At 42.7% G+C, this 123,365-nt stretch overlaps 8 protein-coding genes across 10 annotated transcripts; 3 read left to right on the top strand and 5 right to left on the bottom strand.

Annotated features, from left to right (window-relative positions):
- Positions 1-7,128: 7,128 nt before the first annotated feature.
- LOC124177521 (mediator of RNA polymerase II transcription subunit 18) lies at positions 7,129-9,660 on the bottom strand. The gene is made up of 2 exons (XM_046559956.1): positions 9,193-9,660; positions 7,129-8,947 (listed from the first exon to the last, which is right to left on the bottom strand). Exons 1-2 carry the CDS (start codon positions 9,396-9,398, stop codon positions 8,497-8,499), a joined length of 657 nt encoding a protein of 218 aa, XP_046415912.1. The 5' UTR covers positions 9,399-9,660; the 3' UTR covers positions 7,129-8,496.
- Positions 8,814-14,816, bottom strand: LOC124177519 (AP-3 complex subunit mu-1). 2 transcript variants are annotated; one of them, XM_046559954.1, is made up of 10 exons: positions 14,637-14,816; positions 14,370-14,554; positions 14,000-14,234; positions 13,762-13,921; positions 13,548-13,661; positions 13,296-13,475; positions 12,962-13,120; positions 12,818-12,868; positions 12,548-12,715; positions 8,814-8,947 (listed from the first exon to the last, which is right to left on the bottom strand). In XM_046559954.1, the coding sequence occupies exons 1-9, from the start codon at positions 14,669-14,671 to the stop codon at positions 12,581-12,583; spliced, it is 1,254 nt and encodes a 417-aa protein (XP_046415910.1). In that variant the 5' UTR covers positions 14,672-14,816; the 3' UTR covers positions 8,814-8,947; positions 12,548-12,580. The 2 variants fall into 2 exon arrangements, with proteins under 2 accessions (XP_046415910.1, XP_046415909.1); XM_046559953.1 differs by lacking the exon at positions 8,814-8,947 and having other exon boundaries at positions 12,522-12,715.
- Positions 9,687-12,463, top strand: LOC124177520 (transcriptional adapter 1-like). The gene is made up of 7 exons (XM_046559955.1): positions 9,687-9,905; positions 10,149-10,185; positions 10,274-10,507; positions 11,013-11,216; positions 11,373-11,521; positions 11,787-11,949; positions 12,220-12,463. The coding sequence occupies exons 1-7, from the start codon at positions 9,835-9,837 to the stop codon at positions 12,349-12,351; spliced, it is 990 nt and encodes a 329-aa protein (XP_046415911.1). The 5' UTR covers positions 9,687-9,834; the 3' UTR covers positions 12,352-12,463.
- Positions 14,817-16,266: 1,450 nt separating the features above from the next.
- Positions 16,267-17,959, top strand: LOC124177522 (prefoldin subunit 5). The gene is made up of 2 exons (XM_046559957.1): positions 16,267-16,597; positions 17,125-17,959. The coding sequence occupies exons 1-2, from the start codon at positions 16,393-16,395 to the stop codon at positions 17,409-17,411; spliced, it is 492 nt and encodes a 163-aa protein (XP_046415913.1). The 5' UTR covers positions 16,267-16,392; the 3' UTR covers positions 17,412-17,959.
- A 3,586-nt stretch (positions 17,960-21,545) lies between these two features.
- Positions 21,546-41,274, bottom strand: LOC124177426 (glucose dehydrogenase [FAD, quinone]-like). Of its 2 annotated transcripts, XM_046559763.1 has the most exons (10): positions 41,248-41,274; positions 39,348-39,528; positions 38,968-39,090; positions 38,587-38,830; positions 38,102-38,265; positions 33,097-33,348; positions 32,700-32,880; positions 23,310-23,625; positions 22,101-22,426; positions 21,546-21,998 (listed from the first exon to the last, which is right to left on the bottom strand). In XM_046559763.1, exons 1-10 carry the CDS (start codon positions 41,262-41,264, stop codon positions 21,817-21,819), a joined length of 1,986 nt encoding a protein of 661 aa, XP_046415719.1. In that variant the 5' UTR covers positions 41,265-41,274; the 3' UTR covers positions 21,546-21,816. The 2 variants fall into 2 exon arrangements, with proteins under 2 accessions (XP_046415719.1, XP_046415720.1); XM_046559764.1 differs by lacking the exon at positions 41,248-41,274 and having other exon boundaries at positions 39,286-39,414.
- A 19,542-nt stretch (positions 41,275-60,816) lies between these two features.
- Positions 60,817-83,870, bottom strand: LOC124178317 (potassium channel subfamily K member 18-like). Its single transcript, XM_046561554.1, has 3 exons — positions 83,822-83,870; positions 61,357-62,147; positions 60,817-61,254 (listed from the first exon to the last, which is right to left on the bottom strand). Exons 1-3 carry the CDS (start codon positions 83,868-83,870, stop codon positions 60,817-60,819), a joined length of 1,278 nt encoding a protein of 425 aa, XP_046417510.1.
- LOC124177431 (cytochrome P450 4C1-like) lies at positions 83,562-86,860 on the top strand. Its single transcript, XM_046559770.1, has 13 exons — positions 83,562-83,579; positions 83,778-83,892; positions 83,969-84,075; positions 84,144-84,234; positions 84,354-84,539; positions 84,623-84,692; positions 84,799-84,925; positions 85,121-85,196; positions 85,319-85,434; positions 85,686-85,754; positions 85,880-86,060; positions 86,170-86,349; positions 86,589-86,860. Exons 3-13 carry the CDS (start codon positions 83,974-83,976, stop codon positions 86,753-86,755), a joined length of 1,365 nt encoding a protein of 454 aa, XP_046415726.1. The 5' UTR covers positions 83,562-83,579; positions 83,778-83,892; positions 83,969-83,973; the 3' UTR covers positions 86,756-86,860.
- Positions 86,861-87,633: 773 nt separating this feature from the next.
- On the bottom strand, positions 87,634-104,350 carry LOC124178316. The gene is made up of 3 exons (XM_046561553.1): positions 104,108-104,350; positions 102,596-102,902; positions 87,634-87,707 (listed from the first exon to the last, which is right to left on the bottom strand). The coding sequence occupies exons 1-3, from the start codon at positions 104,348-104,350 to the stop codon at positions 87,634-87,636; spliced, it is 624 nt and encodes a 207-aa protein (XP_046417509.1).
- Between the last annotated feature and the right edge of the window lie 19,015 nt (positions 104,351-123,365).

Genomic DNA, 123,365 nt, shown 5'->3' with positions numbered 1-123,365 from the left:
CTTCCAGGATAAGCGCTCCGTATTTCCTGGTTCATGTTCACAATAAATTATTTCAATTCGTTTTTCGCGCAAGCCCATATTCGGTAGCCGTCAGTACGCTAATGAAATTTCTCGACTTCCAGGATAAGCGCTCCGTGGTTCCTGGTTCATGTTTACAATAAATTATTTCAATTCGTTTTTCGCGCAACCCCAAATTCGGTAGCTGTCAGTCCGCTAATAAAATTTCTCGACTTCCAGGATAAGCGCTCCGTATTTCCTGGTTCATGTTTACAATAAATTATTTCAATTCGTTTTTCGCGCAAGCCCATATTCGGTAGCCGTCAGTACGCTAATAAAATTTCTCGACTTCCAGGATAAGCGCTCCGTGGTTCCCGGTTCATGTTTACAATAAATTATTTCAATTCGTTTTTCGCGCAACCCCAAATTCGGTAGCTGTCAGTCCGCTAATAAAATTTCTCGACTTCCAGGATAAGCGCTCCGTATTTCCTGGTTCATGTTTACAATAAATTATTTCAATTCGTTTTTCGCGCAAGCCCATATTCGGTAGCCGTCAGTACGCTAATGAAATTTCTCGACTTCCAGGATAAGCGCTCCGTATTTCCTGGTTCATGTTTACAATAAATTATTTCAATTCGTTTTTCGCGCAAGCCCATATTCGGTAGCCGTCAGTACGCTAATGAAATTTCTCGACTTCCAGGATAAGCGCTCCGTGGTTCCTGGTTCATGTTTACAATAAATTATTTCAATTCGTTTTTCGCGCAACCCCAAATTCGGTAGCTGTCAGTCCGCTAATAAAATTTCTCGACTTCCAGGATAAGCGCTCCGTGGTTCCTGGTTCATGTTTACAATAAATTATTTCAATTCGTTTTTCGCGCAATCCCAAATTCAGTAGCTGTCAGTCTGCTAATAAAATTTCTATAACTTTACAATCTTCTTATAATCTTTTTGGTAAAATATGTCGTTAAAAAAATTATATCAAACCTTACACATTATTTTTGATTTGTTCTCACGCTGAAAATATTTATTGGTATTCGAGGTATAACTCGAGGTGGTTGAAGGTGGTCGGAGGTGGACGAGGAGGAGGACGAGGAGGACGAGGATTTGTGCTGGGTGAGTAAAACACTTTTATAATATTTGATGGCAATTGTAATTATATTTCATCTGAAATATTACAAACTTGTCACGTTTACAATAAATTATTTCAATTCATTTTTCGTGCAACCACATATTCAGTAGCTATGAATAATCTTATACAATTTATTACATTATTAATTAATTGATTAATTACATCAATCCTTACACAATATTTTTGATGTGTTCCTGTACTAAAAATATTCATTACTATTCCAGGTATTACCCGGGGTGGTCGGAGGTGGACGAGGAGGAGGACCAGGTGGATGAGGAGGAGGACGAGGTGGACGAGGAGCAGGCGGGGTGGGTCGTGGAAGAGGACCTCTCCTCTCCTCAGAGGAGGGGAGTGGGAGGGGCAGGGAAGGGGGAGCGGCGGGCGGGGAAGGGGAAGGGACGGGATGGGAAGGGAAGGGGCGGGTGGCGGGGAGGGCGGGAGGGGGGGGGGAGGGCGGGCGGGCGGGAGGGAGGGAGGGAGGTCGGGTGGGAGGGAGGGAGGGAGGGAGTGAGGGAGGGGGGGGGGGGTGTACTGCTCTATTAACTCTAACGGGCTCGCATCGACATCCGTCCTCCACTCCCTCCCTCCCTCCCACCCTCCCCCCCCGCCCCCCCCCCCCCCGCCCCGCGCCGCCTCCCACCCCACCCCTCCTCGCCCTTTCCCTTCCCTTCCCTTCCCCCTCCCTACCCGCCTCTCCCCCTTCCCTGCCCCTCCCCCTCCCCTCCTCTGAGGAGAGGAGAGGTCCTCTCCCACGACCCACCCCGCCTGCTCCTCGTCCACCTCGTCCTCCTCCTCGTCCACCTGGTCCTCCTCCTCGTCCAGCTCGTCCTCCTCCTCGTCCACCTCCGACCACCTCGGGTAATACCTGGAATAGTAATGAATATTTTTAGTACAGGAACACATCAAAAATATTGTGTAAGGATTAATGTAATTAATCAATTAATTAATAATGTAATAAATTGTACAAGATTATTCTTAGCTACTGAATATGTGCTTGCACGAAAAATGAATTGAAATAATTTATTGTAAACGTGACAAGTTTGTAATATTTCAGATGAAATATAATTACAATTGCCATTAAATATTATAAGAATATTATTTGATTAATTAATAATATAATAAATTGTATAAGATTATTCATAGCTACTGAATATGTGCTTGCACGAAAAATGAATTGGAATAATTTATTGTAAACGTGACAAGTTTGTAATATTTCAGATGAAATATAATTACAATTGCCATCAAATATTATAAAAGTGTTTTACTCACTCAGCACAAATCCTCGTCCTCCTCGTCCTCCTCCTCGTCCTCCTCCTCGTCCACCTCCGACCACCTTTAACCACCTCAGGTTATACCTTGAATAGTAATAAATATTTTCAGTATAAGAACACATCGAAAATATTGTGTAACGATCAATATAACTGAGTAATTGAGTAATTAATTAATTAATAATATGATAAATTGTATAAGCTTATTCATAGCTACTGAATTTGTGCTTGCGCGAAAAACGAATTGAAATAATTTATTGTAAACATGAACCACGAACCACGGAGCGCTTATCCTGGAAGTCGAGAGATTTTATTAGCGGACTGACAGCTACTGAATTTGGGGTTGCGCGAAAAACGAATCGAAATAATTTATTGTAAACATGAACCAGGAACCACGGAGCGCTTATCCTGGAAGTCGAGAAATTTTATTAGCGGACTGACAGCTACCGAATTTGGGGTTGCGCGAAAAAGGAATTGAAATAATTAATATAAACATGAACCAGGAACCACGGAGCGCTTATCCTGGAAGTCGAGAAATTTTATTAGCGGACTGACAGCTACCGGATTTGGGGTTGCGCGAAATACGAATCGAAATAATTTATTGTAAACATGAACCGGGAACCACGGAGCGCTTATCCTGGAAGTCGAGAAATTTTATTAGCGGACTGACAGCTACTGAATTTGGGGTTGCGCGAAAAACGAATCGAAATAATTTATTGTAAACATGAACCGGGAACCACGGAGCGCTTACCCTGGAAGTCGAGAAATTTTATTAGCGGACTGACAGCTACTGAATTTGGGGTTGCGCGAAAAACGAATCGAAATAATTTATTGTAAACATGAACCGGGAACCACGGAGCGCTTATCCTGGAAGTCGAGAAATTTTATTAGCGGACTGACAGCTACCGAATTTGGGGTTGCGCGAAAAAGGAATTGAAATAATTAATATAAACATGAACCAGGAACCACGGAGCGCTTATCCTGGAAGTCGAGAAATTTTATTAGCGGACTGACAGCTACCGAATTTGGGGTTGCGCGAAAAACGAATCGAAATAATTTATAGTAAACATGAACCGGGAACCACGGAACGCTTATCCTGGAAGTCGAGAAATTTTATTAGCGGACCGTCAGCTACCGAATTTGGGGTTGCGCGAAAAACGAATCGAAATAATTTATTGTAAACATGAACCGGGAACCACGGAGCGCTTATCCTGGAAGTCGAGAAATTTTATTAGCGGACTGACAGCTACCGGATTTGGGGTTGCGCGAAATACGAATCGAAATAATTTATTGTAAACATGAACCGGGAACCACGGAGCGCTTATCCTGGAAGTCGAGTTTCACCGCGTAGCGGACCCGAAGCGCGGGATCCGGGAGGTTGAGAACCCGGTACTCGAAATACGTAGCGGACCCGAAGCGCGAGATCCGGGAGGTTGAGAACCCGGTACTCGAAATTTGCGGAGCGCGACTCTCATCCGTCCGCTCTACTGCGCGGTTGTTTCCCGACTGAGGAATTCGGCTAGCTGATTTTGAATTGGTGACGTCACTTTCTGAACATCCGACATCCAAACTTTGGTTTCGAACTTTGATACTATGTATGATGATGTATGATGTACGATGTATGATGTACGATGTATGATGTATGATGTATGATGTATGATGTATGATGATATGATATGATGTACAATGATTTTAGGTTTCACATTTCATACAAGAAATACACACTTTATCTCTCCTGCCGATTCCAGACTCAAGGGGCCAGGCCCTTCGATGGTCAGCCGTTGACTGAAGATATATTCTTCAGTGAACGGGTCGGCTAATAACGCTGCCGTTCTGCGACAGTTGGATGACGAAAAATTTTGCTTGTATCTTTCAAATGTGTGTTAAAATACACTCGAAGTGTTAAGAAGCGTCGTTCTTTCTCTCCCTATCACCTTTCTAGGTCTTTAAATCACTACGCAGCGTTAAATACTGTCCCATATACGAAGCATCCATTTCATCTCGTTCAAAATTAGCGCATCCGTGATGTGTTACAGTTACTCTGAATTTTTTTCCATCCGAATACTTTTCGAAAAACAATTCTGCTCCTCCACCCAAAGCAGATACTTCACTTGCGACCAGCTAAAACAACGTTTCGATTCTAAGCCTCAGCTAACGAGTCGAAATGTTCTTTGCTCTGAAAATCACGAAAGAAATTGAACTTAACCACCTTAGACTTCTGACGGAAATTTCAACGATTTAAAAAAATGCTGGAATCAATTCTTTGATGCACTGTTCCGAGGTCATTTAGCGAGAGGAATCGATTGCCTGCAACCCGAATATGCTGCAAGTGACGGATCAAGAGTTACAGCCGGAAAACGAAAGATTTTCTGCGTCATTTCTCTAATGCTTGTCTTTTGCTCTCTCTAACGTCTTTTTTACGTTTTACGAAAATTTCCGCAATTTTGAAAAATGCTGGAATCAATTCTTTCATTCACTATTCCGACGTAATTTTGCGAGAGAAATCGATTGGGCGCAGTCCCAATACGCTGCGATCAACGCATCAAAAGTTACAGCCAAAAAATCCGATCCTGTGTTTTCGATATTTTTCAGCAGGTGCTTTTTCGCTCGCAGTTTCTGTCCTGTTGGTCCTACGCTCTTTTCGCTGCATTTTCTGAGTTCCTGAGGATCCAATTAGTCAGGTAAGGGTCATTGAAATTGAATCTGAGACCAAAAACTTTGGGTTCCAAAAATGAAGAAAAAGTAAGTCTAACGCCACTGCATCTTTGGCGAAAATTTTCGCGATTTTGAAAATTGCTGGAATAAATTCTTTCATGCACTATTTTGACGTAATTTTGCGAAAGAAGTCGATTGGGCTAGGGCCCTACCCTACCCCACCCCCCCAACCCCACCCTACTCCTACTTCTACTCCTACTCCCGATCTTTCTCCTATTCCTACTCCCACTTCCGATCCTACTCCTAATTTTACTCCTACTCCCACTCCCACTACCACCCCTACTCCTGATCCTGATCCTACTTGTATCAATACCTTCGAACGAAGTACTCATAGTGCACAAATCCTCATCATTCTCGTCCACCTACGACCACCGCTAATCACCTCCAACGACCACCATTGCAAAATTGCCATTAAATATTATGAAAATGTTTTACTCACCGTGCATAAATAGCCGACACTACCGGCATTACGTTGGCTGTACCTAATATATGTATACATATAGACTACATTACTCATTATCTCATATACTACTCTTCAGATGTTACTTAAGACAATGTGTATTGTACTGCTTCACCCTAAGATAATAGTCAGCTTTGTCATGTAATGTTCAATCATTCTTCTGTATTTCCTTTCGTGTACTTTAATAATATTTGGTCACTTGTTCACGTATAATAAACTGACACCCGAACACTTATACTAGGATTAAGGCGTAATAAATGAACCGAAACTAAACTGAAACAAAACTTTCTCGCTATGAAGTCGTTATTTGCCTTTGCCGTTTTGTTAACAACCTGGTGCAAATTTCATGTTGTTCGACCATTCCTTCTAATCCGTTGTTCGCAGCGAGTTGAGACTGAGCGTAATCGAATCATCTGGAAAAATTATGTTGATATAATAGATCAGAGAATTGATTCTAGCATCATCCGAAATCGTCGAACTTTTATAAAAAAACCTAAAGGAAGTAGCCTTACTTTTTTTGAGCAAAAAATTTGTATACTCTAATTCCCTACGCAGAGAATGGACGGTCAGAAAAATGAGTATCAAAGGGAAAAAATAGTTTAAATTAATAACAATTGTTATTACTTTTAACGTTCAAGAAAACACTTTTGAGTGTAAAATTGTTATTCCTAGAAAGTCGACCCTGAGGTCTGCTGAATGGTAGAATCGTTTCTTCCAGAGTAATTGTAACTGAGGAAATAAACGGGGTTGAACTTTATGAAGAATGAGTTTTATATATTAACCTTCTTGTAATATAGAATATGAATCGAGATGCGAGTTTCTGATGTTTCTCAGATTTTTCGCATAGTTCCGCAAGCAGAAACATATTTGCGACATGCCGGTGGTAATAGCCACATTGATAATTTTTTTCAAAGATTAGTACTGGATAGTTGTTGGTACAAAATCTGCCCACTAAATTTCACTATAAGCGTCGTCAGTGTTCCTTTTGCACCTATGCGTGATTGGTTGCAGGGATGCCCAAGATCCACTAATCGATCGGCGATCTTGAAATGTAATTCATAGAAAGTTATACTCCCTTCACTGTCTTCGGTGTTTACAGAACACCAGTGCCAGTTTATTTCAGGCAGGAATTTGTTTACGTGGAGTTGTCTCCTTATAGTTCAGTAAAGACGTGTTTACACAGTGCTAGAAATCGGACCGATTTCTCGGACCGAAAAAAAGTTACCAGAACTCGTATCGCGTATACAGCAAACTTGGACGTAAATCGTGGATCGAAAACGCGGATGAAAAAATGGATCGCGTCCCATTATTCATCCGCATTTTCGATCCACAATTTACGTCCGAGTTTGCTGTATACACGATACGAGTTCAGAGGGATGGGCGATGTTAGTATAAAATAGCGACATCCCATTGTCGATTGTTTTAATTCTACTACCAGTCTACTATCGATGTTCTTTTAAAAACATCGGAACATCGATTGTTATCATCGGTGACGAATAAAAGCGCGAAAAATTCAAAAATTTTAGATACAATTGTAGACAGAATAATGAACGCAGAAATTTCAAGTTTTGAATTATCATTATTATTCAAAATAAAAATAAAATATGAGAACTAAATATAAATTACATTGGACAAAATTAAATTATTGAAACATTCTAATTAACAGTGAGAAATTTAATAGAAAATTTCTATAGATGAGTTACCGACAGATGTTGGCACAGAAATTCAATTTATTCCTGACATGATGATGTCGATAGTCCAATATTTTCCATCGATTATCGATGTATCGACTTTAAAACCCATCAATCAAAAACATTGATACTCGAAACATTGATGTGGGTGCATAATCGTTACCTGATCGACAACGCGAAGCCATTTGAGTTATCAATATCCACGGATTCATTTTCAATAACGCAACTCTCGACTCTCCATTCCCAGTTAATATAGTTAAAATGGCCCGAGAATTTTGCATCGGTTCTTTTCTTTAACCATTAAGGATTATTTACTAAACGATTTAATACTAGCTAATTTTTTTATTTACCTTCCAGCATTTACAAATTGCTAGACTACCTCATAGTACTTTTTTCACTCTGCCTTCCTAACTGGGAGGAAATGGTTAGTCAATATTAAAAGGATATCAAGTACCATTACCTAATCCTTAAAATTCCGGTTGAAAGGTACGATCCAATGTGGCTTACAATTAGTGACCCTTACACTCATTATCTCTCTTCACATTGTTATTTTGCTGCCCAGCCAATCTCATACTGCATCCATTAGTCCTACATCCCTGAGCAAATGATTGGTATAGTCCTGCCTTATCATAGACATAGTACAAACTTTCAACCATCCCTCAAATTACATGCTGCAGGTGTTTGACAATCATAACAGATTATCAGGAAATCACGTATCTTCTAGTATCCCTTTCATCATGCTCATCACACTTTTGCAATAATCACAAGAGTTCATATTTATTGAGTTCGGTAGGTGTTGGAGATTTAAAAATGAGATTGAGTTCAATTTCAGTTGCGAGTACTTATTCATTATTTTAAAATACTTTACTTCATTCGAAGAGTTAAAAATTAGTAGTTTCTGTATCATAACATGACTAATTGTAGCATCGATGTCGGATCTTTATTGGACTTTGTTCAATACTTTATAAATTCATTCTAATTTTATGGATCTGATTCAAATGTAAATATCCAATAGTACAATATAAAAAATCTCTATGGGTCATTGCAGTAGGAAATATTGAAATAATACTTGCATAAAGATTCCTCTTGAAAATTCGCAATAAGAGAACTACGATGTATTATCATTTCTGCTATATAGTTCTCGCACACTGAAATCTGAAAAGACAACATTGTACCCAACTGTATATTAGGAACTATTCATCAGTGATTCATTTATGGACACTGATTCTAAACCCCCTAATGACTCAGTCGTTTATAATCAATTTTTTCAAGCTGAACTAAAGGTCTTAACTGTTCGGCGAATATTCTCATGTCTTCAGCTATTGCATCTTGTCCACGTGGAGCAAGCACGCTCAATTCGACCAAGTAGCTTTGAGATATGGGTTCTACATTATCCGGTATTTTCACTTGAACCATTTTAAATATTTTTGCTACAGTTACTTTCATTCTACCCTTTCGGAACATGTATCCCTGTACAATATACTCAAAATCTATTCTACATCCCAATTCTGTGAGGAATTCAACAACTGTACTGCTTGTTGCAATGTCTATACTGCTTCGCACTATTGTCGGTCTAGACTTGTCACCTAGCTCGGGTTGTCCGATGTAACGTAGCTGCCAAGGCATATCCTGATGATCTAAGGCTCTTCTCACCCTCAGCGACAATGGTTGTTCTGGCGGAGGACCTCTGAAAGGTTAAAATTTATATTTGAAATGCTCTTCTTTTTTAAAACACAAAGTAAATTTTTAAATTTTGCTGGAAGAAAATAATGGCTCATTATATTATTATCGTGAAATATAAATTGTCACAATAGGCAAGTTACAATTTTAAAGCCGCATCTGAAACCTAGAAAATATGCAAACAATGTGAAGTACTAAGCACTCTGGGTGAATAACGACAATGTATACCAGCAAAAAGAGAATGAGATTTACCTCCTGATACTGAAACACATTTCATGATCACGAAAAGTCTCCGGCCTACTATCAACGTTATCACACAATCCTCTCAATCTTTGCAATAAGACTTCCACCGCACTGTCCATAACCGAACCTTGCAGAAGGTATTCTTGGTTTGGTATTATATTCGACTTTACAGCAGCATTTAAGCTGTCCATCGCTGTACTTATTTGACTTGCCATTTTGGCAGAGTATTTAATTATACTTTCTACTGCGGTATGTTAATGGATTTGTCGCAACAGAATGGGGTAAATTGTCATTGTCCGATCGTCGTATTTGGTCTCTTTGCGAGGTTAAGTCACTGCAGCCTGCATACAGTCAATTTTCCCTGTTCCCAACAAATTGTCAACAATCATTGTCGCCAACCTTGTGATTGAAATTTATTAAACTTTGATGCGCGCGCATCTGACGCACTCAACGTTCACAAATCTGCACAAAATTGCTTTCTCGTTTGCACGCAACAATGTCACGATGTAAGAGGAACAATATACACAACTTTATACGATCGTGTTAGTGAGTTCGCTTATGTTGTTAGGTGTCGAAATGTCAATGTAAGAGTCGCGTGCAAATAGATGTCTGTTTATTGTCACAAATAAATTCGAACGGTTCGATTGCGGTATGACATCGTCGAAAGAGTTGACCGTAGCAAGAAAAAGCCTTGTCGCATCGCTAGGTGATAACGCAAAACTGTAAGTTTGTTTTTATGTCACTCAACATTATGTGTGCAATGTGTGTATACAATTTAAGCTCAATTACCTTTTGTAAATATTGCGACAACCTGACTTGGTATGATACTGTAATAACTGATTATACTAATACAGCGGTTAAAAACCTTTCTGATCTGTCACTTTGAATTCACCCTTTACTGATTTCCTTGGAATCGCAATGGACTTTGGGTGTACACATACTTAATTATCATATTGTGGTTACAGGTACTTTGAAAAAATGAAGCTGTGGTTTCAGATGAAGGTACACCAATATCTTACCTGAGTCTTGATATCCAAGAATCGTTTTGCTACTTTTTTTTTTTAATCATACACTTATTTGATTTTCTCAGACAACTAAAGAAGAATTTGACTGCGAGGCGCGCAACATTATGACTGAGGATCAAGTCCATTTGCACAATGAATTTCTACTCTGCTTGTTCAACAAAGTACAGGGGTTAGCGTCTGTGACAACAGTCCGAACTAACAAACACAATCATACAAATGCTCATCTTGATAAAGAAAAAATGCTAGAGAAAAGGCTGCGATTGAAACGAAAATATAAAACAGACAAATCAAATTTTGAAGTAAGAAGCTGTTTTTGCAATAATATTAAAAAATCCATGATTAACCATATAGTGCCAGTACTCGGATTCAGTTGAAGAATATTATTTTTTAAAATTGCTATACATATTTCTGTTAAAATTTTGTAAAAATTTAGTTTTAAACATTTTTGCCATTAATTACCTGTTGGTGAACTTATGATTTGAAGACCTTAGGATACCAGAGAGCCTGTAACACTCTTCCAAAATGTTTGATTAAAATTCATGAACTTATAAATAAAAATTGCCATTTTGCCAAATTAGTGAATGTGCGATAGCAGGCACTATAGTGTTAAATGGGTATCTGTTAGGAATTTGATATTTTATTGCTAACATATAGAAGTATTCATTCATTATTGATCTCTGGAAATATGTATAAAGTGGCCATAAGGCTGTGTCAAATATTTGAAAGCAGATATTTTTGTATGAAAAAAAAGCAAATACAACCTGAGAAAATTTATGTTAAGAATATAAAAGCTGCATATTTCAGCCTGCAGATGTCTACGTTGAAGTCTTGGGCCAAAGTTCGTCACTGGTTGGAGACGAACCTATAGGTGCCAATCATTCCAGCGCGCAAGAGCTTTTGCTGCCAGATCGTACCTTCGTTTTAGCTAGACTAATGCTTGCTGCATGGGAGAATAATATGGATGGAGCTGAAGAAAATACAGCTCAAATAATTATAGCTGCTACTCAGGTACGAATATGCTATAGCTACGAGAATTTTGCTATACTGAAGTAATCAGATTGTGCAATGTTCTGGATTCGGGAAAGTACATTGTTTATTCTATTCTTCAGTCGGTTTTACCCATGATGTGAGTGAAAAATAACAACCCAATTCTTATACTTACAGGTATTTCTCAAAAATATACTCACAGCCGTAATAACTCGACGGAAAGGTTTCTCGGTGCGAGAAGGATCATTTATTCATAACATAGGTGAACCAGTACCCAGTTCATGGACCAGAAATACATCCTACATAACCAACACGTCAAATTTTAGGTACAGCATAGATTCATATTTATGAATAAAATCGGAATAGGCTGGAAGTAGGGACTAATGTTACATTTTGCATAAGATCGTTACTTTAGTGCTTATTCCCTTATTTCTGAAATTTTTTTGTACCGATTTGACTTCTTCGAATTTCAATCATAGTTTAAAGCCTCCGATTTATTTTCTAATTTGATAGAGTATGTAAAAGGATAGTGCTAGATTTTCCGTAAATTTCATGTGTGCGTCTATAACGAATAATATATGAATTATCCAGTATGGCTACAAATATAGTGGAGCCTGAAGGACAAGTACCTGCAATGAAGCAAACACTTGAAGAAGCGGAACAAGCAAATGCATTTGCATTGGCATGTTCAACACAAACTACCTCACCGACTCCCGATCCTGTTAATGTGGCTAATCTTCAACAAGCATTGAAGGTATGAGTTTGATGAATATATTTGTTACGGTGTGTTAATTAAATATGCCTAAATATTCGGATGAGTATAACAACAAACCAATTCTTGGAAAAAATAACAGGATATAAATTTTGAAACTCACAACTGTTTACTGTCTTGAATGAGATCATTAATCTTACGTAAATACGTTGAATTAGTGAAAATATAGGACATTTCTCCAATGTTTTTCACCAAATATTTGCATCACTACACTGTTGCATTATGCATATACGTGACAATATTTGACCATAGATCCACAAGAATCTCATCAACAATCATACAATTTATGCAACTAATATGGAACGTCTACATACATATGCTACGCACCCAACCTGGGAAGATTTGGAGGCAAGGAAAATACTGTGTAAAAATTTAAGAACGTGACAAAAAAAGTAGAATTTAGAGTAGTGCAAAATAATTGTTAAACGTAAGTTGTTCTGTTGTTTTCGTTTGTAAGTTAATGGCAGATTTCGATAGTGGAAGAATTATTGGTAAATCTAGGAGCAAAAATATTGAGGTTTTGATGGTACCAGAATTGTATTAACTCACAAAAATTTGTAATAAGTAATATATTTTCTACCTTTGATATATTAAAATTGATAGCGGTGGGGATTCACATTCTGATTTGAAATCTACCAGCTTTTGTAATATATTTTACACCTTTGAACGGCTTATATTTTTCACCATACATGTCGAGCCTGTTTACTTTCAAGCCAGACACAGCAAGCTGGTTGATTGTGAAATGAACCTAAAAGTAAAAGCGTTTAGAACGATTCCTTATTAGACGTCATTAGGAGTATACGAAGTTGAGACAATGCTAAAATAAACTTGTTATAATAATAAGACTTACATTGATAGCAGGATTTGATTCTGTGACGGTCGCCCCATTTTGAATAGTGATCTTGAAAATTAAGAAATGACAACAATGAAGTCAGTCAAATTTTTTTTTTTGTAGTATTATTAGTATTGTTCAATTTTTTCTATTACAACTTACACTTCCTCGAAGATTGGGCAATTTCGCAACATCTATTCTTCCAATATCCCACACAAGTACTTTACTGACTGGATCAAAAGAGTACTTTCCTTGATTGGGTACCAAACTACAATTTAACACTGATTTTGGCATGGGAATTTCGATATTAACATTTTCTACCTAAAAAAGAGAATTAAGCAATATCAATCACAACCCTTGTCCTTATCTTGATCCGTAAATATCAGATATAATGTATGAAATTAACACAGCATAAAAATAGTTTTACGAATTGCAAATCACTTACAGTTTTTTTCAAACATATTCAAAGCTTAAAAGATTGCATAAAATTGCTTACAGTTCGTCCAACAGTTTGTTTAGGCCCAACTGTAATATCCAATCTGCCGCCACCAGATTCCTTTAGGCTTATATTATGCCTTACGTATATAGGAATTGCCACAATACTTTGTGACCCGATATGGTAGGACAGAAGTCGGAAGTTACCATCTGGTGGAATGAAGGACAATATTCTCTCGGACTAAAATAGTATAAGTTATTCTGCCTGTGAGTCAATATTGTTTACATTTATGTTATAAATGTAGACACAAACCTCCCATCGCTTGAACCTAACACATGGATGGAAGCTGACATCATCAAATAATCTTGGATTCATGAATGAAAGTGTGAGATCAGGCATGCCACTCAATTTAATACAGCAATCAATCTGAAAATTAATATTGCCTTGTTATCATATGATTCATTGAGAGCTTCCATTTCTGGTTTATAAGAATTTCTTTTACAAAATATAACTTTACGATTCATACATAGCCTTGGATTTCTGCAAAAACTGTTGCCCCAGTTTTGTCAATTATAGCATCAACTTCCTCAACAACATCGAAGTAAGCTTCATTATTTGTGTATTTAACACCCGTTCTTCGCCAGGGTACATTTGACAATTGGCCACTTGGCAAGATTGCACTCACACTGAAAATTGTACAATATGGTAAGCAACTGTCAGTATTACTGTACTCATAGCCGTAGTAGTAATGTTATTTTACTTACTTAGACTTCCCTGTTACGGTATTAGCTATCGTTCTTAAAATATTGGGTGGTTTAATCAGTTCTTTGAGGATATTTGATTCTGTCGCCAACGGAAAACCATTGTCTAACATTTCGTCCAACAATTCATAAACAACAACATAATTCTCTTTTATTATTGTTTCTGTACATTCACTGAAGTAGTCTTCAAACGTGTCTACTACTCTGTGTAAAAACTCGATAACAAACAGTGGCGGAACTGAAACAGTCGATAAGTATGTAATATTTACCAGCAGCGTGAGAATTATAACTGTAATCAACCAATGTAACAAAAATGATGAGATCACATTAAAATTAGCAAAGATATAATACTATGAAGCTAGCAACAGCGTACCTTCCGTCATACACACAGCGACAAAAAACATATTGCAGCGATATATGCTGATCAAATAATGATGCGGTGTTGCAATAACTGGTGGCGTGTCTTCAGGTGAAGAAACTCTACGTTGTTGGTCAAAAAAATAATCACACAGGGATCGCGCGACCGCACTTTTCCAATGTTTTTCCATAAATACATCTCTGAAAGGTGACAAATTTTTAGGCTATGTCACGGTTATTTCTCAGGTTTATGAACTAACTTGTTATATAGAAACAAACTTACCCTGATGAATTTATTATAAATAAACTGTGAATCATTTTCTCCTTGATGGCTGAGAAGAATAACTCAACTCGGAGTTATTCTGAGGGAACTTTAATATGTTGACAGGTAAGTGACACTTGGATGGTTTGAGTCACGGTGATTTTACCTCGGTATTCTTAAGCCTCGTTCACACCCCCATTTTGCGGTACAGATATCTGCAGCAAATGAATATCCTGGTAACAAAATGCGCCAGTTCACTGACTGTTGTAAAGAATTCGATAGCTTTGATAAATTGGTGAATTTTAGTGACTGATGCGAGAACGGTTCCTAACTTTTCGCACTTTTCCAGCCAAAATTGACAATATTTTGAGCAAGTATTTGAAAACTTGCTGATACTGATGAACTACCCATTTTATCGAATTGCAGTAAGGATACTAGATCTGTACGAATACATTAATTGGTTTTATTATGACTTCGCAATAGTTACTGTAAAAATGCTCATGTCATCATTTCTGTGTTCTCCGGGTCCCAATTAATTGGAAAACACTTGGAAATTACTTCTACAGCAAAAGCTTGTTATCTCGTTTGTATACGTAAACGGCAGGACAGCAGAATTGTGCGTGAGTTCATCATGTAAAAATCTTGATTTGTCAAAAAGTGATGCAAAGCTCGGGCGGCGGGTGAAAAAATCTCGGACCCGAAAAAACACAAATCTTAGGACGTGTGTAATCTTTTTTTCCGAGATCCTGTGGCCTGCAATCGATTTAGAATGAAAACTTGTTGCCTCTGAAATGACAGCTATAAAAATTATGGTTGCTCACTGGATTTTGTTCAAAAAACCCTAAAACTAATGATTTCAGAAGCTGTTTCGATATATTATAAAGTAAAAATAATCGATTATGCATAGTCTAAAATTGCTGGGAGCTGTGGATCAAAAGTCACAGGCGAAAAACGGAGAAATTCTCTCATATTTTGGCACACGTTTGCAGTTGTTGATCCAAAAGAGTTCTAGTTATCATTTTTGGACTGAAAAAGTTAACCGTTCCCAGAAATCGCAAGCAACACTAAGGCCTTACAGTTTGTTCGAAAAATTACGGGTGATTTTAAAAATCGCTAGAATCAATTATTTGCAGTGGTATTTCGCGGAAGAATATTGCAGTGTTCTGCTATGCCGACTTGATTTTACGTCCAGATCCTACAAGACGAGTAGGTAAGTGCAGGTTAGTAGAATTATCCGTAAATCCCCCCAGACTCTGCCAACCATTACGAAACATAACCCAAGGCTAGCAGTCTGCGATTTTTCCTAGCTCCATGGGTTTTTCGAATTTTGTAGCCTAGCAGTGTATAGAAAGAGGGCACTCTCTAATGGACTGCAAATAAGGGTACATACAATAACCGACGTGGCCCTGATCGATATTAATTAATTACATAATTAACTTACTACATTTTAAACCATAGTCAGTTGGGCAACTTACGTTTCACAGCGCTAGCACCGCGAGCACTATTTGCAGCCAAAATCGGCATACGTCTTATAACACCAAGATTCCCTCCTACACGCTCCATATTCTTAGCTGTTCTGGACGTCGCTTACATAGACGTGTAGGTGCGCCATCTACGATCACCGGATCCAAGCTCATGCTCTACGGCTGAAATGTGCGTAACGTGAGCAATGCCTATCCCGGTATGGTCATAGATCGAGCAGTCGAATCGTGCGGCAATTCAGAATTTATATGCTCAATCATTCGCTTGACAAACAGCGTAAAATAACGTCGAAATCATGTCGCAAATATCTGCAACCGAGGGCCCGATGTTACAGCAGATTGACCTGACGAAGTTGAATCTCCAGCAGCTTACACAATTGAAGCAACAATTGGATCAGGAACTTGGTGTTTTCCAGGACTCGCTGCAGACCCTAAAAATCGCTCAAAACAAGTTCCAAGAGTCCGGAACTAGTCTTGAGAAGCTTACCCCGTCCGCTAAGGGTAAGCCTTCCTTAAACCACTTCATTTTCTCCAATCCCTAGCTAACCGATTATAATTTGGAGGTTATGAGCCATGCATCATTCACGCGTCTTTAAGATTGCCATTACCTTTAAATCCTATTCCTGATGTCAGTCAATCAGGCAAGACCCTTTTGAGATTTTCAACTTTCCCAAATTTTCTTTTCCTCAACAAGAAGTTGATCTGAATTCCAATCCCATTACCACTGTGTTCAGATTTTTTTTCTTCACTGAGCTAGGCTTCACTGTGCCTATTTATCTGCAGGGTATTCTTTCTCCAATATTTGCAATGCCAGTAACAATTTCAATCCACGAACTTACTTTATTTACTTAGTGGATCATTATAATTATAAGCTCCTTATCATTGTCTCACATTTGATCTAGGATTTTTTAATATTGATTGACTGGTATGCAATTTACTTTTTTAACATTATATAGTTTATTGTATGATCTCTAATCTCGCAGGTTCAAGTCTTGAAAATATTGATCAGTATCAATTTTGTTTTGCAGGAAAAGAGATACTCGTGCCACTGACAGGTTCGATGTACGTTACGGGGAAATTAGCTGATACAGAGACGGTGATAGTTGATATTGGGACTGGATATTACGCGCAGAAGGACATCCAAGGTGCGAAAGATTATTTCAAAAGAAGAGTGAATTATGTAACGGAGCAGATGGAGAAAATTCAACAAATTGGACTTGAAAAGAGTAAAATAAGGGAAGCTATTATGGATGTAATGGAGATGAAAATACAAGGACAGATGTCAACGCAAAAGGAACTTGCAGAGACTGCATAGAGATATCTATGTGACATAATTAAGTTACATTCATTCTAATTCATGCCCTAATTTTATGCCTTTTGTCTGTATTTTTAATTTAACTCTTTAAAATTGTACTAGAATACATCTTCACTGTACATTTGGTGTTACGTTATCAACTTGTTTAACACTGCTTCAAGTCATTGAGCTATACATTTTCTTACATATAAAATGATACAAAGTTTTGTTTGTACACAGAGCACAAGTAAAATAACAATTGCTAATAACAAAATCGTTATGCCCCAATTTTTGTCTACAAAATATTTTCACTCCACAGTCAGCGAGGGAATAGCAAAGACCTTATTCGAATTTGATGCGCGATATTAAACGTTGATTTTATTCTGTACCAATAAAGCGATTTTTTTGTGTGAATAATTATGCGAAATATTATCATGCAGGCATTACATATTCGTTATTCACCAAGAATAATTTTTTTTGAGAATATTATATTTTGATCTCATAGCGTATTTAATACAATTGTATATTGATGCATAATAAAGTATCCTCCGTAATTTTGATGTTTGAAATGAGTCGAGATTCATTGAATTTAAACATTTGATTGCGGTTAATTTGTTCAATCAAGATCTGGCAGCAACGTGTAGAAATTAGCCACTTCACTGGCCCATTTTAAAGTAATATAGGTAAACATAGTAGGTGCAACTTCATGATTATAGAAAGTATGATGTTTATTTTTATGTAATGTCAAAAAGTAATCATGCCCATACTTGCAAATAGAAGATACCTCATGCCAAATTTTCCCTTGGCCTCTCGAGTATGAATGCGAAGCGAATTTTAACGGTATTGCACCTGTGTGATTTTCTATCCTTCATCCATTTAAAGCCTACGGGATCAAAGTCTGCAGCTCTCAAAGGGCATGGTTTGGACATCCGTGTTGTAGGCGGAAAACGAACCAGCATAGAAGACTTTCCATTCATAGTACGCATGCGTGTTTTCTTATTTAATCGTCAGCTCAATCAAAACCACATACTCTGGATACGTGAATAAGAAACTGTTGGAAAAATCTAATAAAATTAAGCAGTCAACACATATAATATATATATAAGACATTATCGATTCCGATGCGTGTTGTTCGTCTAGGTTTCGATTCAACGACGATATCAGCGTCATTTATGCGGTGGCAGTTACATCCTTCCAAAGTTCATTTTATCAGCAGCACATTGTATGGTTTCGTAAGTGAGTTCGAAATTTGGCTAACGTCTTTCGTTTGTGGGACGAAAATAATAATGAAAATCTGCTTATCTAACGCCGTTGAGGTTTAATTTTATCCCCTTTTTACATTGCAGAAAATTGAGGAGCGGAAAATTTAAACTTATAAATCCACGAGTGTTTGTAGCCGTGGCTGGTTCCACTGGAGTTAAGAATCTTTACGGCAGTACAATACAGATAAAATTGATAAATTTAGTGATACCTCATCCGTTGTACAACCCAAGAACCATGCATCACGATATTGGCCTGTATCGAGTAAGATTTCGTTGACGGACTATTTCATTGCATTCACGAAGTGCATAAGTAATACCTATAGAGCATAATTCGAACGCAAATACAGTGATAAATTGATTTACGAAAGAAAGTTTTTTTCTATTTTATTGTTCGTGTGCCACGTTTCCGAATCGTTGTTACACGAGTTTTCACCTTCTCGCTCTTTCAACCGTCTCACCGGCATTATTGTCCATTATCCCAAGCTCACGGAGCCCTTCAGGATAACCCGATTTGTCTATCCATCTCCTATTCCAAATTCTATTGACGATACGCTTGCCCAAACCAAATTTCCAATCTGTACCGTCGTGGGCTGGGGGCGGCTGAAACCAGGTTCGGATGTACGTTATCACTCTCCGTATTGCATATTCAATTTACGTTTTTGTACAAGAATGAGGTACCTGCTGAAAGACACTCAATTTTTATATACAGGTAGGCTACGGTGATGTGCTAAGGAAGGTTCGAGTGCCATTGATAACAGCCGAAAAATGTAGGCACCAAGTTTATTCGGGTGTCAGGAGAGACAGTCAACTATGCGCAGGTGTTGACGAAGGGGGCATTGATAGTTGCCAGGTGAAAGTCTTTTCAGATTCTCCGTAAACAAATTATACTTTCGAATATGCGAAAAATTTCATAGTTTGTTGGGGACATCAATCAACTCCGACTTGGTCTTTTAAGCATTCATCTTTTTCCATTTCTCACCAGGGTGATAGCGGCGGTCCAATGCTGTGCGACAACGTTCAAGTTGGCGTAGTTTCATGGGGCATAGGCTGTGGGAACAAAAAATCACCTGGTATATACAGCAGAGTTGATTACTACCTCGATTGGATTAACAGTACCGTGACAAGAAATACTGTGACAGGTCAATCTGATATCAACTCGCTTCGCTGTGTACTCTTAACAGTTTTACTATATTTATTGTAACATTATTAAAATGAACATTGTATTAGTAAGCAAGTACCTGCCTGCGTTACACAGAAATAATCAATCCATGATGCACCTTATTGGAAGCAACTTATCGTACATGCCTGACACGCCGAATAGCTGTCGTTAGAAACGTGCGTTGCAGTGATTGATTTTTGTAACGAATTTCGGTTATGATTGTCTGCAAATAAAAAATCAGTGCTTGTGAGACGATTCAGGATCGTTTTCAATGACCTTACAGAGATATCCTCATGTGCAAAATAAATCACACACTAGCTTTAAAGCCCTCGCTCGCTAAAGCTCTCTAAGGGTCGAATGCCTAGTGTAACTGGTTTTTGTGCTCGTGCGCTCGCTTACTCGTTGTCAGTGTTTTACCAGATGACGTAGGGGAGACTGGGGCACGATGAATCCCCAAAAAAATCTGGTATTTGCTTCTCGGTATACAGAATAAACACTGTCTTTGTGCATGTGACGCAAACCGAATCTGTCCGTAAGATTTTTTCGATATAGTGCTTCAAATCACGTTTACGCATGCACGTAAGTATAACGCATTGTGATTTTATGACAATAAATTTCGTCAAAAAATACCATAGAACAATCAGCTAAGTGCTGACAGATTTGAAACACTACGCTCAGCAATTTCAGCTGAACGACGTTTTTGTCATGAATTCCTATGTATACTATGCCAACTACTCACCAATTGCAATTTGTTGATCCTGGGCGTTCGGTTTTTTTCCGATTTACAATGTTATCTGAAGCATGCATATTGGTTTGATAGTACAAAATATGCCGTTTCAATACTTAAGCCTGTAAACTTGAAAATTAGTCCGGAAGATATAAAGTCATTAGGTTAAATACCTGGACAGCCAGAACTATGGAGCGCTTGTCTTGGAGGTCAAGATCCACCAGGTGGAGGATACTGACAGCCAGAACTACCAAACATTAGTCCTGAAAGTCAAAAGGCATCGGGTCAAGTACCTGAACAGCCAAAACTACAGAATGCTTGTCCTGGAGTTCAAGATCCACCAGGTGGAGGACCTGGACAGCTAAATCTACGGAAAGTTAGTCCTGAAGGTCGAAAGTCACTAGGTCCAGGATCTGGACAGCCAGAACTACGGAGTGCTTGTCCTGAAAGTCGAGTTTCACCAGGTAGCAGACCTGGAGTGCAGGAACCATGGAGCGCTATTCCTGGAAGTCCAGTTTCACCAGGTAGTGGACATGGAGCGCAGGAACCATGGAGCGCTTGTCCTGGAAGTCAAGTTTCATCAGGTAGCGGGTTTGGTGCATAGAAACTACGGAGCGCTTGTCCCTGAAGTCGAGTTTCACCAGGTAGCGGACCTGGAGCGCAGGAATTACGGAGCGCTTGTCCTGCAACTCGAGTTGCACCAGGAAGCGGACTCGGAGCGCAGGATCCAGGAGGTAGAGAACCCGGTACTCGAAAACTGCGGAGCGCGATTCTCATACGTCCGCTCTACTGCGCGGTTGTTTCCAGACTGAGGAATTCGGCTAGCAGATTTTCGTCTATATAGACCGATGACGTCTAGAGAAAAAAAATTTTGGGTGACGTCGCGTCGCTTATTGAACATCCGAACATCCGACATTCGAGATTTGGGTTCGAACTTTAATACTCTGTATGATATGATATTATTACAGTTGGTAAGTTCTCTGCATAAGTCTTATTTAAGCATGACACAGTATTGTGGTATAATAACTAGTATTGATCTATCGTTCATGCAGTCGTTCATTTCTTTTTGCTATCGTAAATAGTAGCGTAATACGCAAGAACATTTTTGCACTCGCTGTGTGTGGAGAAGTTCGTATTTATACAATATGCAAGTATAATTAATCGTATTATAAGTCACCTTACGCTGGCAAAGCTGCGAGCTTTCTGACGAAGAGTTATTCTGATCTAATTTTCCTTTCACAAAGGAAAAGTTTCACGTAAACAGTAGATCTACGAATTTTAGCATATTGATCTTTTATCAGGCTGCCAATATTCCTTGATGATTTGAGCACCTTTTTCAGCGACCATCATTACAGGTGCGGCCATATTGCAGGACACAATGTCTGGAATACTGGAGGCGTCAATGACACGGAGTCGCCGTATTCCACGAACGCGTAATTTATGGTCGAGCACTGCCATTGCTGGAAGGTAAAAATGATCCGAAGCTTTTATTTTAGAAAGCTTTCGAAATTTATCGCATTTATTTTACGGCTGAAAATTCTTCCCATTCAGCGGCAACTTACGATTTGCTGATATTCCCATGGCGCAAGTGCCGCATTGGTGATTCTCCGGGTTTGTTCGGTGACGAATCACACAATCCCAATAATCGTCACTATCGAATTGATGATGAAGACAGTTCTCATCCGGAGTTCTGTCCAGCTCGACTCCAACCCTTTTCAAGGGCTCCGTTTCAGCGAGTGCAATCGCCATGCGAATACCCTCTCGGAGTCGGGGTATATCGTTGGCATCCTGGAAGTAATTCCCATAGATCTTTGGTGCCTGGTGTGCATTCTTACTTCGCAGCCTCAAAACGCCTCTGGATCGCGTTCTCACTAGAGTCGGGACGACACTGTAAGAAATGTAGGCGAGTAATAGAATATTATAGAGAATTATTAAGACGAACGGTTCCTATCGATGATTTTCATTGATAGGATGATCAATTGTTTCATAGTAAATATCAGAAATTACAGATTTTTCGAATATGGGGTTAATTGAATGTTAAGAGAGGCAAATGGGTTGTTCAAATGCCAAGTGTAAGAACCAAGCGACTCGACTAATTATGAAGCCCGACTCGTCTAATCAAACTTCTCGAGCCGGCTGCTCGAAGCTGGCTTTGAATCGACAGCTTTATTAGGCAACCAGTCAGACACCAAGGTTCACCAATACCCCAGGTAGTTAACAGTACACGCTATATTTTAGTGAACCAGATCACCAGGTTGAAGTACAAACTAATGCTTTTCCGAAAGAAAATAACTGCCTCGCCACCGTGAGATTCTACGATCTAGATTATTCACCAAGAGTCACGCGCGGTCCGTTTAACGAGACTTTGGGTTCAGAGTCGCATCGCCTCGTCTCCTACAAAATACGATACGGCGAGGTGCGAAAGAAGTTCGATACAGTACATTAACCCGGCTCTTTATGCCATGCGAAACGGTTATTCACCGACATGCAAGTACTTGCGGTAGGTTTCCTCTCTGCGGCAATTTCATCAATCGAACAAGTTCCAAGTGAAATTGAAATCAATGGCATTAACCGCGTCGTAAGCTCGCGCGAAAGGATAAATCGCAGTGATTTACGTTTTCATGGTTTACCCTAGAAAATGCTTCAAACGTCTGTAATGGACCAGTTTCCAACTCTTCAATGCCACGCGCGCAATTGTATCGTAAGCCTTTTACCCTTTCTGCTTTCCAGCTTGTCCTATAAACATGAGAAACAAGCGTGAGGTCGCTTACTTGAATCGTCGTCCGCCCGGATATGCTATCTCGTTCGGATCACCGGTCCGTGAGTTGTTCGCGTTGTAACCTTCGAAGAAAAACTGTATGTGTGGTCTTCCGTCCCGAACCCCTATGGTTGAGTAAGAAAATCCCGTGACTTGGCATAATCCCGTCGAGGACATCGGTCCGCGTCTACCGAGAATGTATTCCTTCACGGCATCAACGTCCAGTAAATTCGTCGCCGGCTCGTCAGCCACTTTGAAGTTCACAGAGACAGAGACGTGATTTTGGAGATTGGTACCGACGCCTGGAACATCTTTGATCACTGGAATACCTGGAATACCAAAAATGGCGCTTGGTATTAACGTTCGGCGAATAGGTGATCAAAGGACGATGGGTCGTAGAACGAATATTGAATATAGGATGAGAGATTTCGAGGAATCCTGACTCTATCACCGCCAATTAAATCCGTGATAATGAATCGCGAACAACGTATATTATCGAATTTGAAAACAGGGTACGTTTTTGCCCCTGTGAAATTTCCTAATTTCTCAAAATTGCGTCACAGCCCAATGATCGACAGAATTAATCAACGCGCCTCGCGCTCCGTGTCCCATTATAGGTACAGGGTAAAAACCAATCATCGAACGTCGATGATTGTCACTGCACGCAGAGATTCATGCGATTACAATTAGCCCACATTTCGCGTAATGGGATAGCAAGCTTCCAACGGGATACAGCTCTCGATCAGGCCAGGTTAGCGAGCGTGTTTTGCAGCCCAAGTTGTTAGGGGTTGTTTTATCGCAGTTCTTGTTGCCCACGGGGCGAAAGGTTCGGTTCACGGAACCGACGGTATATTTATGCCAGTCCCAGGCCCAACCCAGGCACAGAATATGACCGTGACCCTGTTCCCACGAATTCGCACCCAGCCGTCCACTTGGAACGAGTCTCAGATTAAAGCTTCGGCTTCGATTCTAAACCGCAAGCTACTTCCCTATTGTTCAGCGGGCGTGAAGAGGGTCAGCAGTTATTAGCTGGTGATACAGCGGCTGCCGTGGGCAAAAACTAGGACTAATTATTTTATGATTACGCGAGGGTGCAGAAGACGGTCGCATTTTGCGCGAAGCTGATATGGTTTCTTTTGCGTGGCTGTTGCTTGGAAAGTCCACATATGTTATTATTTTAACTCTGTTCGAAAGAGTTTGTTGTTCGGAGTTTTTACACGATACGAGTTGAACGATTTTTTCGTTTAGAAAAGATTTTGACGTAGAGTCACGCGCAAGTTATCATTTTCAGTGAACGACTGAGTAAGAATAAACTTTATGGGATACATTTCATATCAGCAGCAAAAAAAAAAAAAAAAAAAAAACATAAATTTCACAGTCAAGTTACAGCGCAATAAAAGTTGTAATAAATTTTGTAAGATATTATTTAGGTTGACATTTCTTGTTAGAAATCAAATGGTGATATTGAATTTCAAAAATAACAATTGTTTACTACGATGAAACGTGGTTATAAATAGGTATGTTTCGCTTGAACTAAGCTTAAGGCTTAAACACCGATTCCGACTAAATGAGGAAAACTAACCATGGGCAATTCATTACATTTCGTTGTTCCGCAGTTAGAGACCGATTTAAAAAATTCATGAAGCGAGAGTAATGAAATGTTCTCAAGTTTGCGAGTGTATAATTTACGAATGGCAAGAAACGACCCGGGATTCTACATATTATTCGGCTAATGTAACGAGAAATCTCCAGGGAGGGAAACTGTAGGCCGTGCCGAGAGTCAACTCTTTGCTTTTACTTACATTAATTTACTTGGGAAGTGGATTTGTTTGACGCCATAGAACCGGGTTCGCTTAATTTGCGCAGAAATCAGACTCGTGCCTTCCTCATTCACTACGCGTCTCTCGTTCATTTCATGGCAACTGAGAGCGTCTCTTCAGCTCCAGCATCAAACCACTCCAGATCAATGCAGGAAAAACAAAGACAAGCGACGCCTTCTACTTCGAGGATGTATTTCGACAATCAAACTTTGCTCAGGGGAGCCTCCGGTGAAACTGCTAAGTCCGGCATTTCTCAATAGAACTAAATGCTCCTCAGACTTCTTGTTTTTGAAACATCTCAAAACCGAAAAAATGTTTTTGGTGATGGGTGTTCTGGTCTTTGATAGGTTTCAGACTACTTGCTCTTATTTCTCTTGAGCAAGCTGTCGGGCTGTCGCATAGATTTCTTTTACGATTCCTAGCATCCATACGAAGAATGCTTTATGAGATCGCTTATATTTTTTTATGCCCTATCCGCAACTTCTTCCGATTTTTCATCGTGTTCGCAGGATCTACCCGGAGAATACCTAACATCGGTCAATTTTTTCCGAATCCTATTTCCCGAACGAACATCGTGTTTAGAAATATTATCTTGAGATTGAATGAAATTCTTGGAACATTTTTTGGTCTGATTTTCCGATCGCAGTTCCATCAAATTCTAGCGCTTTTCCAACCTATATTACACAAAGCGAGCCGAATATTTACCACCGCCATTTTTTTTTTCACATACTGCGTACCGATTTGTACGATTCCAGTTGTTGACTCGCTTTGCAGTGTCAGGAGACTATTAAAATCCTTCTATTGATCCGGGGAATCAAAGGTCAACTGCAGTTCATCGCTTGTAGCCGAATATTGGCTTCCTCCAATTCTCTACCTTTCTATAGCGCGGGACGATTTACCGCGGATGGTTTTCTCCCGAAAACTTCAACCCCCATAGAAAGTATTCATAGGTATTCTCCTCGACCAATTGTCAAACAATTTCATACGTGGTGTCACTTATTTACGGAAATGGATCTTTGCGCAGGAATTTGCCAATTACAATCATAAGTGTTGGTATTCACTTTGGTTTTTTCTAATTTCTTGCGTATAATTATAGTGCTTGTCAATTTGTTGCTAGTGACAGAAAGAAGACAAAAAATTGAATTTTGGGTCTCTTTGCCTCTCATCGTGAATTGATCGTTGTCAATGTTTCACTCCCACATACACTCTATATACCTGTAAGGAAATAGAAAGTCCTTTACCTTATTCAAATCTGCAAGGAATGTATTCTTTCCGTTGCATTCGAATTTAAGGATCTGCACAGCCCGCTGGATTATTGGCTTTGCTGCTCGAAGTCATTTTCGTCGTCGTTTGGTTGCGTAATCCAGTTTTCTGTAGTTGGTCCGTAAAATTGACCAACGAACAAGAACCGAGGGGGAATTTCGTCGCGCGTAACTTATTCGAAGTTAAGAACAAAAGAGGCCCTGGAAAATGACGAGCCATTTATTTACACACCGCGATGCTCTTCTCTAAAAATTGACAAGTCGACCATATTTCAAGCGTCAAGAAATTACAACTTGCAAAAACTTTTCGGCAAATTTCATGAACAAAATTAACAGTTAACCAAGCCTAGATTCAGTCACCTTTAGACATCGAGAAGACGCGTCAGTCTCTACAAAACACTAATGAAAATATTTGATCGAGTTGACAATAATTTAAAAACCGAGAAACCAGTCACTTAGAAACACCAGCTACTACCTCCTATAACTTCACGATTTAATTAGATCTCTTGGATAATTTTGACAACCGATCATACGTTCAAAGCGTTAAGCCACGTTTATAAAGCTGCATAGACAACGATACGCAACAAACCATCCTACAAAACACCGAGATAAGAGTAGAAAAATCTTTGTACCATCGAAAGCCTGACTGGTACTGGGACCGAAAATGTGCAACGAAATCTTGCCGGAGAACGTGAACCTCATATTGGACGAATTCGAGAGAGCGCTCTGTCTCCCGATTCTTCTTGGAGTATTTTATTTCACCGTTCTGCTCGCCATTCCGTTGGCGACGTCGGTTTACTGCACGACTCAAAAATTCCTAAAATCTAGCTCAAGGAAATCGGGCAGCAAGAGCAAATCCTTCGTGAGTCAAATCAAAGGTGGGTCAAAAAGCACTGTTACTTTTTAAATAGTTTTCAGCAAAGGTCACCGATCGTAAGACCTCTTCATTGACTCCCGTTTCGCAGGCATGATCGGCTTGTCCCTTTTCGGCGAGTCCGATTCGGAGTCCTCTTCGCCCTACTGCAACCCAAGGTCGGCCGATTCACGGGCTTGGATATCTCCGAATCAGGACTTGGACGAGTATGACTGCCAGGACGACGATGAGGAGAATGGACGATAAGAAATAGCGTCGGTTGAATCGGTCCTGGGTTCTTTCCTTCAATCCGAGACGCAACAGATGCTGATCCGCGAGTTTGGCTCACCAATTTGGTGCACCGCGATGATCATCCAAGGTCACGATTCGCGATTTCTTTTATGAGTTCTACATTATTATCGTCGTTTGGTGTTTTCCATTATCAGTCTCATAACACTCAATCTGCCCCACAGTCTGTGTAATCACTTGTAACGTAAGCATTGAACGTGAAATAAAAGTTTGCCTGTTGTAATTTCGACTTCATTTTTAGAGGGCTGGTACACAACCGGCGGAAAAATTGACGAACCGTTCCTTTTCTTTTTCAATCACTTGTAAACACGTGGAAGATTTCATAGTTTAATTCAGAGGAAGAACGAATTTCACCGTTAACGGATTATGCAGATGCACGGTGTCTTTCGGCGATAATCTGAAAGCGGTTCGACGCAGGTACGTGTAAGCTTTTTCACGATTCGTCCTTGTCGAGATGAGTATTTCTGAGAACAAAACGGAAAATCCATTAAGTCAGTCATTTGTTTTAGCTGCGACTAATGGTTGTCTACCGGAAGTTGTCGATTTACCTAGAAACGAATAAACCATTCCTCCAATTACTCCAGGGAAAATTTCTCTCGATTCTTCCGTTCTCCTCTCTATCTCACCCTGTATCGTTGTCTCATTTTCACTCTCTCTCTCTCTCTCTCTCTCTCTCCTTTTCCCGTATCCCTTTTTATCTGTACCTATTATACGGAAGAGTAGTCACGTTCTATTGCGAAAACAGCAATTCTTCCTCAGTTTCGGGGTATATATATGCATATACATGTCTATTTCACCTAGGAGTTTATGGATAAAGATGCGGAAAGAAGATAAATAAATGGCACTCCGTGGCAAGACTTATGACATGCATACATCCCCGTCTTCTCGTACACACTCACCGCTCGTCGTGTTTGAAGCGTTCCTTTGGTCGCCCACATCCGCCGTCATGCCGGCGTTGGCCGGGCAGTTTCACCGAAATCTCCCGCTTATAGATTGACAACGTTCACCAGTCCCGAGTTCGTCGTCGCTGCCCGATTCTCTGTTCGGTGGACGTTTAATCCCCCGAGTTTCACGGGCAGCAAATAACTGGGTCAAAAAGTTCTTTTCGGCCGAGCGAACCCACTCGTTAAAGATCGAGTTAGACCTCGTTGCTCTCCCCGAATTCTCGCGGAGGAGGAAGTAATGGCGCGAGAAACGAGGCTCGCTATGCTCTGGCTAATGGGCGCTAGACGAACAGAATTCGATTAATTTCTGATCAGTTTGCTCGGTGACAACACAACACGATACTGCGGCATAGCTATACCCTGCACTCTGTTTCCCCATCGGCGAACTTCCGGAGTCTAGTCGTCCTAGACGCCTCGTTGACTAGCGACGGTGCGCAGAATCTCCGCGTCCATCGGTCAATTAATTATCATATCAACCCGCTGCAAGCGCGCGAGTACAAAGTCACGATATATCGGTGAAATTCTCGGAGAGAAATTCCAGATGTCAAACGTTGTTCGACGGTCACTAAACCTGTATAGGTATGAATCGGTGTGCACTGTCAGGAGACTTTCTAAAAAAAACATTTCGGATGAGTTTTTATTTTTATTTCAACAATTTTTTTTTCTCACAGAAAAATAAACGCCTTTGAAATTCTGCCGAGTTGGATAGATTTAGATCCAGAAGCGGAATTCTCGCGATACGGAAAAAACGCTGACAGACATGCACGCTGTGTACATATTTTCTTATCGCTTTGGAAGCGAAGTTTGGATAAAGTTTATACGTACTTGACAAACTTTTTAATCAAAATAACGTGGTGAATATCTTTTTCCACTCACGATTAAAATCTCATCGCTGCTGCCGAGGTATACACATCCCGCAGGGTAACTTCCCACTCTGTCGTTTCTCGCCCTTGTCCTGTTTCGGCTCCTTTAGGTCCTGGTTTAGCTTCGGCTGCCGCTATCTGATACACGTGTTTTATCTGATTTCGCGTCCAAGCGCCTGAGAAATTGCACTGGGAATATATCGCCGGTTAAAGCTGACCGTGTGCAACAGGATTCGTTAAGTGATATCTTTTGGAAGCTCCTCAGAGATTCGTTATTTAAACCTGCGTGTCTGTTCGTTACGATATTCCTTTTTTTTTTACCGTATAGATAAGGATAATCGTACAGCCAGAAGACCATCAGAATAGAGCGTAATGTGTTATTACCCGTGGGGTGCTCAGCAGATCTTGGCACAAGATTGAAATTCAGTTGAGTCGTTTGGTTTTGAGCCCAGATCCATCGGTTGAAACGAATCGCAATTAAAGCTGATCATAATCAGAGGTAAAAGGCGTCGTTCGCGGTTGGCGGTTTGACGATAATCGGATCGGAGAATTTTACCCAATTGGAAAATTTGTCGCAAGATACAGCCGGGACTTTCCGTGCAAAAATCGACTTCCTCCTATTTCCTTTGGGATAGAAAAACGGTGAGCGTTCTATCGCTTATAATTACACGAAGAAACTTTACCGCGAGAGTTGTGTGAAATCGATAGATTAGGCAAACGAATTCGATGGCCACTTTTCTTCACCCTCTTTTAGTATCCATTTGTTCCGGCCAAACGTTGACCTGGACGCCATGTATATATATATATACATTATACACATGCATACACTACACATTTACGTTAACAAGCGTCGTCATTTGTAACCGTTACTTGAAAGCCGTTGCATTATACAGCTTTAGATTCGAACGCAAATGCCAACCAAAATTGTTATACATATTAGGCAATGGACTGCAGCCGCTGTGCGAAAGTGGTTAATACACGCTTGAATAAACCCGATTGCACCAAAACCATATTTCGACGTTTTCGCCCTGCATATTGCCGAGGAAATGCACGATATTCCCCGCAGCTTGCTGCATTTATGTGCCACGTATATAACCACACAATTTTACTGATTTACATGCGAGTGTTCGTGATGGACAACCGTGCGGATTTTTTACGCCCAGTAGATGCCACGATTTGGAAAATAAAACGCACAACACACGGCCTTCGCGTGGAAGCTAATAACGTCAAACGCGCGTTCAATATATGTGGGCGAAAAAAAAACTCGACCAATAAAAAATAACATTTGTATCAAGCCGGCGACGAAAAAATAGGGGATCTGAAATACGCAAATGCATTGCAGTAACGTTGGAATAATTTTTAAACAGCACTGTTAAACGTTGCGCGTAAAGTCATACGACATTCATAAAAATGCAGGGTTTTGTTGTTAGATCGTCGTTATGCAATTCCAAGTAATTTTCTTCCTTCATTTCATGCGAAGGTGCAACGTTTTTATTTTAGCCAACTTGAACATCAAAATTGAAGCTAGGACAAAAAAATTAGCAAGACGTTTCGCATTTGTCCGAATGTTGTGGTCAAACTTGGACGCAATGACACGAGACCAGTGATATTTTGCTTATTTTCCACTTCATCGCTCAAGACGTATCGCGTATATGCATCATAATGGCAATCGAGAGTAGAAGGGAGAGTGCGAGAATAAAGAATAGTCTCGAATCTCATTCGGATTTCATTCGGCATCTTGACCTGGATAGGAATTAATAGAACTGTCAAACAACGATATCTCGCCAGGATGCTGACTGAATCAGCAAATGCTCGCCCTCGGCGTCGACGGCTAGACGTTCTTCCGCTCATACCAATGCGAAATCGTAGTCCAAGAACAGACACGAGTTACACATACGTTTCAGTGTCCACTGCACTGGGGAAACTCATAATTTTCATTCAATCCCAGAGAAATTGGTATGAATCACGGAACGTCTCTGGGATAAATTGAATGTTATCGTGTTATCGGCTTGACGTTGAAAATGCACAATTCGTAATAACGGACGTGATAAATGTCATCTGAATACGTGAACGATCCGCAATTTTGGAAGACCAGATTTCAACATACCATCTCGAATCTCGCGACGTTGTCCCAAAATTCGAAATCAGAGCAGTTCCAAAAAAACCAATCGAACCTTTTTTTTTTTTTTGTTAATTCTGCACTGCGACACAACGGTAATGCAATTCCGTGTATCATCGAAGAAGCAAACACCAAATTTGTGCTCAACAATCACAGTAACACACATTGTAACACACAAATGTAGAAATGTCTGATACCGCTAAAGGGACCAAAAATACGGATTAGGCAAACCGAGTGAGGCAGGGACGAAGGTCCGGCTAGAATTCAATTAGCTAACAATAATGTAACGGTAGCCAAAGACCGTGGCAAAGGGGAGAGAAACATCGCGGAGCACGGGGTGGGGGGGTGGGGGTCGAGATAGCGAATCGGAGCGTGTGGCATTGGGAACGTATATTCCTAGTACGGTTCGGTCCAAGGGGTCAAATGTCAGGGGTCGAGGCTCGTAGATCGGGTGACCATGCACGGAAAGGGGTTGCCGAGTGTCGGTGGCACGGTGGGAAAGGGGTGGAGGGGTGGAGGGGGGGAGCTGTCGACGACAGTGATTTGTGATCGCTTTGCGAACGCATTGCTTCGCCCTCTGTTCTTCCTTCTTTCGTCTTACAACTCGCAAAAAAGGAGGAGTGCTGTTAAGACCAGGAGGAAGCTTGCCATGCTACGCGGCGAACCGTGTTTCCGTTTGACATCGATAGAAGTGGGGCTCAGACTTTTTGGGAGAATGTCACGCGGTAATAATTCGAGTAAAAATCGCTCGTTTTCAGCACGGCGGTTGCGATTATGGGCTGAATAGGGGTGAAACGTTTTTGAATTTAGTGGGTAAAAGACTTGGCAAGATTTATGCCAAATATTTTAATTATAGTATCTGTTGGATCGATTAGCGGGTAAGGAAATCTACGTGTGACGCGTGATCACGGATACGCAATTTGGGACCGTTACAATACATGTGCTAGTAATGTTAGGATACAGCGGATTGTATCGTTATTGTAACGATGCGGCTTTGGTAAAAATCCTTATTTTGCAACTTAAGGTTTGTTTGAAATTCAGGAATTCGTAATAACGTCCAATGCGTACCAAAATTTTGAAAATCAAACACCTTTCAAGTTATTAGAAAGTTGCCAAACAGTGAATTTGACTTTATTATTTCGTTACTTCAACGTTATCATAACTTCAACGTCGTCTAATATTGACGTCAGCCTGAGGATGAATAAATATTTATTCACTCCAACTTGCACTCACCTAGATCTTTGAGATGTTCTTTAGGTCCGATGCCAGAAAGCATCAGCAGCTGCGGCGACTGCACGCTACCGGCGCACAGGATCACTTCCTTCCTGACTTTAGTCACTCGCGTGACTCCGTGTCGTTCGTAGACGACGCCGACGGCCTTTTTTAATTTCGGGTCAACGATCACTTTGAGTACCTGAATCATCGGGATTGTCGATCGATTGAAAACATGCGCGTGCATGTTCATCACAAAAAAAGAAAAAAAGGAAAAAGGAATCAATGTTACCAAATCGCAGGAATGATCATTAGATTTCCAAGCAAATGATATCCCTCGGATTTAAGGGATCTATATTTTTCCGCGTTGAAAGTTGCTTTGATCTCGACGATAAAAAATAAAATATGCCGTATTCACCATCGCGTTGGGAATGATGTGAAGATTTTTTCTTCCCATCGCCGGCTCCAGGAACGCTTTGGCGGCGCTCATCCTGATTCCATGGTTCTGCATCGTCTGCGCCAGCGTGAAACCAGGCTTGAACCCTGCCCCCAGATCTTCGCCAATTGAGAATCCCAGGCTCTTCGCAGCCGCAAGAATATCCCAAACGAGCTTAGGCTGGTGTGGAAACCTTTCGACCGGAAGTGGTCCTCCGGTTGCGTGATGCCCCGGCTGCGAAGAAATAACAAGGTTGAGCATTATGCGGCCACTACACGAGATGCCGCTTTCATCCTTTTCCTCGCTTATTCCGGACGGACCCTCGGAAGCTATACCTCATCACCATCGAGAGTGGCTTCGTCCGTTTTCGACCATCTTTCCCACCCGACTCTCTTACGATGTATAACTTACTTATTATAGCATTGGCGAAAGAGAAAAAGACACGGGCTTTTTATATTCCTCGGAAATTCATATCTCGCGTCTATATATTCAAATCATTCCACGAGCAGATAGCTCATTTTACAAAGGTCTTGGGTTTGTTCAAACTACGCAGCTGAGAACTTTACAGTGAACTTGGGTGGGATTACTTTAGAAGCAAATCAACGAACGAAAAACGGAGCCAAATTTGTAGTCCATCGACGATATCCGTGACACACCAACGGGCACGTTCGCTTGAGTATGGCGAGAATTAATGACTGCAGGGGAGAAAGGTGGTCCGAATATTGCGAAGAGCTTAATTCATATATAAGACTAAATATGTTTGCCTCGGTCGGTCCTACATCAACCTCTATTGTTCAGGAGTTTCATTTATATGAGCCGCGCATGAGTGAAATTGCCTCGCTGCGTGATATATTGTTCCGAGACACAGGAAAATAAAACAAACGATGAGAAAAAGAAAAAAAAAAAAAACATCCGAGAACCGTAGTCAGGTGGAGAAATATCTTTCCGAACCAGCAGTTTTGGTTGGTAGGTGTATAAAAAATACTGTCAAGTAGGGAAAAAACCGGCTCCTGTGATTGGTTTAGTTTCTTGAATCGCCATCGTAGCCACGTTCTTTGTAAAATATTCCACAACCGCAGAAATTATTGCCAGGTAAACCGTCCACGGTGCATTCGAGACTACGCAAAACACCATCGACTCGACTTTCAGCAAGATTTAACCGAAGCTGATGCTCGTCTGCGTTACAGTTTGAGAAAGTAGCGTTTCTGATAAAATCTCAGTTTTCGTGATTTCCAGAAAAATGTTCACCAGCATCCTCGATTAAAAAAAAATCAGAGGCGACTCTGTCGTTTCTTCTCGATTTCTCGATAAAAAGGAGGGTTACAACCTTGAATACTCCGCGCATACTGTTTCCACAGGTTTTCATATCCTTTCCGTGTCTGGATGTAAATTTCTGATCCTATGTTTTCGTCAGTCCAACGCAAATATCCAGAGGTCTGTTTGCTGAAACCGTGATATTTTTACGGTACGTAGCCACTATTTTTCTTTGGACTCTTGCGTAGCCAAAGTTTTAAGAGAAATTCAAGTCCATTTTTCGATATGCCGTTCGAAGGATTTGGCCGAATTCCATACGGCTTGTCCCATTTATACGGTTACATATGCATGAATTGCACGCATGTAAACACGCACTGCACGTCAATCGCCTCTAGTAAAATGGGTTGGAAGTTGCGCGATATTCTCGAACAGAGCTGATTGCGAGTGGTGTATTGATTAAAGTGTAAATGCGAAGAGCCGTAGGTACGATTTGCGAGTTTGCCAAATTCGCTTCTGGCCGATAAATAGAAATTGAAGGAATTTTCACTCGTGTTCGGGGCTGTCGAGGGATGATTTTAGATCCAGGCTTTCCCTCGGCTCTTTCGGGATCCGCGCGGGTTCCATGTACCGAGAAAAGAAATGGGTTTGAAAAAGTGGATAAATGTATTGCTGATCGAATTTCGATGGTAGCTACGATTCGGGAAAATTTCCATACTCGAATTCAATCGGAAAACAGGAGCAAACAATCCTCAACTTTCAGAAATCCTTTATACAGAAGTGACGAATGTTCGGATCAGGGAAATTTACGTTCAGGGTACAGACGAAATGCTCGGAATTTCTTCGACTCTCCAGCTGTAGTTTCCTTTCGGCTTCCGCAACATTTTTCCTCACCTCGGTTGGAAATCCAGAGCGCAATGCGCTTTTCTCCGCATCCGCTGCACGTGACGGTTCATCGTTCGTTAGATCAATGGAGCTAATAAAATAAAAATCCGATCGCCGCCCACACCTTTCTCCTCCGATTCGTTTGCAGCATTGAATGCACGTACCGGCTCCCCTCCCCCTGCCCCTTCTCTATCAATATGTTACACCCCTGCGATCTTCTCTTATACCACCAGGCTGAGCCCAAGCGATCTTAGATTAGACATTGAACCAAATCGCAAGAGGCATTCTTGAAAGTTTCACGTCACATTTCGGCACTCTTTATTCCTGCTTGATTGGAGAGCAAAAATCAATTTTGTTTCGGTCGAACGGAGGAAAAATCTTTCCGGCTTTCGATAGCTCGGAAGATAATTATTCGTACTGTTATCTGCTATGATTTTTTTCCCGATTACCCAAAGGCTGCACCTCGAGATGGGGCCGTTTGAGTTTAGTTCGAAAGCATCACGCTCATCCGACGATGGTCATACTCTTTGAAAACGAAGTATTCCAAGAAATCAGAAAATGTAGGACACTCGATACTCGCAACGTGCAGTCGTGCCGTTCGAATCAATCCGCCCTGAGCGTACCGGCCACATAACGAGACCAGCCTTTGGATGAGCTTTTCCATCAGTCCGTTTATAGAGGGTTCAGACATTCTCCCGTTTCGATATCGTGATAGGTCGTAATTTGCTGATGAAAAACCCCGGGAGCAAGGGCTGGGAAAAAGAAAGATAAAAATTATACGCCAGAAGAAGAGTAACGTTGCATATATGCGTCTGTTTTTCTGATTCATCATACAGCCGTCCGATGGGTAACACTTTTTTTCAATCCTGCATAATTATCGTTTTTCACCCTCCGATTGATGGGCCGTGACGAACGAACAGTCGTAATCTGCATTCAGTTTCTGCTCTGACGTGTTTATTCACGCCGTTGAAAGTTAATTGACGACCATTTTGATTCAGGAACGTGCGTCAAGTGAAAGGATGCGGTATGAATTAACTGTATTGTAAATTTTCATTTCTAAACGAAATTACAGTCCATATGCTTAATAAATTTATGACTTTTGAGTGTGTCTAATATTCGCGACTCGATGTAGTAACTATATTCTCCAAGTGTGACAATTACATTTAACACGCAAACTTACGGGTGGTAAGTTTCCTAGACATCGGTTTGACTGTTTTTCATCGTCGATGGCTACTTGGATTCTAAAAGTGAGTAAAATTTCCATTTAATAGATGTTTCACGTTGCCGAGGATTTCAACTTTGGACGACACTCGAGCCCGCAGATGTGGTTTTAATATTTTAAAAAGGCAGGCAAAGTGACGTCCCAAAAAAAATTCTTTCATGAGCAATCCCTGTGTTTGGCATAATGAAGGAGCAGATTACATCTTGATGGTTTTTTGAACACTGTGACGGCATCTGCATTCTTCCAAGGTCCGAATACCGTAACGCACCAAACATTCATTCAACGACAGTTTCACTCAGGTACCAACTCTAAGATTTGAAACGCTGGTTAAATGGAACCGCCCTCAATAATCCTTATTTCAAGTACAATAAATTCAAGAAAATTTGGCTTATTTTTTAACACTGACTAGACGTCGAACGTTTCTTCAACCAAAGAAAGATAACCACGCGGCATATCGGACTTGGAACACGTTTTTCGACTGATTCTCGCATTTTATGCAAGCCGTTCTGGAGCTAGAATTTCTTTGAAATAATGTTCACATTTTTCGGCACTAACGACTGAATGACGTCACATATAACGTAACAAAATAGCCTCGTTAAACCTCGCGCGGGCGTCAACCAAAATTAAAATAATAAAAGTGACGCCACCGCATCATTTGTCATTTGTACAGGGCTAGTGGTTCAGGCCAAATGCTTCCTGCCACGACCGTAGACCAGTGCTTCATTTCACTCCGCACTGTAGTCGTTGGTGTTTTATTTTGGTGTACGGTACGGTGCATGTAATAGCTTGCACGGTAATTTGTCAGAGGCGTGATAACTTTACATATTTTATAAATGAACCGGTATTGTGCACTAATCCGGCAAAACTACCAGGGCGATTGTACTCAGACAGTGCAATCGGCATTATGCCGAAATGACGTGGCTTCGGTGTAAACTTCGAAACAAGCTGAGGCAGAGATATTGGTAGTGCACACGCGTTTCGCAATTGGCACAGATAACTTTGACGACAACTTGTTAACATCGAGCTTAGAGTAAACTTGTATCAGAACCTTCGGGGGACAGTAAATTCACAAGTATGACGGCTTTGAAATATCATCACGGAGTAACTCTAAGCATTTTCTCCAATTTCAGCAGGCGGTGAAAAGAAAAATAAAATAGGTGACAGCGTACGATTTGCCTGGAGATAACAAGACTCGATTTACACTCGATAAAATTCGCACGGATCTTGTACAAAGTTTCAGACATCTGGTCACGGTTCACCGTTAGTGAGGGGATTTTTAATCGGGTCTTTCGAAATGTCGGTGAAGCTATAGCTTCTTTTAGATTACTTTGGGTACCTTCAACCAACGCGGAGACAAAAGAAGTCAACTTGAATGGGCCAAGGCCTTCATTAGATGTGCATCACAAAAGACAGTGAAAGTTATTTGATTTTCATTTACTCTTGAGTAAATGGATGAAGGTAAGCTATATCTTAATACAGCGATTATTTCACATTTCGACTCACATTGAGTGTGAAAATACGCAAAAGGATTCATGGCCGTTGTCACAAGTTATATCGCGATGCGCAAAAATACAATGTCAAACTGACGTAACGAATTTGGTTTTTGTTAACGCACGATAATGAGCTCACCTCTACGATGCAGGAGCCAACCTCTTTATTATTCTCACTGCGTTGGAAAAATTCCTGCACTTCCTCCCAGGACCAGCCAGGCAGACGCCACCCGTCGTAGTCCTTGGCACAGCCTCGCATGTACATCATTCCATTCAGGACGCTTGTACCCCCTAAAACTTTTCCTGAAACAGCAATGCATCACAATAATTTTCAGCATTAAATATTTCTTCTCTACCTGCAAGCGCACTCAAGAAGTTTTTGGATGAAATTAGATCAAGCTACCGCGATCGCAATTTTTCATTCCGGAGCAGCGCTAAATGACGGAAGCCGATCAGAGCATCCGTGGTGTAGTTGCAGGCTCGTCAACCGTACGTCGCCTACAGAGGAAAAGCAGAAATTCCGTGAAGTTCCCAGAGCCGGGAAGCATTCGAATAATTTTGGGGAATCCAACTCGAGGAGACTCGATTAAGGCGTGTAAGATTGGGACGCGTCGTTGAGATTACCTCTGGGACATTGAGCGCATCCGTTCGGTTGTCCGAGGAAGGCGTTACTTTGTGGTTCCAAACGGAAACTCCAGTCAATGGAGGAGTTTTGATAGTTGAAGTACATTCCTGGGACGGCGGTGGCAGTTGGCGCCGGACCTCCGGCCTCCAGGAGCAGGACCTTCCAATTTGGGATTTCGCTGAGACGTGCAGCAACGACGCTGCCCGCGTTCCCTGATCCAACTACGACAAAGTCCACTTCGTCCTGCGGGGCCGAGAATAGCGATGACTTGGCTTACGGTAAATCAGGAATTAGGCACGCCGTTGCCTGGCAAGCTGGGCCAGGCTCGCTTAGGTCAGGTCTTACATTGTAATTTGCATATTTATTAGGGAGCTTCTTACCAAATGGTTGCTCACGATCGTCCCTAAACGGTCCCCCAGGTCGTCTCTACACTTTAAAATATCCTCGAGAAAAGTCATGAACTTTTCGCTCTCTCTGGGACAGGTACTCGCCAGCGAACCCGCCTAGAATAGATTATTAACAAAGTTAGCTCCGTTGAAGTGGCCGCTTTCAACCGGCTTCCTCCTAAAATCTTTCTGCGAAAAAAGAAGGAGACGCTGTTTGTACACACATAATAGTCGAAGGGAAGTTCCTCCTCCAACTTCTCAATTGGTTCTGTCTACTCGCGACTTGTTAGATAGGTAAATTTATTCAATTACCCATAATTCGTATTCAGAGCGGCAGATGATTGCTATTATTTACGGAAATCGTCTCCCGTTACCTCATCAGCTGTGGTAGCGGTTGGTTCCATGCTGTCAAGGAGATCGGTTAGCAATTTTTCATTCTTTCGAAGAACGTCGTCATCTGTGTTGAAATTTTCATTGATTTCGTTGCTTACTCGAGGAACGGCCAGGCTGGTAAGCGATGTGGATAAAGATAATATCAGAAAGATTGTCCATGATCTATCAACAAATGAGAATAATAATGAAACAACAACAACAACGATTACATATCCATTTGTTCACTTTTTTTGGCAACAGGGGTGATTGTCGTGATGTTTTTGCGACCGGTTGTTTGGCCAACATTAATTCTGGAAGGGTTCCGAGACCTGTAGCGCACGTATTTATCTTCGAGAGCTCGAGTCGTTGTATTTTTTGTGCCAGCGCTCGAGCCGTGAGATCGTGCGAAAAGTTGCCTTAGAAACAGATCAATTCTAAACTTTAAGCATCACTGGAAAATATTTTCCATACAACACTCGAGGCCACAACGAAGTTCTTTGTAATTGATTGGCAATGGTCAAGTAAAAAGTTGGAATGAATTAAAACGGGGAAACGAGTGGCAACGAACGCGTTTCGGCCCTTGAATATACTCTCGTTCGATGAAAAGCTAATCAAAGGTGCTACAATCACGCAACATCTGCTTTTCGATTCATATTCGACACAATACCGAGTGTATACTTCGAGTCTAATGAACGGTTGAAAGATTCTCGGGATCCCCATTAAACCTCATTCATGCGTATTGGCCCTTATAGATTTGTGTATAAATATTAATCGACGTGGAAATAAATAGCGAACAACTTGCTACGCGCATGCAATTGCAAGATCCTGTGAAAAATACAAATCACGCAGCCGTTACGAGCTGAGTGGAAATCGCGGCTGTTATACGTAGATGAGGTCCCGCAGGAAGGATGTCAGGTCGGCACGCGGTTTGTTCGATAAATTTGAATATAAGAGATAAAGCGTACGCCATAAATTTCGTAAGTAAACAGAGTAACGTCGGGCATTAATTTGATTATGGGGAATTAAATGGATTACCTACGCAGAGGCAAATCCCATGGCAGCCCTTACGGCACTCCATGCAGGTAAAGTAGCCCCTCCTAACCGAGCAACGCACACCCAATGAACACTCTGCATCGCCGTGTTTCTATCCCTTACAACTATACCGTATATACCTCCACCTACCACCTATAACGTATATCGTGCTCTGCACACCCCGTCTGAGTGCAGGACACGCGTAAAGAGGAAACTAAGCCCATACATCACGCGGCAAGTTCCTCCGTTGCTGTAACCCGGAACACCCATTAACGAACGTGTTCATAACCGCATAGTCAAGGCTGCGCATCGACTTGTGATATTGTTTTCAGTTGAACCGTACCTACGGGGACATCGCAGCGTGGGGTGTCTGCTATGATTTGAAATTACATGCCTCGGAATTGTTCGATTTTGTTTATTTTCTGTTGTTTTTCCAAAGCATTTACCGTTTGATCGGGGCGAACGTTAGAGGTGATAAATAACTTCGATGTAGTGTCGATAAGGATGAGTGAAACTTGGAATTGCCGGATAACGTGAGTCACCAAATTTTCAAAACTAAAGGTGTGAGCGTAAAGTTTAAAAATTGCACGATTCACGTGATGTAAATGAAGCAACAGCGTACATCTGGACTGACATAAAGCTTGAAATTATTTACCAACTTACAATGATAAATTGTTCGTATTATTAAAATATTTGTGGCCGAAGAGAAATACTTCCAAACATTCAACAACGGCAAGTCTTGTGTAATTGTATGTATACTTTAAAGTGTAACAAATTTCATTGACAATTAAAGAGAGGATAAATTATCGAACGACATTCACAATGTCCAGTGGAAAGATAGTGAAGATTGAAATGAAAAACAGATCTTACCTTGGTACAGGAATCATTGCAGCAACGCCGTTGGTTCGACTAAGAATCAGGATCACTAAAGCATCACTGTTATATAATACCGAGAAAGAACGATATTCGCACGTCGTTTTGTTGATTGTTTGTTGAAATACGAGTCGATGCCATGCCGGTTTTGCCAGCTGCACATCATAAAATTAATAACATACTGCAAAATTTTATTCTTCACGGGTCTGAACTTGAATATTTATACAGAAGTTCACTTGCGAGTTTTAATTTCCGGGTAAAGTGCTGAGATTTCCTATCAAAATCGTGGGTTTAGAAATTTTTACAACTAGGAATAAATTTACGGAAATTGTACGGTTGCCGTACATGATTTTTCTCATCGATATCCACAGACAGCATCATTCATTTCGTACGTTATTCGTATCAGACGGTGGGAAAAGAAACGCCGATAATCGAATGGTGTTTCGAATAAACACATCACACTCGTGCGGGTCTATTTTTCAGCATTTCGCAACTCGCGATAATTGGAGTATCGTGTTTACGCTATTACATTTCCGTGTTTCGCAACGTGTAATACGATGTGCATTGAAGAAATACCGGGGTCAACCAGCTTGAAATACGCCGTTCAGCAGTTCTGTCACGAGGAAATTACAAGCTCCCTAACGCCAATGTCACTCCTTCAGTATTTAGGCGAAACGCCGAGTCCCTGGTAACCTTATTTATTTATTTTTTTCAAGAGGCAAGGATAACGGACAACGCAATGGTGAAATCGATCCCATAATCGGGGACTCCTCGTTCGTATTTCCGGTTGGGCTTTATTCCGAAAAAAAAATACTTAACAGTTGTACCGTTTACACCGAATTCTCCCCTCCTGAAGTCAGCGAGGAATTCAAGCAACTTTGTAGGTCTGGCTTTTTCAGCGCGATTATCTATACACGCTCTACAAGCTTAGCGGTGGATATGAAACAGCTACCCTAAGAAAAATTCGGATTGAAACGAGGATAAAATACTTTTATGGTCTGAGCATAAACGGTTCGGTATTCACGGATAGATTCACCGTACGCGAATTATTTCGTTTCTTGAAGGAGATTTCTTCCTCGATAGATGTTTAAATTTGATTTTCTCATACGACCGAGATCCTCATCTCAAGTTAAACGCCAAGAGCCTAGCCTCGCCCTGAGACTCCAAATGACAATTAGTTTGATCTAAACTGAACCGTAAACGAGAAGTTGCGGTAATCGTGAGAATAGTTAGCACCGAATTACCGCAAACGTCGCCGCAAGTTAAGCGACGTTCTTCCGTCTCGTACTCAACCTGTCTTTGTCAGGTGGATGGTATAAGTTTCTCTCCAGCGGTGGCAACGATCGCAGATAAGATTTCAACAAGTGAGTGACTGCAGGGCTGTAGAACACCGCCTCCCGTCGTCCTGGTTCATTGTCAGCTCAACCAAAGCCTTCGAACTATCGTCTACCTTATTCCGAATCCCCGGCCCTCAGATCCGCGCTAGATCACCTTTGACTAATCTGATCCACGATCTCACACTGTCGGCTGTCTAGTTTCGCGGTCTCAACTGGCCCCATGTAAATATGGACTCCGTTCTTCTCGGGCCGTTAGGAAGACTTATTATCCGGAACATCTTCTGCCGGATCAATGTTCCGCGTTGGTTTCAGGAACACTTCGTAACACGAACCCATGGTATGTCAGTCGGTTATCCGTTGGTGCAGTCTTCGACAAAACACTCGGTAATTTTTTGACGGTCTTTGGGAGTTCAACGGTGGAATGGACCGATATTCTGGCTCTGCAAGCTCAGTTTGATCGTGTACAAGCGACAACGAGATCAGGACTGCAGAGATATCCGACATTTGGTTATACCAACTTGTTGCCCGAACCGTGCAGCCCCGGTTTGCCCGAAGAAGCCGTTGTCGGGCGGAAATTTGAGGAATTACTGACTGTCGGAGAAGCCGACATCCGCAAGAGATAAATTCTAAATGCAATTCCCGTCTGCAGTTTGCACGGCGAACCGAGGTACTCAAGCTTCTGCACCTGTCCCGGATAAGTTACGGCCTCGCTAGACGGCCGGATCCTCTCGAAACGTCACGAGGCGACGAGGCTTCGGTTCACGACGGTCGAAACCGAGCATCGATTCGCTGCTCGATTGCACGTTTTTGCGATGAACCTGCGCGCTGCTAAATCAGGATGTTACCGAGCGGCGAATCGTCGAGCAGCGAGACTCCGTATTTAGAAATTACCGAAACATCCGCTCGTCTTTCCGTCGATCCACAGGCAGTGAGCGACCTGCCATCCTCCAGGACCTGATTACGACCGCAAGTGGAGGATTCCTGCTTCTTGCCTTTCCCAGGGTGAATTGCACAGCGTCGCGACTTGCGGTTAGCGAATGCGGTTGTGTTGCCGGGGGTGGTGCGTGTCGCCTCTTCGCTGTGTGTGCCCTGCCTCCCTGGTACCACCTCCGGTGTGTTCGAGTGCGACGTGGCTTTAGATTACGAGGTACATGCCGGGATAGGGAAATCTCGGTAATCCCGTATAATCTCCTCCAGGACTTGAGTGACAAAACAAGCCCGTCGCTCGACCCGGCCACCGACCGGGGCTGTTTTGCTCGGTACTATTCTCGACCCTGCGTCGATCTCCTTCTCTCCACGGCGCAAAGCTCGGGCTGAAAGAAGACCGGCGTGGTCTCTCTTTGTCCTGTGGAAATATTACGATCCCCGATCGCAACTCGTAGCTAAACCGGGTATGTATTTCGAAGACGAAGTGGACTGATCTGCAAATTTCCGGCATCCGCGATTTCGCTTCGGAATATTCATCCGTCGATGTACAATATTTGTCTTTTGTTGAGCGTACATGCTGGGAATTGTTCGAAAGCTTGCCGAGTGTAGAATCTCTGGAGCTTTGCAGTCACCGCTCGATCTTTAGAGTAGAAAATTGATTAATATTTCAGCTCCCGACATCTTTATTTTGGGATTTTTAATCTCGCGTAGTCTTAGGGCTGCGTTCGCGTTTAAATATGTTGATCAGTTTTTGCGCGTTCTTGTTTAACTGTCTTATTGTTCTACGAGAGTTCCAACAAACATCAGCGGTTTCATAAAAAAAAGACTCACCGCTTTTGACTGTACAGAGTTAAATCTTACACAATTTGAGAAATGTCTTAATTCCACTCAGATTAATACACGTGCGGTTCGTCGGTCGAGTACAATGGGACGGAATAATGTAAATGCAAATGATAATTTAGCCCGGCGCTATAGGAGTTAAGCCGAACGATATTGTTAACAACCTTTGTCTCCTAGAGTTTCGAGTCTGTCTGCAAATGTGGGATAAAGAAGGGGCGTCGTGACCTTGGTGAGATCAACGTTTACCTAATGCCCATTTAATTACAATAAACACTAATTCCAAAGCCACAATTATTTCGCGTTACTTGCCACGTTTAAGGTAATAATATGAATTTTCACCTTCCACATAATCAAAAAGTTGACCTCCTTCCACGCTTGCTAACGAGTGGAAGTACTTTACGCGGACGGAACCCTTTCAGAATTTAAAACTCGGTACGTAAGGAGAAATGGGCACGGAAGAAGAGCAGATACCTTAGTCATTCATACGTATAAACTTGGTGGAGCTTTGTGAGATCCTATTAGATGAAAAGTATTAAAGAGAAAAGTCACTTTTATTTGCCGCCTGTCGTAATAATTTTATTCCGTCGTTTGTCTTGGAGTGCTAGGGAAGTTTGCGAATAAGGTGTACTTGTGCCTACTAAGTTGAAAAAGATCGGAGATGAATAAGAACCTTTTATTGAAGAGCAAACAGTTCTCACACGGAATGAAATCCCGCGCACATTCAACGGCTATTAATTTATTCGGCTTACACGAGTGGCATAAATACGCAGGTCTTAAAATATTACCTCTTGAAAACTGGCGACTGTAATAATACCGCGAAATTCTCTTAACTCTTTCGAGACACTCAGGTGCGGCATCTAAAGTGGCGGTTCTTCCGTTATAGCCGTGGTGATAAAACCAGGAGATCCAAGAGAGTAGCGTCTTGAGTGGGTGAATTTGTCAAGAAAAGTATGCAATTCGAGTAGAGTTCCTCATTGCAAAGGTCTCAGGCCGTTAAGTGTAACCCGACAGTTCCTTCCGCGCCTCTCCATTTTCCCTCGGCTGTCAGATTGGCCAAGTGGTTGGTCTTAACCTCGTTAACGTGGTTCAACATTTAACACCTTCACCTTGTGTTTTCTCTGAAAACCGAGTCTCGATGCCGTTTGCAGTCCGCTCGCCTCTTAACAATTAGTCCCTCTCACTTCCTGACCCCTGAATTACACGCTTGATAATTAGCACTCTCTTGTCCTGCAGTTCTGCAGAAACTGCGCAATTCCGCCGCTTATTCTTCAACCTGTAATTATTTATGCAATGAATTGCTCGTTACCTCGTTGACCTGAAACCGCTATTTCTCTCCTTTCCATCGCTCGTCGCGAGTCAAGACAATTGTTGAGACAAGGTGGTAATCACTCTTTTCGATCGGTGACCTGAGCGACGAAACTGCATCGGCGGAAAAAAAGCATAAATTTTATTTCAGCCCATATTTTTTCCTTCCACTACCAGCGTTACGCTCCGCTTAGCGGAGACAAGAATTAATTCTTCCAAATCAGGGGAGCGAACACTCGACCAGAAGTGTAATTTAAAACACTCTCCCAAGGCTCTGAATCCGACCTCTGAACGTCAGTGACGTCTCGCCCAATCTTTCATTTCTAGCATGTTATTCGAGCTTGGCTGTAACGCAAGCTGGATGGAAAATTCTGGAGTAAGCGATGAGTTATAGCGAGCGAAAGTCTTGTACCAGAGGATAGATTAGGTGTGTTTTTTTTTCTTTCTAGTTTTTTTCCTCATTCTTCTTCTCAGCAGCTACGTAACGAGAAGAGCAATAAAAACCGAACAAATCAAAATTAACGGCTCATTATTTGAATCGTACATTACAGAATCTCCACGGATGAATGCAAAGACTTTTTTCACACGAATAATTCCAATCCCCGACTACATTCGAAATTATAAATGATCAAGCGAAACGTCAGTCGGAGCGCGATGCACGCGGATCATTCATTATTCCGCGGACACTTTGTGCCACATCTGTATAATGCACCCAGCAGGCATGCGTGCGTAAGTGTGCTTCCTAGCTACGCCAAGCAGTTACCTACGCAAAACAACGAGAAAGATAGTGGTAGTTTCCTGTGGAAAAGACTCGGATATTTACGAGTGTTTAACGACATTGGAGCAGGACTTTGTCCGCGGAGTTTGCACGCGGCTGCCACGTGCAACCTCCAAGCTTGATTGATAAATAAGATCCCGAGGAAAGTTACTGCGTCGATATAAATTTCCATGTTACACTGAACGACGGGAACGTTATCGCGACGAGCAAACTGTCGCTGTGCGGTATTGGCGTTGCGTCAAAATTGACTGTCTGGTTATTGCCTCAAGCGCGTTTATTCCCTTTTTGATATCGACGCGGGCTTGCTTCATTTTAGCTCATAACGTACCTGCAGTCGCGTTTCACGTTCCAGTAGATTCATTTTTTGAGAAAGAAGGTCATCGGTTTCATTCCATACGCAACTGTCTCTTCGAACATTACCTGTTGTTACGGTATTTTCATTTACTTTTTCTCTGCCAGTATTCTTCAGGGGAAAACGTGCATCCTCAGGATATCCATCGCATACTGATCGGATTATACTGTTTTAGATTACGAGAAACCTTTTTTTTCCTCTGCGACAATTACGTTCCAAGGCTTATAGTTTTATTCCCGACTCAATCATAATGTTAACTTTGTTGAACTGAATAGCGGGACGAAAGTAGCATATTATTCCCTCTAATCTCATATTTCTCGCAAATCCAAACCTAAATACAAGTGTGAAAAAATATAATCGTTCCAGTTCCTTCGCTGAATTTTTCAAAATAATCGTATCGTAAGGTTTGACAGTTTGATTGGCTGATATGAACAACAACATATTTTTTTTTCGTTTTCTCCTTCCGGGAGGAATTTTAGTCCAGAAACAACCAATGTTTAGACATTCTTCCACCAAAAAAAGCTTTGCCCTAATTTAAAACAGTGCAGGAATCAATTGCATATATCTCGTTCGCCGGAAATTTGCTCAAATGGAAGGATTACTTCGGGAAATAATTATTTAGCAGGTGATTGGAGAAAAAAATCACTCGAATCGGTTTAACTTCAGTGTTCATAAACTGCGGCGGCATTTGCGATTATTTGCTTCGTTCAAAGTGTAACTGCAGGTAAACGAGGGGAGTCATTGCGGGCTATGAGTTGGCCAATTTTGCAATTCCAGCATCGCTATTTTCCCAAAACTGGCACGATCGCGCAACGCGTTGAACAAACGTTAAAATAGCGCAATTTTGCGCAGCGCCGATTCGTGGGGAAGTCAAAAGTGGCGGAAATTGTTCCGCGTCGCTTCCTCCATCGAGGCACTCAATTATCTCGAAGCAATTCCCCGCAAATTAAGCTCTCAGGCTTGGCCTGAGAGTTAATCAGCTTCGTCTTGATAATTATTAATTTTCCAGAATACTTTCACAGTCTTTTTCAAAGTGCGACTAAATTATAATTTTTCACTCTCATTTTAATCTTCGTAAAATTCAATCATCATCATTATTATCACAACTTCTTATCTCTTTTTCCAAAAGTCTCACGTCTTTCAAGATCTTTGTGCCTGTAATATTTGAATTTTCATTTTTCCTGCCGGTCGTTTCGCTAAGCAAACGTTTTAACGCATCAAGCAAACTGTGATAGCTGTTGTTTCAGAGTTATGAAGGAAAAACTGCGGATAGCGGAAGAATCGTGCCGACCTATTCCACTTTTCGTACATACATATATATATATATTTGTATATCAATTCTTCTTCTCGAGAGCCTCTCGATCAATCTGCAAGCTGCAGGTTCAAGGAGAACCCGGCGAGTTGTTTCTACCGCATTTATTCTGTATCATTGGGTGCTACCGGATGATGGGAAAAAATTGAATCAGGGCACCGAGATATTTTTTTTTTCGCGTGCTATCCGAAGTGGAAGAATTGTCAGGAAGACCGGGGAAGAGAATAATAATTTGTCTGAATGTATACGTTTTTACTTTCGGAGACAATTGAGAAAGAAAATTAGTTCGCCGCAGAAGAGTTAACGAAGCTGAAACCGACTCTCACGTATTCGCTTTATTTTCTATTTTATACTTTGGTAAACGTTACAAGGGGGAAAAAACCAAACATAAGGACAAAAGCCGCTGGTATAAACTCGCAGATCAGTGAACCGGATTATTTTAAATTACGAGGTGTTTGAACGGGATGGAAGAGGGGATCGATACCGTCGGAAAAATTCCGACATTGAAAAAGCGGAACCAGGCCAGAGAGCGGGGGAAAAAAGAGCCGAAAAGACTCGTGAGCATTTGTGTCTCAAGTTCCACGGGGGAACGTTTAAAATTTTATCTCTTAATATCTTCGCTGCCTAAAAGTTTGGTTATTTTATTTCGATACCGAGTCGACAGGCCTTTTCCCTATTTGGATGGCAAAACTGTCCCGCTTTCCGGTTAAGTGGAAACAATCGTCTGATCCGAGGGCGTGCAGGACTGGGATGATACTTGGCGGTGGGTTTGGGACACAAGCAAAATTCTCCGATAAATATGCGGCTGCGCAGAGAGCCGTTTGAGAACGACCCGGGCCGAGGTGTCGAAATTTTGCACGTAAAACTCAAAGCGTTATCAGAGAAAGCGTAACGAAGATGCGATACGCGAGCGCTTTGTTCTTCTGCTGGCAAAGGCGCTATTTTGAGGTCCGAAACTGCACGGAAGGGAATCCGAGTCCCGTACATTTTAGGATGCGATATCGTACCAAAGGCGAGAAAAGGGAAATTAATGAGTAGGGAGAAATTTACCGCTGTCCAGAATGTTTATTTTCCACGTTGACACACCGCGAATATTTAATTCAGAATCGGAATTCCGTGAATGCGGGAGTGAAATATGTTCAGACAGGTGTGGGAATAACGCTTCTTTAAACCGAGACGTCAACAGAGAGACGCAATAAAACGATAGGGAGAATTTTTATCTTCTCCTGAAAATCCGTGCAAACGGAAAACTTGATGCAAATTATCAACTAGTCGGTATACTTGTCGTAATATACTTGTCGATGATTGAAATATTTCAGGAATCAGGAAATTCACTTTTGCCGTTGATTTTTCGGAACGTGACGTGGAATGACGAATGTGGATTTCATAGAGAGCGCGAAGCTGCAAACTGTGGGAAATGGGAAAATTCTTGTAGGTACGGCGAATGACAGCCTGGCAAAATTCCCGCAGCACTTCGTCACTTCGCGGAGGAAGAACCTGAACAAAAGTCGGGAAAGAGGAATGTCGCTCGGTGTGTGATTTTTAGGAACAGGTTGAAAATATACGGATAAAAGTTCCCGGAATGGATAGCAAAGTAGTTTTCCCGTGACATATCGCCAATAGTTAAGCGGGCTGCAAGAGTTTCCACAAGTCCGACGTGTAGCCAGTAAAATATCGGAGTCTTTACGTCTGCATATGAATAGCAGTTCGACCGCCGGCCAGTCTGGAATCCAGATTTAAAATTGAAAAATACGTCATGTGAAAGAGGCGGTTTCGCCTCCGGGAAACGGCCCGAACTAATGTCACTATCCGTTAGTGCTTCCTCCCTTTTTTTTTTCACATTTCCCTGCCCGAATCGTTCTTCGTGTTTGAAAACGGGGATTCGATCCGCGAGCGTTGTTCGAACGGGTATTAACGAGAAATCATTTTCTCCTTGCCGATGTTTTCGATATTTTTGTGACGAAAGGGAAAGAAATCTTTTGTCCATCATTCCTAAGACGGATTCTCGTCACGACACACTGACAGATAGTTTTAATACCGTGGTTGGAGGGCGAAAGCCGAGGGAAGTTGGCCACAAATTACGACGGAATCACCCTCGCTACAGTGCTTGACACACCGAACGTCATCAGTGGTATGATAATGAAGCCCGAGTACAGCGAAATGCACTTAGCAGACGGCGAAAACGAGCTGCTGTTGCAGGGTGTGATACCACCTGTGCTTTACAAAACGAAGTTTTCCCCTCTTAATTGTAAATTATGATAGCTGCAGGTTGTTGCATTAACCAAGTGCAATAATAGGAGAGCTTAGTGGGAAAATTTTCGTAATTCCCGACTATCAAAACGCCCGTTTTCATCAGAGTTGCGTTAATTCAATCTTATTAAAACCTCGAGTATAAAAAACGTGTAACTCTAGCATCGCACGATGAATGAGAAAAAGAAAAATAAGACTCGTTCAACTTAATAAAATGGTATACTTTGAACGAAGCTATTTTTCACTCAGTGTTGTTTTTTTTTCTCTTACATTTCTGTGAAATAAAAAGATGTTTAGTTTGTTTGATAGAGTGAAAAATTCAACAAATCTTACCTGCTTATTAAGTACACGTTAAACTCACCCGATATTACACTGACGCTTAAATTTTCTCAATTTGACTGTGTAGTTCGTAACTTCGTGATTGCGACAAAACATTTAATGGAATCAAATAAATAGAAACGAATGAAAATTTTTCTCAGCATTCAACACGAGAATACCAAATTTGACGAAAAGTGGAAATCGGTCTTCTCGTCCGCAGCAATTAAGAGCGCATAAATCAAGGACGCGGAGGGCAGTGCGTTAAGACTTTGGCAGGGATAATTAACGCGTGCAATGTGAAGCACGCGAATCTGCATAGGTGCACCTCGATTAGCCCGTGTCCTGGCCGTCCGGCGTACATTCCTACGTATACAGAGACAAGCTTGTCCATATAGCAGCGGCCCGATTGGCATGCTGCTCACTTGACATTATACAAGGAGCATCCGTGTCGGGTAAATTAAAGCAGGGAGCAAGCTGACGCACCGGATGTGCCGCGGCGATGTAGGCAATTGGACCACCACCACCACCGAACACGGGTCTTCTCCTTCCAGGATGGCGGAGAAAAGGGCCTAAAGAGGGCAACGCGGCTCTCATCAAGAACTTGGCCGAGGCGATCCCGTTCCTTCTCCAAGGACCAGCTGAGTCTGTTCGTGAAACCAACGACGTTAGACCGAGACGGCTGGGAGAAAACTTTGACGAGGAACAACACCGGTGTAACAACTGAAGCATACCGCATGTAGTTTCTCGGTTATCAGAGATCTAAGCGTTAAGGAACGAGTAACGACGGCGAAGGACTTTCCTCGAGCTAAAGGAACGCGGACTCCTCTTGTTCAACCCTTGTTTTCTCCGCCACTCTCGCGAACTCCGGCTTAACGACAAGGAGCAAGGACCGCAATACTCGCCCGAAGGGTTCTTTGCGAGGATTGAAAAAGGAAGTAAAAAGAAAAAGAAGAAAAAAAAAACATAATTAAGTGGCGATCCGCGCGTACGAGAGGAGATGTAAGCCGCCTAAGATGGATGACCGCCGTATATCTGACCATCTATATTGATTCGGTTGCGGACATATTAATTACGTGTACATTTGGGCGTGGTCACATGTGGTAAAAAACAGTTTCGACGGCTTTGAAACGTCGGGAAATTTGTTTGGAATCGAAGAATACTTGAATAAATTTATAGCATTGGGAAAGATTTCGCAAGTGTGATTAAAGATGGTTCAGAGTCCAGATAAGGTGCGTATATCCGATCATCTGGTCGAAATCTTAAATCTATTTTCAATCATGATTATAGGTACGCGTCTGATTATAACATTGTCCAAAAAAGTATGAAATCCACCGCTTACCTCAAGTCTCCGGGCAACGATTCGAAGGGGAGCTGAATTTCACAGTCCGCATTAAAGCTGCGTGCGATTGTTTTCGTGAATTTTTTTAAACCGGCAATAAACACACGCTCAAGATGTTTCGCAGCCAGCTGCAGCGGAAAGACGCGGCCGTTTAACCGGATGTGAGATTCGGAGTTTGGCGTGCTCTTTATCACCCGCGTTAAAAATATCTTTTACGGTGTGGTTTGATGCCGCAATTCAATAAAGATGACGGCTCGATCGGGGAGTATACATATCTATACGACTATAACTCTGTCATAACCGTGGCGAACAATCGCTCTTGAATTGCCTACTGCAGCCGACATTCGCTGCTGGTAATTCCACTTCATTTCGCAAGTAGGTGAGGTCGGTTAAACCGAACTCGTTGAGGTTTGATGGCCATTCGATGCCCTGTATTGTGTTGACTGAAAGCTCAATAACATCGAGGATCTAACGGTACCTCCTAACTCTCTTTCCTCGGGACCGTACCCTCAGCGGCTGAAGGTAAAATCGAAGGTAGCTCTGCTGTGATAACCCTAACGTAAAATACCGTATACCGATAATCGTGAAACGCAAGCGCGTCACGAGCTTTGCAGCTTTTTTTGGATCTTTTTTGGACGTGTAGTCGCTGCTGAGAGGCGACAATTCCATCGGTGTAGGATATCTGGTGTTTCAATGCTGTCGTGGATATCGATTCGTTCGAAGAGCGCCGATAGTCGCGTCCCGGCTTTGGCGTGCCTGCAGGAATCGTCCTTTCGTTACTCTCGGTACGAGGTAAAAGGTGAAACCGTATCGCGGAGCTAATTTGGCGAGGCGATGGTCTCGTCCTGGAAGCCAGGGGATAAGGGCTTATTAAGTATAAAACAGTCTATAAAAATCCCGCGCTATCCATCGCAGCTGCGGCGGAGCCGGCGACTTTCGTCGTCGTCGATTGTGCCGAAGGGACGTAAAAAGGGCGACTGCTTTCCTTCTCAATTTCATTGCAGCATCTCCGCGACTAGCGGCTCACAAGGAGTCGGATTTTTTGGGCTTCGCGACGAACTTCAAACAATTAAATTATCGCGTTTTGCAGCAAATATCGGGTTAAATTTATAAATACCGATTTTCCTTGGTTACTCGACGCTTTTTGCTTCAATGAATGCCTACCACTATAGGCAGTCATTTGTACGATCCAAAATTTTAATTCATACCGAAGATTTTACCTCATTATCTCTGTATTAAATTATTGATCACTTAAGATTAATCGACGGACACGGCGAGAAACTTTAATAGGGAAACGTGTATTTTGTTTCTTACATTCTCCAACAATATTAACTATAATATGATAATGATGATGATGACAGTAATGATGATAATAGCAATGATAATAATAAACGATGATAATGGCCGTAGCGATGATAAAATTATGTGATATAAACGATGAATCCAATGAATAGTAAAATTATTGGAATTCGTATAACAATTAATTAACAATTTCTCAATTTATTTTTCTTAATATAATCTTCAGATATTTTTTTTTTTTTTTTTTTTTCTGTTTTTTCATGTTACACGTCAAATTTTTCCAACTTGTTTTTAAATTATTTTTCTTTTTTTTTTCTTCCCTTCGTAGGTACAGGTTAAGATCTTCATTTGATGTCCGACATTTAAATTATGTATATTCAGTTACAAATTCTCTTAACATTAATATTTAAAAATCGGACCAATTTTTAAATACTTTAACATTATTCTTTACGAGCTATAACATTGATTTGAGTTGATAAGACGGCGATTAGGAGCCGCCGCGGAATGTTTGAAGAAGAATTTGAAAATATCGAAATGTGCAATGTATAATAAGAAAATTGGCGGCGGCGCCTATACGCCGTGTGATTTGATCAATTATTCATTTATTTATTTGTTTTATCCCTTTTGATTACGAAGTAAAATATTGCACCCTATACCCTCGAGTTAATAGGTAGTATAATAATATAATTACATCTTAAATATAGTAACGGCCTTCTTAATAATTCATGTATAACTTATGTATATAATATATATTGAAACATATTTGGCAACACAGTCCTCTTTACGAATATATTACGTTGTACACACTAATTTTAGACGCTTTGCAATTGCGATCGTTCACTGTTTTGCATTAGGAAACTTGTTCATTAATTTATACATAATATATTATATTCACTATACCTCTCACGCCTAGCTACACAGATTCATTAACATCGTTTCTGTATCAACTCTTTTTTACTTTATTCGAATCACTCTCTATTTTCAAAATGTGGTTAATATTGTATTCCCTTGGCCGAATCAGCGAGGAAAACACGCGTCACTTAATTCTTTCACTTTACGCTTTCTTTTTGTTAGAGTTTAACGATAATTCGGTAACGTGGTATTTGGTTTTAATATTTAACAAATTCATTGTCGACACCGAGCGCGCGATGAAACGTAAAGCCAAAGATTGACATCACACTTAGCGAAAAGAAATTCCCGTGTAATTGCTGCACTTGACGTTCTTTTTCTGGAAATTCGACAAAGGCTCGAAATGGTTGCCACTACGTATCGTGTAACGAATAACGTTTGTCCGTAGTAATTATCGGTCCATTTTGTGCGGATTTCAAGAACTGTGATAATTTTTTTACCTCATTCCTATAATAATTATATCCCGAGGGTGTAACGATCGATGATCAAGTTGCGTAAATATTGAATAACAAAAATATGTAGGTACGTTTTTTCAGGCATTTCAGACACACTCTGTCGTTCGGAAAATACAAAAACCAGTTTCCCGTGCCCGCTATCTTCAAAAACCGAAAAACCAAAAGGGTTATCCGATCGAATCGAGTCATTTGTTGATTCGGCTTCACTGCGGCATAAATGGAAATAGAAATGCCCGCAGCATGAAAGCTGGCAGTCGATAGGCGGCAGAGACCGAAACCGTATATTCAAGTTCCTCCGCAAGTACTAATAGAAAACGATGAAGCTCAGGAGGAGGGTAAAAAGCGAAGAAATAGCGAGGGGCGGACCCGACTTAATTCCGACCCTAAGGATTCCATCAGGAGGTACGCGGGCGGGTAAAGATGATCCTTGCAACCACTGCCCGACTGTTATCCCTCTGCCTGTTTTCCCGTTTCTCGATATCAGGACTCGTTCGTAAAAATTCGCCGTAAACCTACGCGCGTCGTAAATGCGGAAGTTCTCTCGTACAGGAGATACGGTTTTTACATGTCCATTCGGATATTCTTCGCGGAACAACTCGCGTCGAGCGGAGCGTTTCCCAGTTTCAAAGATTGTGAAATCTGTTTAATTTCAGGGTGTTTGGCTCGCTGGAGAGAAGCGGACGCCAGCGAGCTTTCAGCTAAGCGAATTCCTAGTGCCATTCGAGTACTTTCCAATAAAAGTCAGTAATCGTTGAAGTGCGAAAAGTGTGGCCTCCACTTTGAAACGTTGGATTCAGTTTGGCGTGCGAGGAAAGTGCCGACTCTTTGCTTGGCGGCATGTATGCATTTATGTAAATGGAATCAGCGACGCGTGAGGTCAGAGGATGGTACTCATAAGTTTCGACGTTATAAACGAGGAATGCGGCTACGCAGGTTACCCTTTTACGAACTTCACCTTGCTCAAGTGCATTCCTGCCTTTGCGCCGTTCCAAACGTAGGATACCTGCAAAGATCGTTCTCACCCAGGCGGAAATATATTCCGGCAATACATCGTTTCGCGATAAATTGAAGAATTTTCACGTCAAGCTTTCGCGAGAAAGATCCTTATACGGTGTCTCGAGTTGAATATTGCACGAAGTTAATACTTTACCGAACCAACGGTGAAAAGCAATCCAAGACGATGACGAGGGTATCGGTCAGAAAAGAGTCCCATCAAGACTTTGTTACGAGATGGTTTCCGGTTTTAAGAGAAACAGGAGACGGGGAACCGAATGAGCGAAGGGAAAGAGGAGATGCATTATATTTCTGCAACCCTACGCGTTGCGGAAGTCATATTAACTCTCGGCGTATCTTCTTCGCGGTTCTCCGCGCGGCTTCTATAAGAGATGGCGGAATGTTTGCCGCGGCGGGTTGTTGCCGAAAGATCCCTGCGAGACAGGGAAAGCCGTAAAAAGAAGTTTGGGTCGTGACATTTTGAACGGGTTACGACTCGAGGAACAGGAAAGCTCGTCCGGAAGCCGAGTTCCCTTCCTTCACCTGAGAGCGACGGCGTCACTTCGTCACCTCGAGCCCGTAAACTTTGACACTGTGCGAAAGGTCAGAGTTCGCGGTCTCGGGTTGGCGAATTTTTGGAGAGGGTAAGTCTAAAGCAGTGCTGTTAGCAAAACGGACCCGCAAGCACCGCGAGGGCGACTTAAAGTCGCCAGTTTACGAGGACGCCTTTTGCTTCACTGGGTGAAGAAAGTCCGATCAATCATCGCTGCGCGAAATATTGCACAAGGTCATCGAAGGGTCGCCAAATTTCGAGTAATTCAGGGATAAAAAAATGAATAAAGTAAAAATAATAAAAACAAAAATCGGATGGTTTGCTCGTCGTTAGGCGTGGAACTAGTGGGCGGATAAAAGGATGGAAGACCGCGTATAAAAGTGGATAATAACTCTGTATGCCGAGCCTCGCCGCTAACGACCGAGGCGCCTAATCACCCCAGAGGACGCGGGCATAACGCGTGAAATAGAAGTTGAAATTTCCATTCTGCGGGTGCGGGAAACTTTGAGTGTAAGGGTAGGTACCCGTTTTATGGCTGCTGCCTGCAACTCTCCGTGCGTATCAGAGCGGCGCACTTATGCACGAGTAACGTCCAACTGCTTCAAGAATGACACCAAAGATAAGGAGGGTCGTATTTATGAGCGATATCCTCTGTTTTCCCCAGGTAACAGCCCATTTCATCTCTCCCTCTACGATCCGCCAATCTTTTTTATTCTCCTTTCTCGTTACGTAATATCGTGTAGAAGATTTCTTTTCCGAGCTGCGAAAGAATCGCAGAATTAAAACCGTCATGTATTTCTCGTTTGTCGGATTCAACTTGACTGATGTTTCGAAGTTTTTTTCTTTTTCTATTGCGTACTTTATTTTCTGGCCAAAAAATGCGATTTTGATGGGACGATCCTCGCCCTTTTCTTGCACCATTTTATACGTGGTATTTTCTTAATCTGTTAATCTTAAAACAGTTCATTGTCCGGATATAGGATGCAATTTTGAGTGCAGAAACGGGGGTGAAACTAGGCTGGAAATTTTGTCGCCACCAAATGGAATCCGCCAACACGCTTGAGCCTTTAACCGTCTCATTTTTTCATTTAATCTAATGATTTTCCGTATTTCCCTCATGCGCGTAACTTGAAATAAAACCGCAGGTAGGAAATTTCGCATCAATCGCTATTCAACGTTTCTCCTGCGCGGGTTAACATCCTTTGGCCGGTTATATTTTAGCCACCGTTCCTCCCTTTTCTCGTTAGTGAAAGAGCCGGGAAAAGGGAATTAAAAAGGTTGTTTGGATACGGAAAATTTAATCGGGCCACGCGGGGCGTTGGAAAAGGCAATAATAATTGAATTTGGCACGCTATCTATCTCGCGGCTGGATCATCGATCCGACGATTGATTATCAGCGTGTATCCGTCGGCTCGTTTTATACTCGAGACGAATCTCCTGTCGCAGGATCAGACGCGTCGCTGACAGGAAAATCGCGATTTTGACCGAATTAAACCTCGTGTCCCGTGAAAGCAGGTTAAGGAAGACGAGTGTAATGGATTATTGAACCCGACGAACGGAGACCAGCGTGTTTCACGATTTGGCCTCGCGGCGTTATTCGCGGAAAGATTTATCGCGGCTAAATAAACCGACCTCGGTGCTTGCATACCCGCATATAACACCGAGCGAATAAAAATCCTGATGAAATATAACGTCGCACGAATACTTTGAGCGCGGGGCGACGTGGCCTGCGAATTTTTTTTTCCTTCCAACGATTTTCGGCAGCGGAGAATTAATCGTCGCACGCAATTCGTCGATATTCTTGAGGCTGCACTCGCTGCTGGTGTCGTCGCGTCAAACTGATCGCTTATGCGGCGGAAATACATTACAGCCAAGTCGGCCGGGATGCAGCGAGATTACAGACTTCCGAACGGCGATCGATAATTCAGGGAAAAACCTTTAGCGAAGGCTCGCAAGCTCCTAAGTGCCAAATCGTGTCACCCGCGACGCGAAGCCCGCGAATTGTTTGTAATTCTTTCGAGAAATTCGACAAACCGCGGCGTTCTATAGGAATGTGGAAGAAAATCACCGGAGGAACCTGATTTGTTGCCGCGATATACTCGAGTATACGTAGTGTCATCAATCGTGGGGGGAAGAAGAAGAAGAAGAAGAAGAAGAAGAAGAAGAAGAAGAAGAAGAAGAAGAATAAGAAGAGGAAGAAAAAATCCGCGTCAATCTCAACATGCGCGTGAGTTATGGTTTTCCCTGATCTTTGTACAAGGCAGCGTCGAATTACGCTGATCTAATAAAAAATACCCGGAATTGCCTGCGGGAGAGTGATTCAGGGTTTAATCAAAACGCAAATCGCCCCCAGAATATCCACACTCTGCAGGTTCGTTATTGCAGCGCAAACACACAGGTATATCGAATTAAAAGAGATCGTTACGGCAGGCGGGAAGCGGGATAATTTTTGGGGCAAAGGAGCGACGGGAGTTTAAGGGGGTGGAAGGAGATATTAACAAGGATAGCGATTCCGGTTTGCCGGGGGAAGAGTCGGGATTAAGATTCGGCAAGGCGTGGGTCAAAGGCCAGAGAAGAAGACTCGCTTCCATGAAATCTAATCGTTGCCCTGCAGACTCTTACATGGACCTGAAAGGAAGACGAGGCAGTCTTTGGCTGCTTTTTCCATGCTTGCTTCATAATTAATGCATACGTATTGCGTATATAAGCGAAGTGACGTCTCTTTGAGGAGAGAAAAACACGCGGAAAAAATAGATGTACAAAAAAGATTCTTCCGCGAAATGAAAAGTTTTTTCTCTTATTAGTTTCTTTTCTTTTTTTTTTCGGTTTCCCTCGCGATCCACCCTTTCGTGGCGGTGTCCTTTCGCATTGTGATATACCTGAATGCACTATACCTTCTTTTCACGAATTAATGTACGCGGCGATAATCTCTTCAATGCTCGAGGAAAAAATAAAGCGGCGAATGATCGTCGTAATGACGACAATAATGATGATAATAACAGTAAAAGGAGCAGAGAACAATCGCCGTGAACGGACAAACGCGGAAAGCCGCCACCAAGCACCGTCGAAAAGAATGCGGGTGTTATCATTATCATTATTATTATTATCATCATTATTATTGTTAGAATTATTCTTCTTCTTCTTCTTATTATTATTATTAATATTATTACTATTACTGTTATTATTTATATATATATAAAAATAAAAAGGTCATTTCTAACGGTGTAACGATACTTTCGTTCTTTGTTGCCTACGGCGATTTCTTGTTCTGCGTTGCCTTGGTGGAATAGGATAAAATGAGATGAAAATAAGGTATATATATGTGTGTTCAGGTTTCTTCTTTTGACTTTTTCTCTTCCACTAACGAAGCGAAGCTTGAACGAGAAGTAAAGTTTAGTGGTCAACGCGTGGACAACCATTTCAGAGCCTTGCGGTTACCGTTTTATGTAATGTTTTCTTTTTGCTATCCCCGAACTGCGTTGGGAATTTTTTTCGCGTGTTTCTTTCTTTCTCGAAAAACGATATTTGCCCAAATTTTTTTTTTTTTCCCGTTTCATATAAATTGGATTACAATAATATTCGTGGGATTCTTCACGCAATTAGATTTCACCCCCTTTAACGGTGTCCATTTCGAGGCTGTAGAAGCATTTCATATGTACACGTTATAATATATTATATGTATATTGTATTATTCTTACTTTGCATAAAATAAGAAAAATTCACCCGACTCAAAATCATTCGCCTCGCGATTTAATTTGAATTATCGGTCTGAGATGATGGATTATTATTTTTACTATTACGATTATTATCATCATTATAATTATCGTTATTATTAATATGAACTTTATCATTGTTATTATCATAGTGTCTTTCAGCGGGATATGACTGATCATAACCAGATTCTCGATCATCGGGTAAGTGTAATGGAATTCATGATATCTATTTACACTGGATTTGGGTTAGCTTGTCTTTTCTTTCCTCTCGGTAATCATACCTACGTACAGGTTGTTAAATTTCTATCTTTGTGCGTCACTGTATATATTTTCAAAATGTTTTCTTCTCATTTCGCTCTTGGCCCGACACTGCAATTAACCTCCGTTCCTAAAACTGCACACGCGTAGGAAAATAGTAAAACTATTTTTAATTACAACAATTAATATTATTATTTGTCTATTATTTTCACCACGAGGTTCACGCAATGATCAAAAGTCCAGTAAATTATTATCCCCGCGACTGTATCGATACATCGCTGTTGCGTATTAAAATTCAATGATACACAAACCGCCGCGCTTCGCTCCGAGTAATTACACGTGTTCGGCGAACACAATTAATATCTTTTATCGTCGAAAGTCAATTAAGTAATTCGTGTCGTAATCCAGCGTTGATTCCCGCATTACAACCGCGCACCTGTTTCACATCACACGTAACCGATCAAAGAACAACAATCTCTTCGAGTTTGATACGACGCGTTTAAAAATGAAGCTGCGATTCCTCGGCGAAGGTCGAGCAGCCGGTGTCGAAGTTGCGGTTCGGCGAGGAGTTTTGCGGGATATCGAGCGAGGTAAGCGATGAGGTGCGACACCCTCAGCCGGGGCTGCGTCACATGAACACGTCGCCAAGAGCGGTGAGGTTTTTCCTCGTCGGAGTAGAGCCGACGGCGGATGTGCCCTCGTCCTCGAAGGTCACCATCTTCTCCCGGCTCTTGGCGGCGTTGATGGCGTCGGCGATGCGTCCACCACCCTGCGGTCCCCCCCCGGGGGCCCGAAGCGCCGACGTCGCGGAGGCGGGCCTGAGAACGGAGGCCGGGGGCGGGGGGACGGCGATGTCGGAAACGGCGGCGGCCAGGTTGAACTCGCTGACGCTTCGTGGGACGAAGTACTCGAAGTGCGCGGGTCCGTCGTCGGGGGAGATTCCGGGCCCTCCGGACCGTCGCGTCGGCTGGCCCCGCTGGAAGTGAGAGTTGGCACGGCAGTCCGGGACGCCGATCTTCTTCCGAGGCAGGGAGTGGTGCCCGGGTGACGGGGCGGGCCGTTTGCTCTGGGAGATGTGCGAGAGGGTGTTGTGGTTGTGGGGGTGGGGCAGCGCGGGGGCGAGCTTGCCGTCCCCCGCGGTGCGGGGGTGTCAGGAGGCCGCGGAGACGACGGACATCGGTATGCCCTCGTCGTCGGGGGCGCCAGGGCCCCGACAGTCGGGGGCCCCCTCGGCCGGACCGCCGCCCCCCATGCCGCAGAACCGTCCGACGGCCCGGACGACGTGGAGAACCTGCTCCTGCACCAGGTTGAAGCACATCGCGATCAGGCCCATACCGAGGAGGATGTAGAGCGAGGTGGCGCAGAGCGAGAGCTCCTCGAGGATCGCCGAGGGCGCTGCCGCACCACCGGGGACCAGGTCGCCGAACCCGATCGTGCCGAGACTCGTGAAGCAGAAGTAGCTGCTCTCGAGGAGCGACCAACCCTCGAGGCGATTGAAGAGGACAGCGCCGCCGCAAATGTACGCGATTATGATGAGCAGGCAGAGAGTTATCGGGATCCTGACGGCCTTCGGACACGGCAGGCGATGGTGGAAGCCGTGGTGGAGGTGCCCCTTGCTGCCAGGGTCCAGCGCCGTCGACGACGAGGCCGCCTGCAGCCCCTCGCTGCCGCAGTCGAGGAGGACCACGCTCCCCGCCCTTCCAAGGTCGTCGCAGGAGCTGTCCTTGCTCGGGTAGTAATTGCCCCCGGATTTCGAGTCCACGTGGTTGTGGTACGCCTTCGACGGCTTCCGCGTGCAGCTTCGGGGGCGGCACAGCCGCCCGTAGAGCCGACCGAAGCTCCGCGCCAGGACGTCGCCGACGGTGCTCAGGTACACCAGCAGCAGCGGGATCCCCGTCAGTGCGTAGATTATCGAGATCAGCCGGCCCCACAGCGTCTTCGGCACGACGTTGCTGTACCCTGAAATCACACGACGGTCAATTTTTAAGAGGGTGCTGTACGGGTGTTCTTATCGACCGGGTTGAATGTCGCTTAATTTGGTTGTTTTCAAAGCCTAGGAATTATCGGTGCGAAGATTGGGTCTAAATGGCGTTAATATTTTCAGTAAAGAATACATCATCTTCATCATCGTAAGCGACGTATCGATATTACTATCGTTATTTGTGTAAATTAGATGATTTTAGAAAAACAGAAGCTTCAGATCCCCTCAACGATTCTAAGTGGTTGCAAAATTTTTACTCGGATTTCGGGGAATCCCGAAAATTTCGACAGAAGTGATATTTTCGCGATCGCCGATGTTTTTTACGAGAATCCCGACATTTGACAAGTGAATCAGTGACGCGTATGCTTTGATAATAGTCGAAATAAGTGACATTTTACTCGGTCGATAAAAACTGACTATAGCATCCTCCTGATACAACTGTCTTGCACAGTTACAAGTTTATGAAACCATTGAAATAAATTATTAAAAATTCCGATCTCTAAATTTTGCGGAATGAAAACTGAGTCGCTCGGACAAGAGTGAGATTTTACTCTAGAAAATTAAAAAAAGAACTCTCCGAATCTCTGAATATTTTTCATAAATATCCCTACAGGGGTAAAATTTTCTTACAGAAAATATTCTGTCCTTTTACTTTGTTTTTGATTTTTTTTGGAGCTCAGCGTCACTTTGGTCAAAATAGCTCGCGGTTTTCACTCTGACGTAGCGACACCTTGTGCACTCGATAAGATTTAGAGAGTTCAAAGCGACAAGAAAGTCTGGCACTATCAGTGACCGTAATAAAGAAGAATCGTGACTAAATCAATTATCGTTTCTTACTCAGAATGATACATTTCATTTTATATTAAGCACCGTAAAATCGGTGATCTGCAGAGCTAAAAATTTCTCCCGTTGCACCGTGCGCCGCTCTTCGCGCACTATTCGTATGAATCAGCAGTGCTGCCCGGATATTCCACGTCCTCGTTTCACCCTGTCTCGGTTTGGTATTCCTGGGCGTCCGGATCGACGGAAACGCGAGCTTTACGGCCCCTCGTAAATGCCCCTGGAGGACCGGGGCGACGGACCCTCGCACCTCGCCATATGGGGGAACATGGAACGAGGAGGTAACCAAGGGACGAAAGCAAGCATCCGATCCGAGACATCGACGGCATAATTTGATCGCTTCGTGAGATGAATATTTCAGATTTTTTTCCCAATTTTTTTCCCGAGCGTGTCGAGGACGGCGGCGAGATTTATTTCCGGATTGGATAGAAGAAGATGGTGCGACGAGGGATTCTGACCGTCGACTTTGATTCGGCTCAATCAATAGTCATCGTAGGTTTATTACGCCTCGGTGCTGCCGGTGAGGATATCGCATTTTAATCGTCTTATGGCCCAAGGTTTCGGTCACGTTTTATATTATTCCTACTATTATAATTAAAAAGAATATTAATATTACACTTGGCTCCAATTTTAATTGGATTCACGCCTGGCAATAAAATATTCTGCGAACCTTCTTTGGGATACTAAAAGAAGTAAGACAGAGGGGAACAAATTACATGGAAAGGATTTGTAATCCGTGTTGTACGAGATTTTTCAGAAATTGGCAAAATTATCATTCGGCAGAAAGATTTTAGAAGATAATTCAACTCACTCCCTTACCTAGTTGAATAGTTCCTGTAACCGAACTACGTCTCGCCGACAAACAGGAAATACAAACCTTATTCGAGTGTGCTCGATAACGTCGCAAACTAAAAGCGAATACTCAATAGTCGCAGAAACAAATAAACGTGTATATACAGGTATGCAAACTTTATCCGAATAGCAAACAGATATATAGGATTTTGATTTTTCTGATATTTGCACTTGGATTTATCTCGTTATTTCCGCTACGTGAATATATCGTGGCTGAATTCCATGGATATACGACACTGTCATCCCTCGAGCTTTTGTATCGCGATGTAAATAACGTAATATGAATATTCACTCTCTCATGTTTCCGTTATCCCGCCTAGATATTCGAGATCCCTGCAGTAGTTGCAGTTCGTATAATAACTCTTTGCGAAGAAGCATCGATCTGTTAAAAATTAAAAAACGAGTTTTCCAATGAAGGAATAAAGCTCTCTGAATTATTTTCGTATATTGCATTGAAAAGTTCGACGCAGCTCATTATCCAGGAAAAGCGAGTATTTTCTCCAAGCAATAAAACACCGTCGCGACTTTTTTCAAGAGCAGCTCTTGAGCTCTGAGGGTTTTCAAAGGGATTCCCCGGAGCGAATAGAATCCCACAAAGATACTCTAGTTCACGGTGTTCGTCATACCGACTTCGAAAGAATACCGGATTACGTGAAAGCTCGTAAATGGCAGCGTATCTTCTCATTAACCGAAACAAAGTCAGACACTGATCCGTCCTCCGCATTCCTACATCGCGACGTTTAGATCGTTCCCCGCATGGGTCCCTTTGTCGAGAAGCGACGAAGGCAAGGGGGTGGCTTTCCAACCCCCGATAACGGATTATGGCCAGCCAATTTAATGGCAGGTCGGAAGAAAGCTCTGCGAAGAGTGGGCGCGATAGCGAAGTTGATGTAACGGGGTAGGAAGGACGCCAGCGACTTGGCTCGAGGGTTCCATCGAGGGGTAGTTGACAGTGGATCGAGGCCGAAGAGTGTGCCAGACTCCCCTCGTGGGAAATCATCCCATTCGCTTCACATCGCTTTTCCTTTAACGGAGGCTCCACAATGAATTTTCCTCGAACGTGTCGCGCGCCTCGGCCAATAAGGAGCTGATAGTTACCGGTCGACAATTAGCTCTCAAACTTGGAGATGAGTTTCGTCTCGACCGGTTCGATATTCCCGGCTGGGTTCACGGACCGGATGTAAGAACGCTTTTAGAAAATTGGAGAAACTAATCGGTTATTCGTTATTGAGATTGTCACTTTGCAATGTATCATTTGTTGGAAAAAAATCAAACTAATGTAACCGAGCTGACATCTTACCGTTGACTGTCTTTTTTCGCGTGTAAATTAGTAGAACAGGGATATTATTGATTATGTGTAATTAATTTATGTAACATGAGTGCCTAATTTGAAACCCCGAGACTTACGATTTGCTTCCATTAAAATTAAAAATTCAGGTTATTTGGTGATAAAATGGCGCCGATAACCAGGCTGTGACGTTATTAGGACATTTTCCAATACTGTTATAAAGGGTGAAATCACACCTTATGCCTTACTTTTTGATCTAGCAGTCGTCATAGATAAAATACACGTGAAAGCTATATCGAATGTTTATCAATAGAATAAGGCTGCTGCGTCTATCCAAATTATTGTAAAAACAGTTTTGTTTTTAACTTCCATCTGGAAACACGTGTTGTGAATAAAAGCATTTTTCTTTGCCTCTTATTTTTCGCCTGTTCGGTCATTTATTTTCGCTCGCTATCGGGCTGCAACGCAGTTTTGCAGCAATATTTAAAGGGGATAAGATGTGGTAATATTTACCTGTTATCTGGAATTTAAAATGCAAAATCACAGCCTCTATTATTGTATAATTATGGTGCAGAATAAGAAATATGATTTGACCGAGAGGAAAATTTTGGATGACGCGGAATATTTTACAGGTGAAAATCGGCTCGCATAAATATCGTGGGGGGGTGAAGATCTTCTGCGTTAATGAAATGGGGTGAGAATGAGAAGCTCCTGACGAGCTTGCCGCCTCCCTCTTTTCGACCGTTAACGATCAAATATATTTATTCCTGTATCGCTAAGCACCTCCCAAGACTTTTCCAATACGTCCCTTTAACCAAATTACGCGAAAATGGTTTGATTTCCACAGAACGGCCAATGGTTCCTGGGAAATTCATGAATAACTCATCAAGTCGCGAGAGTCGAAAATTACGATTTAACGACACTAAGCTCGAAATTTCAAAATGCAATTCAACCGAGAATTCCAAGATGGTCTCTGGCCGATAAATTAAGCAATTAATCATACGGAAAATCCTCTCATTATCCGCGATACTCCTCGAGGAATTTCGTTTTTGTGAAAAGTCTAGCGAGCCGATTATCACCCGCTGTCAATTTACAGAGTTTCCGGAGTAAGTTGCGAGTGTAACGAGATTATAGGGCAATGCGATACATACGGAGGTAAATAAGCACGCCGCGTCGTCGAGTGGGCGCCGAGTTTTTCTGAGCGTGCATGGTTGTTGTTGATTACAAGTGTGAACGTGTGTTTCAATTACAAGTTTGCAATGCACACGCGAGAAATTAACCCCCCTGTGTGCTGAGCTTTGGACCGCCATTATTTATCACCGCCATGCGCTGATTATAATCTCTTCTTGCACCTTTTCGCAAGCCTTAAATTACACAGGCCTGAGTACCTACCTTGGCTTTGCCACCAGATCTGCACGCCACGGTCTCCCGTATTTTAATGGATTATTCGTGATAATATCCCACGCGATATTACGGCTGAAACGTCGTTTGTTGGCACTGGTGCCTTTGCCAACGGCAATAAAAGTAAATCTCATTTTTCAGTTGCTCTTTTCGCTTTAGCGTCGCGGCATTCTCGCCCCCACGTTACCCTTCATCCCCTGGTAAAGTGAAATACAAATTAAAAAAAAAAAATATAAAAAAATAAGCTGAAACGCTTTTCGGAGCTTGATCGCGATCATTCGATAATTCCGTAATGTGAAACAGAAATGCAAATTGATACAACAAAAAAAAAAACAAAGTTCACCGTGATTCTGTTTTACCAACGATACGTGAACTCTCGCAATAAGGTGTTGGAAAAATTGCGCTTCGTTAAATCCTGACAATGACAAGAGTGCAAATTCTGAGGTAAGTACTTTTCTCAACGGATTTCGCATGACGGATATTATCTAGGTAAGAGTACAATTTTCGTAGCGCCAATATCTGATGGTGAATTTTGGGTTTTCGCGTCGAAAGAAAGAAAAGTTAAATAGTGGTAAACCATGATATTTTAATTATTTTACGAGATATGTATTACTAAACAAATATTATCTCACGGAGACCGAACTCTGTTAAAAGTAAACAATCGTCGAATATTGACGTATTTTCAATTACCGTTAAAAGCGCTTATATTTGCTCAAGGAAGCCGAAACAGGAAATTTTTTTCACTCGAAATTCTCATGATTTTGCTGAAAATATCGAGAATCAATGGTCGAAAATTAGCGCCACGAATATCGCACCATCCTCAAATTCTGTGCTGCGACTGAAGCTACACGTTTCGTCTCGGATTCGATTTCCTCGTTGGATAACGTGTAACGCGGGTCCGGGGACGCAGACGGTGCTGCATCAAGGCTCCCGCACGTGGATTTCGGTCGATTAAAGCTGCAACGGTGGATCGCAGGTGGTAGGTAGACCATAGATCGTAGATTGGAGTCGGCAGCCGGCGGACGGATCCTGCAGCCGCTGCGGCTTATCCAAAGCGCAATGTTGATTGCTATAATCGGGAGATGAATGGATCCTGCGGTGATGCTATCGGTCGACGCTGTCCGTTGATTACTTTGCACCGGGTTGCGCGATCCGACAAGGTGCCAGCATCAGCCGTGTCTTTCGCTGCTGGCTCCCGCAAAAGCCACGGTGAAGTCACTTCGCACGGGAATTAACACTCGATCGATTCGCGGCGGAAATTCGATCTTGATTGTTCTGTCTCGTTTTCGTATTTTGTCGTTTTTCCACCGAGGATTCGATCGGAAAGCGCAACCCTGCTCGACGCCGATTGCACGGAATGGGTTCGTGTGGTAATCAGATGATGGACGCCGAGATGTGAAGTCGCGACGAAATCCGGTCAACACGTCGAGCCCACCCTGACACGCGTACAAAATCGTGAGATATGACGCGGGTTTGATATTTAATGAGATCCAGAGACTGTTTTTACCATTAACTGTCAGAGGTGGTCGTGGGCCCGACTTGACGAGGGTCAGCTGATGTCGCTACGGAGATCGACGCCGTTGTTCCACGAGGACAGGGCGTCGTCCGCGTCCCCTGCGGAAAGGCTGACCACAGTTACGAGCGGATGTTTAACCCATTTCGAGAAACTACCACCAATATTCTACGGAATTGGCGCAACTCCGGCCTCTCCTGTACGATCCCAACGGTATGCGGTGTGTCTCTTTCAGTTTTCTCGTTGAGCTGTGTTGATATATATATATATATATATATATATATATATATATATATATATATATATATATATATATATATATTTCAATCACATCGGAACTGGAAACTTGCCCCGAAGTTGCTGGGATCACGGTCCGGGAGTTTGGGTGTAGCTGTTCACTTTATTTGAGGTCCCATTTTCACTCGGATAACAAAGCGTCTCAAGTTGGTATTTTTGTGCGATCACGTATTTAACTACAAGTTACGTTGGCCTGTGATCGATACTCAATTTCAGAGGACCCGGACATTGCGTCGATGATTTTTTCAATTTTGAAACGTTCCTGTTTCATTCAGTTCACGATTAGTAAGTGCAGGGATCCTCTCACGTCTCGGACAATATTCTCTCTCGAGGATTATTGCTGGCAAAGCCCTTTCGGAAATCGAGTTACATTCGTACAACTTCACTTTCTGTACTTTAGAAAGATTTTTAACCCGACGACTTTATAACTAAATTTTCTACAGTAAGAAAGTGGGCTCTTCTTCACAAGTCTGGACCTCGATCTAATTTTTTTCCCCTGAAAGACACTGAGAATCGTTGTTTCAAAGTAAAGTCGACTCTTAGAAAATCCATTTTCAGCCACACGAGTCCCTGAAAACATCCTTCTTCGGGCTGTCGGTTTATACACCCTCTGGAGGCTGCTAGTTACAAGAGAAAAGAAAGGTGGAAGTTTTGTAACGTCCTACGCTAAGCCCACTCGATCCTTTGAGTTCTCTTTGAACACCTCTTTCAAAGTAAAACCGTGGTAAAACTGGCCGTTGCCAATGTACATACATACTTTCCGAGGCTGCAAGGAGGCATTAAATATTGGAAAAACACCAGGGGTCGAGAAAAATAACAGAGAATTTTCGAACGGGTGCTATAACTAATTCAGAGTATGAAAATCTTTTGCATGAATTATAGCGCGTGGAAACCCAAGCGGATTTATTCCCTCTTCGTTTTGGAGAGAAAAATTAATCGCAAAAGTACTTTCGCTATTCGCAACAGCTTCGCCAACGTACAGCGAAGAATGTGGTGAAGGGTGAAAAAATTTGAGGGTAAAAAGTGACGCCGAAAAATGGTAGAGGGCAAAGCTCGATGGTATAATGAAATCACGGTGAGATTGTTGTCGAAAATTTCTTTCAAACATGTTTATTCATCGAGCCACGAATCCGACTCGGTGCGATTTCAAATCTTGTTAAATTTCTGTGTTTGTTCTACCAACGTTTCGACAATAGTCTCGTTCACCTACGCTTCGCCATCGCAGCTGGTCCATTAATTCACGACTCTTCAAGCCGTGGCTTATACGGCTGATAGAGTTTGCGATGCAAATTTGAGCATAATGTAAACCGCGAAAAGTGGCTCGCGTTCCGCGAGGAGAAAGAAAGAAATGGAGAGGCATTGATCTCCATATCACACTACGCGATCGTGTATCGGTGTACCGACGTCGGCGTCTCTCTCAGCTTCGAGTGACTGTCAGGAGGATTGAGTGTATCGACTAGGTTTTTCCCCAGGGTGACCCGGGCGGAGTTGAAGTCTGCGTCGCGAGTAAATTAAAAGCACATTCTATCCATCATCGGTTGGCTTCCCTTGAAGAATGTTGTGAGAATAAAGTGAATCACTCTCGGGGTGTTTCGGGCATACGAGCTTTCCCGTAAGTTATTCTTCATTCCCCTTTACGAAGACGACGGAACGCCAGTCCATCCGTGGACGGTGAATATTTGTTAATTTTCCTGCGGCATAGAAAGCGATGCCATTTTCATTAATGCGGATGCTTTTAAAGTGCACCGTTCTTTCCCGTCTCGCTTGCAATCACGGATGCTGAAGCTAAAAAAGGAGGAGAAAAAGAATGTTCAATTCTTGAAAGTTTCCAACCGCGGTGTTTCGATCGTTGTGCGAGTCGCTACTTTTTACGTCCATGATCATCGGTTGGAAACGGCTATTCCTTCCGTCTGTAACATCGAAGAAATCGTTTAAACAAGAATGCGTAATCATTGCGGGGAATTCCGTCTTTCGAATTCGTAGACACGTTTGTAGTTTAGTTATACATATACCGTTGAAAGTTGAGACTACTCCGACTTCTTTCGAGCCGCTGTTACGGCCAATAGAAAAGGAGGTAGGGATCTAGAGGCATTGACGTGAACCGGAAATTAACAGTACCAACTCTCGCGCCGTCTCCAGGGACGAACAATGGTCCTTTCGGGGTGGGAATCTGCGTCGTGGTAGAGAAAAATTCAGCCCTGAGATGGGAGCAGGCTTCAGAGTACGAATGTACACCGAGTTTGTTATTATACGGTTGAAGTGAAACTTTGTTGTTTTTTATTGTTCTTTCTGAAAGTGTGGGTAACTTTGTGCACGACTAATAACGGCGGTTCGTTTGACAAAAGCGTTGAATTCTTTTTAGAAATAAAAATTATCATGTAAAATTACTTTATTCGAGTAACCCGGTACTTTTATAGTGCAGTAATTATGCTTATGAGGGTTAAGCGATTCACCGAGTAACAATTACCGTCACAATGTGCAGAGCTGTGCAGTATAACTGGCTGGTCAGCTCTCTGATTTAATCCACACTCCACGGATTTCAACCCTCTCTTCAAATTCGTTGGCAGCTTCATATTTATTCCAGATATTCATAACGCGTTTGGATTTCACTTTTTGTCAAATAGTTAAAAGTCGTGTTTATCCCGACCTGATTCAGACAGATGTATCGTAATCCATGCGGAAAAATTTCAATACCGAAGACTGATCAGAACGTATACGTTGGGTTTGCCGGAGCAACTGTGCCTGATTTAATAGCCGAAACGAATTTTGGCGAATAGTCAATTACGCTCGAGTTTGATAGATATCGATTGACCGAAGTCGCTGTCATCCGGGCGTAAGTGAGCTGAACGTGCATTCAATTCACGCCTAGTGTCAATTACTCCGTCGCAGTGATCATCGTGCAGACTAGCTAGACGTCTAGTCGGTGAGGGAGTGTGGATTTTTTTTTCTGTTTTTAACGCCGGTTAAAAACAACGCGGCCAGATCCATTTGCCGAGATTAAAACCACGGCGGCCTGTAGCCTGCAACGAATAAAATTACTCAAGCGAATTGCGCCGCTCGCAAAGAAATAAACCAGCCTCTACACGCCGCTGCATTCCTCTCTGCGAGATAATCCACGCCCGTGCGAACAACGAATGCGGGATTCAATGACGGCCATCAACCAGATCGGAGATGATAAAAAAATGCAGGTCTGCCGTCATTCCGGAACTCGTCGTTTACTTACAGGCGCATCGCGAATCACGAGAGTGATGATTCTGATTTACAAAAAATTCCAGGGCGATGAATCATCTTTTACCGTGCGAAAATAGTCATCGCGAAAAAAACTTGTCCGCATTAATATCAAATCATTGCAATGGTTAAAAGAAAGTAAGTAAAAAAATCATAGAGTCACATCCCAGATTTTCTCGTCACAGTTAGAAAACTCGTTCTCATTTTATACTCGGAACCGTATTCTTCGGTTACGGTGAAAATTTAAAATAGTCGAGGACTACACAGGAACCAAAACTAGAAAATCCGCCGAATGTAACAAAGTTTTCAGGCCACATGCGCACGGCACGGAGTTTCCCGAGGTAAAGCCAACTCCAACACCCGGAGTGTCTGTGAAGGCTCTTTGACGAGCAAATTCGCGATTCGAAACAGCTCCCGGTGCAGTTCAGCGACAGCCCATTTACTTCCGCCGGCACGAACCGTTTCAAAGTGGATGAAATCAACTGTCGAGTAAATAATAGACTTTAGCGAGAGGAGCGGATTCTTTTATTTTTCTTGCAGGAAGCTGCAATCCTCAGGCGCTTTGGCAATCATATACCTTATACGCCGCGCCGTCTCGACTCACGACTCTCGGCATCCTGGCTCGATACTTTTTCACTTTCGGAAACATCTCACACACGCGTACTTGCATTCCCGTGTGTGTACATAAGTTATGTACATTGTACGTATACCTTTACGACGTACGTTATACGTATATACCTTTCAGGATCACAGCGCTGTTCGTCAAACAAAAAATTATTACTTCGGTAAACTGTTTGATTTCAGAATCGTAAATCAGCAACGGATCTCGCCATACGGAAAATAGGATCAGTGATCATTCTTTGTTGGGCAAAGATAACAGGCCGCTGAAGCTTTTCGTCTCGATCGAAATTTCAGAATAATTGAGATTAATGACGTGAACTCTTACGCTCATTTTCGGGTGAACTTCTGCGGGAAGCGAGAATTGAATTTCCTGTAGCAATAACCCGTGCTTAACCCGAATTCACGAATACGAAAATATCTTTACGATGTGTGGACTTCGCATAACCGCGAATGACCATAAAAATCAAATTTCCGTACGCGACTCGAAGAATGGTACGAACAAACCGTATTCAAATTTATTCAAATATGTCTTCGGGCATTCAAAAAAGAGTTTTCCAAACAGAGCTCTTCAATAAAAATCTCGTCATTTATTCAAATTTTTTAGTCTCCGTGTAAAAGAAATTCAATGTTTTTTCTCTCTATTCGGACGAGCTTATTGAAAGCGAATTATCCGTATAAAGACAACGTTCGGACTGTTCGATTTGTATGATAGGTATAATATACCTGAAGAGCGATAAGTCCTAGGAATCTGAAGTTTTCGGGCGAATGCACAGTATTTAAACTTTTTCCAAGAATTGTTCACAAAGAAAATAAAAGAACAGATTCTACTCAAAACTGCAGGAAAAGAGGTACACGTCAGGTTTTGCGGTGAAATATACTTCGTAAAATGCAGAGTTTACTCTAAAAACAGTGAAAACAGCCTAAAATGTACGGACTAAAATCTGCTAAATTCATGGTAAAAAATACAGTTGACATGGGTATTTTTTACCAAAAATCTTGACGCGTCGCTATTTTCCTGCGACTTTGAATAAAATATACTCTCTTATTCACTCCATGTTTACGAGTATATTGACCGAACGTATTTTTGGAAAAAAGCATATTTTACAGGGATGAAAAGAGCGCGGGGATTAAGGACGTGAACGTAATGGTAAATAAAGAATCTAAGTACACAAATCACCATTCCTTTCAAAAATGTAACCAAAATCTAGTGAATCAATTCAAAGCACCTTAAAATCTGGTCGCAACGATGATTCAAACGATTCGCGAACGTGGAATTTTCACACCAATTCTGACGTGCGATTGTCAGTCACGTCGGAGTTGACGTTTGCTCCTCTACGGTAGCGTTGGTTTGGCGAAGATGCACCCGACGTCAGCTGCTGACGGTGGTTCCCCAGACACACCGTTGAATCATGAGATCCCGTCAAACGCAGCCTCCGGGTTATGACTGGTTGTCCTGCTGAGCTGGCGATCTGGTCAGCATCTCGAATCGTATAGCTGCCACAACTGTTATGACCGTGCGTTTGTACAGAGAAACCCTTAAGATTCCTTCGTTTCGTCGAAAGTATCCGCTTCTGCTTACGAGCGTGAACTTGAAAAATTATATCGTGGTCGGTCCTACTTATAACCAGCTACTCAATAATCGTCGACGAGAAAACTAGCCGAAGATTTGACGGATCCTTCTCACTTCTTCCGGGCGAAAGCAGCGGGATGCCAAACGATCGGACGGCTAGGAAAATCGCTTCTCCGAGGTTATTCATCCCCTAAGGTCAACGGCCGGTTTGGCTCTGAACGTAAACCTTCGTCTCGGAGCGAATTATGTCACTCCTTAGGGTCGAACGTCGAACGCGCGTTGACGTGCCAAATCGGATTGTTCCCCGTTGACAATCCGATTGATCGACCTTGGCCTGGGAATTAGCGAGTGATTTGTGATATCCGGAGTGCAACTGGAATTCCCGCGGATACACTAGAGAGGGGACACGTTACGGAGTTTGGTAAAATTCGGAGTGGCTGGAGAGGATGGAGCCGTTCAAACGACGGGGCAATTAACGAGAACCGTTCGGGCAATTAACGAGATCCCCGACACTTGGGTTAGTAACGATCGTCCACTAGCTCAGGATTATCACCCCGCAGGGTGAACGGCACGCGTGCCAACGTCCCGAATCCCTTTTATATGCACCTCCACGTGATATACCTACCTGTCCTACGAGCTCCTCGAACCCTCTTCCGCACAGCCTACTCTGATCGCTAAGCCGTCGTGATACTCCGCGACTAAGTCCCTGATAATTTTGATCAACGTAACGGGCGATGCACCCCGTGACGCGATGCGGAATACCAAAATCATGGGCGATGAGACCGGACGTTACTCTGTATTGCAGGCCTCTTACCCTGCACTCGAACTTGGCTTCAGTGGCTGTAGGCTGGTCTCACCCCCCAGGAGGGTTGTTATGGTTCTGGTTTAATCGCCTTAGCGCTTGATTTCCGAGGCCCGAGTCCACTCGAACAAAGGATCTTAGCTCAAAATCTTCTTTTATGATGCAGTAAGCGGCTTCCGGCTTGTTCGAGTGTACCTTCGAACCGGTACGATATCCTCGATAACTGGATGTGGTTTCATTTCCAATCTCATGCCTCGAACGCCGGAGTGGAATAATTCGGATTCGGTTCCATCTTATATCCGTTCATTGACGAACCTCTCCCTTCCGTGACTCGAACCTGCATCTCTTAACGCACGTAACGAGCATTGCGGTTCGCGATACGCGAGCGCAGAGTAGTGCGTTCGAAACACTCGGCAGAATTGCGTTATGACACAAGTCGGCGTTACACTCGAAGTTGCAGGGGTTGTAAGGAGTCGAGACAACGAGTATGGTATGGTAAATAAACTGCGAAGAATAATGGAATCGAAAAGTTTTCCGTAGAATACTGTTTCCTCGGGACGAAGTTTAGATCGGAACGCAGATTGATGGTCTTCGTAAAAGAATATTGACACACCGAAAGTATATTTAAGGTTCTATTCCCACACCTGCGCGGTGGAATACGTAATGGAGAAAGAGGGAGAGAGAGGAGCCTTTCTTTCGACAGCTGGAATTTCGACAATTTAGAACTTGCGGAAACTAAGGAGTCACGTCCTACTGCTTGAATAATTTGCAGTTGATAAACAGATTTCATAAAACAGAGGGTGGCTGCTGGGTCATCTTTTCTTCCTCCCTTCCGTCGAATGGATCCAACGAATTTTGCATACGCAGTCCCAGCCCGGATTTTTTACATCCATGCAAGGAATTTATAGTTGGAGGACATGTGTCCACTAACGTACACACACACACACACACATACTGCATGCAAATATCTCGAAAAAGGGAATTCATCTAGACTTTTTCAAGTCTCAAAAAAGTGAAAATGCCATCGAGGTGAGCTGCCAATGGCGGGGGATAAGCCGAAGTGAGATGGAGCCAATTCGGGAGTGCGGATAAAGAGGGAGAGGAAGAGGAAGAGAGAGAGATGAAATGGCGTCCGGGTAGCGAAGCGCCATATAAAAGCTAAGTGAAATCGACGCCACGGCGAAGTGTCAGAAGTCGTGCAAGAGCCTGCAGGTTGTCGATATTGTCGATATCGCGAGTCGTGGTCGAAATCTGTGAAATATCAGTTGATTTCAGTAGAACAAAGCAGACGCCGCTCGACTTCTTGTACGTGGTTATTAATAAGCAGCTACGCACGCGGGAAGAAAGAATCCGCTAATGAAAATTACGCGGCCTCCTCCTCTGAAGTTTCCCAAATAACAGATTGCGAGGGCGTATTGTAGAGGTTGTATATACGGAGAGTGCGGTGAGAGGGCGAACCGGATATGAGGCCCTAATGGTCGCGTTTGCAATTACATTACATCCGGAGTAATTTCCACCTTCCCTCCCTGCAGCCACCTTTTCCTCGACCTCTTGTCTGTCTGGCCAAGATGGCGACTTCCGTCACGATAAACTATCTCCGTTTCCACAACCCGGTTGTCCCGGTTTTCCTTTATTTTTTCCCGTCGCGCTCCGCGAGCGGGAAGAAAGAATATTTTCCACCTATTTTTCTCGCTCTTTCGCTCTCTTGTCGCTAGTTTATATAAAAATGCTGAATTGGAGTCGCGCGCGGCTTCTTACAATATTATATATTGCTCGCGAATTTTTTCAATTTAGCTAACCAACCAATCCCGATTATGATTTCTCGCGATGTAATTTCGAAATGAAATTCTGGCTGGGGATACTCAATTATAAAAACTGGCTGGTACCAAGAAAAAAAGTCAGCTCGATTATGCAAATTATTCAACGGCTTCGTTCAAATCTTCCGAGGGGTGTTCAGGTCCGATTAACCCAATTTCCTCCCGTTAATGAAACAAGTATAAGGTAGAAATTGGGGGCAAGAAATCTTCACGGTTGGATCAGGAATTTTCAACTGCCAAGATTTAGCAAGCTAATGGCCGTAATAGCTGCAAACAGAACGTGCGGAGTATATTTTTAGATAATAATAATAATAGCTACGACCACCGCGTCGGAAATTTTCAACGTTCAGATTGCTAAATTAGTCGTTTATCATACACAAGTATTATACTTTCGTTTTTTCGTTACAAAGTCCGCATATTTTCCATTCTTATCTCACCAACGGGCAAAAGTTTTCCTTAATCATTAAACTTTGATTATAATAATGTCTTACGTTGTTTCATAATTTTTTAATGCGAACCTTGGTTTAACGTTCGCTTGGTATTTATGTTCGAAGGATTATGTAAAGTAATACCATCTCTCGGTAAGAAATTTTTCTGGACGAATACAGATCACTACAGCACGGCTGGTAGCGGTAAATTAATCTGACAAAAAAAAAAAAATTGAGAAAAGCGACTTTCGGATATAAAAACGTGACTCAGAAGTGACTGATCAGAATTAATTATTGCACAGTAATTCAACGAAAAATGCTATCACCGTGTTGTTGATCTCATCATAAGCAGTCTTACTTTTCATTATGTCGCTGTAAACAACCTATAGCTGATTTTTTCATAAAAAATACTACGATACTTGACAAACAAAATCTTGTTTAGCGGATGTCGCGTTGGAAAAAAATTGTGTAGCAGAATTTTTCTGCACGAAACTTATTTGCGACAGAAAACGTGACGATTCCTTAGAAAAAAGTGACAAAAAGTGACTAATAGTGAGAAAAGTAACCGACGACCAGCCCTACTATAAAATTTTATTGTTATTTCGTAAATCTATGGCATAAGAAAACGTTGGGTCGATCAAGATCGATTGCTTGTGAGAATAATTCAGATGACGGTGTAACGCATCATTCAGCCGCGATTGATAAGGTATAAACTAGAGAAAACTCGTCGAAGCGATAGCGGCAAGAGACTAACAGGCAAATTTCATCTAACTACAATTTGCATTCTAATTAGCAGACTGCAAGAGCGACTCGGTAGAAACTAACGAACTTTATCCTACACAGCGTATTTTATAAAATAAAAGGAAGAGAAAAATCGGTCGGTCATCAAGATTGGACAGGGAGAAAAAATTCATCTGCTATATAGTCACTCGCAGAAAATTTTCCTATAATGGATTTCGTAGCATTTTCGCGTATTGAATATTATTTTAATTACCAGAAAATGTGGCACATACGAGTGATTATTTAGTGCGATTATAGTTGTTGATAATAAATTTTTGGTCGTTCTAACAATGAACATGCTTATCTATTTAGCTTGCTATATTGTGCAAGTTAAGTAAGGTGTTTACATCAATTTGTTGTCGTACCAGCACGAAAGCATCATACAATAGTTACATACAAATTCCACAACTATGCAAATTTCTCCTGCTTTCATATTCGAGTTCAACACCGGTTCGCAAACCCGAGTAGCCATTTCTTGGCCGTATAACTCCTGGGCCGAAATGGTACTTCGGATTTCGGTTGGTTTTCGCGGGCCCTGATCGCTGACGGTGATCAGGACGTCGGCTCTAACCAACAGCCACAGAAGGGGTTCCGCAGGCTAATGTCTCGTGTATATGGTAATGTGGGGACACATGCCAACACGCTGCGTTGCCGTGCGCGAAAGGCGGCGTTTGCTTCGCCGGTATATCTGTAGACCATTTCCGGTCATCTCTCCGGGTGGGTCTTAATAAGAGGACGAGCTGGAAGTGGCGATAAGCCATTAAGCCATTAGCATTGACAGGCAATCATCGAACCGTCTTTAAATTATCACTAACGACAGCTATCGGAGTTGCATCGAGTCTCCTTTCACCCGTAAACCCGCCTTATAGCTGCGGAACCCAAGGTGCGAGGCACCGATACGAGATGATGGATGATCCCGAAATAACGAGGTTCACGGAATCAAACGATCCGTTATGGAAGTTGCACCATATACCGGAAAAAAATTACAGATTTGTCACAATACAGCACGATGCACAAGGTATTCCGAAATCGGGACTCCAACTGCATCGGCGTCCTAATTGGTATCTATAATTACGAGCTGTGGCTTTCGGAGGAACGTTAATGAACCGAAGATCGGATATCCGTGCTGATTACGGAGCTTCGTTGTTACGGGTACGCGAACTGCAGGCTCAACCCCGGGGACGAATTCGAACCGAACATGTACGAGGACGTAAAAGCGTCCTCGGGTTTATACGTATCTGCACGTGATAAACGATGACCTAAAGTTGACCGTTCCAGTTTTAATTCGCGTTAATGCTGCGACGCGATGTGGGTGCACAGCTCAGCTGGACGGGTGCGAAGCAAGCTGCGCGTTGATGGGTAAAATACTGCACTGACATTTTCCATCTTGTGGAAACGACGGGTTAATACACTTCAGCTCCCCGAATATTATACGGGCTGGCAGTTATGTCGTATAAGTCGACATTTTTATTAGGTTGGAAAACAAATTGGTCCTGTAGTCGCTATTTTTCATAAGACAAAATTGCTGGTAGTTCAGAGTTTTTTACTGCAACAACTTTCCTCCCGGAATGGTGCTTGATATCATTTTCATCGTTATTGCGCCTCTGCTGCAACATTCGTGAAATTATTAGCGATAGTGCAAAAAAAGCTGCGGCGCTGTGGGAGGTTAAATTGCGGATAACAAACCGGTGGCCATATAAATGCTATAAATCCAAAATTTGAAGGTTCTTTCGAGTCAAGGTTCGAAACGGATTGTCCGAATATCGTGAAACATGCGCAAAGTCAGAGACTCTTCAGGCGGTTCTCAGCGTTAAGGGCAGGCCTTAGAGTGCCATTGACTTAATTAATTTCCCTGTGTCTAATATACGCTGCCCTACAACGACCCAAAGAAATCTCATGTAATCTCGATCCCCTCCGAGGTGCGAGACTTGTCTGTTGCATTTATACATTATATGTATGTCGCACATAAATTAAAGCTAGGGATGAAAGGGAAAGGGAGAGAGCCAAAGAGAGGAGAATATCTCTGACAGGAACGAGTGACGCTGAAATACGCGAGACTCGCGTTGTATTTCTCTTATGTTGGTGGAGTTTAATGAACGCGAAGTCATTCCGCGCTCTGCCACCCGCAGACTCATTTCCCGACATCTACGATTTAGGTACCAACGCCGTGTGTACGAACGAAACTGCAAGGGATTCAATCGCGGCTGGAAACACGTCGAGGACTTCAAATTTCACGGATATCTATACAGACCGTTGCGATTTGTTCTCGTGCGTACGACGAAACGCGGCTAATTTCTACATACTTGTTTTAGAAGTTCGAACGCGTCTTGACTCCGATCAGACGACGAGGGACTCGAATTGCGGACGGAAGCTCTACGCAGATTGGAAAATGGCTGAGATGGTTTCTCGGCATTCCCGACGGACCATTTCCATTCATGACGATCGAATTACTTCCGTGGAACTCCGACGGACGACGATATAAAACATTCTCCAAATTTCCTTCACTCTTTTCCATACTGTAGATGCGAATTTTTCAATTTCTCCGAACACCCGTTTTTCTTTTTTTTTTTTTTTTTTTTTTTCTTTCATTCTGCGCCGAATGAAAACTCGTTGTATGTACGAACTTTCAAAGTTTCCGTCACAAATTTCCGGCTCGTATCGTTTGCAGTTCAGGTGTTATTGGACGTGCGTATTTCCGGGGAAAATTCATCCCGTGCACTCTGTACCTCCTACGACGGGCTCGGCATAATGAAATTACAAAATTTACATAACGAGGGCAAAGAACCAGAAGGGTGCAGGCTTTATTCTTATACATGGGCTTTGTCCCATCTGCTTTTTAATCCACGACGATATTATGTTTTTTTTATTAACCACTCCGGAGCACAAATTCATCGGCTTACACGGGAAATAACAGCGTTGAAAATTTATTCTTTGGTGGTTTTTTTTTTTTTTGTTACCTTGAAGCACTACGTTTGAAAATTTTTTTTACGGAATTCGCGAGAACGATGATTCGGAGAATATTAAGGCGTCCGACAGCGACGGCTTGAAACTTTGCGGCGACGATGTTACTTCAGCTATGAGGTCGCAATTATCAACATTCTAATTGATACGTTTGTAGGAAATTGGTAAAAATTACTCCGCGGCGTCGTGCCATTCGGTCTCATTACCTGCACTGTGTCCATTCTATCTGTATTCATTGCCGCGCTGCATGGAGGAAATGGGTTATAAAGGAACTACGCTGTTCAAGTTTGCAGTTAACTGCAGACTGAAGTAGAAACCAATTGAAATAGATTTCGCCCAGTCAGCCTTCTACAAGCTTACCACTTTTCCTCGATGAATTGTCATTGATTACGAATGCGTCCTAATTATCAGAATTCGATTTCCCAGGAATAACCATGTAGTTCATGTTGTTATCACTAATAAGTCTCGAAAACGAAAAATCAGAGTGAATTGAACATGATAAAATTGTGCGAAAATGACGAGTGTCTCTTGTTTTTGTTTAAATTTAATCAAGCCATCGTGCTCATTCTTCACGTGAAGTTGGATGCAGAAATTGAAGTCGATTTGCGCAATTTCAAACGAGACGCGAATGAGTTTCGAAGCTAAAGTTATACGCGAATAATCGTCTCAGCGCCTCAGCATTCGACCAATTTTGTATTATTTTGGTATACAATACACCCTGATCCCTTCTGGAGATTCTATACACGCTGTACAAACTTCCGCCTCATCTCATCAGTTATTTTCTCATGTCATACAAATTTCACCGAAGCGTGCAGGATCTGAATTTTCAAAACATTCCAGGCATCAACGATTTTACTAACTTCTGCCAAGCGATCGGAGTGACGGCACAAGGAAGTATTCGTAAAATTTAACAACTTTCATTATTTCCCCAGGAATTTTTGGTGCAGGTTCACACTTATTTGTTTCTGGGGTCAGATGTCAATAAAACAAAAATACCAATTACGACAAATTTGCGGAACAAATTTTCAGGACGAACACTTAATTTTTTTTGACTCACTTAATTGACTTTGGAATCAAATTTTATCAGTTCTCCTATGACTGATCTTGTTCTTTTTCTACAGATTTTTTTTAAAGATAAGTTCAACGTTAAAAGTTGCGGTTATAGTTCCGGAGTACGAATAAATTACTCCTTTGGTTTTTCGTTTTCTTTTTTTATCATGTTTTGGTTTTTTATTTCGAGTTCAATGGTGGCTGGTCGCAAAGTGAGACGAATTGTATATACAGATGTCATCTAAAATTTATATAAATAAAAAAAAAAAAAGAAGATCTACGTCAGTTACAAATTAAGGTCAGTTAAGTAAATCTCTTATTGTTGATTCCTCAAAGAACAGGATTATAAACTTGTGGCACGTTTTTGTTCAATAGTAGTATGGACACGAAGGACGTTAACCTTGTTTACAATATTTATAAATAAATTAAAACCGTTCGAAGACGACCTCCACAGTAATAGCATAATACACGTCTGCCCCCAACTCTTATTGATTAGTATATAATAAGTTGGACTGTTATTTATCTTTTTTAAGTTCCATACGATTGTACAAATTTTTAACAAAGCAATTACTCTTTGGCTTTTGTTTGTTTTTTTACTGTCTGCATAGAATGAAATTGTTTCCCTGAGGAGGGTCCACAGAACGGGCCGAAACGTTGGATAAAAAAAAAATGGTGTCTGTTTTTCGACGTTCCCTGACCTAGGTATCCAAGAATTTCTCCGAACGTTTAAATTATTGCGGTCAAGATTTTCCTCCACACAGTTCAATCGTACGTCATATATCTAGTCTTGCCGTCTGAATAAGAACGAAAATTCTTCATCGAATTGACGGTTTCGACGATATCGGAAATCTTACGATTGGTATATTTCTGCTCTTCGTGTATCGATCACATCGATATAGCGCTTAAATGTAAGATCTCAAAATCTGGAAACGTACAAAACTTGTCAAATATCGAATTTCATCGTGAGAAGGTACAAATATGTGATAATATTTTCAGTCTTTTTAACGAACCTGGCGCGGTCGGCGCCCGCCGATCTTGACCAAGTTAAAGCAAGAAAAGCGAGAACCACCCGTCTGGCAGTAGCAAGGCTGAATCAATCACGGCGTACGCTATTCTGGCTCAAGACTAACCATCGATATAGAGACGTGGACGTGTCTTGTTTGAGCTATGTCGATGAGATATTCGGTCAAAGCGGTCTTATAAAGAGACAGCGATAGGCATGCTCTATCTCGTTTGCACAGCGGTGGACATATTCTGTGCATTCTTTAGGTAGGGAATACGCGGTGTATTCTTTATAATTATCATGAAAATCATCACGTGGGATCTACGTCACAGAGGCCAAGGTACGCCTTTACGACAGCATAGCCTTTCGCGCCGTTTCGTATGGAAGGAGTGCCTGAATCTAACGGTTCAACTCCATCACCTCGATTGAAACTGGTCAGACTCGTTATAAGAATCGAATCTCACATCGCGTTACTTGGTCGATGCAAGAGGTATTTAGCTTCCAGAAATGAGTTTACTCGCGTTGTTTAGCCGATAGAAGAAAAAAAACTTCAAACTATTTCAACCGACAAAGTCTTTTCCGACAAAACAGTGAACATTTTCAAGTGAAGATAATCGATTGAAACTGTCCTGATGGTAAGTAATATATTGCATCCTTGTATATTTTCACACTTAAATTCCCCGTAAAAAATTAAGCTGGACGAAAGAACTGTTTTGAAGTAATTGTCATGATCTCGAGATATTGACGGAGCTTTTTCGAATTGACGAATTTATGCAAAATATCGCATGAATTTTTTTTAGAAACGAGGTTCACACGATGCGGTATAACGAAGATTGATTTGGGTTTTCTTTCAGAGCAATATTTTGAAGGTTTAAGATCTTAATAGTGGCTTCTTCTCACGGTGAAAATTGGTCCACGGAGTCTTTGGGAATTTTGACATCATCTTTATCTTGGCGGAGGTAAGGCTTCCTGAAGTAATAACAACAACAACAACAACAACAAAAACAACAACAACAACAACAATAATAATAATAATAATAATAACAATACGCATCAGCCTTTCAACTTTTTTATAGTAGCTCGTGAATTGCAAAATGGATCGTTTTGCACTGACCCTTTGTTTTATCGCGTGTGTCGCATTGTACGCGATAATGAAAATCGTAGGAAGGCTGGGAAAAATAAGAGCATTCCTTGATCGTACTTCCGAATTTGAGGGACCGCCATGCTTGCCAATCATAGGCAACGCCCATATTTTCATTGGAGACAGTGAACGTGAGTGTTGGGATTTCATTTTACCCGCAAAATTATCACGTGTAAATAAGATGCTCCGTCTCCTGTGTTGTTACAGACATCATGAACAAAGTTCTGGAAGCCGACAAAATTTATTCGTCACCTTTTCGGGTGTCAATAGGCAACTTGTTATTCTTCGTAACAACCGATCCTGAACAATTGAAGGTGACAAAGTTTAATGTTATAATTGAAAAGGAGGAGGAATCGCGATATATGTCGACGTGTCGTTTCAGTTGGCACTTTTCGGCTCGAAGACTGTTGAAAAAGGCAGTTTGTTCGACTTCGCTCGACCCTGGATCGGTTCAGGATTAGTGACCGCTCCCTGTAAGTTGTACTCTAACGTACAGTGACTCGTCGTCGTCTGTTTGTGTACTTGAATTGTTGTTAGGGTTTAAGAAATCATTCATCGACAATTGCATATGCGAAGGTAACCTCTATTTCAGACTCGACATGGCAGGTGCACCGGAAGCTCATCCAGCCAACCTTTGGTCCAACAATTCTGAAGTCTTTTCTCGAAATATTTGTCGCCGAATCGGTGATGGTGGCGGACCAAATGGAGTGTGAATTGAATGGACCAGAATTTGAAGTATCCAATTACTTTTCGCGGTGCACGATGGGCAGTCTCTGCAGTAAGTCGACTTTGGGTGACGTGCGCTATTCCCTAATAATTAATCGACTTGCGTTTCTGTTTAATGTCAATTTCCTGTCGCAGAGACTGTAATGGGTGTGAAATTGGATGCTTATGCGGGAGAGAATAATCCCTACGTCAAGGCATTCCGCAAGTAAGTTGATCGAATCTTCGGTCCAATGGGGCCAGTCTACATTCTTCCCATTACTTTGTTCGAGTAATCTACCGCAGTTACGGATTAGCACAATTCACATTCGCAGAGTAACGGCTGGTATAGTCCGAAGAGGATTCAGTCCGTGGATACACCCGGACTTTATTTTTTACCGTACGAAACTTGGCAAAGACCAACAGAAATACATAAAGTTCATGCATGACTTCACCGAAAAGGTGAATATCAAGTTGTTGATTATTTATAGTATTATCACTGCATGTACTTTTTCTATGAAATGCAACTTGGTGAAGAAATTCTTAATGGTAGAATGTAGAGTCTTTACGCCACCCAGGCAAATACACGAACGGTTATCCTCAACGCAGAACAAGTAGTTTGAATAAAAATTATTGACATCCACTTTCTCGCCACAGTTAATCTTGACGAAAAAGAAACAGCTACTCGAGCGTGGTAATCGGGAAAGCAACGAAGATGCCGAAGACGATCGATGTAAGCAAGCACCGACCAATTCATGTTTAGGATTGGAATTATTTGGATTGTAGCACGACCAATATCGTGATCAAGTTCATATACCCATTCAGTTGTGAAGTAATCGATTTATTTTCGCACAGATAATACGGCGACACGACGCGAAGCATTCCTGGACCACATCGTCAAATTATCAGAGCACACAAAAATACTGACCGATGAAGAGATTCGTGATCAGGTCCATACATTCATGGCTACCGTAAGCGTCACATTATTGCATACTTCCGCATGAGTCTTTATGGAGTATTCATTTCTTAGTCAGATTATAGTAGTTTGTCTTACGAAGACTGTTCCAGCTCGAAACGTAATTTTTTTTCAAGATCCGCAAGCTCAATTGACACTTTTCTCGTTTTCCCCATGAATCTACATCATATCAAAAGTAGAATCGGCTCCCAAATCATAATTAATACATCATCGGTGTCGTTCATTATTTTTTTATTTTCATTTCAGGGAAGTCTTTCAACGTCCGATACAATTGGTTTTGTCATGTTAATGTTGGCATCCCACCCATGTGTACAGGTATATATATATTCACACTAGACTTGGCGTACGTGAACTTTTACTTTTTCTCGACGATTTCTGACCACTGACATACGAATTCTTCCGAGTCACTGTTGAATCACTGGTTTCTGACATTACATCAGGAAAAAGTTTACGAGGAGCTTTGTGAAATATACGGAGACGGTAATGGCGATGCACAATTGAACGTCACTCAAGAAGCGATGGCACGCATGACTTACCTGGAACGAGTGATTAAAGAAACTCTGCGCCTGTTTCCAGCCGTGCCTCTTATTGTTCGGGAGGTATCTGAGGACTTGGACATAGGTTTGCTAATCTTCGTTTCGTATTCTCATTCAAGTTCCCGCTTCTTTTTTTGCACAGTCCAATGTACACGAAGCTCGGCTTACTCGTGTGACAATTAATGATGTTGCAGGTGGACGCAGTTTGCCTAAAGGAAGTACAATGGTACTCAACATCCTGGGAGTGCAGAGAAGCGAGAAATACTGGCTCGACCCACTCAAGTTTGATCCGGATAGATTCTTGCCTGAAAATTTTGCGAAGCAACCGCAATGCTCGTACATACCGTTCGGTGGTGGTCCAAGGAATTGTATAGGTAAGACAAATAGTAATGTTCGCTACAATCCCAAGCCACGATGCTTCGAAATTAACGGTGATGCAGCTCGCACGAAGGCAAAATTCTAAAGGATCGTCGTAAAGTCTGCTGATTTAATTGGCAATGCTATCAGGCATGCAAAATATTATATTGATCATTCGGAAAGAGTTTATCAGCTTGTTCGAATTGCAGGCTCTGAACAAGGGTGAGAAGAATTTATCGATTCATTCAATTTTCAGCCCAGAAATATGCCATGCTGCTAGCGAAGACACTCGTAGCAACGCTTCTCCGAAGATATGTTTTGACCCACGATAAAATCGTACAGATAAAAGATATCCGAATAAAATTCGAAGTTGTATTGCTACCAGTAGAGCCAATCACGATCGGGATCAAGAGACGGACGTGAAAAACTGCATTACTCCAGGACAGTTGCCCTACCACGTAGAAAACTCCGAATGCCATGTACAATCATTAAATTTAACGATGATTAAAATTATACCATGACCTCAAATTCTCAAGCAGTTTGGCAGATAATACTTTTGAAAATTTCAGCAGTAATTCATTCGGTCGAGTCTTGTATAAAGATATTATCACCATTAAACCATTTTATCCTCGTGCAGCAATCAATCTTTGCGCGCGGAGACGGAAGAGTCGCTTAACAATCAGCTTGCGCGACTTGCAAGTCGAAAGTACAATTCGATTGCCCGATAGTTACAACCGCCCTTGCCTTCGTCTCCGCCACACGTGACGCGACTACGTATTTAAACGTTAATCCTGGCAAGATGTCACCGGACGTCCGGCTGTCCAGCGCAGCGGGATCCTGCAGCAATCACGGGAGGACGCGGGATCAGGAGCCTTGACAAATTGATAGAAAGTCCAGAGGAGCGTATTTCGTCGAACCAATCTAGGCTGGACGGGCGAATCAGCAGAAACGCGAATTGGCAGAAACACGTGCACTGCAAACGCGCGATTATGAGCGTGTGTAACGCAAGGTGAAATGCGTCGCATGCACGTTACAACCGTTCATTTCATTGCGAACTGGGAATAAATTCTTCGGGGCTGCGTGTGCAGCCTGCAGAGAGAGAGAGAGAGAGAGATAGTATGCAGCGAGACACAAGCGGGGTTGTTTCAACCCCCGAGGATTCATGGTTATGGTCGGCACACTTTGTCTCGTTGTTTCGTGCACCGTATATACACGTATACTTTTCTCCAAGTTCCCCTATGCTTTTCATTTTCACGGTGTGCTTCTCTGCGTATCTTCGATTCCAATCTTCCCTTCTCCATTCACATCATTCCTTCTTCTACGTCTTCTTCTTCAGGTGGGTTCGAGCGATCCGCTCTCGACTTGACCACTCCACCTATTGTTGAAATGGTAAAGATGATGTTAAACTCCGTGAATCTCCTACAATTCGTCCTTTTCAATTCCGAATTCGACCTTCACCTTTGCTCTCTGTACACGGTCAACGGTCCGAAATCGCTCGTAACTAAGTATAATGGCAACGGGTCAGATTTCCCCCCGTGTTTACCAGAAGGGTTGTTCTGCAAAGTTTTAGGGAGACGTGGGTCAGCTTGCAGGACACCGCTGACGCAGCTACTTCTGGTATGCTTGTTACTATTATAATTGTAAGAACATCTTGCAAGTTTACGCTGCTGTGGATTGAGGACTCCTCGCTTTGACGTGTCCCGGTTAATCCACCTGCAGGAATTAAATATATTCTCTCTTTTCCGGTAAGACAGACCTCGAGTCGAAATTAAGCCTGCAGGTACTAAGCGGAGCCTTATTTAGTACTTTTTGGTACTCGCGCCATATTCAGAACCTTTCAGAGAACTATATTGTTCGTAGTTGAATTCCTTGTGGAGGTTAACGTCCTATTATACCCAATACCAAAATAACAAATAATGCCCCAAACCTAGGATTTTCAATCAACCGAAAAATGAAATAACAAAATTAATAATTGTCAGATTATGAAAAACGATTTTGAATTGCATTAATTATTACCAAAGTAATGAGTATTTTTTTCATAAAATTTTCCGAAGCATTGATCTTAATATTCAATTACTGAAATTGTACATTCTATGGTAAAGGACCTGTAGGGTTTTTAAAGATGTCCTAGTTTGAACCTAAAGGTTCTCTTTGCAACCTAAAGTTAGTCCTCCGGAAGTTTTACTTCGTCCTACCAAACGTAGGACTTGCAAGCGCACACGAGTCTGAATTTCGACTCGGGATCATGAAAAGCGTAAATCAATCGGAGAATATTTTTCGATTTCCTCTAAGCGATAAGACGCCCTAAATTTTATCGTTGCCAAATAAATGAACCTTTGAGAGATCGTTAATTGAATTTATATAGGACAATAGCGTCGCGGCGAAGCATCACAGACTATAACATCGACGCAAGCTGCGATGGGCTCGTTATATCCGTTCCTCATTATATTGCGACCTCCACACCGCCAACGTCGTCTGAAAATATTATTATCATTACGTAACTGTCATAAAATTCTAGCCTATTGTGTGTGCGGCGGGGAAACGAGTACCTATACCTCAATCTTGGGGAGCCTCATTGTCTCAGCTTTCGTCGCTGTTCAATGCCTGCATTGTTGATCATTATTAAACTCAGCCGATTGCTTGATTCACTCGGGGGCTGTTTAAAGACCATCCCTTCGGTCGATTCGCGATCAATTTTGTCGCGAACAGTGTAAGCTGTTCCCCGGAACAATCTCCTCGATCCCAATAGCTTTGTGTTACACGAAAATCGGTCTTGCACGAAATATCGATAAGGTGGCAACAATCCAAGTCGAGAGTGTACAAATACGGACTGATATTATTTTGCTAGACACAGGTTGATCACAATGAAAGAATCTCGAGACGGTTCTTCGAGTCTGAAAAACCGACGCAGAGGTTTCTTTGAATGAAAAATAATTAAACTTTCTTACAGTGGAAGAGAGTGCGGCATCAAAAGCTCTTGGTTGTAATTATATGCATGCAAATAATGCGCCCCGCGTCATAAGCAGAATCATTCCTTTGTATCCGTCTTATTATACCGCGATTTCAAAGAATCGCGCGGGCTAATCGAACTCACAACTCACAACTCACAACGCACGTTAAACATGCCGTAACGAATCGGCTATAAACCTGTTTGAATATAACACAAACGCGGACAGAATTATCAGGGTGGAAACTTTGCACTGGAATTAGGCGTAGGGAGGATGTAGTTAATTGGGTAGAACAGCGGCTTCAAACTTGAAGCTATCTCAATTTAGGGCTAAGATAAACAACCGGTTATAACCGTAATCGGGAAATTTGACCAACGATGAAAATTTCCTCCAGAAACGCAAGAATCCCGTAGAATTGAAACGCGAAACGCCATGGGTTGTGAAAATTTTTACGAAATATTTTACTACCTTACTCTTCGACCGGAATGGAGTATTTATTTGCAGCATGACGTCATCGGGATACGGAAAATACAAAGAAAACGAAGTTGACCATCGACTTAACGCTATCCGCGAGGCCCGTTTGAAATATTGAGCGTCTGATTCATCTCGTTAAAGCGTAATTTAACCTCCGGATACCGCAGAGCAATTCAATTTCACAGCCATCGGTTTGTCAAACAATCACATTCAACACTTACTTCTGGTTTGAATAAACGTTTACTCTCTCGTGAAAATATTCGAAGGAATTCGTCGTCGCGGCGCGGCGGTTCAGTAGGTACTCTCATAATATTTTCACGATGATTGTTTTCGCTGGTTATATTATTATAATAACGCCAACAACTCGTTTCGCTCGACAGTCTCTGTTGATTAAACGGGAAGTTAATTTTCGAGTGAAAATTTATTTTTGGTCATTAGTTTTTCTTTCGCTGTGTAACCGCGGTTGTGGTTCAACATCAATTGACAAGAATTTTGCAAAAAGTCAGTGTCAACACGGACGTCAGAGTTCCGAGCTGGCGATTTCTTCACCGATAGACGATTCTTTGAAACGACGTTTCGCACACAATTCGTTATTCCCTGACATTAGCGCTGATTACTTCATTTCGATTGAAACTTTTTTCGCTAATTAGTGTAAGAAACTTGAGTGGCAATCCAGGTAGCAAACATCTGACTAAACGAGTCGAGTTAAATCGAAAAGTATTAATAATATGCGTTACGCGTAGATACCTAAACGGCGAAATAAAGTCTTGGACCTCTCGATTATCCGTGAGGGAAAATTCCTGAGTTGCAGATACTTTCAGAGGGTTGGACGAACGCCAACGGGGTAGGTAAAAATCATGGTCGAAGGACTAAGCGGATTCCGAAGCCGGCTTTTGACGTAAATCAGTTGAATCACGGCAAGCTTTTCGGCTGTTTAGGTTCGTTTCGATTCGTCAACTCATCGCTCGCGCAGATGCATCGCTGGCCTCCAAGCACATAGAAATCACGTCTCACTCCATCAGCCAATTGGTGAAATACTCCACCCTCTTTCGGCTAGCGAACCGATGCGCGTATTATACCGCATCGCATAACTATAATCACCGAAATTGATTCAATGCGCCATTCGAATTCCGGCCGGGGGCGGATACACATAGACCCGACACATTAATTATGGGAAATAACCAAAGGGCGGAAAATCGACCATGAAACGAAAACGATCGTGGTCCGTGCCGAAGGCTGCCGCGTTATTCGAATAATTCGACACACAGCCAGTGAGTATGCTCAATGACTCGCATTGGTAATGAACCCGCGGTGTTCTGAGTTATCCGAATTCTGAATATAGTTTCGGCCGCGAATTGAAACTATAAACTTGACTCCTCCCCCGCAGGATTTCGTCGCGGCTGTTAATAAAGCGAGTTAACAATAACCCAGCGCGTTATCTCGCGCTTACTTCAGTGCTTTAATAATCTTACATTCGAATTCGCATCCGATTTTCACCAACATCCCGTGAAATATTCATTGAACAGGTTTTCCAATCTCTGGTTGGTACACGGTGTGTTTTCTTTAAATTCGACGAGAAATGAATTTACGCAATTTTTGCCGACTCGCTGACATCCAACGGATTAGCGTTATCGCGAGCCTCGTCTATAAGGTCAGGTATACTATCGAGGACGAAACGAACGGAAAATGGGACCGTGGCCGCGCACTTAAGCAGCGGTACTCAGGGTCGGTATATCGCACCTCCATCACCATAAAATCGGATTACACTCGGCTTTTCTAGAGATTTGTGCACCGGGTTTACTTTTCCGGTGGAAACTTCTCGCCAGGACTTACCTAACCTACCTACTACCTCGAGGATATATACGAGTACGCAGGTATAATACTTTCGATTCGATCGGCCGCGTACGGCTGGTAGATTCTTGTAATTTGGCGAATGTCAACGAGGATAACGATGAGGAGGAAGTAGAAATTGAGTTGGTAAGAATTTTGATTCTCGATTATTTACCTGCGAGATCCAACGGTCGGCGCGTTTTCACGGCAAATTATAAAGAACGAAGAGAGAAAAAGGTGTGGAAAAAAAACGAAAAACTTGTTTTCCAAGTCTGAGTATGTCTGGTTATATTCTCAGATTAATGAAGACGTTTTGGAATTTCTTGCGAACTCATAAATACAGTAGATAACTCGAGTAAAGAAAGTAAAAATGTTCGTGACTAACGAGTCTTCGCGGCCCCTTGGGAATTTCGAGTTGCCTTGTTATTTATGCGTTGCAATCACGAAACGATATTCATCGCAAGGACAATGAAACGAGCGGAATTTAGTGTAACGAAATATAAACCGAATCACGAAACGCAAAATTTTGGAAAATACTTCTTTTATTTTTACACCTTCAACATTTCTACGATTATACAAATTATTCAGGTGGTGCAATTTGTCAGAAGTTCTTTTTTTATACCATTTTATCACAACGAACCGCAGTTCGAGGTGCACGAAGCTTCACCCAGGTGTCGGGAAAGACGATTTTCAATGGTAGGTATATTTTTTTTTCCATTATTAGACTTTTTTTTTCGTCCTGCCGTTTGCCTAGTAGTCTGAAAGTTTTAATCAAAAACTTTTCCCATTCCAAGTATCCGGGTTCCGTCCGTGATGACAGGGAATATAATAATAATGCTCGTGGATGATAGGTATTATAGGCAGGTTCGACTATCGACCGCGGTATTCCGATCAATCGCAATTCATTTTTAAGATCGTCGATTCTTTATTTAAGCAAAATCCTTTGACGAAAAAATCCCCACATTCGATTCCGAAAAGCAGTCGAATGAAAAAATGACGGGACTGTCTCCTGCCCTTTTATTAACGATTTCACTTAGAGAACACGTTCTGCATAATTCCTGGTCCAAAAAAGGCGACTGAATTGCTTGCGCAAAATGGAAAAACTTGTACGTATTATATATTACGCCGCGTTGTAACTGGAGAGTGTAATGAAACGATACGAGACTAGACGACGGAATTTGCATGGCCTTTCTGCCATGGCGGGTCAGGTTGAATACCTTCGCCATTCCCAGACACAATGCCTATTTGTTTTGCCGTTGCCTAGACGTTCATTGATCCACCGTTCGTCCGCGTACATCTACGTAGATGCAACGCAATGCAACGCATCGAGGCCGAGGCGTGACATGGGAACTGGTAATAAATGCTGGCCGCCGCCCCTGCATTTCCTCATAATTCACTCACTTTGCTTATTTATGTATATACGGCCTAGCGACGTACCAGATATACGTACTAGCGGAGAATTAATTGCTCTATTACTTTAAATTTGCACGAGGCAAGCCCGGCTTATGGAACTCGCGCGCTAAATATTTCGCCGAAATGTGCGTACCTGTGACGATTTTGGCTTCCGGATGCGGATCACGACCCGCAGCTGCAGGCGCGGGATGAGCCACTATTTTACCCATTGAATCCATTCAACTTCGCAGTACGTATATAAGTACGATACGCAGTGGGAGACGCGGGGATTTTATCACGTTTACCGTCGACGAAGGTGATTCAGAAATTTTTGCTTTTTTTAAAGCACAGGAAATGGAACGAAAGCGCGGAACGCGAGTCTAGGAAAATCGTTGAAAAAGTATTTTCGAGTCGGTTGCCGGCTGTTTGCATAATGTTTGAAAATATTATTATTAGATAGAGAAAAAAAAAATAAAAAACAAACAAAAAAAAAAGGAAGAATAAGAAAATAAAGACATTTCAGAATAAAGTAACGTTCGTACTTATGCTCCTGCTCAGATATTCCCCCGCATCTATAACCGCGCAAGGCGAAGCACTGTCGGTAGTCATATTTCGTTTGACTGTTCAAGATTCCTAAGCAAATAGAATACTTGAAACTTTTCCCTCTGTAATCAAAAGCAAACTTCCCAGAGCACGAGGTTCGCAAAAAGACGACGACGAGGAATTTCAAAACTTTACAAAGATCTGCGAGGGGCCGCTGATGCCGGTTTCGACGTCGAAGAGAAGCGCAACAGCTAAGCCTGCGGCGATAAAAACGCCCCGCATCGCGATTCGTCTGCACTCGGCTTCTCGACTTCGGACCTCGTACTTGTCGATTTTCAATTCCAACGTACCGTGCGAACGGAATTCGACCAACGTTCGGAGTGTATTTATCGGTGCTTTGCAATTGATCCTAAACGCGACTTGCTCTTATAACATAATCTCCGTCTCTCTGAGCGACAACAATGCATTGTCGGCGTTTAATGTCAGGAGATAAAATCGACTCTATCAAACGTTGGTCCTCTCCCGACATCGAGCATAAGAGCCTTGTACGAACCTTTGAGGGGGGCGTGGAACGATCGTCAGAAAACCGACCAACTTTTACGAACCCAGGAAACGACGACGTTGGTTTTTAGTTACGGTCCAGCGAGCCTTGACATCGTTCGATTATTTTTTCTATTCCACTCCTCAGACTTTAGGGAGAACGAGGAGCGGTTCTCCCTTCCGATCGTCCGCCTGTTGCAGGATCCCTTGCAGCAACGACACGCGATATTCGCGAAAGGATCTTCGTAATTGTCGGTTGTTTAGGTGGGTTCCGGTAGGCGCTCCGGCGGGTCTCCTCTTGTTCTGCAATATTGATTTCCACGTCTGAGGGACTTTCGGCGTTGTGACCCCTCATCAGGCGCTCTTCGACACCGTGAACCTGCACGGGCCTCTTGTTACCGCAACGGCTTAGGATTCACCTTCGACGAATAATAGCTGGGGGGGGGGGGGGGGGGGTATTATGTAACATATTGTTATCCGGCGATACAGTTTCCGCACGGGCAGATGCTTCACTCGGCGTACCTACACTCGGCTTCACAATTACCATCTCGTATCGGGATTAATTAGCGCAGCCAAAGCGATTCGAGTCACGCCGCGCCGTGTTCGCACACACGCGGAACGTGATACGCGAGCGAGAAATTCGGCCCGTCATCACGCGTGCGGAAAATTCATCGGCGTAACGAAATGAAGAGCCGAATCCTCGCCTCTTCCGATACGCGGCACATCTCCGAGCGATAGGATGTTTCGTTAAGCACCGGCTAATTCGGAAGTACAATGCTTCGTTACTCCGGCACCTTGATAATTTAATCAACGTTCGGGCTGTACTCCGAGTAACGCGCCAATTCTGTAAAGTCCTGATTTCGTGCCCGCGGGGTAATCCAGCGATGAACAAGTCCCATTATTTCAGTTTCTGCAGCGACACGTATAGGTGTGTATACATATAAACTGCATCCTCTTGTAGTTTTACGACTAGAATCAGCGGAGTGGCTCTTGTTGTTGTTAAAGTGGCGCGGTAACTCCTGGCGTCTGAGTCTCTGAGTTAAAATACATTGTCTTTATCACCTGCCCATTGTTCTATGGAAAATAGACAAAGCATAGCATTTATCATGCTTATTTCCGTAGCTTCAAGCACCAGGCGTGGATTCGCCGGCGTCTCACCTCTGAAAGAGACGGGGAAAAGTCTCGCCGCGATTGTTTCTGCTGCAGAGATGACAATGAACGCAATTCGAAGGTATACTACCAAAAGTTGGTTCAGACAAATTTTACATATTTTTGCTCCCGAAGAAAATATTCATGGATTGCATTTGCGGTAAAATGGAAATTGTCTTCGTAAAACTTAGCATTTTTCGTCCATCTTAAAAAATAGAATAACGTTCATTTTCAGATAACACACACTTTCTTTACAACGCTACAATTTGGTCGATATGTTGAGGAATAATTGCTCAGACAGTCTGAGTTAAAAGTAAGAAGCAGAGAAAAATACGTTCGAAATATCTCCAGCAACTAATCTAACGTTAGAATTTACTAATAACGCGCAAATGTAATTGCTGACGAACGTCTCTTTGGAGATTTTCACGGTGCACAAAAAAAGTCCAAGAATATTAAAATCGGATCAAGAATACCGCAGTTTAATCATTTGAAACGGTCCAATCACAGACCCTTTTCTCAAAATATTGACACCTTAGCTCGTGTTATTCAAATTTGTCCAGATTCATTTATATTACACGGCATGGGATGTTGCTTCATTTACATTCACTATCCTTGTCGCGAAAAACGTTGCTCGATATATTTTGAACCGTCTTTTCTCTCTTTCCAGCTGTTGATAGGGACAGTAGAGTCCATTTATCTTCACGTTCGTGCGAGTACTGAGAAATAATCAGGGGTCAGTCGCTACGGTATTTTAACGAGGCAAGTTAACGGATCTAACCAAGAAGAGAAGTGAGGATACGTATACACGGGTATTAATATCTCGGCAATTGAGGGACGAGGAGGAGATGGGTGAATGATGGCGGTAAAAGGGCGGCGAAGGGGTGGAAGGGGGCCGGAGAGGGGGTTGCGAGCAATTTGGCGTTGATGATGATTAATACGTGGGAAATATGACGTCACTTCCTGTCCAAACAGACCCTCCCTTCTTCCCTCCCGTATCGTCCGGCGGCGACGGTGCAGGTTTGATGGTTTGAGGTGGGAAAACGAGATAGGGATAATCGGAGGGAGGGAAAGAGGAGTCGGCAGCCGGGGGGAGATGCAATATTTTATACTTTGTTATTCGGACCCGAATGATTAATTCTAATCCCCCCGATGTGTTGCGAAAGTGCGGTTGATACAAACAACTCGGAATCATTCCTCAATTACACTGGTAATTGTGACGAATGAAATTTTCCGCACAGTTTTGAACTCGCTTGTTTGAAACGAGACATGTTTGTCCGAATCACATGACCGGAAATCACATGGGCGTCTGTCCGTCTGGTTGGTATGAAGAAGAAAAAAAGGACCGGATAGAAACTTCAAGGGTCTGTCCACTTGTCAGGCACTCACATTTTCGTCTCCTTTACTACACGTGAAAAGATGAATGGACATACGTTTATTGTTATACCGCAGAGCTTCCGATAAGAGTACTCACGTATTTTCTGCGAGCTCAAAGCAACGAAAACCGCTTTAAACATTTTTCACGGTCAAAGTGGAAACCTCTTATGCGATTACGATTTAGCTTTCTGTGCGACGCACTTGAATATATGCGGGTATTTAGGATACTTTATCGGAACAGAAAATGACGCACGTCGTTACGGCCGATAAAACATAAGTTTATTACAGATACGAATTGTTTTATGAGAGTAACAATAGAATTGAAATACATATACGTATATCGAAATGATTAGGGACTAATGGACGCTTGGATAACGCCGAAAATGATGATAGCAAATTGAGATCAGGAAGCTGAACGTGTATTTCTGCCGAGGTCAAGTATTAATTGGGGGTTAATCGGGCGAATTGATGGCCAAGGCGTGGATTGGAGTGATCTTTCCATTTCCCGAAAAAGTTAGTCGGCGGTAGGAATCGGTCGATGGGAAGGGGCGATAGCGCCGGTAGGCGTCATTCAAACTGATTCAGTCGCAACTGGTGAGGGGATGAGAAAAAGAAGAAAAGAATGAAAGCGGAGGGAGCAAAAAATCGCCACGTACGAAAGAGCTGTGCCGCGGAAGTTTAGGTTTTACGGTTGTTCTTTGAAGCTTGAACGGTGGCAATTAAGTCCGACGTGGTCGAGGCTCCGATGGTGGGAAGAAAAAAAAGTATGATACACCGACGGAAAAGCGCTCGAGTGAAACGAGAGTTAATTAGAAGAGAGATTCGCCCGAGCTGTAACTACAAAGAAGAGTCCGATGGTATTTTCGTGGATGAATTTTGTTTTAGGGTTGGAAAAGAAGAATCTTTAAAAGTAGCTAAGGAAAATCTCGAGCTTTTCATCAAAGGCCACTCGCAAAATTATCTATCGTTTCTGTCGGAGCACTTCGGTATAATCTAATCGACCGTGATATTCTTCACGATTGCTTTTGCCGTAAGTCTCGTACAATAATCACTGACAACAAGCGATCGCCAATTTGCGTATTTGTGGCAACCGTCAGACGTTGCACTTTGTCAAATGTACGGAACCTTTACCGTATCACGTAACTTTCCTCTCAAATCGCGGTGCGGCAAAATGTTAAAAAATTGTTGCCATTTGCCAAAATCCAATTTCCGCCGGTTTCATTTTGCTTTCGGTTGTTTGTTTATTTACGCCACTTCGTCCTACTTTCATCAAATCGAAACCGAGCTTGTTACGTAGGAAAAAGCGGTGCCGAAAGCACGGAAACGTCTGCCGATGAAAATGGTTGACGCGTGTTTTCGCATACGCAGAACCCACGCACCATATACAGCCGCTTGCTGTCCGCATACCAATGACCACTTTTGATGCCCGTTCGCAGGGCTTCGATGGGCGCCAATGAGCGTTGGAACTATGCCACCAAGCTCTCGGCAGCCACTCGGAAACAACCCCAACTGGTCGAGCCCGAGGCGTCGGCTGACAAGAACGTTGGTCCTTTTTTTCCTCTCTTCCCTCACTCTGAGTCTGCTTTTTTTTTTCCGTTGTTTTTCTATTATTTTTTTTCTTTCTTTCTATGGTTACGTGAAAAAAATATCGACGCTTGGAGGTTTCAGATGTGTAGATGGTGGCTGTGTTCCTCTATACCTATGCACACATCATCTATATGTACACACACGTACATGTATGTATATATATACATATGTACAGAAGGCAGAAAATTGTTTTTTCCCGACAGCTATTTACCCAGCATTCGCGGTGAAAGAAGAAAATAACAATTTCACCCGCAGGTATTTCGAAGGATACACGCGTATGACACAACGCGTTATTAATAATCAATTTTGCTCGATTGGAATGATGAAGAATGATTAAAGAGCCAGCATTTCTTCTCTGGAATTGACAGTTCTCTAGAACACTGTGATTTGGTATTTTCATCAGGGTGTCACAACGACGGTTGTGGGAATGTTACCTCCCTCAAAAACAGTATACGATAATCCTTGATAAGAAAAAGAGCATATTTCACGCATCTATTAACTAATTGAGCGTATAGAAGAACGCGGCAAAAGTTATTCAATTCCTTCACACTATTACACGTGGATTTGAGTCAGACGGTTCCTAGTTCACATAAATTTTCAATATACATGCACGAGTTTCTAAGAAACTTCATGTTTTCACAGCCGCCATTTTAATGGTCACAAACGACGTTCGATTATTCGATAACTGAATATTTATACCCGGCGGTGAACAAGGGTCTAAGAAAGTCTCGAAGATCACAAGCGAGAAGCTTCGTTAATACCCTGCAACCGGGAGTGTAAAGTCGAGTGGCTTTGTGAGCTCTTTCTGCAGTAATTGAGAGGCGGTGAAGCTGGTGAATAGCAGAGGAGCGAGAATCGAACCAGGTTACAGAAGAGAGGAAAATTGGAGAAGAAGCATCGGGAATCCCGATCTGCCGATAGCTCGGATGCTTGTTTCCACTGCTGTTCACGTAGGTACCTAACTCAGTCATGATATTACCAGTGACAATGCTGCCCGTTACACTAGCTTACTCTGCAAGGACACGTGTGTACGTATGTGTGTGTGTGCTCCTTTACCGTAGCGCCACTGGGGATTATATCGGGGTTGTCGCCAAGGATGCGCAGAGCTTTGGAGGAGCACGGTACGAACCAGGTCGCTCCCTGATGTAGTCTTCCGTGTGTATTCATTATTGACTATTATTTTGAAGGGGGGTGCAAGCTGCGGGGTCTTGGGGTCCTGCAGTCGGTTGGCCCATCGCCATAAAGCCGCAACCAAGGTGTCCCTGGCACTGCGGTGGAGAGCAATTTGACGCCCATTAGATTCGTAACCGGATTGGCTCTGAGGCGGTTCGCCGCCTTGTTGAATATGAAATTAAAGACAAAAGAAATGAAAGCAAATAAAATTGGTACGCTTGTTTATCTCTCGTCCTTTTAAAGCTCCTTCGTCAACCGTTTTCTTCCTTGATTATCCCGCAGTCTATCCGCGATAACAGATGCAGCAAGCTTAAGATTGACAACGTGCCGGGAAATTAAAAACATGGCAATAATCTAAAAGCTTTTCAATTTTTCAGCATATTGTGGTACCTTGCTTGCTGTTTGCTAGACGTGCTGCGGAGCCGCTTCTCTGCAGCTCGTCGTATTATTTTCTCTTCAAATTCCACGCTAGCGAAAACTCATTGCTTTCACTGCAGCAGAGCGGCTTCATTATTTCCCGCAATTCCGTAGTCTGTAGTTGTTCCTTTATTCCGCTTACACATACTTGATACCCACGGCTTGAGGTAAGATCCAATCGAACGCCGAGGCACGAATAGCTCCGACTGATACCTACGAAGGAAATGGAGACCTTCTTCGGCGATACATCAGACATCTTTAAATGAAAATGTTAACGTAGCGGAGGGTAATACGCCCCGACTTCGCTTTGATCACACGCCTAGACCTTCGATCGCATCTCGGGTCAAAAGAAACTCGCGATTTCATCTCGCTCGAAAAGTCGAACGATCTCGCGGCAGCGAAACGTGTTCGATGTCAGTATCCCGAGATGTTTGTCGAGTCAGCCATTTGAGAAGACAGAATTTCTAGATTCTTCTTGCCGGAATATCTGCTTATATACATGTTACCACGTTACCACCAGGGGATTAATGCTGGAGTGAGGGGTTCGCATTACGATACGATGTGAATACCTACATTTACTTCAAAATCGTCCATCAAATTACGTTTCCCAAACTGTTTTAATCGATTAACATATTTCATGAATAAACAAACATTTAAACTGAATCATTTCTCTTCGTACTATTGGACATCGTGTCCATATAGATATATTGACATATTCTGGTCGAAAAAATGCCGGCTATTCAAATACAGACTCGTTTCAATTATACCAGTGCTAATCAAACAACGGCAATATTAAGCTATTCCGGATTTCGAAGCGAGCTTGGCGTCTGCCATTGGTGCATTTTGTATCAAATCAATCGCGTTAGCTGTTAGGATGAGGTTTCATTGGATTGCGTCAAGTGACTGGCTCGGATCAACTCAGATTACGGTAGCTGGTTACGTTGGTACAAGCCGGGTTGGCCAAAGCGGCGTTTCGCCATTGGCGGTAAATAGTTGATGGCGTCATCTCCACGTCACACGCAACACGTAGCGCGCAAAAGTTCCCGCAAGCTTGGCGTAGACGCGTCAAAGCCGATGCGCCAGGAGCCTGGAACAACTATTCAATATGGTGGCACTGACAGCGCGGAGTTAGCGACACCCGTTCCCATCAAAATTCACGGCTCGCATTTTCCGCGATTGTCGGGAGGTTACAATTTTCGAGTGAGATGAACTCGATGAGTTCGAAATTCGCAATAGCTCTCGTGATGCAGGAATTCGTTCATGCCCAAAGGACGAGGGAATCTTCCAGATGAAACAGGACGAAGAATTACTCGACGGTTCAATTCATGCATTAATTGTTACTCGCGGCACGTGATTGTGCTTCGGGTTATCTTCAGGGGTCCGTAATTCAAAGAATCAGAGAATCAGAAACTACGGGAATTAAAATTTGAACGGCAGGGCTAGTTAATTAATATGCAACGGCATCCCCAAGCACGAAAAATATCGACGTAACGGTCCACCCTTCTCCCGGTTGTGTTGGAATTTTTGTGTTTTTGCCTTCGGAAGGTTATGAGCAATATCATACTTTTTTACGAGGGATCCTAAAAAAAGATGCTTCCCCACTCGTGCGATTCGACATGAAATGCCAGAAAAAATTCTTCTGTAGTACTAACGGGCCAAATGATATTGCTTCTCATTTGCTTACCCATGCACTTAAAACGTCCAAAAATGACCACAAATTGTATGAAAATGAATTATGATCAAACGGCAAGTCGATTGCAAACAAAGTCCTTTTATTTCGAACATACGAATCTCTACAGAAGAATTTTTCAACCGTAACATTCGATCGAGGGTCACTAAAATTTCATCCAATCGGACTGAATAATCGCAACAGAGACGTGAAAACGTGAAAACCTTGTATAAGCGAAATTGGAGAAGCAGAAGACGACAGGGTGAAGGTCTCGAGTTGGCTTGAAAGGAGAAGGAGAAAGCGAGTTTCGGTCGGTGAGTTGAGCAGTGGAGGAACGAGGGTTGATGGTTGGAGCGAGCGGGAGCAATTCGACGCACTCGGTAAGTTTGAATCAGGCAGTGATGTCCGTGGAAAGTTTGACACTTGAAACGTGTCTTAGTAGAGATGAATTCGACCTTGGCTCGGATACGGGGTTCGCTGATTACAAGCCTGAAACTCGGCTTCCAAAAGTACCAGCTTCTCGGGAGAAGCGAGGGGCTCGATATCCATGCCCGGGAATCCAGCGAGCGGCGCGAGCATTTCGATCCGCAGGGAAAACGTCCGCCTGAAACGCAGCCAAAGGACTTTGCCACATCCCAACTTCCCCCGGCCAAGCCTTGTGGAGCGAACCGCGTTGCATTTCGCTCTCGAATGATGTTGCGATAGGAATCCTCCCTGAGATCCAAGTGCACGAAATATATGCACCTGGCAGTGTAGACATATCGTTTCTTTTATTTAAACTCCTGAATTGAATCACTCTCGTGACTGTTCCGGAGAGAATCGACGTATTATTTCCGAATACGGTTATACCATACTGCTACATTATTTGTACCAATAATATTTAGAATTTTCTCATTTATGTTAAATTTTTCCGTATATTTATCTTGTGAACTCGTGAATTTCGTCAATTATGTACTTATGTGGCGTCACCCAGGGGACACCGCCCCACAGGCATGGTGATAAACAGTATTCTATTCTATTTCTGCAATAGTCTCTGAGTTTCGTTCCACCCCCCGAATGTTGCTTCGAATGTAAATTCGTGGTCAAGGAATAAATATCACTCACCATGCGTCGGTTGGTTAGGATATGTAATACGCATGACTAGTTTTTTTTTTTTTCGTTACTCACCGGTGGTCGTGATGAGCGTCAAGGAGTAGAGAAGGCTGCTGCTGAAGGTCCACCGATGATGGCGGGTCGGATGCTGCCCGGTGGTAGCAGGAAGTGCCTGGTAAAGCTGTTTCCTGAGAGTGTGAACGAGGGTATTTTGGAAATCGAGGATTTCCTGAGCAGCCAAACGGGTCCAGTTGTCCTTGTAGAGTATATTAAGGTCCTCGGTGATGCTCCACAGCTTTTCCACCGTGAGTGAACGGATCTCCGCGCCCAGAACAGCCGCTTCTTCCGGTCCAGACTTCGAGGATATTACGGCCGACGAGTCCTACGCACAGACTGTGAGCTACAGGTATAGCTTCTACTTGTATTTCTTAGGTGGAAAGAATACCGAGCGTGTTCCTTAGGGCAGGTAAAGATAAGAAAAGGAAAATAAGTAGGAAAGGTGCTTCTAGTGTCTGATTTTTCCTCACGGTATATACATAGAATATCGCGTCGACGCCTCAGAGGACGTATTCACCTCTTTTCTCATCCGGAGAAGGATCGGCTGAGTCAAATCCCTCAAGGATTTGTCACTCACTAATAGAAAAATATTCATGACGGGACGTGGCGAAAAGAAAAATTACTCCCTGGCCATTTTCTTTTTGTACTGTCAGACGGGTTGTTCAAAATAAAAAGACCACCTCATATAGTTTCAACCTAATTTCCATCCTCTGCGAGGATAAAATTGATGGAAATTACCTTTCTTCATTGGAGTGGATCTCTTCCACTGTTCTTGGAACAATATGAGAACACCGATATGATCCAATATAATTTAATCCGCTCCTTGTGTTTTATGAGAATGTCATTTCATGAGACTTGTCTGCGGATGCTTGAGCTGATCCGTGCAACGTTCTTATCCGATATTGTACTCGCGATGAAATAAGTATTTTTGAGAAGGAAAACGGGAGTATGGGTCAATGCCAAATATCAAAGTTAAAAATTTTGTAATAAACGTCAGCGACATTCCTCGACGCATTATTAATTTTAAAACAACAGATTACGATATTTTGATCCTGTAGTATTTGACACGATAATATTTTTCTCGCCACATGGTAGTTAAAATTGCATCAACCAGTGCAGGATAAAAGTTAAAGCTTTCGGCGGCTGAACGTCGTGATGCGGAAGTTGGAAATCTCAAGAATGCTAAAGTTCGAAAGTTCGACAAGTAAAAATTGTAGAAATTCCTTCAACTTCATAATTGACCGATCAAAAAGTTGGCAAACATCGGTATTCCCGCAAGAGCCGAGAATATTAAGTTAGAAAAAAAAGCCCCCAAAAACATGCCCAAAACAACGATTTTGCATTCGAGTTTAGCTGTTACGTTCAAAGCTGCCCGTTGAATATACATTGAAGAATTTATACGCTAGAATTTTCAGATATCCGCGAGCTTTGAGCAAACAATTTTCGTCTCGCGGTTTTCAAGGCTCGGGGAAAAAGCTCTTCAACCGCAAAAGACGACACCCTTGAACATTGAAAAGCTGTAAGTCTCACCGACTGCAGGCCGCCTTCGACGGCCATGAAGGTGAACGCCCCTACGAGGGTGTAGGCCAGAACGAAAATGCATACGCCAAGGCTGGTCAGCAGACTCGGAGACGCCGACGCCGTGCATGTGCAGCAGCAGCACAAAAGCTCCGCGGCGCCGTGTCCCTCGTCCGTCGATCGACCCGTGCAGCATGTCTTGTGATAATATCCGCCGCTGCCGTTACGACCGCCGCTGTGATCCCCGGCATGCATCGCGGGAGCCTGGGTCTCCTTTGAGGGTGGTCAGTGGCGGAGGGCGGTGGTCCCGGCTGATGAACGACGCGACGACCGCGACGTCGCCCTCCAAGACTACGGGAAGCTCTGAAAAGTCACGAGATTTACGTTATTTTCATTTTTTTTTTTTGACAAAGTCGCTGAAACATCGTAGGAAAGTCGGCCACGTAGCTATGATAACGGTTTAAACTAGTGCTGTACGATTGATCGATCAATCGTTTTCCCAATTAATTGGTCCATCGACGGTTTCGATTCATATACCGGTTGACCGGCAGAATTATTACGAGGTAGCTTTGATTAATCGATTAATCGGAGAAACGATTCATCGAAGCAGCCAATAAACGCACAGCGCTAGTCGAAACATTGTTGGAATTGAAAGGAAATGTGATACAAGCTGTTAATTAGGACGTGATTATATGTACAATATATGGACCTCAGTACCGTAATATTTTCTCATTGTGGCAACGTTGAATCTGGTTTTTCTAATCACTATATTCCTTCGGTTAACCTTAAGCTGGTAACTTTATCTGGTATAACATTGCTGGCACCTTGGGATCGTTGAAGACCCCGACTGAAAATTGCTTGCAGTAACGAAGCTATTTAATATTTTGATGTTTTTTTTTTTTTTTTGATATTAACCTAAGTGTCTTTTATAAGATAAAAAAGGTCATTAATTTTAATGAAGTAAAAAATTAAGTCGCATTTTCAAACTTTCAAGTTATGAAAATCTTGATTAAAAACCCTTACGTCACGAACGACCCCAAGGTGCCAGTTAAAAGTTAATTAAGGCTTTGATATCGATTTGTTGTTTTACCAACATTAAATTATCCATCTTAACAGTTACGAGAAAGTGTAATACCTTACCATACTCAAAAAGTATAGCAATGCATACTAGATTTTCTGGTCACACTTACAAAATTCGGTTTCATTTTTAACCCGAAACTAAATTTTTCGGTTATGGTAAAAAATCTAAAACGTCAAGGACTGTACCGCAACTTTGGAATAATATTCCATAGCTTCTTAGAATGAAAATTCTGCGGTTTATTGTCATAATATTCTCAATTATTTCATATCCAAGTAAACAGATTGTTCCAACTTTTAAACTTTTGTCCAGAATCATTGATATTCTAATTATGTTTTTCCCTGGCAAATTTTTTGTTCTTCGACTCCGCCATAATTTCCAGGTTTTTTGGCGCTGCGACCACCCTGCTTAAATCGTCCGTAATTTACTCTTGACTTGTAGTATAATTAACGGTGTTAGTGGTGAGATAACAAGGGTTCCAAATTGGAGTCGCGGGAATTATAATTGTCATTCCAGATTTTGTACGTGAGGATTTTGAAGGAATTTCGCACCGTCAAGTTTTCTTCAAATCTATTACTCGGAGGCGTGTTTAATTAGGAGACAAAACAATTGATTGTTGGAAAATTCACCGAGCAGATTGTTCCAGAATTCCGTTACGCATCAAGCGCCGAGAAGTTCAGCATTGCCGGGTATTTCCGCGTTCACAGTTGTGTTCAAGCGAGTTGAAGCACGTGCGTTGTGTTTCATCCCCAGCAGGGTCAGAACGCGAATAAATTTCAAGCATTCCAAGCTGTTTGGACCAGTGGCGAACCCTCGTCTCCTTCAAATAGAACCTTGACTTTGAATTTCCTAGTACGATAATTCACCGAATGATCGACGATTTTCATTTTCTTTATACATTTGTATTCCCCTGGGCGAGGGAAATTATTTCTTCCATTTCTGATTGTAACTCAATGTACGCAATAGAGGAAAGAGGATTTCGTAAAAGTTCATACCCGATTTCGCGATTAACTACATTGAAATGCCGAAACGAAATAGAAGAAAATAAAAAAGGAAATAAAAATAAATTATTCGCATGTTTCAGATGCAATTTCAAGCCCTTCGGTTCGCAGTATCGAACGAACTAATACGATTTAATTAAACCGTCCCTATGAAGCTACCACTGCAATGCGGGAGCCGAGAAACTAGTTTCGAGTCAGCACTATAAAACACAACAGATCGGACAAGTTTGACGTGCAGTTGTTGTACCGATGTCGAATTCAGCCGTGATCGCCGATGAAAATCGTACCACTTGCAGTAGTTTATACGATAAAATTTTTTGCTGTTGCGCGATAAATATACGACCCGAATCCCATTAACATCTTTCAAACGAATGGCGTAGCACTTCAGGGGTGGATGTATGGCGGTTGGAGTATCGCCCTGGAAATATACGCGTGAACTGAAAAGCGAGTCTCTTGAAATAGGATCGATCAATGAGCGAAGTTCAACTCATATCAAATCCGCAACCCTCACGGCATTGGGGATGAAAGTTTGCCGATTAATTTTTTGGCGAACAATAATTCTTGTGTGAATAATAACGAGGAAAAAAACAGACGCCTGAAATTTCACGTCTGTCAGTAAAAATTTGAATTCTACTGAATTCGTACTAATTTTGGTAAGATAATTACTTTAACGCTCGATTCCCGTGGGATATTTGCGGCAATGAAAGCAGGACAAGATGTATTTCCCCAAACCTCTGACTTGGACAGACGAATGTTTTGGTTTCCCTCTCTGAGATAAATTAAATTTGAGAAATTTTTGACGTACAAAATTTCTAATCGCTTTATTATCCGTCAACGTATTATAGATGAGCGAATAATATTTCAACAACGTATTAAACCTTTGTCAATTATAAACTTGACTAACAATATGTTTCGTTGAATATTTTCACATGAGATTGTGTGCAAAAGCTACACGACAATGTTTTAATAATCCGAAACACTCAGCTGCTCGGTTCTCGGTGAGTTTGAAAATTCTTTGATAATTCTGGTTTAAACTAAAGAGACACCGGGAGATAAGTTTTTCAGTTATCTCCCGCAAACGGAGACGGAAATCGTTGGAATGAATATCAGTCTGGGCTAATGAAGCTACAGCTTAGTGATATTTGTTTTCATTATCATGAAAAGCAGAGAATTTTTTTCAAGCTCTTCACGCTCTCCAGGCAGATACGCCCCACGTCTCTCGGCTTGAGGATGTTCATTTTTACAATTTGTAATCCTTCCTAGATCCGGGATCAAGCTGCACCGTGAAAATATTTTTATATAATATAACAACAGCTTATGCCGCTGAAGAGCGTTGCGTGTTTGTTCGTGCAAACACTTGAACCGTTTTCATTTATTTTATGGAAACACCGAGCGCACTGATCAATGACTGCAAGAGCTTTTAGCGCGGCTCAACAATATACAATAATAGTACACTCTCGTCGCGTGCTACTCGTTGACAGGATGACGCGACGTTGTTCATCAGTCCTCACTCTTATGGTAATAAAAGCATTATAAAGCACTTGAAATTTATACCATTTCTGGTAAATTCCTAGGATCAGCATCTGTAACGCGCTGACATGAAAATCTCCTATTATTCGAAGAATGAAGTATCACTAGGTACGATTATAACCGTTTCGTATTTCCTGAACGAAAGTTTTCCGTCAGGTATAAAATATTGACAACAGCATGGCGTAGGAAACGTTGTCTCGTCAAACGTGTAAAGTTATATGTGTAAAAAGAGTCGTGAAAAATATACGAACGCGAATGAAACGCGATGGAACAATGCTGTAAAATGAAACACAAAAACAAAGTAAATCTGGAATATGAATCTCGTTTTTTACCCGATCGGTAGCCGATGTGAAGCGCTGATGCGCTGGTTTTCTACTAGGAATTAAAAATTCGTTTGAGCATTCAGCGCTCGCGTACGTATAACAAACACAGTTTAAAATTATTGAATTCCAACTGGGAGGTATGCATGATAGCAATTTTTCTACCCAAGCGTAGAAATTTCCACAATAATCCCCGGGAATCGTGTGTAATAGAAATAAAGAAGCAAAAAAAGCTCAGAGCTCGACTTTAATAAGCTTTATTAATATCGTACGCGCACTCAAGTTTCGAACACAAACTACCGCCAATCACAGTTACAATCGTCTATCCTCCTACAATCGAAGGAGACTTTTTCACTTCAGCGCATCTAATGTTTGCATGAAATTTGCCGGTGTTAAAGCATGATCAATTTTCACTGTCCGAAGCCCACGGTTTGGATCAGGACCCGAGTGATCGAGTAATGTGGGTATCATAAGCCCGAATACATCCGTTCAGCGAATATTTTAAAGCCCATTCTTCGAGACGCGGGTATGCGGGTAACCTTATCGTAATGCACGTGTACGCGTACACACCGAGGAATTGTCATTTCAAACCCATCCGCGTATAACAAACACAATGATCGTCAGTCCCGTGGATTTCTTTTGTCCACCGGAACGAGGCGGCATAAACGACGAGAGAAATGCTAGCACTCGAATATCAAACGTGATTCTTTATAATTCCCAACGTTTCAGAACCCGAAATTCATACCTAACCATGAAATTTATAACCTGCCGCCACACACTTCAGTCTCCGGTAACCAAATCATGTGACAAAACAAAGGCTCGATTATCAGAACAAAGTTTTCGGTACCTTGTCGTTCGTGAAACCGGACTAAAGCGATCAGCTGATCGCTCATCCCGGCGCCATATTGCTCATTGTCAGGCCGTATTTTCTATTCACTAGGAGCTGAGAGGATGAAGACTGATCAGTTTTAGAGTTCTCTCATCTGGTATAACAAGATTTGGGAGCGGTTGACTGATCACCGTGCCGAGAGAGAGAGAGGATCCAGAGCGTAAGATCCATACCGGAAGTATAAAAGTCGTTACGATTGGCAATTTAGCGAGTTTCGCGTGGCGTGGTTCCTGTTCCCGATTATTTACCCTTCATCCCCGTTTGATTCAAGTTGATAAAATTGGTAGAGGAGAAGTGGCGGGGTGGGAAAGTAGATTCAGATTTGTATAGAGCCGACGGTTGGCCCAGTTGGTGCAGCATTGTGCAGCCTCGGTCCGAGATAAGGTATGAAATTAAATGCGCCGGAATATAGGTCGTTATATTCAGTACGACTGCACAGTGAGCGTCAGGTAGCGAAGCGGCGTGGTTGAGAATGCTTCCCGACGCTCCCTTTCATTGTGTGTACGAACCGGCTCGGCGTTATATGCACAGGGTTGTAACTTGTGACCGGGATACGTTGACGTCTAGATACAAGTGCAGACGAGCATTGCCGTTCGTTTCGACCAGCTAATTCCGGCGCTCTTGACGTCGAGTTCAAATCGATGCTCGTACTCGGCCATCCGTTCGAATCTACGGAGGCATAAAGTGAGAGAAAGAGGGACGGAGGGTGGAGGGTTGAAGGGAGAAACGAAGGGAAAAATTATTCCATCCGTCCCGAGCCGAGAAGTATAAGAGAGGAATTTGCCGGCAGGCTGTTTGCCGCGTAAGGTATCGTTGTTATTTCCAGTTATCCCTGCCTTCCCGTTTTCATCCTCTAACTCGTTCCTCTTTCGTTTCGCTTTTGCGAATTTATTATTTCCATCTCGAAGGGGAAGGATTCGGCATCGAATATTTGAGACCTTGCACGGATATCTGCAGCAGAAAAGCTCGGAGATGTAGGATTGAAGATGTTTGCGGAACTGGGATCGATTCCCGGCTCCTTTAAAAACACAACGAACTCGGATCACCCACGCCTTGACAGTCCGTACGAGATTCAGTCGGAGTAAGGCCGCATGCAGATGCGGCGATGGAACCGGATCAATGAACTTTTACTATTAAATCTCAGCTTCGTTACCATATTCTTGTGTAATGTCACGACTCGCTCGATATCCTCCGGAGGGAAACGAAACCGCGATAGAGGAGGAGCGGAAGTATAAGGATATTGAAAAGGAAAGGGAGGGGGGAACGAAAAATTGGGAACGATCAAATTCCTCCCATATCTTGGAAAAATACACAAGAATTGGCAACGTGCAGGATATCCGTATCCTCTGATGATTTGTGTAAAGATGATATGGAAACCAAGTTTCAATCGAAATAATAGGAAGCTAATATAAAATACGAGAAACGCGAAATTTGCAATGATTGTAAATTATCAAAACGTTGTTGCAGAAACAACTTTTTTCAGTTAAATCTGGGTCAATAGCTCACTCGAGTAAAAAAACATTGTAAACATGAGAATTCATTGCAGATTAGTTCTGCACGGTTGCCACAAAATTTACCATTCATCAGACTACGCGAATCGCTTTGAACAATTATCTGCGCGACATTCACTTGTAATTTTCTGGACATTATACTGTGATGAGCAGCTGGAACGAAGTGAAATTCCTCTCATTGTCACTAATTCGTCAGTGATCGTATATCGAAGTCTGAAAGGCAGCGCCGATGGATGAATATCGGAATAAGCGTGCAGGTTTGACTCGGTAGGTGATTGCGGCGTAGATATTTTTTCAGCCAACATCGGTTCCGGGTCACAAATCAGGGCAGGAAGAAAGCGCGATGTACATTTTCAGGTCCGGAAGATAGGCCGCGGGGCGATTGTGGCGGAGATGCGTCGGCTATCACAATGCCGGGGGCAATGTTGCGTGAGGAGTTGAAAAATTGCCACTAGTCCCGAACGGAAGTGCGAGCCGTGGGTGGAAAGCTCGATATATCGCAGGTTCGTGCCTTCGGCGATCTTGGGTCTTCCATCGAGTCTGCATCCCGCAGCGTAACCTTGAAAAAACCTCATCATCTTCAACCCCTCCTGAACTTTATTTACCCCCGCAAACTCAGCCGCGAGTGATTTTCCAGGTACGCCAATAAATCGTCTTCCGCGCTCTTTCCATCGTGGCCCTTCTACGTGCACGGATCGAACAATTACGCAGACGTTGCGTTAAACCTGAAAGAAGATAGTCATTGAATCGACTAAATGTGCGATCACGGATGGCGAAGTAACTATTTATTTGTGTCGATTCAAGATCTGTTCGTCTAAAAAAATGTTTAGTTGAATACTACCAAATTTTGTTAGACAAATAGATCTGAAATTGATTGACGGTCACCGCACATTTGGTTTATTCAATGAATTTTTCTCTCGGTGATAGACTCGACGCAGGCTTAACCGGAGAAAGAAGCTCGCTTTTAACGATCTGGTAAAACTTGCACCTGACCCGGCATGCACCGGCAAATTAGGTCGTTCAAAGCTGAATGCATAACTAAATCGAATTTTATATAACGTCGGCTAGGATCTCTCGAGTGTCTTCTACAATCTTTCGCGCGAAGTTACGAGTTAATCCTTCTTAGCGCAAACTTAGATTCATTCACACTCTGCAGTCTGCGCTACGTGCTAAGCACTTTACCATAATTCTCACAGAATTTTCAAGCCTCTTGCAATAAAAATCGTAGCACGACGTGCACAGAGTTATAAAACGATACTAAGCTTGATGTATTTAGTTATTCGTACAAGCGATTTATTCATCCATTGATCGGTTCACCGTGCCGAGAATTATACAAGTGCACGACAAGCGAGAACTGGCTGATATAATAACGCGAGAAAGAAGTTTGAAGAGTTCATCTCCTCCTGAAATTTCTACATAGCAATGCATTTTATCACTCAACCATTCTCGGGCATTAACACCGTTCCATAGTGCCCTAAACTTTCAAGACTACTCAAAGAGTAGTAAAACTTTCGGGGTAAAAGACTGTGGATTTAATTCTTATCGATAAAGTTTTCATCAAACTTGTCTCCCCTGCAGCAGAAATAGTTTATTCTACGTGAGATAATGTAAGATAAAATCACTAGCATGTAAAATATCACTGTGCTTCTTCACAGCTTATTGTGAGAGTAAAAATTCCCCTAGTCCGGAATCTTCGCAATGTTCGTGATAAAAAAGCAACGGATAAAAATGATTAAACTCAAGTGGATGAGGGGCGGAAAATGGGGGTACCTAGCTGTTACGAGGTTTGCGGGAGATTAAGTCAGACTTGCGTGAAGTAGAGCAGCGATCAAGCCTGCAGCGGAGTGCCAAGTAGAAGAATAAAGGTAAAAATGGCGGGTGGAGGTATTGCTTGCATTATGGAATGTTGTCGGAGTCAACAGCGATAACTGGTCCCACCCTAAGCCTCGATCGAGAGTGTGTAGGGACAAAGAAAACCCAGCCTTACCGGGTCAAGGGTTTTGGGTTTGGGAACCGCAGGGAGGATTTGGCGATATTTTTTTCCGGTGTGTGTGTGTTTTTTTTCCGCGGTCGATCGATCCGCGGATACACACGAAGAGGCGTGTAAAACGCTGAAAGTCGTCTTTCTCTTTTCCCTCTTTGAAGAAACGAATTTCTCCGAATTAAAACTTTTCCGTGAGTATAAACCAGGGAGGGACTTGAATACGCCCCCAAAACCGACGCGGCACGAGAAAAGTGTAATTGACGCTGACGTACGCCGTCAGCGAATTTTCCCGAAGGTCTTTTCTTCATTTTCCCGGATTCCGCAAGCCGCGACAATTTGCAAGAGTACTTTTCCCCAAGCCACGTGCCTCGCGCAATATCTTCAAGCCCGGCTGCTCTCACTTTTGGATTCGAAACTATCGACGAATGCCACCAACTTTGCAAATAAGGAAGGAGGCCAAGGGTTGATCTCTCCTCTCGCATCGAATATACGTCGATCGAGCGAAACGAACTTTTGCGAAACATCTTCCCTCGTTTGGCAAGAATTTAACTCGATTCAAGATTGATTTGGGAAATTTCAATCGGTGTTTACAACAACAACAACAGCGATCGCACGATCGTTATACTTCTTCAAGCTGTGCTTACAGGCGATTATGTCAAGCAGCTGGTACGAATGTCAACCAGAAACTCAAGCACCGTCGTCATTTGAAAAAGAGCGCAAATTGACATTGAACGTAATTCTGGCTGACAATGGGTGGGTAAGAGCTAACGAAACGAGCCTTCCCGAAAGTGGATTTTCCTCGGAACGAGGCAATTCTTGAAAAATAACCCCGGAAAAATTGTATCAGGCAGGCGGGGGAAGCGACGGAGGCTGGATGTCTCATTGTCAAAACAATTCGGCAAACCTGAGGCACGGTAATGAGATCCGGACCGTTTCTTTTCATTTTCTACGGAGAAAAGACTTACGGCATTCAACAATATTCGGCCATTTCCACGGCACAAATTATACGCAGTCAGAATCTTTTTCTTTCGCTCAATTGTTAAAAAAAAATCCCAATTTTTTTAAAATAATTTTCCCAGCACCGACCGTCTCGCTTGGTCTCAGCTCACTTGCTCAGCGAAATATTATGTGCCGAAATGTCTTAAAAACAAATCATGTATCGATTCAATTACGCGTTATGCGTCTGAAATCTGGTACTTTTCAAAGAATTCGTTTGAGTCAGCGATTCATCGAGTCGTTTTTTCTCGCTTTCGGTATATCAACCTCCTCCAAGGCGGGGAAAAAATTGAAAGGCCTAAATTTATGTGGCGCGAAACAGAGCTGTCCGGTACCGAGAAGGAACGGCGGATATCCAGGGGTGGAAAATCGAGGGATATGCGAGACCTGGAAGGGACGAGGATGGTGAAAAAGCAGCGATCCGGGTCTCGTAAAATTCGGGCGAAAATTTTCGGCCACATGGGCGCGTGCCGGTGAATTTTTAGGGAGGCGAACGAGCGTCCGGATTAAACGTCGAAGAAATGTTCGACCGAGGAATGCTTGAGCTGGCTCGAGGTTGATGCGTGGTCCATACCTCCGGTCGCGTCGATCATCTGTTGCTGCCCGAATAACCCATCAATTATTCATCACGAGGCGTAACAAGATTCCTCTCACTGGCGCCGGTACGATTCGTACAGCCGCGGGGTGCTTCGGTTAGTTACAGCGCCTGCAGGAATTAATTGGAGTTATCGGAAATGGAGCATCACTTGGCCCTCCTCTCCGATCCTCCCGTGGCTTCAATTTCGCGTTATATCTACCGTTACGCGTGCAGCCGGCCCCGCACGAAAACCGGATTCTGCTACATGAGGCTAATCATCCGAAAGCGCCTCCGTAACGGGGCGTGCGTACACCAACGTGTGTACTTGGTGCTGGATCGCAAGGGTGTTCCGGGATCCTGCGCGTGTACGGAACAGGGGGAGAGGTCCGTCATTCGGCCAAATAGGTGGATCCAGGTTAGTCGACCTCATTGATTCACGAAGGGTCGAACTTCACCATTCGGAATAATTTCTCTCGCAACGCTGGGTTTGTTTCCATTTCCAATGCTCGCCGCTGTCGCGAGCTTCTAATTCCACTCTGCTATGCTCTCGTCTGTTATAATAATGCTTGGGGCGAGCATAATGCATGAAGTTCGTGGCGATCGGCGATATTCTGACTGTACGGAGTCCCTCGATCGGTACAGTTCACTTCATCGCACTGCAACCATCTCGTTCCATCTCGCGAAGAATACGTCGCCGGTGATGGTTAACTGCACTTCGTTTTAAAGTATACCGTTATTAAAGGTGATATTTTTAAGTGCGCGCAGCTGAAGGGCGGCTTTGTTTTTTTGTATTTGTGTTTTTAATTTTTTTCTTCATCACCTCAGCAATACCGACGAGCTTTGAAAGTCGCGGATGTCATTGTTCTGCCGAGGAAGGTGCAGAGGGATATGAAATTTCATTAGGAACGCTTTTAAAATAATGTTACTGAAACACTCTCACCTCTCCCTCTCGGGTTTTAGGCCCTGCAGCTTCACCCTTACCCTTTTTCGCATCCCTTTTGTAGGTTCCAGTGGCGCAACGCCGGATCGCGAGTCAGCAAGATTATCGCACGCAGGCGTGTCGTGAGTTTGGATATGCTGGTGCCTGGGATACTTTTCGCATATCGACGCGCTGAACGAATCGCTCGGTCCAAATTTTTTTATTTTCTTCTCGCTTTACCCTTCATTTATTTATTTTTTTTAACTCTCCTGCACTGAATTACCTCCATCTATACGCGATGATATTTTATTCCGGATGTATTTTATGGTTTTAATCGGCAAATGGAACACGGAGGCATGTGGTTCGTGCGTGGAATTGTCGGGAAGTATTAGTCGGCGAAACATGAGCTATTATTGGAATATTGGAAGTGGTTGGTAATCGAATTTTATATTTTATTTAATTTTTTTCGTATCTATATTATTCAAATACCAACGGATTGAAAAAATCCCTCGTGATAGTCACTCCGACCTTTTCGCCAAACTTTTTACATATATTATCTCGATATCCTCACCTCGTCCCCGATATAAAACATCAGCTATAAATAACGAGACAAAAAAGAGAATTTCTTATTTGTATTCTGCCGATATCTTGAAATGACATTGTGCGTAAAATATAAACTACCCATATAAAGTATCTTATCGATGCTCGGATGACCATAATTCTACAAAATAAAAAAATAAAAAAAATGGGGATCATCCATGTATTCGACCAGATCGGCCGTTACGCCTCTTGGCTATACCTTTCTGTATAATATAAGTATATGTATACTTTCCTAGGTAGTCCTTGATAGGCAATGTATATCGGCTTTAACGCCTTTTCAACAAAGAAATATTACCGCTCAAGAACATTTCAAAATATATATGTATACGTATATCTACGTATACCTCTTTGTCAAGGTGCTTAAGATATTTATAAGATATTTTATGGGGCGTATGCTTCAGACCCTTCCTCCCGGAAGTCCGTTTTCCGAAAGCAGTCGCGTTTCCTACGGAAATTCAAAATGCTTATCGAGTGCGAACGATCGACGGGTATATACCTATAATACGTATACCTCGATAGACGTGGCGGTGCAATTCACGCTCGACACCCAAGGGAAACGTCCATTAAATTATTGAACAGAAATCCGAAACCAGGAGGATGATGTAAGGAAACACTCCGCGCAATCCAGGCGAGCAAAATAGAGCTGCAGAAGCTTGTGCGATGTTGAATTAAAATTTTTTTTTGTCCCTGTAGAAATAAACTGCAAGCTAGGCGATGTTTTCTTGTTCAAGATCAGATCGGTGCTAAAAATCTTGCAGAAGTGACGACTCGATTTCACAAATTGGATAATCCAATTATCGCAAAAAGTATTTGCGGAGCAGTGAAATTCACGAGATCAAGATGTTTCTGCGTTTAATAACCGTCGTTAAACTATGAGTGCTTAATACTGTGTTATCAAGACGTCAAATATATACGTATGCGTAGTGCGCTCGATTAATCTCACGTGTTCGCTTCGCGGAGATTGTATGGCTTAATCGGGCGCCATAAAACGACGGAATTAAAAGCTGCTTGGATAATATTACGACCTTTGCCCTATAACCCCGACAATACAAGCATACCGGCAACTACCAAATTCCCGAATCAGTTTATAGTTCACTCCTTCGTTGGCACCGCAACGCAGTCGCTGGAGTTCACCGTCGGGTAAACCAAACCTTCCAGCTAATGAAAATGATCAGAAATACCTGCACAGCTCCTGGGATTCGGGTTTTGTTCAGCACCGATGCAGCCATCGGAGAACCGTAATGTTTTAGTCCGGCGTCCGATGCGCGGTGCTTGTCGGTCCGGGGGCATCAAAAGATCACAGAGATGGCCAGGATTTGACGCGCACGGCCCTTTGCAAGCCACGGTGTGGGAAATTCAGCTGGGGTTATCCAGCCAACGGCGAGAGTTACGTCGAGTGAGCGCGAGAGCGAGAGAGGTCCGGAAAGGCGGATAGAGACGAGGAGAGACGAGGAGAGGAGAGGAGAGGAGAGGGTATCGATTGCCGGAGGCCACTCTAGCTATTCGACATAACTCGCCGTCTACGTGAGCGACACAGCCGTGGAGGCCGACGTCGAGGAAGATGAGAATGAGATCAAGATAAAGGTGGCAGAGCCCCGGGAGTCTATGACGGGGGTTCTCCCGGATGTAGTAAAGGGGACAACGTGACTCTGTCGACTAATTATCTCGTCATGGAATCATGTTCGTGTGGTTGTTAAATCTTCTATCGTCATCACGCAAATCTATTGTGATGTTCCCGTTGTTCTGTTTCTTTTTTTTTTTGTTGTTTTTCTTATTCAAATTGTGGATTGTTCGTCTAAGTCGTTTGAAACATAGGAAGAATTTGAATTTTGTTGAACACAATTATCCAGTGTACAGCAAAACCAAGTAATGCATGTATATCACGTGAATCGGGACGTGAGAGTTTATAAATTAGAGCAGGGAGGTGGCTTATGTTGAACATTAATCGTATGTTGAAAATTATGGAAATGAGGATGAATTTAATTTTTCGTATTCATAACGCATGGCAGTAGGCCAGTAAGTATGGCGGTATAAACTTATACCTTACATTAGAACGTTACCCGTCTCATTTAAAAGTGAATTAAACAAGAGATGATTACTCGGGTGTTTAGTACGGGAATGAAACTTGTAAAGAGACCGTTGGCTTACACTTCTCATATCTTGTCTTCTTTTCTCTTCTGAAAATATGTACCTATGCTTCTACTGAGTACGCAAGTTTCAGGCTTGCTCGACAAAAAATGGTCTGTGATTTTTCTCGTCACACATACTCGGCGCTAAACAGTGTGGCGTTTTAAGAAGGTCATCCATTATAAAGTCGAGCGTTCGTCTTAATGGAGGGCATTTTGGATTCACTTGAAGTTACGTCGAGTACGTATACAAGGTACCCAGAGTCAGCAGACCACGATAAACATCCTCGCTCACATCAGTGCTTGGTTCGGTCAGAATTTCATATAGTATACCAATTGTAAGTGTTTCTAACTCTTCACTCTAAATTGTTCACGTGCGTGTTTAACGATTATTAAAATACGGATGAAAAAGCTCTTTAAAAAGTGATCCTGAGAATAAGGATGTGTCTTACTGATCGCGGATATTCACGTTTGATGTGTTCCTGAGTTCCTCGAAATTTCGCGACGGAAGAAACAGGCCTTTGGAGTACCTGTCCAGAGATCTGGTGACCTCTCGCGGTTGGCTGCGACGAATGCACGAACCGTGGACTCCGCTTAAGAACCTAATATGTCTTCTGTCGTGAGGCGAGACACCGCAAACCCATGGGACGCATCCCGGAGCGACGCGTGCCTCTGCGAGCATCTCCCTCAGGCACACTAGATCTAAGGTCCGCAATTTTTTGACCTCAGGTACACGACAGCAGTGATAATAGTGACGTTCATAATGCACTGTGCCTATTAAACAAGATCTCCTTTTTCGTTTTCACCCTGCTTGTACCAGGATTCATCTCACTATCTCGAGCGATCGGTTCTCACCTTTTTCTAGACTCTCTAAAACATTCCAGGATCTTTGGAAATGTAGGATTGATTGATCGAGTGATCTGGAATCGAGAGTCTTCCGCCTGATCTGGCAGTTCTTAAAGAGCTACTCGAGGTGATCCGTAGCTCATTTTACATATAACCGGGAAAATGTGTCAAGCACTTTGTAGTAATCAATAAAGTCAAGCATACGGTACCTGCGGCTGATTTTGATCATATGGGAACCATGCGTCACATGTGGAGCATGTGATCAAAGCCTCAAGGTTTTGTTCCGCACGTGGATATAGTTCAGCGATAGGTTGTGGCTCGATGAATAAGTGTGTTCATTGTGATTGCGCATGAAGGGAATACCGAAGGAAACCACGGTATGAATTTTCGAACATTCTCGACTTGTATTGGTGGCTCTCGGAATCGTTTTGCCGTACGTTACACGAAACATTGACTCGACTAAATTCACCGCCAGTTCTCTTCGTAATACTACCGTCATTTCCACCTGGGACCGTGAAGGCCGGAAAAGGTTTTTCCAGAACACGGAATTCGCCCTGCATCCTTTACCCTCCTTCCGTGACAACATGGCTTATGTATGGGGTACACGTATAAAACTATCATTACTATTTTTGCCCCTATTGTTGTACCTCGTACTGAACAATGCAGGATAAGAAACTTTACCACTGCTATGCGTATCACGTACAATTACGGGTACAATGTAATTACACCTACTTCTACAGTCAAGAACTTATTGAAAGTCCTCAATAAGTATGCACGGGTGTGCATCAAATGCACTTGCAATTTTCCTCAGTTAATCTTTGGAGTTGGAAAGTGAGTTATTTGGTAAGCACGTTAATTTGTACACGTACCTACCTTACAAGGATTGCCAGTTAGGTGTCCTCCTTCGAGTTCGTTGCAACTCACGCACGTCATAGAAAAGTTTAAAGGGGTGAAGACGATCTCTAAAGATGGGCACCCAACGGGGTGGTTTCTTGATGCGCTTGATGTATTCGAATGAAACCAACGTAGTAATGTTTCCATCGATGATTGAACAATTTTAGCCTAAGTTTAGTTCGAATACATCAAGCGCTTTTATCCGAAACTGAGAAATCACCTCATTGGGTGCCCATATTTAGAGGTCGTTTTCACCCCATTAAACCGTTTTCCACCGATAAAAAAATACGTGCCTTTTTCTTTTCAATGTTCTACAACATGCATGAGTTGCAACGAAATCAGAGTTGGACACCAAAGTGATGTTCCTTGTTACACGAACCTTATATAATATTTCTAGTAGTTCAAACCAAGGTAGATATTAATGATATTCTCGCCTTGTTTGCTGACGAATAACTAAATCAGGATATAAGATGACAAGTTCCGAAATCGTTTTATCCCAAAATCACAAAACATAATCATGATTGAGTCACGTACGCCAAGCACAAACTGAATCAAAACTTTGACAAGATCGGCTCACCTGGCTCAGCAAGTCGTCAAAAATGGGTCTATTTTTTGGGTTGATAATGCGCTGCTTCGGAATATTGTCAGCGGGAATATTCGTGGGATTGGATATTCAACGTTGCGGTAATACTCTTCATACCTCTATCGTGACGGGAATCGATGCATCAGAAATCAGGGACGGGATAGGCTGAGCTGTTTTAATTCGCAAAGCTCCGCAGTCCGGAACTTTGATACGTGGTGTACGCGTAGGGGTTGGAAAGCGCGAACGTTGCCGCAGGTAGAGATCAATATTTTGTTAGTCGTGGTGCAGGGGTGCAGCGTACCTACGGTTTGGTGTAGCAAAGCCTCGCGGGCGTGCTGCAAGAATGCAGAATCACCGGTTGGTAATGCAGTTAAAACCGGACGGTGAACTTGTCCATGAGCGTATAATGCAATACCGGATGTCGTCGCCGTTACAATAAGCCATGCAGGGAGACTAACGTCGAAGGCAACTTTTGACGACCGAGCTGCTGCTGCGGGTAGAAGTTCTTAGCGTCGATTGTTCGATGTCCATCCCATCACCCTATGGCGTCAAAAGGAGACGAAATTTTGACCCTAAGGGGACGGCGGCTGCCAAATGACGTCGGGAAATCCATCGCTTTAGTCGGTGGTGGTGTTTTTCCAAGCGTTGTACTTGCCGAGTTATGGGTGATTGGGGTTTGAGTTTGGGGTGGAGCTCACGTTTTTTAAATTCCAACGTCCCCGATTTGCGGAGTGAAGCAAGTATTTCATCAGAGTATGTAAATGAATCCACGAGTCACAGTGGAAACGTTACAGGGGGAAAGAATTTTCACGTTTAACCAGTAATAAACTTCCCTGTAACGGGAAGAAAAAAGTTCGGATCCTATTGCAATCGAAAACATGACTAGACGTTGTCGTTGGAACGGTAGCGTTTCGGATCAAACATGCATTAGAGAAAGAAGTTGAGGTCGAGAAATGTCATGAGTTTTTTCGTCTCATCTCCATTAGGAATCTCTTAGAAAGAAGGCTCGCCCGGTGTCGTAAGATCGTTAGTCTTGGTCCGAGGAGGTCAAACTGAAAGGTGGGTAACAGATAAAGTGGATCTAGCCACGTTTTTTATGATAGCTTTAGAGGGGTGGAGCTCGCCGGATGGCCGGAAGCCATGGACGGCGGGCAAGATAAGATTGGTGACGTGTTTGAGGTAACTCTAAAGAAACTTTCTTACATACGATGCTGAAACAAAATGGCCTGTGTAATGAAGAAAAATTTTCTCCCCCCTTCCACTCTGGTCTTCTCGCCTCCGCGGCACGGGATTCGAAGCTGTTTTCCGGTTACTACGAACCCAGACCTCGATCTCATGGGAGGCATGGAAACGGTCACGACCCTCGCGATTCCGCGGGAGGAAGTTCCTGTTCTTTATAACTCGTCCGCTATCGAAGGGTCGACCTTTATCAGAGTTTGGGTATCAGGTTTGCACTCGAGCCTCGCGTTATATCGGCCTCACGAGGAGCGGGCAGCTTTTTTCCGCATACTTATTGAGAACGTTGTGGAAAAAGCTGAAGATACGGAAAATGCAAACTCACGACGGTTCGTTTAGGTACAAATTCGGGACTGGCGGTTGCTGGCTGCACTTCAAAACGAAATCTCGAGATTACTTGTCCCCTTCTCCGAATTAGTGTGAGTATTCGGCGGAGTCGAGGAGCGGCTCGAAACAAGCTATGACACTAGCTAGACACTGAGTAAGATAAATGGTCTCCTCGTGTTCGCGGAGTACAAGCGAAGGGCGAAGATGCGTAGGAACTTGCAAATAGATATCTCAATTTATTCTTGGCACGGTGTACCTGCCTCAAAAGCTCGCCAACATCCAAAGAGCCGTGCGCGTTAATCATGCACATAAATTATTTCGACATTATAATACACATGGCGGATTTCACATAGAATTGCGGAGTGATTAATGCTATTTTAAAAGTGGTGCGGTTCGATGTACGTACATTCGTCATTATCGCTGGGCATTGGATGTCAAACTTACCGATCTATACCGCTTGCAGTCACTGGCGAGGGTTTTAAAATGTAGCATTAATGCTTCACAAAAAACGGTGGATGTAGCAAACGAATCAATGAAAGCCATGAATCTAAGACGGAGCGACGTTGTAACACGCAGGAAGGGTGTTATAGGTATGCGTAAATGAACAACCAAAGTTTGGAGAACACGAGTCAACGGCAGCGAGGGGGGATGAAAGTTTCGGCAAAGAGGCAACCATATTTTCTCTTCTTCCCGTGTTATCCCTCTCCCGGTTCACCACGGTCTTCGGTTTCTAGCAATTAGCTTTCATCCGCCCGGATTCGGCTCGACCCTGGCAACATAACTCTTTCCCATTCGCTCGTCTCCACCCTAACTTAACTCCGAGCTCCTTGGTTCCCTCCCTGCTGATATAAGTCCCTCGTACCTCACAGCCGGCTGCATTAAATTCACGACCGCACTTCGAGCCCTTCCGACTATATCTTACATCATCTGACCGTCAGTTTATCAAATTTCTTACCAAACTTTTTCCCCTCTAACTGCAGATGGATTTTTCATTCACCCCACACTCCCGGGATCCCTCCACTCGACCAATTCTTCGCAACTCTTGCGATATAAGGAAACAAGAACTTCTCGCAAGAAGTCTTGCACCCTTGATTTATCAGGAGGATCACCAACGAGAAAGACACGCAATCTTCTTACAACGATAAGCGCTACCGGTGTTTGTTTCTGGGCGTTTCCCTGAGCTCATCTTCATCACCTTGTAAACTTGACTATGCGACTTATAATAAATATAAGAAAGAAAATATGATCTTAAATTTTTCACCGCATCATCGAACGCCGTCCAATTAATCAAGGTCAAATACAATTCAAGATAATTTTTCAGCAGATGAATCGTACCGCGCGACACGTCCTCCTATCTTTCCGCACATATCAGGACACGTATCCCTGTTCCTTCGTGCTTAAACATCCCTTGTGAGTCGGATCGTTCCGACATCTCGACTGCCTTCCTCGCCGAGAGAAACGCAGTGGCTGAATTAATTCCTCACCTTTGTCTGCGAGGATTTCTTGAACGCTAAGGGTAGCTATACCCACATCCCCCTGTTATCGTGCCGCGCAGTGCGGCGGTGCAGCTTTGGTGCAGCAGTCAAGTGCTCTCGACGGGTGCGCTGACTCGACAAACGAGAGCTCGAACTTCAAGTTGGGACGATCATATTTTCAGACTCAGATTGTGCAGCTTTCGCGCCTATTATTTGCACCGAGCGGGCATTAGGAAACGGTCGATTCGGTTTTCGCACTACCGCGCGGAGATTAATCTGCAAACGCGAGGAGGACCAATTTTGAAATTGCACTGCGGGCGCCGACGCGATGACAGATTTTTGCTCACCCCCACCGGTGTTGCGGTTTGTAATTTTACT

The sequence above is a fragment of the Neodiprion fabricii genome, chromosome 3 (assembly GCF_021155785.1).
Source record: "Neodiprion fabricii isolate iyNeoFabr1 chromosome 3, iyNeoFabr1.1, whole genome shotgun sequence".
Classification (NCBI taxonomy): Eukaryota; Metazoa; Arthropoda; class Insecta; order Hymenoptera; family Diprionidae; genus Neodiprion; species Neodiprion fabricii.
Note: the sequence above shows the minus strand (reverse complement) of the source record. Positions and strands in the feature narration are given on the sequence as shown.

Bases quoted from the DNA above. Each gene is read 5' to 3' on its own strand.
- LOC124178316 (XM_046561553.1), bottom strand. From the start codon at position 104,350: ATGCATGCCGGGGATCACAGCGGCGGTCGTAACGGCAGCGGCGGATAT. The intron at 102,903-104,107 runs GTGAGACTTACA...GTCTGTGCGTAG, and splicing joins TCGAAGGCGGCCTGCAGTCG to GACTCGTCGGCCGTAATATC. The intron at 87,708-102,595 runs GTGAGTAACGAA...TTTCAACAATAG, and splicing joins GACGCTCATCACGACCACCG to GTGGAGTGGTCAAGTCGAGA.
- LOC124177520 (XM_046559955.1), top strand. From the start codon at position 9,835: ATGACATCGTCGAAAGAGTTGACCGTAGCAAGAAAAAGCCTTGTCGCA. The intron at 9,906-10,148 runs GTAAGTTTGTTT...TTGTGGTTACAG, and splicing joins CTAGGTGATAACGCAAAACT to GTACTTTGAAAAAATGAAGC. The intron at 11,950-12,219 runs GTATGAGTTTGA...ATTTGACCATAG, and splicing joins ATCTTCAACAAGCATTGAAG to ATCCACAAGAATCTCATCAA.
- LOC124177519 (XM_046559954.1), bottom strand. From the start codon at position 14,671: ATGATTCACAGTTTATTTATAATAAATTCATCAGG. The intron at 14,555-14,636 runs GTAAGTTTGTTT...GTCACCTTTCAG, and splicing joins TTTATAATAAATTCATCAGG to AGATGTATTTATGGAAAAAC. The intron at 14,235-14,369 runs GTACGCTGTTGC...CGACTGTTTCAG, and splicing joins CGCTGTGTGTATGACGGAAG to TTCCGCCACTGTTTGTTATC.
- LOC124177521 (XM_046559956.1), bottom strand. From the start codon at position 9,398: ATGGCAAGTCAAATAAGTACAGCGATGGACAGCTTAAATGCTGCTGTA. The intron at 8,948-9,192 runs GTAAATCTCATT...TTAACCTTTCAG, and splicing joins ATGTGTTTCAGTATCAGGAG to AGGTCCTCCGCCAGAACAAC.
- LOC124177522 (XM_046559957.1), top strand. From the start codon at position 16,393: ATGTCGCAAATATCTGCAACCGAGGGCCCGATGTTACAGCAGATTGAC. The intron at 16,598-17,124 runs GTAAGCCTTCCT...TTTGTTTTGCAG, and splicing joins GCTTACCCCGTCCGCTAAGG to GAAAAGAGATACTCGTGCCA.
- LOC124177426 (XM_046559763.1), bottom strand. The intron at 33,349-38,101 runs GTGAGCTCATTA...ATTTCTTCGCAG, and splicing joins TTGGCTCCTGCATCGTAGAG to CCGGGGCATCACGCAACCGG. The intron at 32,881-33,096 runs GTGAATACGGCA...CCGATGATTCAG, and splicing joins ACATCATTCCCAACGCGATG to GTACTCAAAGTGATCGTTGA.
- LOC124177431 (XM_046559770.1), top strand. From the start codon at position 83,974: ATGAACAAAGTTCTGGAAGCCGACAAAATTTATTCGTCACCTTTTCGG. The intron at 84,693-84,798 runs GTAAGTTGATCG...TCACATTCGCAG, and splicing joins TACGTCAAGGCATTCCGCAA to AGTAACGGCTGGTATAGTCC. The intron at 85,197-85,318 runs GTAAGCAAGCAC...ATTTTCGCACAG, and splicing joins AGATGCCGAAGACGATCGAT to ATAATACGGCGACACGACGC.
- LOC124178317 (XM_046561554.1), bottom strand. From the start codon at position 83,870: ATGGGCGTTGCCTATGATTGGCAAGCATGGCGGTCCCTCAAATTCGGA. The intron at 62,148-83,821 runs GTACGATCAAGG...GTGTGATTTCAG, and splicing joins GCGGTCCCTCAAATTCGGAA to GGTACAGCAACGTCGTGCCG. The intron at 61,255-61,356 runs GTCTCCGCGGCC...CACATCTCCCAG, and splicing joins AGGGCATACCGATGTCCGTC to AGCAAACGGCCCGCCCCGTC.